This window comes from Numenius arquata, chromosome 29, assembly GCF_964106895.1.
Source record: "Numenius arquata chromosome 29, bNumArq3.hap1.1, whole genome shotgun sequence".
In the NCBI taxonomy this organism is placed as follows: Eukaryota; Metazoa; Chordata; class Aves; order Charadriiformes; family Scolopacidae; genus Numenius; species Numenius arquata.
Window position 1 is genome coordinate 1,675,384 of NC_133604.1, and position 139,691 is coordinate 1,815,074.

At 46.1% G+C, this 139,691-nt stretch overlaps 5 protein-coding genes across 15 annotated transcripts in view; 3 read left to right on the forward strand and 2 right to left on the reverse strand.

The window, feature by feature from the left end:
* The window catches only part of LIMA1 (LIM domain and actin binding 1), a 23,499-nt gene extending 16,684 nt beyond the window's left edge, over nucleotides 1–6,815 (reverse strand). For 2 of the 3 annotated variants that reach the window (XM_074164862.1, XM_074164861.1), the window contains exons 1-3: nucleotides 6,697–6,815; nucleotides 4,008–4,053; nucleotides 1,603–1,986 (exon numbers count right to left, since the gene is read on the reverse strand). In XM_074164862.1, the coding sequence (XP_074020963.1) occupies nucleotides 1,603–1,986; nucleotides 4,008–4,053; nucleotides 6,697–6,815 (549 nt within the window). Of the gene's footprint in view, nucleotides 1–1,592; nucleotides 1,987–4,007; nucleotides 4,054–6,696 lie in introns of all 3 variants that reach the window. The other variant, XM_074164860.1, reaches the window with a different exon arrangement.
* Nucleotides 6,816–24,010: 17,195 nt separating this feature from the next.
* LARP4 (La ribonucleoprotein 4) lies at nucleotides 24,011–43,212 on the forward strand. Of its 3 annotated transcripts, none has more exons than XM_074164903.1 (16): nucleotides 24,011–24,136; nucleotides 29,517–29,664; nucleotides 31,255–31,413; nucleotides 31,753–31,828; nucleotides 32,367–32,503; nucleotides 33,270–33,373; nucleotides 34,342–34,452; nucleotides 34,805–34,858; nucleotides 35,463–35,672; nucleotides 36,184–36,287; nucleotides 39,885–40,118; nucleotides 40,916–40,964; nucleotides 41,168–41,326; nucleotides 41,900–42,015; nucleotides 42,294–42,462; nucleotides 42,665–43,212. In XM_074164903.1, the coding sequence occupies exons 1-16, from the start codon at nucleotides 24,119–24,121 to the stop codon at nucleotides 42,995–42,997; spliced, it is 2,181 nt and encodes a 726-aa protein (XP_074021004.1). In that variant the 5' UTR covers nucleotides 24,011–24,118; the 3' UTR covers nucleotides 42,998–43,212. The 3 variants fall into 3 exon arrangements, with proteins under 3 accessions (XP_074021004.1, XP_074021005.1, XP_074021006.1); XM_074164904.1 differs by having other exon boundaries at nucleotides 24,119–24,136; nucleotides 29,520–29,664; XM_074164905.1 differs by lacking the exon at nucleotides 24,011–24,136 and adding an exon at nucleotides 29,279–29,323.
* Nucleotides 43,213–48,499: 5,287 nt separating this feature from the next.
* Nucleotides 48,500–119,273, forward strand: DIP2B (disco interacting protein 2 homolog B). Its single transcript, XM_074165024.1, has 38 exons — nucleotides 48,500–48,587; nucleotides 78,900–78,971; nucleotides 85,881–86,030; nucleotides 87,399–87,524; nucleotides 89,237–89,449; nucleotides 91,785–91,928; nucleotides 92,718–92,837; nucleotides 93,451–93,648; nucleotides 93,879–93,970; nucleotides 94,472–94,582; nucleotides 96,038–96,161; nucleotides 96,701–96,810; nucleotides 97,550–97,652; nucleotides 98,641–98,705; nucleotides 98,977–99,070; nucleotides 99,688–99,807; nucleotides 100,610–100,724; nucleotides 101,353–101,492; nucleotides 101,705–101,841; nucleotides 102,158–102,238; nucleotides 102,713–102,840; nucleotides 103,643–103,757; nucleotides 104,831–105,032; nucleotides 105,441–105,550; nucleotides 105,691–105,771; nucleotides 106,327–106,450; nucleotides 107,433–107,554; nucleotides 108,168–108,279; nucleotides 108,750–108,859; nucleotides 109,420–109,550; nucleotides 110,131–110,299; nucleotides 112,213–112,383; nucleotides 112,897–112,958; nucleotides 113,080–113,137; nucleotides 113,736–113,810; nucleotides 114,412–114,589; nucleotides 114,745–114,868; nucleotides 115,360–119,273. The coding sequence occupies exons 1-38, from the start codon at nucleotides 48,500–48,502 to the stop codon at nucleotides 115,610–115,612; spliced, it is 4,728 nt and encodes a 1,575-aa protein (XP_074021125.1). The 3' UTR covers nucleotides 115,613–119,273.
* Nucleotides 119,274–121,513: 2,240 nt separating this feature from the next.
* ATF1 (activating transcription factor 1) lies at nucleotides 121,514–136,224 on the forward strand. Of its 7 annotated transcripts, none has more exons than XM_074165001.1 (8): nucleotides 121,514–121,758; nucleotides 125,979–126,050; nucleotides 127,982–128,110; nucleotides 129,710–129,810; nucleotides 131,281–131,411; nucleotides 132,487–132,666; nucleotides 132,767–132,926; nucleotides 133,298–136,224. In XM_074165001.1, the coding sequence occupies exons 3-8, from the start codon at nucleotides 127,982–127,984 to the stop codon at nucleotides 133,440–133,442; spliced, it is 846 nt and encodes a 281-aa protein (XP_074021102.1). In that variant the 5' UTR covers nucleotides 121,514–121,758; nucleotides 125,979–126,050; the 3' UTR covers nucleotides 133,443–136,224. The 7 variants fall into 7 exon arrangements, with proteins under 7 accessions (XP_074021102.1, XP_074021101.1, XP_074021100.1 ...); XM_074165000.1 differs by having other exon boundaries at nucleotides 121,540–121,758; nucleotides 125,979–126,094; XM_074164999.1 differs by lacking the exon at nucleotides 121,514–121,758 and adding an exon at nucleotides 125,202–125,322 and having other exon boundaries at nucleotides 125,979–126,094.
* A 668-nt stretch (nucleotides 136,225–136,892) lies between these two features.
* The window catches only part of TMPRSS12 (transmembrane serine protease 12), a 5,023-nt gene continuing 2,224 nt past the window's right edge, over nucleotides 136,893–139,691 (reverse strand). The window contains exons 3-5 of the mRNA XM_074164844.1: nucleotides 139,015–139,286; nucleotides 138,146–138,288; nucleotides 136,893–137,126 (exon numbers count right to left, since the gene is read on the reverse strand). Of these exons, the coding sequence (XP_074020945.1) occupies nucleotides 136,893–137,126; nucleotides 138,146–138,288; nucleotides 139,015–139,286 (649 nt within the window). The remainder of the gene's footprint in view (nucleotides 137,127–138,145; nucleotides 138,289–139,014; nucleotides 139,287–139,691) is intronic.

The window sequence follows — 139,691 nt, forward strand, 5'->3', positions numbered from 1 at the left end:
TTACACCAGCGCTGCAGCTGCTTCCTACCTTAGTGAAAGAGATCTGTGTCCCCGCAGCCCTACCCATCGTCACTGTACATGACTGCACACGACATTGTCCTCCAGTCCTCAGATACGTTCCCAGAACCAGAAATCTCACATCAGTGCTTTCTGATTACAGACACCCCCTTCCTTCCCTCCCATACACTTAAACTTTAGGGCACTTCCTGCCTTTTCCCTTTAAAATTACAAGCAACCAGGTGAACTTTGAATAGGAACAGAATTTGAACCTAACCTGAATAATTTCATACCTACTGGATGGTATTTGCTGGGTTCAGTCGGTTTTCAACAATATTTGAATTACTAAACTTGACAGAAATACCAGTTCCAGAATCAGTCAGCTCCAAACCAGTTTATTCCCCAGGCTGAGATAAAGTTCCTCAGAGCCCATCTGCAAAGCGGTGCTTTCCTGTGGAATCCCAGCTGACGGCAGAGGAGCGCTCCCGGGACATCGCCCTCTCCGTGGCCGGGGAGCGCGGGCAGCTCTCACACAGTGACAAAGACTACAAAAATCTCACTTGTGGAGTTACGGCACACAGACCCCAAAGCCACTTTAACACAGAGGTGCTCCTCTGAAACTGAAAAACTCCTCTGAAATCGTTATATATTTAAACAACTTTTGCACAAAAGTTGTTTTACTTAATACTGCAAGAAAACCACCCGCACTAAAACAAAGCCAGAAGTATAGGAAACTCTGAGAAAACTGGAAAATCCACCAGCATCAAGGCCTCAGGACTGTGTTGCAAGTCCCCAACATCTGCAACTCATTTTCTAGTTAAGCAATTCTCCCCGGGGACACGGAGTCTGCAGTCCACATGCGGGATCGGATTTCATGAGCAGTTGGAGGAAAAATGCAAGCCCTGTGCATTTGCAAGTCAAAACTAGCGAAGGCAGGAGCTTGGCTGGCTATCTCTGCTTTTTTTTTTTTTTTTTTTTTTTCCCCCGATAAGAAACATTTGTTAAGATACAAAGATGAGAGGACAGCAAGGAAAAGATGGGAGTATTTCACAGAACATATATGTCTCTCTGTATATATGTGCGTTTGTGACTCACATACTGATACGGATATAAAAAAAAACCCCTCTTACCTCTGGGCAGTGCTTGCATCCCAACTGCAACCGCCCCAGAGCGCTGAGCTCACTTCAGTTACTTTTTCTTTTATATATATATATATATAAATACATGTATTTTACACAATTTATGTTTACATAACTCGTCTTAATCTTCAGACAAGATATAAACAATCCCAACTTGCTAAAAAAAATCTTAATAAATTCCATACTTATTTTTCTGTCTTAGATTGTACCCCTTTCACAAGCCAATTCACTTTTCATCTCCAATGAGCAAATCACAAACAGCCACAACTCCGAGCACCCTGCACATATTTGCACAGCTCAAATAAGTTATTAACACCATCTACGTTACGTTTCAACTAAAACAATGAACACAATTATTTGCAGAGCCAATAGTTGGAGCCACTCCCTCCAGCGACTTCTCCCGATGCCCAAGAGGCAGCAGAGCTTTAGCGTCCCTCGGGAGCGGAGGGGACAGACCCTTCCTTACCTTGGGCTGAGCCGCCTCCCCCTTTTCAAACATCATCTTGAGTTTGTTCAGCGGAACGCTGTATTTCTCGATCTTCCCCGCAGGCTCCGTGTTTTCGCCGGCTTCGGGCTTTTCCACTTCTCTGGGCTCTCTCAGACAGTTTTCCATGGTCCCACGCTCCGGCGAGCGGCTTCTCCCTTTCCCGCTGTCACCGGCGGGACGCTGCTCCGCGTCCGGGGCGGGAGCGGGGCCGCTCCCGGCGCTGCCCACCCTCTGCCCGGCCTCGGCCCCGCGGCTCCGCGCCGCTTCCTTCCCGGGCTCCCTTCCCGCCGCTGGGTTCTCCCACTTCTTCTTCAGCACGCTCAGATTCCCCCTTCTCAAATGAGGGGGAAGGTTTTCTGCGCTCTACAAAGGAGAAGAAGTTAATTCCAGTTATACGCCTGATGGAGCATTAAAGCACTTCCTTTCTATGCGAAAGGAAGTTAAAGGCTCAGCACTGATCTCAGCGCTCCGCTTTTTCAGACAGCTGTGAATAGTTACAACTGTGCCACATGGAGAAAGCATCCAGGATAGGAAAGGAAGGAGGGGGGAGAAGAGAAAAGTCAGGAGCTAAAGCAGGAAGTGAGCAAACAGGATGGCCTTATAAGGGAAAAGGGAGTCAAGCCCTTAATGAGTTAAATGACACACAAAAGGCTTGAATCCGCACACGAAGGAAAGGGGACCAAAATCCACCCAACCAGGGTCTCCAGTCCTACAACAAGCGAACAGCAGCAAAAGCAGCCACAGGAGAGACGGGTGGGTGCCAAACCTTGCAATGTCTTCCAGCTGGTTCCGAAGATGACAATTAGCAGCCCTTCCAAAAAGCTACAGATGAGCTTTCAGAAACCACTAGTTTTTTGGAGTTATGTATCCCTGCTACCAGTTACCAGAAGCAGTTTAGTTACAAGAGATCTGACCTCAGTATTTTATACCAGGCAGCGTAAGGCTCACGCTCAGCGCTGACAACAAACGTCTCTTTGCTCCCATTTATAAATACCAGATCATTTGCTGGAATTTTCCTTTGATTTCACTCAAGAGGCTGCAGGCCCCGGGCAGGACGCACACACACAGGTCACCGTGAGAGAGATGGCAACGCTTGGAGCAGTGGAACTCCTCCAGTTCAGCTGCTTTTCAGACTAGTTTTCCCCTGTAGTTACCTCTCCCCAGAGGAACAGCCCAGCCCGTGTTTGATTCATTCAACTCTAATACCTGCCCCCGTTGCGTTTTCGCTGCCTCTCCCTGATGGAGACCACTGCGCATCGCACTCCCTGCAAGTGGAGCAGGTCTGCAAGGCTTACGGGAATTAAACGGGATTAGCAGCTATATTAGGATTTAAGTCTCTCACCCTATTACTCTTCTGGTCACATTTTGAACACTTGCTTTGCAAATTAACTTGAATCCAACCAGACTTCAAAAAAAGATCAGCTCGTTGCTGACTGTGTTTGAAAGAAATTACTAAAGTTATAAGGCAAACGGTGTAATGTGACACAAGTACTGAGAACTGCGCAGCAGGTTTCCACAGGGCCACCTCTCGACATGATGCCTGCAGAGCCCCAGCGTACTTCATCACACAAGTCATTCTCACTGGGGACTTGCCTGTTCCCTCATCACACAAGCCATGAAGAAAATTTAAGACAGGAGAGTAATTTTCAGAATGCTTATTATATCACACCTATATCATAAAGAGGAAAAGAATGGCTCCCCAGGAGGTCACAGTCTAACAAAGATTTACCTATATATCCTGAAAATATTGCCAGTCTTTTTAATTAAGAATTGAACTGAGGATCTGCTTACAGAGACCCATGTCTCAGAGCCTGGTATCTCAGCCAGGGTCCCCCGACCCCACAGCAGCGCGACGCAGTTCACAGGAGGGAACACGAGGCTGTAACTGAGCCAAAAAGGAAGGCGCTCCCTCATCCAGGGGCGTTCTGAACCCTGGAAACCACTTCAGAGAAGATCCCCCTTAACGGATTCTACAGCTATCAAAGACATACACGCTGGATTTCAGAGAGGCTGCAGCTTCTTTTAAGCAGACTTTTAAATTTAATTAAGAAAGGAAGAGGTACCACACAACTGCCTACAGCGAAGAACAAAGAGGAGAGCATTCGCGTGTTGTGGTTAACTCGCTTTGCCTTTTGCTTAGGAGTGAATTGGGGATTCAGCCTATTGCTCTGGGCAAGGCACTTGATTTTCTTTTCTTTCATTCACACTGGGAAAGGGGTGGGGGGAACGAGGCAAAAGCAAACACTGCGTCTAAGCCAGGTTCTCTGTAGGACACATGGCAGCAACTCTGATATTCCAAAAATCAACTGTCACAGAAACCCTGCATGTAGGTGACCCGTTCTGATTGCCGGCTGTTGCTTATTGCCTAGGAAACAAATACTTACACTTCTTTTTTTCTCAGCAGTGGCTTCTTCAGCTGCTTTCTGATACCTTTTGGAAAGAGGAAAGAGAGAAAAAAAAAACAAACCGTTTTTAAACAGAATACCGAACGCTCTTGAAGACAGCTGAGATTTTTTTTTCCCCACCAAGGGTTCTGTGCACTTCCCAGACTCAGCAAATAAAACCAAAGGCTGGAAAAACAGTCGAAAATAGCACCAGAACAATGCAAAGTGATAGAAACATTTTAAGTCATTCAGTTAATAATAGCATACATTAATATTTTTCATTACCTAAGCACTCTGATTCTCAAATACAGACAGTTTACCTTGGAATAGCTGTATTGTTTCCGCCACCCAGCTGTCTGCTGTGCCCCCTTGCAGGAATAACTCGACTATTTATACAGCAGCTGCCCAACCGTGACAAATTACAGCTTGGCATACGCAGAAAATCTACATAAGTGCCAGTTTATTTTACTATGCTGGGTTGTAAACTGCACCAATTCAGCAGTTGCTTCACGAGCAGCTGAACCATCCCAGCAGTGGAAACAGTAATCACAGCCCTCTGAAGATAAGCCACCCTGGATCATGAATCAAAGTCCTTTAAGAAGCTGGAGGAAACTCCCAGCAATCTGCACAGCCCTCCGCTGGCACGAGAACACCCACAGCCCCAGCACACATCGCGCTGGTCCTGCCTCGCTTCTGACACGCGCAAGTTAGTCAGGTGTGAGAGTTGCCATTTGTAAGCAGGGCTCTGCTTTTTAAAGAGGAGAAACGTCACCCAACGTCTGCTTGGGCAAATGATGCTTCTGCCTTTCTTATCCATGGAATTCTACTTTGGATACAGCTGTGAATGTGTTACAGGCAGTAAATGAGACACTAACGTAATAGCCATCAGCTTCAGACTTTAAATTGCTGGTATCAAACCAATAACTAAAGTACATCACGGGCTCAGTTCCTCCTAAGAGAAAAATTCTTACATGCGGTTACCTGCTCTACTACGCATTTTTTCTTTATAACAATTGATTTTTTCCCTGCTGTGAGTGGTGTGCTCCTGTGTAGACTTCTCTTGTTACACTAGAGAGCAGACAAATTCCACCCTTACCTATTTCTGCTCCACAAGCTGCATTTACTGCACAGTCTGAAAGCTGCTGAAGGAGCTTCATCAGTTTGCATCAATAATGCAGTTTGCATCAATGCAAACATATTAACCTATGTCTCTGTTCTATAAAGGTTCCAAAAATTAAATGAGAAAAATAAGTTTATGGAGGAGGAGAGACCAACAGTGGAAGCGGCATCAAAGAGAGAGCCAGGGATGAAAGTCAAGTACCACGCTGGAAAACACACAAGGCCTGGAGAGTCCCAGGCAGCACTCGCTCTGTATGTTACCCCACCACAAGGAGCTCTTCAGGTCCCTGCCGTTGCAATTTGCATGTCTCTGACCTGACAAAACTGACAATCTAACACTATACGGAATGAAAAAACGTTTTCACATACAAATATTTAAGTAACAGCAATTTAGAGAAATTACACTCCTCACTCTAAGTGTCGGTGTTGGCAAAACCAGAAGTAGTACTGTGTTTTTCCAAGGCACTGACACTGCTCGTCGAGGGACCCTACGTGATTAAGAAACAGCACTTTGGATTATTTCCAGTAAGCCCTTTTCAAAGGATTATCAACATTTAGCAAGATGACCAGGGTCCGTAATCAAGCTTCAATGAGTGAATAAATTGCCTTAGCAAGAGCGGTCAAAGCGATCAGCTCCTCCCCAGGCCAGAGAACTTACAGAGTAACCTAAAGAGCTATGTCTGTGTCAAGTCCAGGCCACAATTATCCTTCCCCCACAGACCCCATGAAGTTTCTCCCACACTCAAGATTTAAACACTCCAAACCCTCGCTGCGCTCTCAATGCAATAACCCAGGAGACTTGGGTGCCCAAATCTCACTGAAAATCCAAGCTGTACTCTATATATTTCTTTAAGGAAATAAAACAGAAACATGTTTCCAGAAAAGATGTATAGGCTACCAGCACTCGGCTTTCTCAGCGCATAAAATATTACTGTACCATTTGACTGTAACCCATCATCCATCTCTCGGAGAAAAGGGAAGGCTAATATCCCTTTTCTACACAAGTTTAGTGAGACATCTGGGAGGGGAGGTCTATGAAGAGCAGAGCTACTGTGAAATTCTCTGACGGAACCCTTCCTGGAGGGTTACATCTGTCGCCCGCAGGTGACAAAACTACTGTTTCTAACCGGTCTCCAATTACCTGATAAAGCATTACTGCTCCTTTGTACAGGACCAGGCAGGAAATGCCATGTTAACAGAGACACCTACCTAGCTCGTGCTTAAGCTGTTAAAGACTGTTTCTGATGAAGTAAAACCCTAATGGCAATAGCCGCCCACATTCCAACACTCTGCCCTCAAAAACAAACTGCAATTTGTAATTTGACAGAAAATGTTTCACTTTATTTTCTGACAGCAGAAGGACGATATTATAATTCTGACTGCTGAGACAGTGTAATGTCAGCAACTAGCAAAACTTTTGCCTGGCACATACTAAACCAGAAACGTCAATGTCTACAGAACTGTATTATTTTTAAGAAGCAAAGGGACTGCCAGCGAAGCAGTCGTCGTTCCAGGTACCAGCTGCCAGCCCTCATGCACAGTTCGTGCTCGGCAGCCTCACCGCACTTACTTGGAAAACCTCTCCACAAGAGCCGATGACTTATTCTTGTTGACTAGAGAAAGCTCCTTCGCAGTGATTTTCAAAGACTGTGAAGTCCATTGTCTTCTATTAAACGGGGAAGGCTCCATCTTATCACCACAAATACCTGCTCAGGGGGAAAGGACAGTGTCAGGACATGAATTACGTGAGCGGAAAAGTCGTTTCACCAAGTGATCCTACACTAAGTGACCATTCAAGTGCTCCCAGCATGCGAGTGCCACGAAGTGCTGATGGTTCTGGATCTTGTCCATCCACTGACTTAAAAAAAGGCACCAGATTAAAATTATAATTTCCTCTGCAGATGCTATTGAGATGGTGCCCTTGATAAAACACTAGCCGCAACAAAAGGGGTGCCAGATAAGCCGTGAGCCAGAAGAGCCGAGAGGCGCAGGCTGTGATCGAGGAGGATGCTAACGTGAAGCTCCACGTTTCCTACACACGCGGCTCCGGGAAGCCCTAATGTGCCCTCTCTTGTTCTGGTTTCTAAACCAAAAGCGCTGGCATTTATGTAAGAAGGCTTGAGTTATGAAACCTAAGAGGATGTAATTCCTATGCAAACATTTTTCATTCACTCTCGCGGTGTTCATGCTTAAGGCAGCAGCCGTTTCCTCTGTGAGCTGGAACAAGTCTCCTGTTCGCGGCGGCAGCTGTAAACCTCATGTTGCAACAGCTATCACTTATCTAAAGGAATAGTTTTAACTCCCCTGTCCTGCTGCAAACGGGAAGAGATTTTGTACAGCTTTTCACCGCAGAAGCCAACAAGACTATTTCAGATTATTTTTTTTTTTTACATACATAGTTTTCTTTTGTGGAGGAGGAAAGGAGGGGAGATTAATTTAAAGACTTCTCTGATAAGACAAAAATAAAGCTTGTAGGGCAACGCCTTTCCTTTTTTCCTCTTTTCTTTTATCCCTGGTCCCATGTCATACAATGCCTGCAGCAAGTGCTCTAACCGATCCTGTGGTGCTAACACCAGGCAGGCTGGTCTCTCGCTCCTATTTCCCACCAGTTTCTCTAACTCATTTGCACCAGTAGGTCACAGAACTCTAGAAGCCTGAGTACAGGTCTGCTGGACCACTAGTCACACTGGAAACGGAGGCACCTTCAGGCAACTTGACAGAAACCGTCAATCCAATGTAGGAAAGACCACGTTTCTGAGATCCTCATAGGCACAGAAAGCTCAAAACCAGCAAAGACTCAGGATTCTGTACCGTCTCAGCACAGAAGAATTCAGCTGCAGCGAGCAGTGGCTCAATGATTTTCAAAGTTGTGAATCCCAGTAATTTGCAGCGCGGGACAGGGAGCGCTGGGTCCGGGAGGTGCCCACCGGGCCCTGGACCAGAGGATCCTCTCCGGTGCTGCTCCCTGCTGCTGCACAGAGAGACAACAGGCGCTGCCGGCTGGATGGGGCCGGGCAGAACGGGACTGGCTCCACCATCCCATAACTCAACTGATGTCATGGAGACAGTGACACACCGTGCCAGCACATGTTTCTTCAAGACAGTGATTTAGATGCTGCTTTGAGACCTACAGGTTGAACTATCGTGGCAAACAAGAAAAGTTAAGCTATTTTTGCTGTGATGTTGAAACACCCTGAAACTACTTATCAACGTTCCATTTCCAGTTGCAAGTCTGAAGCTGCAGAAGCTGCATCTCCCACTTAAGGCACCTCTGAAACGCATCCCTCGTCCCTTCCAACTGGCAAGAGAAACTCAGACTGCTGAGTTACCCTCTGAAATTCAAGCTTTCTTGAAAGCATCACCCAGTTACCCTCTTCCGTTCACCTGCCAACTTTTGGCCATACTGGACCAAGAAAGGACACTCTCCCTTTGGCTGGTTTAAAATAGTTACTGACTTTTGCCAACAGCACAAATGAACATCCCCAAAGAAAAAGGATCTAATTAAGAGTATAAGGAGTGCTCAATTTTCCAGAAAGAAATTCTTTACTGTGAGGGTGGTGAGGCACTGGAACAGGTTGCCCAGGGAAGCTGTGGATGCCCCATCCCTGGAAGTGTTCAAGGCCAGGCTGGATGGGGCTTGGAGCAACCTGCTCTAGGGGAGGTGTCCCTGCCCAGGGCAGGGGGGTTGGAACTCGATGATCTTTAAGGTTCCTTCCAACTCTAACCATTCTACGATTCTATGAATTTTCTCCCTTTTTAAAAAGCATATTGCACATGCAAATAAATACACACTTCTGTGATGACAGGATATAGTCCCTCGTGTCACTGCCCAGTAGCAAACATTTAGCATATAGAGTTAATAAAGCCACAGAATACCTATGCAGAGATTATAGATAAAATTTACTGCTGAAAAATGTTAAGTCCACGTTAAAAAAAGAATTCTGAATCAGCCAGGTAAAATTCTGTTTAAAATTGGTTCGTGATTCACCTTGTGCCAAAAGAAGATCACCTGAAGCCCCGCTTTGCAGTTTAAATTGCCTTTCACAAAACAGAGGGAAACTGCGGCGGGGCATTCATCAGCGCCTCCCTTGGCAGAGCTGCCGGGCCCCCACTGACACCCACCTCCCGCAGAAGGACAGGTTCAGGAGAACACTGAGAAAACCAAATCCAGTTCAATTGTGCAGAAAATAAGGCAGGTTTTGATGCCCAAGCATTCCATCGCCGTTTGTAGCGCTCGCTGTCTGGGGATGCGTTTTCCCTCCTGTTGTGTTTTTGCTCCCTTTCCCTGCCATTTTCTCCATTAAAGCCTCAGGTACATTAGGACAATCAGGCCTGGTTTGGCAAAAATCTCTTTATAAAGGCAGTAGCTACTGCTAGGACGCTCAAATGGAAAGTCAGGAAGCGCATCTGGAATGTCAGTCGCCAGAAAAGACAGAAACCAGAACTCTTAAGATGCCCTGAAACTTGGTCTCCCACATTTTTAACGCCATTCCACGTCCTCAGCGCTTCCCCGCGCGCTCAGAGTCTCACTGCGTCTCAGCATCTCCAGCCTTTTCTGCTGCTCCTTCTGGATCATTTATTCCAAGTCACTTCAGGAAATAGCCCTGTACTGCCCGATTTAAGGGAGATGGCGAGCGTTGTGGATATCGGGACAGAGAGGGGCTGGGGCGCAGAGCCGGGGGGAGAGCTGCCATTTGGCCACTAAGGCACCAAATCTGCCGCCAGTAATTGCAACTCGGGAGCCGAACAGAATGAAAACCCATCTCTGGGAAGGTCCTGAAAGAAAAAACTTTCGCTTCCCGCCTGCCCCGAAGTGGAACTGGTTGGTCTGGAATCGATGGCCCGCAGGAGGGGACATCACCCCGGCCGCCAGGAGCAGCTCGGGCCCCGGGGCCGGGCGGCGGGGGGGCCCTCGGGCTCTCCGAAACCCCCTCTCCCGGAGCCCCGAAAACACCTTTTTTTCCCCTCACATCGCCCCGCGCTCTGCAGGACGGGGCTGTTCCCGGCTGTCACGGCCCCACGCGGGACCGGCGCACCGCTCCCCCCCACCCCGGGGCTCCTGCTGTACGACGCCGCCAGCCCCGGGCCCTGCGAGCCGCCGGAGCCCCGCGGGGCACCGGGCTCGGGAGAGCGGGGACCGCTCCGGCCCGCCTCCGGGGCGGGTAACAGAGCTGCGGGCACCACCACATCCCCGCCACCGGGGCCCAGCACCGGCAGGTCCCGTGTTCCCCCCCCCCCCCGGCCCGCTGACAGGGCGCGCGCCCCCGCCGCTCCCCCCCACCCCCCCACCCCACGCACCTGCGGCGGCCGGGAGGCGGGCCCCGCGCGCGCACCTGTCGCGGCTGAGGCGGCGAATGCACCTCCGCGCCGGCGGCGGCGCCGGGCAGCCCCTCGGCCCCGCCCCTTTCCCCGCCCACCGTCCGGGGACACGCCCCCCGGCCGAGGGGGCTTCCCCGGCGCATGCGTACTGCGCCCCCCGCGCAGCCCCACAGGGTCTTCCCTGCCCGCGCGCTTCCCGCCCCGTGCCCGGCGGCGGGTGCGGGCGCTGCTGGGTGGCCGCCTCCGCCGTGAGGAAACGGGGGCTTTCGGCCCTTCCCGCCCCCTCTCCCGGGCTGTTTCCCTCACAGGGGTGTCCTGACAGTCGGTACATACAGCGCCAAGCACCACAAGGGTGGATTTGGCCTCTGGGCTCGACGTGCCCTGTCAACGGGCACTGGCAGCCCAGAAAGCCCCTCTCCCTGGGCTGCATCCCCAGCGGCACGGCCAGCAGGGCGAGGGGGGGGATTCTGCCCCTCTGCTCCGCTCTGGGGAGACACCCCCCCCCAGTGCTGCCTCCAGCTCTGGGGCCACCAACATCAGAGGGTCATGGAGCTGTTGGAGCGGGGCCAGAGGAGGCCCCGGAGATGCTGGGAGGGCTGGAGCCCCTCTGCTGGGAGGACAGGCTGAGAGAGTTGGGGGGGTTCAGCCTGGAGAAGAGAAGGCTCCGGGGAGACCTTGGAGACCCTTCCAGTCCCTAAAGGGGCTCCAGGAAAGGTGGGGGGGGACTTTTTACAAGGGCATGTAGTGATAGGAGGAGGGGTAATGGCTTTGAACTGAGAGAGGGGAGATTGAGCTGAGATGTGGGGAAGAACTTCTTTGGTGTGAGGGTGGTGAGAGCCTGGCCCAGGTTGCCCAGAGAAGCTGTGGCTGCCCCATCCCTGGAGGGGTTCAAGGCCAGGTTGGAGGGGGCTTGGAGCAACCTGGTCTGGTGGGAGGTGTCCCTGCCCAGGGCAGGGGGTGGCACTGGGGGGGCTTTAAGGTCCCTTTCAACCCAAACCACACTGTGATTCTATGAAACGGGTGCTTTCTGCCCTTCTGGGTTGCTCCTCGCTCAGGGGTGTCCTGGCAGTCGCTCCATACAGCCCCAAGCACCATGAGGGTGGGTTTGGGCTCTGGGGGCCCCCAGGCTCCTCCGGAGTCTGGTGAGGGTGGAATGAAGGGCCTCAGAGCCACAGCTTGTCACCTCTCCCAGGAAGGACCCTGCGCTCCCTGATTCCCTGGTGTCTGGACGGCACTGGTTGTGGGAAGAGCTGTGCGGTGAGAGGAAGGAGTGCCTGGGCTCGGCGTTGGGGGTCCCCCGCAGACTTGGTTTGTTTGAAAACAAGAAAAAGGGTTTTCAGCAGCCAAACTAGATAACCTGCATTCCTGAGATACTGGAAAGTTTGTGTATCTTCATTAGCATGACACGAGTTCACTCTCCAGCTAGCACAGCGGCTCTTCGAGATGTTTATCTGAACAATGTACTTTCAGGAATAGCTTTAGGTGTTTGTTTCTTTTTCTTCCCACGTTATTCCTCATAACTTGTAAAGTACTGAATTCCTGAGTTAAAGAAAATAATTGGATGTAGTCGGTGCCGTAGCTCAGCCTCCCCACTGCTGCTGTTAATCAGGCCAAGAGTTTAACGTGGCCTTTGTCATACCCAGGGCTCGCATCTCCTTCGCGCTGTCCCGAATTCCCAGCCTTCTCGTTCCACGCTCGCAGAGCAGCTCGTGAGCCTCCACTAGAACCCCGGCCCATCGAGACGGGAAGCGACTAGTTAAAATTAATATGCTGGTATTACTTTTATGGCAGTCTTGGCATTGACATGTGAAATTTACTCATTCCAGTAAAAAGTCTGAATTATGGCCCAGAAAATACTTACACTTTGTAAAGTACAGGCTTCATAGCTTAAACAAAGGGCGCAGCGATCTGTGCGCTGGGGGGCTGGAGGTGTGTCCCGGTGGAGCAGATGTGACATTGTTATTAGAGCATGTCAGATAAACTTACATGTGCTGTTATTAAATGCATGACTTGGACAGGAAATTGCATGTTTATCTGGGTTACGTGAGCAGGACGTTTCAAGCTTGATACCTCAGCTTAGGCAGGATCTGCTGCCGCTTCGGACACCCGCAGCTGTCTGAGGCACCCACACAGGACCAGTACGGGCTCACACCCCTCTGGACTGGCTTCCCCGCTTTTTCTGGTGATGGGAACACCAAGGGGAATCTCAGCCGACACCAGACACCAGCGTTTAGGCACCTTTAGTAAACTATTCCTGCTCTACCCGTGTGCAGCCTCACCCATAGAAATGCTGTAGTGGTTTGTTTTGACTAACAGAAAATATTATTATTTCCATAGACTTTCCAAAGATTTTCAAAGTCGGAAATTGTCATCCTTCTCTATGAATATATACTTAGAAAAAGTGATCATTTTGAGAGTACATATATATGATGGAGTAATTATTTGGAAATTTAGGACTATGAAGTGTATTGCGGTAGTGCCTGTAAGATTAATTATCCAAGTATCAAAGATAAAATGATGCATCTCACTACTTACATCACAGCAGCTCACAGATTGCTGATCAAAATCAGTGGCCAATAATAACATAAAAAAAAAAAATCAAACTAGATATTCTAAAGCCTCTGTGCTGATGCCACATGTGCCAGTTCCTCTCCCCAGCAGGCTTTGGCTGTGTTGGCCTGGGGATTGCTCCATGTGGCCACGGGATCTGCCTGTGGGATTAGTGTCTAAATGAGGGCAGGCTGTAACGTGAGGCACTGCACACACCACCAGGATGGCTGGGGGCAGATGAGAGCAGCAGTTAGGAGATACCACCTTGCCTTAATTAATTGTGTGTAAGGTTTTCAGGATTGAATTTAGAATGTTAAAAACATCCTCCTGGCTCAGACCAATGGCACCGCTAGCCCAGCAGCCTGTCTCCACTGGTGGCCACAGGAGATGCTGTTTGGGCAAGCGTGTAAGCCAGGGTTCTTGCCGCTATGCATTTCTCCCTCTGGCATCCCGAATGCCGGAGAGATGTTAAAGCAGCCTTTTTATGCACCTGTTGCTTGTGAATGTATGTAGTTCCTTTTAAACTTGTTGATACTGTCTCCAGTTTTCTGTGACACCAGGTGCCAGACTTGTGTCAAAAAATACTTTTCTTCTGTTTTAAACTAATCTTGTAGTTTCAAGGTGTGCCTTCTCGTTCTTCTACAGCAGGATTCTGTGCCTATCGAGTCTGCGTTCACTTGTTCTACTGCCTTCATGACTTTGTAAGCCTCACTAAGATCCTTCTCGGTCACCTGCTCTCCTAACTGAAGAATCCCAGCCTTGTTGATTGCTCCCTATTAAGGCAGCTCATCCCTCCCCTCCTCTGGACTCTCAGTAACTCCATCACCTCCTTCCTGAGCAGTTGAGACCAGAACCATGCTCCAGATGTGAGTGCACCGAGGGTTTCTAGAAGAGCAGACGAGGGCTCTGGCCTCACCTCAGGGTCCTGCCTGAAAGCAGCCGACGTTCAGCCGGCTTTTTGGCTGCTGTTGCAGCCTGAGCCAGCGGCTGCGGAGAACGGTCAGTGACAACACCACGATCCCTTTCCTGAGCTGCAGCTGACAGCTCTGAGCTCAGCATTGATTTAAAATATGTTTGCTGGTGGTTTGGTAAGAGGTTGTTGTGAGTTGCAGGTATAAAGGGTGACAAGTCAATGAGATATGAACAACCTGTTCCGGGAAAATAATCTCAGGTGTAATTATTAACCCATTTATGATGCTTGCTTCTTTCAAGGCACGGCATCTTTCCCAGTGTTACTCTTAGAGCAGTAGGAGGCAACTTCAATAGTAGATTTACACCAGAGAGGAGAACCCAAAGAAATATTTTCTGTCTTCCCAGTCCTCCCTTTTTGATATTTCATCCAAGTGTCTTGCTTTTGGCATCGCAGCGCTTCCTGCGGGAATGTGCATTCTCTGCCTGGTGCTCTGAGCACGGGGGCTGCCCGGCACCAGCAGACGGGGCAAGGCACCTGCTAAAGGGACACTCAGCGCTAGGGACAGTGCTCAGACACCCACATGGCTTTTTTAATTTTTTTTTTTTTTTTTTTTTTTTTTTTGAGATCTCCACCCAACCAGTGAACTTCGTGTGACCCCTCCCAACAGCACCACTGGTTTGTTTAATCAGTGATTAAACTGGAATTTTACTTCCATTTCCAAACATACTCGGTCAGTCTTTACATTCCCTTTTTGTTTTTTAATAAAGCCAAGGCAATAGAAAAATACAACAATCATTAAAGTACCATTGCATAACTTTACTAAGGAGGCAGCACACATCTGGATTAGATGTGGTGACTTTGGGGCTGAAGAGCAGAAGCTTTAAGCCTTATGGAAAGCCGTTGTTCCAGAGAGCAGGGAGATCTGGCCTGGTACCTCTTCCCCCTGATACTGCACAGCCCCTGGAGCCCTTTCTGAGCCCTCGTTCGGGCAGACAGTTGGGGGCTCCAGGGTTGCTTCTTCCAGCAGCACGTCTGTCACCTCGACCAAGAAAACCAAACCTTAACTCCGCAAGTGAAGTACATAAAAAGGTGTGCTGGTATCCGACACGGTCAGTGCAGGTTTCTTCCATGCTGTGTTCCTTTTGAAAAATATTTCTTGTTTTCTAACCATCGGTGAACACCCAATAATGATTCCCTGAGCCCTTTCCTGAGTGGGGAATAGCTACCTTGGACCCTGTCATTGTGCAATTATGGTTGGGCTCTCTTTGCCCCTGCGTCTTTGTATTCGTTAACATTTCATTTTGCCAGCGTTTTGAGTGCCCGAGTACTTGGTGTCGTGAGATCCTTCTCTGGCTCCTTCCGCGCAGCTGGGACATCCTGAACAGTTTTATATCATCGGTCAACTCTGACACTTCGTTGTTTACCTCTTTTTGCAGCTCATTGACTATATTGTAAGTTCAGGTCCCAGCACAGATGCACGGGTTGTTCCAGCACTCCACCATGGAGGCTGATAAAGCCAAAGCTGCTGTTATTCACGATGAAAGAATCCCAGCCTCCCCCCAGCGCAGCACCACTGGCTCCTCTCCGTACCGGCAGGAGCCCGATCTCTACCCCGGCGTGTTGCAAGCCCCTTTTTGTCTGCAGGTAACTTTAACCAGGCGGTTGCTTACTGTGAGCTCTTTCATTCTCGGACAGTCAGCGTTGCTTCTTTTTTCTTGAATTGCAGAATTGGTTCTCACTCAGCCCTCTCGGGGACTGAGAAAGATATTGGATCTACCTGATGAACACAATTATGGATTTCTTCCCTTTTGTACGTGTTTCAGGTTATTGCGAAGGCAACAAACAGAAGGGATGAATAGATTCCCGGCAGGATGTATGTTCTCTGCAGGACAAAGCCAGAACTGCTCAATAGCTCGTCGAGCCCGTTCCTGGCAGCTCCTGGCTGTCCTTGGCATCGGCAGCTGGAGCTCTACCCTGTGGAGCATGTAAACCTGGGTTCCCACCCGAGAAGCTCCACAGAGCAGTCCTCTCACAAGTGAGTATCTCATAGCCACTAATCTAGTAATTTGTTTTTGGATTTTCCTAATTAGCACTCATTAGGTGACTGTTGCATTAATAGAAGCTCAGGAAGCACCATCCCAACTTTACAATGGGCGAAGTAAGGAACCGGAATCTGAAATAGCTGTTGAGTAACCAGTACCAGAGCTGGGGTTGGAGTCTAGGGTCTGAGCCCTGCCTTTTAGGCATTAAATGCTCTTTCTTACCGAGACAGTCAGGTAAAGATTTAAATCATAGAATGGTTTGAGTTGGAAGGGACCTTAAAGATCATTGAGTTCCAACCCTCCTGCCCTGGGCAGGGACACCTCCCACCAGACCAGGTTGCTCCAAGCCCCCTCCAACCTGGCCTTGAACCCCTCCAGGGATGGGGCAGCCACAGCTTCTCTGGGCAACCTGGGCCAGGCTCTCACCACCCTCACAGCAAAGAAGTTCTTCCCCAAATCTCAGCTCAATCTCCCCTCTTTCAGTGTCAAACCCTTCCCCCTTGTCCCATCGCTTTCCTCCCTGATCCAGAGTCCCTCCCCAGCTTTCCTGGAGCCCCTTTAGGGACTGGAAGGGGCTCCAAGGTCTCCCCGGAGCCTTCTCTTCTCCAGGCTGAACCCCTCCAACTCTCTCAGCCTGTCCTCCCAGCAGAGGGGCTCCAGCCCTCCCAGCATCTCCGGGGCCTCCTCTGGCCCCGCTCCAACAGGTCTCTCCTGTGCTGAGGACTCCAGAGCTGGAGGCAGCACTGGGGGGTGGGGAGGTCTCCCCAGAGCGGAGCAGAGGGGCAGAGTTGCCCCCCCTCGCCCTGCTGGCCATGCTTCTTTTGATGCAGCCCAGAACGTGGGGGCTTTCTGGGCTGCAGTTGCACATTGCTGGCTCATGTTGAGCTTCTAGTCCACCAACACCCCCAGGTCCTTCTCCTCAGGGCTGCTCTCAATTGAACTGCCCTTGGGAAGGAGAATGAGAGATGGAGAGAGGCGAGCGAAAGGCAGAGTGGTGGGCTCCGCATTTCTCCTTTGGAGATGATTGATAACAATATTTCCCAAACAACTAATGAGCTTTTCCTTATTTATGGTGTCAATCTGTCTCCTGAGTTGGTGTTCTCAGCAAAGTGCTGTTCTGGGGAGATGAACTGATTAATGCCATTGGTTTTAACCATCTCTTTCCTGGAGCTTATCAGATGTTGCGAGGCCCTTTGGACTTAATTGCCTATTCAAAGGCACAGTTGCTTACCTGACCACTGAGGTGCTGTCACCAGCACAGCTCCTGGAGAAGAAAACGTCTCCTGCCAGAGACCCATGAGGCTCACATGCCTTTTGCTAAATAGGGGACTTTTGGTGGAGTTAAACATTAATGTCCTTCACAGCTCCCTTCTGTTCAAGGTTCAGGAGGGAAGCGGTGCTGAGTCAGCCTGGCAGCTCCGTTTCCTGCTCCAGCTCCCTCCTTTGGCCTGACTCACTCGCCCCTCCTCTGCCAGGGAGTCTGAATCCTGGACGGAAGAAGGAGGAGACAGAGGGATACTTCAGCTGTCTCACACCACGTCCTTGGAGATCAGCTCCCCATAACTGGGTACCCTGGTGGGTTTCCTGGCTGGCCTACACCTAATCTTGGTGCAGCAAGAAGGGAAACTCCCGGGTACCAAAAGAGCACCCCGAGCTGCAGGAGTCGTCCCCTCAGCTGTTAGCAGTGCCACTCCAGTGCCCCGAAGGGCCATGCTCCGTCCCGCAGCGCTGGGCAATGGGCTGTGCATTCACAGGGCAGCTTGTTCCTGCCTGCCTGTTCCCTGCGTGCATTGCTTTTATACGGACACTTTAAATAAAAAGGTAAATCCTTTTAGCTGTGGCAGTTTCAAGAGAGCGGCGCAGTAGCAGGGAAGGAGGGTAGGCAGATGAGGAGAGCTGGTTTATTTAATATTATTGCCACAGTATATACACTCCAGCGCTGCCAAGTCTTTGGGCGTAGCCGGAGTCTGACATGGGAAATTGATTGTTCAGAGCTGCTGCCTCTTGGAGCTGGGGCTCTGCTCTTTGCCTCGCGCTGAGGAGTGTTGGAATAAGACCCAGCGATTGCTGCTCATCAGCTCCGGGGCTGCCCGAGGCACCTACCCCCAGCTGGTGGGACTGCGTTTTGCATGGAAAGCAAAATCGTTTACTTCAGCATGGGTGGAAGTTTGTGAAAATGCAACTGCACAATCTCTGCTGAGCTCAGACCCAGAAGCAGAGCCAAGAGTCTCGCTGGCTTTGGATAAAACTTCGCTGTGGTTACAGCCGTCGTGGGATCATGTGATGGTGCAGCTGATCTTTCCAACATCCAGGGTTCTTGCTTTAGGCCTCTTCTGCTGCACAATAACACATTTAGAGTTCAAAACATCGTCTCCGTGCTAGGGTTGTCCTTTATTGATACCAGAATTATCAGTCAGGAGTTGTTGAAGCAACTCCTCTGCCTCGGCTGATGTTCCCAGCCCTCCCAGGCTCCTTCCCAGTGTGCCAGCCCCTCCACAAAGCCTTCAGCATCCTCAGCCATGGGATTTCTCAGTAGACACAGCTTCTCTCTCCAGCACAAAAGCACTGCCTGTCCTACTCAGGACAGCATGCCGCTCCTGTCTGTTCCTCAAGCGCTTGGGTTCTCAGCCCAGTGAATTAAGGGGGAGATGAGGTCTAAGCTGGACTCTGAGCCCCTTCGAGACGTCGACAGAGAAATGTGTGCCTTGAAACAACTTGAAAAGAGCTGTAGGGAGGGAGAAGAGCAGGAGAGTGTCGGCTGTGAGCTGCCGCCCTCTCCTGAGATCTCTCCTCCTGCAAAGGGCACGGCCCTGGCTCCTCCATGACCTTTCTTCCTGCAGGATAATGGCGGGTGATGGCGGGCAGGGAGTCAGCTGCTCTGCCACAGGGTTAGTCCTCCGGAGAGATGAAAGGAAAGTGGTCTGGTGGCCAAATGAATGTCATGGCTTTATAGAGGAATTAAAGCCAGATGTTTCCACAAGCCTGCTGAGACCAGCCTTTTCTGACACAGTTACCAAGCCACCAGGGAGGCCCAGCTCCGTGTCGGGAACACCCTGCCATCCCAACGGCTCCACTGCGGTTGCTGGAGGCACCCTGGCCGTCTGGAGGGACGGCACGCAAGAGCCGAGGCAGAGATAGTGCTGCCAGCTCAATATTTATTCAGTGTTTAAATATATTTATTCTTTGCTGATAATGGTGATGGTAGTAAGAGTATTTAGACCAAATTTAGCACCTTTGGACAAAACACTGGGGCCAAAAGGTGGTCTCTGTGCTGGCATCAGCTGGGGGTTGCAGGCAGCGTGTGGTGGTTATTGGAGCCCAGAGCATCGTCCCTGCCCCAGGGACTGACCCCAGGCCCCTCGGACAGGCGGGTGTTCAGCTGAACAGACCAGGAAAACTTTTGCTGTGCAGGGACTTCATCACAACCAGTGAGAACCCATTTTATTCCTTCATCACACGCGTGGTGTTCGCATTGAGCTGTGACTGAAGCTCATGACCATTCCAGTGTGGGCAGAACAGAGGTAAAATACTAGGAAAAGGGAAACTGAATCCTTGCCTCAGCACAATCGGGGAGAGAGCGGCATTTCCCACTCTGCTGGGAGTAACCAAACCTCAGGGCTGCTGGGCGTGTGGTTCCAGCTCACACCCAGCAGTAATTAATCTTTTTGCCAGCGCAGCTGCTCCAGGCTCTGACTACAATAGGTGCTGCTCGTTTGCATTCCCCACTCTGCCTGGCGGTTATAACAGTCAACTTCTGGCCTCTTAAGGACAAATTCCTGATGCTGTGCCCTCAGCGCTACCTCGAGGTGGAGTTTCCTCTTGCGAAATCAGCCGGTGCTGAAAATGTCCCGTTGGCTCTGATGACTGGGAAAGGCTTTGCTCCCCGGTTTAGATGTACATGTTGCAGGCTCATCTTCCTCCCGCCCCATCTCGAGTCCTGGGATTCTACTTTTCTAGAGGAGCGGGTGAGATCCTTTGAGATCCAGTTTGCCAGTGGGTCACGGTCTTCTGCTGGGGGATAAATGATACGCTCAGAAGGTGCACCCGAAGCAGGCAAAAGTAAATAGAGCAGAGGGAAGTGAGGTGGCAGGAAATCACAGTTTTTACTGGCACCCGCTCATATCAGATAATTTGACCCATAAGAAAAATCCCTCTGTCGTCCGGTTCCACAGAGCTGGGCAAATGACTGCCGTAAAAAAGGAGCTTTCTGCCGTGCCCTTCATTTGTTCTTGCTGCGTGACATCTCATTTCAGTGTGCGCATCAGTTCCTCCTGCTCCGAAGCATCCTGGACAGAGGGCACAATTGTTTCTGCTGTCGTTCCAAACCCAACTGTGGAGAGAAGGCCTTTGGGAGCAGAGCCGTGAGCCAGAAGAGGCTCCCTGGCAGCACTGAACGCAGTTCAAGGAAACTGTTTCCCTCACCACCCTCCTAAGTTAACAGCGACGGTGACTAATGGGAAAGAAACTTCACCATAGTGTAAACACCAAAATGTTTGTATTTGCCTTCCAGATGGGCATGAACCTTATCAGATTGTAGCGTGTTCTGTTTCTTGAGTTGTGTCGCTTCTGCCTCGCTCCCTTAGACAGAGAATTATTGTTCCCAAGCATGAATTATTTGGAATCATGGAATCACGGAATTGGCAGAGTTGGGAGGGACCTCTAGAGTCCCCATCTAGTCCAACTTCCCTGCTAAAGCAGGGTTGCCCAGAGCACATCACTCGGGAGCATCCAGACGGGTCTTGAAATCATCTCCAGAGAAGGGGACTCCACACCCTCCCTGGGCAGCCTCTTCCAGGGCTCTGGCACCCTCACCGGAAAGAAGTTTTTTCTCCTATTTGAATGGAACTTCCCATGTTCCAGCTTGTGCCCGTTGCCCCTCGTCCTGTCACTGGGAACCACTGAAAAGAGTCCGGCTCCATCCTCCTTCAACCCACCCTTTGGATACTTGGAAGCATTGATAAGGTCTCCCCTCAGCCTTCCCTTCTCCAGGCTAAAGAGCCCCAGCTCTCTCAGCCTTTCCTCATCAGGAAGATGCTCCAATCCCTCCATCATCTTAGTTGCCCCACGCTGGACTCTCTCCAGTAGTTCCCTGTCTCTCTTGAACTGGGGAGCCCAGAACTGGACACAGTATATTCCAGTTGTGGCCTCACTGGTGCAGAGCAGAGGGGGAGAATGACCTCCCTCCACCTACTGGCCACACTCTTCCCTACGCAGCCCAGGATTCCAATGGCCTCTTGGCCACAAGGGCACATTGCTGGCTCACGGATAGTTCACTATCCACCAGGACCCCCAGATCCTTCTCCTCAGAAGTGCTTTCCAGCAGGTCCACCCCTAACCTATATTGGTGCCTGGGGTTCTTCCTCCCCAGGGGCAGGACCCTACACTTGCCCTTGTTGAACCTCATGAGGTTCTTCTCTGCCCAGCTCTCCAGCCTGTCCAGGTCACGCTGGATGGTGGCCCAGCCCTCTGGAGTGTCAGCCAGCCCTCCCAGTTTGGTATCATCAGCGAACTTGCTGAGGATACACTCTGTCCCCTCGCCCAGGTCATTGATGAACATGTTGAACAAAACTGGACCAAGTATTGACCCCTGGGGGTTTGCTAGCTCTAGAGACTGGGTCTGGTTTTCCCCCCCCTCTGCACGTAAAGCCCAGGCAGCTCTAAGTGTGTCAGAACTCTGCCAAAGCGGGGAGCGTCATCACCGAGGTCCGTGGCACTGGCCGCTCTCCCAGCCGGGCATTTCAGTTAAATGGGAGGGTCTTGGGGGAGCAGGGCAGAACTAGCTTCAGGGAAATAATCTAATCTGAGCATTAGCAATAATTCACATCCCGCCAAGGCCTGGCTGCAGAATCCTGAGCTCCTGTAGGGTCTCCGGGCACTCAGCAGGTTTCAACACGAGGCTCAGAACCATTTTGTGCTGCGGTTTCTCTTTTGCTTTGATATCTCCATTTAAAGCGATGGGCACACTAAAAATTAATGAGCAGATCTGGACATAAAGAGGTCTGTAAAACAGGGATAACACTTAACTGCTTCACAGGGGGCATAAGGATTAACGAGTTAATGTTCACAAAGTGCTTTGAAGATGAAAAGTGCTAAGTCTGATGGCATCTGGTGGTGAAGCAGATGAGAACGAAGAAGAGGTTCTCAATTCCATACTGTAACTACCGGGAACGAGGCAGTCATGATAAATGTCGTAATAAATAATGATCTGATGGTGCTGTCCCTGGCGGTTTGTAGTCGGGCAGCCCCAGGCAGAAGATGGGTTTCTAGAACGGATCCCGCAGTCTGTAAATAGTCACTTCTCATTTATTCTGCTCCAAGTTACTTACTTGGTTTCTATGACTTTAATTTGCTTTTCTTTCATTCACGTGTGTCTCGGAGACACTGGTCAGTGAAACGCCCGCGGCACCGGCCAGCTGGGCCATGGCTTTGCCATGCGGCTCCAGCTCCCGTTGCTAATCTCGTCAGGGGACACTGATTATTTCTCTGGCTCCAACAGCCCCAATCCAGTGTCCAGCGGGGTGAGCGGCAGTGACCCACAGCAACATCCGAGGGCTGAAAACTGCCCTCCACACCCACCAGACCCACTGTGGAAAGTGTTAATTCTTTAATAGAATACATCTTGATTGAAATCCCCCAAACAGCCCCGTTCTGTGCTGTAATAACTTTTGTGGATCTTTTCCTGTTGCTCTGAAGCAAAATGGTTTCCATGTGGGTTTTTCCTTGCAGGAATCCCTGCCGTGGGTCTGTGTGACGCTGGTGGGGCCCCACAACCGGTGGGGTCAGCCTCTTCTCTCGCTCTCAGATCCCCCCATCTCTGCTGTGTTGCCGCTGCACCACGGACATGGAACCTGTGACACAGAATTGGCCATTCTACCCCTCTAGGGAAGGGATTCCACCCTTCTGCTCTGAGACCCCCCCCCCAGTGCTGCCTCCAGCTCTGGGGCCACCAACATCAGAAGGACACGGAGCTGTTGGAGCGGGTCCAGAGGAGGCCCCGGAGATGCTGGGAGGGCTGGAGCCCCTCTGCTGGGAGGACAGGCTGAGAGAGTTGGGGGGGTTCAGCCTGGAGAAGAGGAGGCTCCGGGGAGACCTTGGAGCCCCTTCCAGTCCCTAAAGGGGCTCCAGGAAAGCTGGGGGGGGACTCTGGATGAGGGAGGGGAGCGATGGGATGAGGGGGAAGGGTTTGAGACTGAAAGAGGGGAGATGGAGCTGAGATGTGGGGAAGAACTTCTTTGCTGTGAGGGTGGTGAGAGCCTGGCCCAGGTTGCCCAGAGAAGCTGTGGCTGCCCCATCCCTGGAGGGGTTCAAGGGCAGGTTGGAGGGGGCTTGGAGCAACCTGGGCTGGTGGGAGGTGTCCCTGCCCAGGGCAGGGGGTGGCACTGGGGGGGCTTTAATGTCCCTTCAACCCAAACCATTCTCTGACTCCGTGATTCCCGTGGGCTGTGCCGTGCCCACGGCGAGGAGCTGAGGGGGTGGCCTGGCCACGCAAAGCCCCCGCGGTCCCTGCCCGCCGTCTGCGGGAAACCCGCGCCCCGGGACGCTTTTCATGGTTTTTCATGTTTTTCGCGGCTTCTCAGGAAGCCCCGGACCCTGCCCCGGCCGGGGCAGCGCGGAGCTGTGGCCGGCTGGGCAGAGCCCACTGCGGGCTGGCTGGGGCAGCGCCGAAAAGAGGGAAAATCGGGGAAAAAACCCGCCGGAGAATGGGGAAAAGCCAGAAGAAGGCGGGCGGGCGGCGGGCTGTGCTGCAGGGAGCCCCGGCCCGCGGCTGGGCGGGGCCCCGCCTTCCTCTGGGGAAAGAAAAAAGCATTTTGGGTTCTTTCATTTTAAAAACCGAAATGAACCCAAATGGAAATGTCCCTTCCCGCCGCCAGGGGGCGCCCGCTCCCCCCCCCCCGCAGTGGTGCGGCCCCGCGCCCCCTGGCGGAGCGCTCCGGTCGCTCCCCCCCCCGCGCAGGGGAATGGGCCGTCCCGGCGCCGCGCGTGGCCCGGAAGCGCTCGCCGTGCCCCGGAAGAGGCGGCGGGCGGCGGCGGGAGGGGGCCGGGCGCTGGCGGCGGCAGCCGGAGGCGGAGCCGGGGTGTCCTGACCGCTGGCGCTGGCGCGGCCGCCGCCGGGCAGCGAGGAGCGCGGGGCGGATCGCGGGCCCGCCGGCCTGGGCGCGGGCGGCAGGATGCTGCTGTTCGTGGAGGTGAGGGGCGGCGCGGGGCCGGGCCATGTGGCGGGAGGCCGCGCACGCCGCTCGGCGCCGGGGGGAGGGGAGGGGGCTGACACAGCAAATCCGGGCCCGCCGGGCGGGGGGGCGGGGAGGGGGGGGGCTCGGCGCTCTGGAAGGTTCCGCCGGGGCCGCGGCGTGGGGAGGGGGGAGGCCCCGCGGTGACCTTCCGGGGGGGGGGGGGGGGGGGGGGGCCGCCGCGCCGCGGCCTGCCCTGAAGGTGACGGGCGGCCCGGGCCGCCGCGCCAGCCCCGCTCGGCGGCGGGCGGGGCCCGGGGAGGCGGCGGGCACCGAGCGGGGCCGGCGGTGGCGGGCCCGGCCCGGAGCCCCGCGGTTGCAGGCGGCCGCTCCGCGGGGTTGCGCGCCGGCGCTTTAGGCCGGGCCCGGCGCGGCGGCCGCGTTAAGCACGTTAATTAGACAGCCGGGGTTGATTGGCGAGGGTGGGGGCGGGGCGGGGGGAGCCCGGCCGGCGGGGCGGCTCTGCGGGGCCGGGCCCGGGGGGCGGGGGGGCCGGCGGGGAGCGCGGTCGGCCCGTCCCTGGCGTGGAGGTCACCGGGGAGGGCGCGGGGGGGCGGACGGCCCGGTGTGCCCCTCCCGGCCCGGTGTGTCCCTCCCGGGCCGAGCCGCCGCCCGCAGGAGGGTACGTTTTGTGCAGAAAGCGTCCGGAGCCGGGAGGTGCTGGGTTCGTTGGGAGGCGGGTGAGGGCAGGCGGTCCCACCGGCTGGTGGGGGATCCAGTGCGGGGGGGGGGGGCGCGATCTGCACCAATCCCGACACACGTTCCGCAGTTAAGGACGTATAAATAAAGAGGTTTGGAAAAACTTTCTTAAACTAATTGCTTCGCTTCTGAGGTGAATGTTACTTGATTTGCACACGGAGGAAAAAAGAGATGTCGTGAACATACAATGACAGGGCTTAAGAATTAGATGTGACGGTGTTTGCCTTGCGGAGGGGCTGCCCGCGCCCTGGGGGGCCGCAGCCCGGGGCTGTGAGCAGCCTCCCCGCGGGGGGGGCAGCTGAGCCCAGCCTGCGGGGCAGAGGGGGCCCCGCCGAGTGCGGGGCAGGTTCTGGGACCGCAGCAGTGGCCCCGAGCGGTGGTTGTGGACGGGGCTGGGGCTGCTCCGCGGGAGCTGGAGCACGTCGGGACCCCGCGGGGTCGGGCAGCAGCGTCTGGGCCGTCAGTGAATCCTCTCACAGCCCAGGCTTGACTGAGTGCGGTAGCTTTGTTTGATCTCCTCGTTTCTCTTCCACCGATAGGGTTGCGAGGTAGTTTCTGTGATCTTCATACAGGAAACACCAATAATGTTTAATTTTGAGCTCCTGAGGACAATCTGGACTTTCTGAAGGTGCCTTTTCACTGCCAGGACAGGGAACTTGAGCCCTTGACCAGGTGTTCCGAGAGGCTGGGGTCGGATGCAGGAAGGCAGACGGCAGCGCTTATCTTGGATCTTTGGGGTTGCCTGAAAAATCAGATACAGAGCGGGACCGAGGTCAGAGTTGTGGAGCTCTCGGGAGGATTATCTGACTTGCTTTAGCTGTCAGCGTTATAGTTTAGACTTAACTGAAGTCTGCACGTGGTGGTTGGGAATTGATCCCTTCACAGAGAGCACGGTGGAATTCTGTTTTCCTTTAATATCTCTTAGCTCCAAAATCTTGCTGCAGCGAGGGAGCGGTATAAGACTCCTGCTATTTTTCACGCGTTAGTGTTTGGTGTAGGTCTTGTTTCTCACTCGTGGCCAGGACCAGCACGCTGTTACTAATCAATAATTAAGGTACATTGGGAATATTGTCAAACGCATTGTGAAAAATGGAATTGATAATGGCTTGCTGTGCCTGCTTTGGGTTTTGGTCAGTCGGATACCCATTCCTAATTCAATATGTTAGAAATTTATTGGGAAAATTGAGATCTGTGCACCTGAGGTGGGTGAAACGCTGCCCTAATTGTTGCCAGCGATGTTTCCTGGCTAGAAAACCAGGCCCGTGTGAAGCGCTGGGTGTTGCTGGCCCTCTTTTCCAGCAGGTGAGGCGTCCTGCTTCCCTCTCGGTGGCAAAGCCCCAGGTTGTCCCTGTTCGCGTGGGAGCCATGGACACCGCTGGCGCAGGGAGGGTGCTGCCACCTTCACACGTGGGACCGTGCGTCTGCCTCACCGGGGGGTGCAGGAGGTGCCCCTCCTTCTGGGGTGCTCGTAGTGGCTGGTGAATAAAACATGCTGCGTCTGGTGGAAGTGACTCCTGTGACCATTAAAGTTAATGTGTGTTTTGAGAGCGACACCCCACAGCCCGTCCCGGAGGAGTTCTGCAGCTTTTGGTTTGACACTGTCAAACGTCTCTCTTCTTTTGGTTTGCTTCACAGCCTTGGGGGAGCTTTGGGACGGTGACAGGCAACTACTGTGGCACGAGTCCCCCCAGCTGCGCGTCCCCCTGCCCGCCCTGGTCCCCGCCAGCGCAAGGTTTCTCTCTGCCACCCTCCTGTAGGTTTGCTGACCTGCGGGTTCTTCCCCTCCGATTACGTTTCCACTTCTGGAAAATGTTTAGATTCTCACCTCACAAGTTTTATTAAATTCTCTTCTAGATTTTTCAATTTAGTCAGTCTGCTCTGGGAAGTCTGTCACAAGCTCAGTGTTAAGATTTTGGTTGCAGGATAATTTAAAATAATATTAAAATAGAAGGCTTTTAAAAAAAACTCAGTACTTTAATTTTTGTTGGCTTAATTGAATCTTAAATGGAATTGACTGTTACAATGAGAAAAATATTCTCCGCCATCTGGTCAAAACGAGACAGACACTTTGATAGTCGATTTTGGGGAGAATCTTTGATCCACATTTGCCGAAAGCGATGGAGCCCGGAGGGGAGCTGTGCTGAGGAGGGCAGCGTTGTCAGCCCGTGGAGACCAGCGCGTGTGCCTAACCTTTGTAACTCTGTAAAGCTTTAACCTTGTCAGGAAAGTTCCCGATAGCAGCTGGGAGGATTGTTCTGCAGCCAATCAAATGGGCTGGGTATTTGTTAGCCTCAGTTAAATAAGCAAGAATTGATATTTTGGCCTTCTCTTCAGAAGAGCCGCTTGCCCGAGCGGAGCGGGGCTGCTCCGGGAGCTCAGCAGACTCCCTGTTCAAAAAGCTTATGTAAATTAGGGACTTTTTCTCCTCAGTCCGTGGTGTCTTGCTGTTAAGATGCATGAATGACATCAGGGCTGGGTCTTGCAGAATTGCATTACATGGCATGAAGTGTTTCTAGAACAAAGAGGAAGCGGCCCACGCTCGGTTTCAGGTGTGTGTTTCAGCCGATGTATTAATAGGTCCGTTCGTCACTTTGTCAGCCTGAATCTCTTTAGTTTCTTAGAGCTTTTCACTTGGATCTGTGATTTCTGAACTTCCGCATCGCCACGTGTCTGTCAGTATTTGCTGAAGTGAGTAACGTCGTCGGCCGTGCTCAGAGCTGCCTTGGGCTCCTGATCATCTCAGAAGTGCAGCAATCTCCCTAAAGTGTTTCAGTTTCACTTTATCATCCTTATTCCCTCGAATTACTTTCAGCTTGAGCTAGATGCTGACCTCAAAGACGTGAGGTGGTGAGGCAGTGTTTATTTTTATAAAACAATGAATCATCTCCTGGATGTGTCTTGTCTTTTTTGCTTTGATGAAAAGTAAATTCCAGGCAATGGCATCAGCTGGTTTTGGGCTCTGGAGCAGGTGCCCGTGCTGGCGGGTGACGCTGTGTGGGACGCTGCGTCGCAGCAGTGACCGGCCGTGGAGCAGAGGGGGGGTCTGAACTGCACCGAGAGTGTGTGGGGGCAACAGGTTACCCGGCTGTTCTTCCAGGGGTCTTTTGTCGGAGAACAATTACTCTGAAAACTGAGGAGGGAAACGTACGTGTGTCCTTTCACACTGAACTGTTTCTAGTTCTTCTTTCTGCTTCCAGTTACGTTCTTCTGCTACAATTAACGCAAGGGGGAAAACTCCGCTGCTGCGTGGATTCAATGAGTTGCACGTGGGAGATTTTCAATCCCCAAAAGGGCCTTGCAAAAATTGTCATCTTTGTTTGCCTTTATCTCATGATTGTCTTGAACCTCTCCCGTGTTTGGAACCTTTTTGTTACTGAATTTGGGCTTGTCCTTGTAGCAAATAGCTTTGGAACTAGGTGTGACCTTGGCAGAGGAATTATCTCTAAAGCTATTGCAACTGGTTCCTTATCCTTTTGCTTTATGTTTGGGGCCTGGTAGTAAGCCACTCCTTTCACAGTGCAGCGGACTGGCCTCTGAAATATCAGACTTCCTTATTTGTGAATTTGTGAGATATGAGTTAGGATTAATGGCTTTTGCCTTTTAAATTCAAGCAAATGGTGTGGGTGAAGTGGGCTGTGGTTCCATGTCTGAAGGAACCTGTTTGGAGGAATCTGGGTGAGTTGCTCGTAGGGCGTTAGGAATTCCTGGGAAGAGAAGTTTTGCAAAAGCGTAGTTTTCTTGTCTTTGTGGAAGGAGTTGGTTTTATCGTGGTAGAGCGAAAGTCATGGCAACGCGTATCCCCTGTGCTGTTGCTGGGTTATTGGACACCTTTCCCAAACGCCTTTAAGCTTCTGAGCAGCTCTCAGAAAGGGACCTTGGAGGGCACCATCCTTTGCTGTAGGAATAGCGTTTCTCTCTGTCAGGAATCCTGCAGTTTCTCCTGTCTCATTGTTTACCCTCTTACCCTAATTATGGTCCTTGTTGCCTCAGAGGGGGACGATCCTGTTCCCCCCTCCCAGAAGGCTGTGATGGGGCGTGTGTTTATTTCAGCACTTCAAAAACTTCAATCTCCTTGGTTACAGGTTGAAGGAAATCGTTAGCGTACACTGATGTGTATGAGATGTAGGTAAAGTCGCGGGGAAATCGGGTAGTTCTCAGGTAAGTCCGTGAGGCAGGATTCCTCATAGCGTAGGTGATGCTTGGTTAGTATAGATGTCACTAAGTCGTTAGTTTCTTCTCCTTGAAATATGTTTTTTTACCGTCCTTTCTAGGAAGGGGTCTGGAGGAGGGAAAATTTCCCTTTCTGGTGAAAGGGGACTGGAGCATTATGACAGTCAAGTCTTTAAAAGCTTATGAGTTACCAGAGTCCTTGACGGCTAGCCGCTTCCTCTGCTGCTGTTGTCGGATGTCAATAAAGAGAGGTTGAAGGCAACACTTCTAATGGAGGTAGAAATGAAATACTTGGAAAATACCAAGGATTTTCCTGTTTTGATTAATGAAAAATCATGTGGGTGCTTAATAGCTGGTTAGACACTTGCGATGTGGAGCTCTATACGCTAAATTCACCCGTATTATCTGCCTTGACTTCTAAAGCATCTCTGGATCATTTTTCCTAACAAAAGTGTTCTGGTCTCTTCAGCAGGTAACATCAAAAGGTGCTGGCTTGAACCCTAACGCAAAAGTGTGGCAGGAAGTTCCCCAAGGGAGTGGTGAGACCGTGCCACCAACAAATGGCACAGAGCACTCCTGGCAAGAAACGGCGGCTGCACAAGGGACTCACGCCGAGGGTGAGCTGTCGTGGGCCCGTGTTTAGGCACGAGCTGGGATGTCTAAGCACGAGCCGGGATGCGTCCCTGGCTGGGTAGCGCTGAGGGCTCTCCAGAGTAGAGCTCCACAGTGAGGAGCAAACCTCTTGCTCTTGTCCTTGAGGCCATTAGTGCTGATGTAGCAACAAGAGTGTAATGACAGTGAGAAAGCAGCAGAGATGACAGGTCTGAGCTTTGGTTTGGGGATTCCGCGTAGGACCGAGCACCTCAGCGGGAGACAGGATCCAAGGGGCCCGGTGATGACTGTAACGCGCTAAGAGGGAAACAAGATGCTAAACGTGTAGAAATGGTTTCACGACTTGGTCACCGTTGCTACGCTTTAGCAAACACTTGACCCTGTGAACAGGAAGATACGATCTGAGGGCCACCTACAATCCTGGTCAATGGCTGAGGTGCTGCCGAGGACTGTTAGACAGTAGCATTTGCACTGGAGTAGAGACTGCAAAGCGCCTGCGGTTTCCTCCTTTCAGCTTAGTCTGTGTTCCATTTCTCTCCCCCTTTTCCATCCTTCCCACATGCTCAGGCCTGTCGTCCAGAACTAAATATTCAGTTTAACTCTTCAGATTTGGCTTTGAATTGATACAAAGCCAGTTGTGTGGCTGAGGTTACTCAAAATACAGCAGAGGCCTGTTAAGCTGGAAGCAGGAGAACCCCTGGAAAAAGGTTTAGGGATAAAGACGGGAGGATTCAGTTTGTGTGGCCCCGTCAAAAGTTTCTGGTAAGTCAGCAGAAGTGGAGAGACAGCACTGAGTTTGTGCATTGGCTGAGAGAAACTCGTCTGTCTCCTCATAACAACATGGAGCGATGGTGGCAGTGTTACGCTGCTGGAACATTAAAGGCAATTTTCCCATATACATTGTTGCTGCTTTTAAGCAACTTCTGACATACGCAGTTGAACAGTACGTTCTCTCTTCTCAAAGTATGTTTTTTAGTGGATGCATCGTTAGTGTGGAAAAGATCCAGCAGAGCAGTTGGGGTTTTTTTTGGAACAATCTCCTTTGCCCGACTGTTGGATTAAACTAAAATTGTGCTTGTTTGTGTCTGAGCAGCTGTGGGCAAGGCTGGGATGAGGTGTCTGAAGGAGAGCTTGGCCGGTTTCAGTGTCATTCCACTGTCTTTTGTAACAATCATTAGATGCTCCCGAATCCTTTATACAAATAAGAATCATGTAATGCATTGAAGAAGTGATGTAAGCTATTTTAGTGCTTTGGTTTTAGGAACCTCTTTTAAATATTTTAAATTTCAGGTGGAAAGCCTGTTTTTCACATCCTCTGCTGCTTTTGGGGATCTTACAATTCCATGATCCCATTATTTACTTATTCCTGAGACCCCAGTGCAAACCAGAAGATCTTCCTGAAATTGGAGAGGTAGAAAGTGCTGTCCAATGCAAAGTAGACACTGAAAGGCTAAGGAACATAGACTAAGCCTCGACACTGTCAGTTACAGCGTTCTTCAGTATTTGTTTTAATGTTGAGAGCCAAAATTTTTCAAATGGAAAATATTCTGAAGCTTCTGGTAGGTTTTGCGTTGATGATGATGTTCTTTTGCCAGGTAACCTAGAGATTTCAGAGGATAACTGCAAGCAGTATGAAGTGATGTATTCCCCATCGTGTGAAGCCACAAGAAATGGCACAGGAGTTGATGAAGCATCTGCAAACGGGATTGTCCTGGCGACTGAAGATCTTGGATACCAACTCTATGAAGTGTCGGGTGAGTATTCCAGTTCGAATGCCGCTGTGGTATCTGTAATCCGCTGAAGTCTGCTGCAGTGACGATGTGACTGTAAATCCTGAGTAGGAACTCTGAAATGTTCCATTCAATGTGTATTTAAGGAGATCCAAGCCAGCCCTAGCGCTTGGCCGAGGAGGTGAAAGCCGTGGGATCCGAGTCCTGTTGGGAACGTGTAGTGGGGTGGTCTGGAAGCACGTCCTTAACCTCTTCCTCTTGGTCTTACCCAGAAGGATTCATTCTTTCATTGTACAACAAAATGTCTTGCATTGTGTTCTTCCCATGAAACTGAGATCTGATGGTGAATGTGGTAACTTCTAGGTGAAGGCAGCTCCACTGTGTCCACAGAAGATATCAGAGAATGTTTGAAAAAACAACTTGAATTCTGCTTCTCGCGGTACAGTACAGTTCATTCAACTTTGTATAAACCCTTTATTGAAATTGTTGACAAATGTTTCCCTTTTTTGGCTCAGTATGTGCTATCATCTTCATAAAAATGTTAAGTGGGAGTGAGAGAGCTTGGTTGCGATATGAAACAGGATTTGCTAAAATGCGGTAGAAACCCCGTGGTACCTTTGAGCTGTTTCAGTCCTGTCCGTGCATCCAGTTCACAGCTGTAAGACACTGAGATATAAGTTATTGGATATATTATGCTGTGTGTTACCAGAAGAGGTCTCTTTGATGAGGTCCTTTTTGCAGACTAACGGGCAGAGCACTGTAAACTTCATTATTTTTTTTATTTCTATTATCTTATTCTGCTTTGGTTTGATCTGCTCGGATTTTTTTCTAGCAGAGAAAAATGCGAGTTTGTTTTGGTTAGAGTTAGCTGTGAACAGTGTTGGGAAATAGTTAAGCCTACAGTTAACCTGATGTTTTGAGGCTTCTGTAAATAAAGTTCAAGATTATTCTAAAATAATGAACTTATATCTTTTCAGTGAGAATCTCTCAAAGGATCTCTACTTGATGTCTCAAATGGATAGCGATCAGTTTGTTCCAATATGGACGATTGCCAACATGGAAGGTATTAAGAAGCTGACGACAGATATGGACCTTATTCTTGAAGTTTTGAGATGTAAGTCTGGGTGTTTGCTGTCTGTGTTTGCAGAACAGAGAATTCCTTGCTTTCGGGAAATGTATCAGTCTCTCAGCTGGTCATGGCATATTGTTCTGGGAAGTGGTGACGGGAGCCTCATTCTGCAGAGATGTTTGAGGAAGTGGCCGTTCCAGACTCCTCAGTTCCAGTTATACTTTACAACAAACTGCCTAAATCTGCCCCAGTAAGAGGCCACTCTAAGATACTGTTAGCAGTGAAAGTCTTATTCTGGGAGTAAACCTTGTCTTCTGATTCAGTGCAAAATTTTACTAGAAATTATAAAACTGGGAAAAAACTTCTGAGAAGTCAGCTGGAATTCTTCTGACGCGCTGTCCCGTGCTGATTCTGCACGTGGCTCCGTGGGGAAACAGTTGTACATGAACTTTTCCAGTCTGTTCTGACTAGATTTCCCTAGCCTTACTTGAACTTTTCATCTTAGAGCTCTGTCTAGGAATATTTTTACATCCTCTTGCTTGAATTTGAGCTGGCAGCGAATGGAATTTGGGACTGTTTCAGATACCTGAGCTGCAGGTGGAGGCAGCGTCAGACAAACGCCTAAAATGTACTGAAGATCTAACGCAGTATCGGATAAAACAGTCCTTTTCCCTCAATTCAAGAAATCTGGTTTCTCAAGCAGTTCATTGGGATTCTTTGTGACAGGTTGGACTGTGGAGTCTGGGACTGCTGCGGTGTTTTGCAGTGCACAATGTCCAATATTAAGCCAACTTTTATATTTAAATTTTAGCTTCTCCTATGGTACAAGTGGATGAGAGAGGGGAGAAAGTAAGGCCAAACCACAAACGATGTATTATCATTCTCCGTGAGATCCCTGAAACCACACCTATAGAGGTAAATAAATAGAAAAGAAAGAAAGAAAAGGCTGTTGATGTTTTTGGAAGGTGTCTTCAACAGTGATTCAAACAGCAACAGGAAGTGTTGCTTTAAAAGTCACCTGGTATTTAATTTGATTAAACACAGGCATTTTTCTTGTAAACCACCAAAGTAATTTTTTCTGCTTGGATGTATTGTCAAAAAAGCCAAAGCAATAACTTGTTGCCATGGGTATCCTTTCCCATTATTTACTAATACATTAAAATGCTCTTAAGTAAGCCTTCCCCCCCCCCCCCCCCCCCCCCAAATTGAGCTAGCTGGGCTTTTCTGGAAGGAAGTTTAAACTGGTCTCTTTTCAGACCCAAAAATAAAATCAATCCAGGGCATAGCTTGGAATTCAGGCTGAATTTTTGTCACAGCAGTAACTTTACTTGAAGTCAGACAGTTGTTTTGGCAGCGAGAAATGTTGCTAAACATTTCTCATTCATTGTGACCCAGCATGAGCTGAGCTCATTATGTTCAGAGAAGGGAGGATAATAAAATTCCTACTGATATTTGGCTAACAGAATGATTTAGTTGTTTGTTTTTTAAAGTTGTAACACAGGCTGTTTGTCTACTAGCATTTTTAATTAGTTCTTCTAATGCAAACGCTGAGCAGCTGCTTTGCCTTCTCTTTAAAATCTGATTATTGCAAAGCTGTCAGGTTGCCTTGATTTAGAATTATTTCTGAGAGTCGTTCTTGTCTGGCTGACTCTCTGATCTAAAGCCCCGTGTTTGGGGAGCTCAGGCTGGGCTGGTGTTCTGGGTTCAGAACCAGGGAGAGGAAGATCTGGTGTCTGGCAGAGCTGTCGAGGGGATTGAAAAACATCCCTGATCAAGGGCAGGTTGTGGCTGAGGAGCTGGAGTGTAAACTTTTGTTGATTTAATGTTTAATTTACAGCTTTGAGCTGGGTCCCCTTAACTGCCTGACTTCTCCTCTCCCCTAGGAGGTTAAGGCTCTCTTTAAGAATGAGAACTGTCCCAAAGTGATAAGCTGTGAGTTCGCTCACAACAACAACTGGTACGTTACATTCCAGTCGGATACGGATGCGCAACAGGTAAGGCTGCCTTCAGCTGCTCGTGACATCTTAGTTTTGTTAATACTTCCCCTGTGTGAGGATTTCATGCAGGCTTCCTGCGGCTAAAAGAAATGCTTTTATTTTTTTAAGAGGTGATTGGCAAATTCTAGTTAATAGAAAAAAGGTTCAGGTGTTGTGGAGTTATAATTCCCTTGTCTGCCTCTTGCCTCAGACCACTCTTTCATCTCGTATCCTGAATTTGAAGCGTTAATGAATTTAGCTGCGCTAACAGTGAAGCACATTGCTGCAATTCATGTTAAATCATGTAACGTCCTTTGAGAAGCACAATTTTATCAAGATACTTTCATGTTAATCTATTTTGTATCCGCAGGCATTTAAATACTTAAGGGAAGAAGTGAAAACCTTTCAGGGCAAGCCAGTAATGGTAAGGCTGCTTTATATGAGGTTTCTGTTGGAATTGAACTATTTATTGGTTCTGTTTGAATGCATTTATGGTGGGAACTGAGGAATTAGCAGTGGGGTGGTTTGTAACGCTTGCTCTGGAGGCTGCTCGCTTGAATGAGGTCATGGGTAGCTTTGAAAAACGGCAGTTCAGTGGCTGCAGGTGCTGCTTCCCATGAGGTGTGAAACACATTCCTATTTCATCTTCCCTTCTCCGCTCTCCCCAAATCTGGGTCTGCAGAGCTCAGGAGAGGGGCTCTCACCACCGGGAGCCTCTGGCTTGAGCGAGCTGCTCTACAGATGAGAGAGGAGCTGTCGGAGCTGGAGTCTGGACAGGTGCTGGTGTAGAAAGCAGTGTCTGTCTTGAACTTGACAGGTTCTCAGCTGAAGCAGCACGTGGGCCCTTCCCTGTGCGCTGTAAGAATGTAATCTGTAGTGATTTTTATCAGTTTTTATTTGTAAGCAGTAACCGGCCTACTTCCTCTTCACGTCCCTTCTCTTATCATTTCAGTAGGCAAGAAAGATTTCACATTCTGCTTCTCCTTATCTCCCAACTAATGTCTGCGATGTGATTTCATATCTTGCAGGCAAGGATAAAAGCCATCAACACATTTTTTGCTAAGAATGGTTACCGGGTAGTGGATTCCAGTGTCTACACTCAGCCAGTTCAAACCCAAGCACAGTTTGCCTCCCCACTGTTTATGCAGCCTGTATATAGTCCTCAGCAGTACTCTATTTACAGCATCGTGCCTCAGACGTGGTCTCCAAATCCTGCACCTTACTTTGAAACACCGCTGGTAAGTGACAGCTGATGAAAATGAGGGGGGTTAGCCCAAAACAGCAGAAATAATTATTACTGTTAACCAATAATGATTGGTTAATAAATCAAAGGGTTAGTGGGCTTTTCAGCTGTAGAATGCACAGGTTTTCTAGTCAGATCCCTTCGTTTGATGATACTTGATGTTATGTCATGGACCTGATAAAGCAAGGTAGTCAGAAATGCTGTGTATCTCGCCACTGGCTGCCATTTATTTTGAGGAATTTTGGTGTGAAATGCCGTTATCCAGTAGGTAGTGTAACTGGAAGAGCTTTGCCTTCTGGGAGCAGGAGGGCTCTGATGCTGAAGCGGACACGCAGACCGTTACCCTGGTGGGGTTTTCTCTTTAGAAGTGCAATTACAAGGTAGTAGATACAGAGCCAGTGTAAAAGTACAGACAGACAGGGTGAGTAACCGCCAAAGCTGATTTCATAAATCTGCAAACGTTTTTCTTTATCGTTCAGCCATTGAGACTCTTCTGTCTGTTGCAGGCCCCCTTTCCTAACGGTGGATTTGTGAATGGCTTTAATACACCAGGATCATATAAAACAAATGCTGCTTCTTTGAGTATAGGTCGCCCATTCCATAGGAATCGGTAAGAGGCTCTGTCATTGTTTGCTCGCTGGGAACTCACAGGCCTGAGATCCTGACCTTGTGCTTGTAAAATGTGGTGCCTTCTGATGGGACTAAGTTACTTACTTTGTTTATTAAATGTGTATGATGTTTTTCAACTTGGTTTATAAAATAAAATTAAAATCGAGGTAGCAGTTTAAGATCCTGAAGTAATGGATGTGTGTGCTGGAGAGAGCAAAGGTAACTCCTTTAAAAGCCTCAGAGGAATTTCTGCAGACAAATAAATAACTTCCTCTTAAGGTAATGCTCCTAATTATGTTTGTTATACGCAGATTATAAACTCCTGCAACACAAATGGGAGCTTTTGCTGTTGTGTGATTAGTCTTGCAGAGAGCTGTTCAGTTTATGCAGCCCTGGCTGCTGTTTGCTAAAACTGCTTGATGTCTGTTACTGTAATTTATTTGCTTTATACCCATCTTTCCTAATAACTGTAAGGACTCAGAAATAAACACTGGGGAGGAGGAAACAGCTTTGTATTTGCTGGAACAGCACTCTGTAAATACACTGGAGTAGTAATGTGTTTATGGGGGTGGAAATTGTTTTATTTGCGAGCTCCTTCACTGCGTTCAGCATGCGGGCTGGTAGCATGGGAATTGCTTTTTATACTCTTTGAGAAACGGGTTGGCAGCTGCCAGTACAGAGAGTGGTTTGGAGATGCAGTTAAGGTTTGTGGCTCTTGGCAGAAGGTGAACTTGAGAATTTGGTCTGCGGTGACTCAGCAGAGTCTTACCTGGGCTGTGGAGTTGGGGGTAGGACTCTGCTTCGGAGACGGTGCAGCCGATGCAGTTATAGCTGCTCAGCTCCCAGCTAAGACCTTTCTATAAAGGTTGGTGGTTTTTGCCTCAAACTGTGCCCAAACCTAAAGGCTGTAAAACTCTCACATATATGGATCCTTTCAAGAAGTAAGAATCGGTATAGGAATTGTATGTACTCAAATACTAACATCTTGAAATGCCCACATGTTCACTGCCACCTTGTAGATCACATCTGTATAATCCTTAAGCTTTTAAAGCTCTTCTGGTTGTATGTGAAGCCTCATTTGTAAAACTTCAGTCGTTGTGAAGTTACAGCTTTAGGGTCAAGTGTGCACAGGTTCTGCTGCGCTCTCGTGGTTGTCTTACCTTTCCTGCCAATCGTGCTTACCCTTTGTGCTAGAGCAAAGCTCTGTTTTTGTAGTAATAAATCTTTATATTCTGGGAACAGACATTAGTTATGCTTCAGCAGGATTCCTCTGCAAGCAGGAGGCTGCTGAGGCAGCGGCGAGGCACGGCCTCGGAGGTTCGGCCCAGTGATGATCAAGTATCGCGCTAAGAGAGAACAGGTCCAACAGTCGATCGTCTGGGCAGCCTGCACTTCACGCTTTTCCTTCTCTTCACTCTCTCACATCGTCTCTCCTTCTCTCTGCTTTTCTTTCTTCCTTATCTTTCCTTGTCTTTTCTGCTTTGCTCTTCTGCCCAGACAAGATTGTGGCCTTCTCGATGACGGGTAAGATTATGAGATCTGAGGGCTGAATAATGACTTGAGAATCTTCCATTTTAAGAAGGAATTGAACAAAATGGAGGACTTTATTTAACTTACCTCCTCCTCCCTGTGGTCTTTGCTGATGGGAAGACTTAATGGTTTTGGGTCCTTTGAACTGATTCCTAATGCTTCTTGAAGCTGTGCAGTATGAATTAATCTTTGTTCAGCATATCTTCTCTCAAACTGCAGAAGGGTTTGTTTGGAGAGGTTCATCCAGCTGCTGCTCTTGGGTTTCTGTCCTGGCTGATTAAACCTGATTTGTTTTGTCAAACAGGCAGTTAATAGTTAAGTATTGGATTTTTCTCTGGAGCTAAACATTTGCTTAAGCCCCTGCTATTTATTTTGCCCTGATTTGTTGCAACATCCTTGGTGGGAACGAAGATTGAGTCTTTGTAACAGAGAATCCTCAGTGCTAATATTGGTTATATTGATATTTTTCTATCCAGCCATCTAAAAGGTAACTTAATATGTCTTTGGTAAAGCAGATTAACTTGACCACTCAAAATTGGGCTATTAAAAGGTGATTTTTGTTCTGCTTTCTGGTTACATATGAAATGCTTCAAAACTTTCAGCTGGTAATTGCCAGGCTATGGAGAAGTCCGTCAGATTGTGGTGGAGTTGATTTTTAAAATACCACAGGACAATGGCGGAGCAGAGGGAGGAGGAATCTGCTGCTGCGACAGCCACATCGCTTACCGCTGCTCTGATTTAGTCCTAACAAATGATAATTTGTCATTCTTTGAATTCTCCTAATTTGCTTTCTTCTCCCAACTTAAGTTCTCTGGCCAACTGGGAGGGAACAAGTTTATTGGTGGAAGCTGGAAGGAAACTACCTCTGTGTTAGGCAGCCTAGGGTCTGTGGCATCCACAACACGCCTTTCCATATTCACTTGGAGCAACCAAAAGCTGCATGATTTATGGGCTGTTGAAAGGACGGACCCTTTTTCGGGCTGCTCCTTGATTACTCTGTAAGAGATCATGTTGTCAAATCACCTTCTCCTCTCAGACAGCAATCGTACTTTGGCTGGCAGTGGGAGAATTTCTCCGGATTGCATGGAATGTTAACGTGACATTGTTTAAAAACAATAAGCATGCAAAATCCTCCTCCTGTCCTAAAATTGTGAGATGTGCAGGGTTGACCAGAGGAGAAAGATAAAGTTCAAGGTCCTTGTCTCACTTGCCGAAACTGGTCAGCGCAGCATGGCAAAGACAGTGAGGTGCAGAAGTGAAAAACAGTCTAAGGCAGCTGAACGCAGCTCCAGAAAACTTCCATGTGATGGCGGGTCAGGGTTTTGGGGGGTAATTCTGCATTTAGGAGCCTGAGCCTTAACTTGCAGAAACACTGAGTGTGTGCGGCTGCGTCTGTGCTCAAAGGAAATACAGCTCTAATGCTGAATAATCAATAACTGGGTGAATTGTCTGGGGTACTGTAAACTGCAGAGTCAGTGCTGGGGGTGCTTGATAACAGGAAGAGGGAGATCCTGGTGTTTCAGGCCACTGAGGGAGGGGGGGCTCTGGCTGCCCTGGCCTCCTCTGCCCTCTTCCCTTCAGCCCATTCGGTTGCCCTCTGCTCCTGGCTTCTTGTTTCAGTTCAGGTTTTTTGCTTGTGACCAGATCAGTGTGTTCCTCAGGCTTGGCTTAGTTCTCCAGATCCGTTCCCAACACCGCATGCTGTGCTGCAGGCCCAGACGAACGAATAATCCCTCTCTGGGGTCTTCTGGCTCTTTTACCACCCCTAGGTTTTGGGGTTTTTTTGTTGGTTGGGTTGGGTGGTTTTGTTCCTGCTTTGGTATCTGTTGGGCAGTGATCTCAATGTTTTCTACAAATGGGAACACTTGACAGGAGGGGAGGTTGCAAGAAAACTGTAACAAAAGGAAGAACAATTTCTTTCTTGACAAAGTATGTAGGAAACAACTTCTCTGATGGAGTCCCAGTAGTTACTGACCTCCTCCTTTCTGTGAATTAACTGTAGCTGGTGGTAGTTTTGCATCTTGTCCTTTACACTCTGGTTACGCAGCGGCTGCTCTGTCCCCTGCAGCGTGAAGCCACATTTCCGACCCTCTGCCAGCGCCGAACACAGCGGGGAGGGTCCGGCTGCCGCCAGCCCCCTGCCGATGGGGGACGGCGCCCTGAGCAGAACCAACTCGAGGAACTTTGTTATGGAGCGACAGAGCAGTACGTTACCTGGGCACCAAGAGCAGGGCTACTCCCAGAAGGATTCTCCTGCTGCACAGATGGAGCAGAATGGCGATTACGGCATTGGCAGGGGCAGGTAAAGGCCTGTGTGCACCTGTGGGCTGTGACGCGACAACGCAGTCGGGTCCTGGTGTTGGAGGTTCAAATGGCTCGTGGGAGCCAAGGATCATCGATCATTGGCACAAGATGTATTTCTGCAAAGACTGATCAGGAGAAAACTGACATTTAAATAAAGCAGGGGTGATAAATACTGAACTGGGTGCATGAATGCTTCCTGCTTGACTGTACAGCTATTGGTTATTCTCTCAAATACGTTGCAGTAAGATAGTGAGGTGCCTTCATTTTGAAATAACTGCCTGATTTGTCCCCAGAATTAAAACAGTTGCTGAAGTAAAGTGGGTATTTGTATTACTGTAAGTAATAAGCAAATACTCAGTTAGGGAATTCGATGCTCCTAAACATTGTAAAATCAACTGGTTTTATCTTTTTTCTATTAATTCAGCATTTAGACACATAAACATAAGTGACCAAGACAGATATGTGAGCAATGAGATGAATAAGTTTCTTACTATAAAATTCTAGGATACTATTCTATAATATTATAGTCTAATTGTCACTGTGCTTATTCAGATACAATGCTCTAGGGTACCTCCTCCACGGGGAGAGAAAAGAGAAATTGTTTCCCGTGTTGGCTGTGTTCCAAGAGTGTAAGAGCTTTGACCCCTCCTGAAGATGGAGAACATCCCAGAACTGTAGCTTGAGACACATCAGTAGGCTGCTGTAAATCCCCTGCCACAGGCTCCCCTTTGTGCAGAGGAGTGTGCACTTCAGCCAGATGAATGCACTCACTGACTTTTTTTTTTGCCTTTATAGGAGGAACGTTTTCAGAGGTCGGAGGAGACGAGAAGATGACCGCGTTTCAGTGAGTTCCACTTCCCTTATTGCAGGCAGTTGCACAAAGTGCAGTGTGTTGGCTTTGCGTTTATTGAAGGAATGGCAATAACGTCCCTAAATGCTCTGATCAGAGCGTGGGGATTCAGTGATTCTAGGGAGTTCCCTGACACTTGCTCAGTGCTTTTAATGGTAGGTGTTACGGTTCTATTAACAGGTGTTTTCCTTCCCTAGAGACCTCAGCCTTCAGCAGAAACAAAGACTCAGACACCAAAGTTTGACTTGCTAGCTTCAAATTTCCCACCTTTGCCTGGCAGCATAGCAAAAATACCGGGAGAGCCCGTGCTGGAGAGCAGGATGGCTGACGTCGTTAAAGGAGTCTGCAAAGAAAAGGTGGGCACTCTCATCTCCAGCACGCACCCGGCAGCACGCACATGCTGCCTCTCCCGTAGCCCTGCCTAAAGACCCGGTTTATGTTAGAACTGCACATGAGAATGCTTTATGCCCAAACATCATACTCTGTTTGTTAATATAATAGTTTATTTTCTGCCTTTCTGTTCTTGGATTTTCTTGGCTTTTTGCAGGTATTTAGCTGAAGCTTCTGTAATTATACTATTGTAAGCTTGTACTGTTTTGGAATAAAGCAGGCAAATGAGGAGTGTTGGCTGTTGAAGTAGTTTGTGTGTGGTGTAGGCAAGGGCTGCTTCCAGATGAGTCTGTTAATTGAGCTGGTGGGGCTTGGCATTGATAATCTGGGTGATACAGTGGTTTATCCACTGTTTGTTTTGCCCGTATAAAGAGTGATTGCTAGAGACAATGCTCCAAAAGAAGTAAATTCCTATAATCAGGACTTGAGCAGCCTTTGGAAATATCCCACTTTTTGGATGTCTGGAACTGGCATATTGAGGAGCAATTTAAGCACATTTGCAATCTTTCCAGATTTTGCAACTTCTGCTTTCTGTACAGGAGAGCAAAGATTTGCTGCCCACCTGCCCAGCTCCTGCTCAGGAAGAACCGATGCACAGCACTGTCCAACAGCCCGTGACAAGTGTGAGTTCAACGACTGAAGCTGTGGCATTAAGGTACGTGGATTACTTGAATCAAGAATATTAAAATTTGTACATTCAGGCAAAGACTGCAACTGGTGTCCGGCAAGGTGGCCGTAATGTTTGTTGTTTCTTCTCTGTGGTGGCAGCTTCCCTAGAGGCCACTAGATGGATATTACAAATTGTGGTGGTAATGGCTGTAGCGTACGGTTCTGCAAAAAATGTAGTCGTGACTTCAAGGAAAGAAAATACTTTCCAAAACTTTAATTTTTGAGTGAGTAGGTTTTAATGTTAAATTGTTGTTGATTTAACAGCACGGTTCAGCCAGACAGCAAAGCAGAAGAAGTGTCTGCTCAGAAAGATGTGACAAGCCACGCTTCCCCCCCGGTGTCTGTGTCTCCTGTCAGTGCTGCAAAGCCACCGAGGACAAACACCACTTCGCCTTCCACCGGTGCGAGCGCAGCTCCCGCCTCTGCGCTGCAGGTGAGGCCCTGCCGGGAGTGTGTGGGGAGCGCGGGGGGCTTTCCCTGGGGCGTGCTGCTGGAGCACAGAGACCATCTCTCGTGCCGTTTGCCACAGCTGTTGTGCAATCGCTCACTGCGCGTGCTGTGCCAGGGACGGTCTGGGAGAGCACAGCCTGGTGGTCCCGGTACCTAAACCCTGCTCTTCTCCCTTGGTCCCCAAGGAGCCGCGCAAGCTAAGTTACGCTGAAGTTTGCCAGAAGCCCCCGAAGGAGCCTCCTCCAGTTCCTGTTCAGCCTCTTAGGGAACATCGCACCAACGTTCCCCCTGCCAAAAATGAAGAAAACGGCACACCTGAGAAGGCTCCGGAGAAGGCTCATGACAAGGTTGAAGGTCGAATGAAGGATTATTCTGGGTTCCGAGGCAACGGGCCTCCCAGGGGAGCTGCTGGGAAAATCAGGGAACAGAGGCGCCAGTTTGGACGCAGATCATCGCCTCAGGGAGCACCGCGACGTATCGGCAAGGAGCAGTACGTGCCACCCCGGTCACCAAAGTAACTCTTGTCCAGCCAATTATTCTCTATTTAATTTGAGCTGTGGACTAATAAGCAGCAAAGGAGACTGTGAGAAAGGAGTATTCATGAAGGGGAATACTGAACTGGAGCGTGGCTTGTGTGGAGAAGTTATGGAGGGTCCCAAAATTCATCTCTAAAAGTGATTTCACAAATGCTGGAGGATTCCAATCAATATAAATATAGAGATTATAATTTTTGTATTTTTGTTTTTAATTTGCAGAGGGTTTCCTGCTTGAAATCAGTTTTGGGGTTGTGAAACTAGCATTTTGACAAAGCGAAAGAATATGAATTGACAAATTAACCTGTCCCTCAGTGTAGGAGGAAAAGGATAAGAGAATATTATTTTTGAAAAATGAGCATTTCTGTAAAATTAGAACTTTTTTTAACCTATTTAACATTTGGCTTGTCGGATGATGTGTCTGCCATTGATGGCCTTGCATCGCAGAGCACGTCTGCGGCTGAGGTGCTTGGTCGGCGCGTGAGTGGAGCGAGTGCAGCCAGATACTGTTGTCATGACTTAGTCACTGATGAGGAAAACTGAATGTACTGCTGTAGTAAACTTTGTGTTTCCAGCTTGAAGTATAGTCTCTTGACCTTACTAATAATAATTCATTCAGCAAGCTTTTTAAACTAAAATTTTTACAGGATACTGGATTGTAGATCAGAGCACATGGACAGCAAAAATTGTCTTCTAGATGCAATTGGAAGGAGGCAGAAGGGAGCACGTCAGAATTTTTAATTTGCCCTTTTTCCTCGCCTCCTTTTGAGGGCAACTTCTTAGGTTTGGTTTGGTTTTTTTCTTGCTTGTTACTTTCTCTAATCTCTTTATTACAGACTTTTGTGCATTTATCTTGGTATGTTTTCCTGAGGCAGGCCCAGTACGGGATTGACGGATGGCTACACAGTTCGGGGTGTTAGCTTCACGAGTAGGGAGCCTGGAATTCCAGTTGCAGATGTGGAATTCTGCCTTGCGGGTGGGAACACTGGGCACGGAGTTGTGCGTTCCCCACCAGGGTCAAACGGATGTCTCTCTGAATGGCGAGCAAATCGGAGACGTGGCTGGGTTTTCTGTATACTGACCTATTTTTGTGTTCTGGAGTAGGGTGTTGGATGCTGTATACTAGAAATCAGGGTTTATATCTACTGGGAACTCACTGTTTACAGCTGATGTAGTAGCAACTGACTTTTTGTAACTGTTTAGAGTGGAACTAAAGGTAAAGAGTTAAACAAAACCCCTCATGTTCAGAGAAGCTACTTGAAAGGTAGCATCTTGCCTAGCTGTATGCTGACTAAATTTGCAACACTATTGTGTAGTAAGTGGATAAGTTTAGAGGCGATTACTGTAATGACGAAATAGGAAAATTCAGTGCATTAATCTGCCAAAATCAGCATGCCAGGGTTCAAGGTTCTGTATAAAGTGTTAGGGAAAAGTAGCTTCCAGCAGTAAGAATCACACCTTTTTTTTTTGTTTTTTCTTTTTTTAGTGAATAGCAAGTGTACAAATTTAAAGTCGTAAGTTGTGAACACTGGAAAACTCAATTGTGATATATACCGTAAACACCTTAGTAATATATGCTAGTGTTGCCATTAGAATGAATGTAAGTGGCAGTTAAAATTACTGTGAAAATTTTCATCTTCTGATTTCTTAGCCAGATAACCCTTGGCGACTTCTTACTCAGTAGGCATTCTCTATCAACTGCTTTGAGAACACTCATATCTATTTTTATAAATATATATATAAAGCCAGAGTTGTCATTTCTCTAACTTATTATTCAGCTTGGCAATTGCTTTGATTTGATTCATAACACAATATAATGTATTTATGCAGTTAACTGTTCATTTCTACGCATGTTATATATATACATATATATATATAAAAAAAAAAAAAACCAAAATCATTATTCACTTTTAAACTACCTGTACTGGGTTTGGGAGGTTTTTTTTAATTTAGTAAAAAAAATCGTTGATCATGTCTACAGTTTAGGGATGCTTACAGAACCCTTCTCCGTTTATTTCAATAATGCTACATTTGTTGGAATGATAGAGAAGTTTAAATATTTAAAAGTGTTAAAGTTCTGAAATGCAATGAATTTGATTTTTAATCATTTTAAAGGCTATAAACAATTACTGCAGTCAAACTGGAAAAAAAGAACCTGTCTGATAGTCGCAGATATTTAGGATAGATGCGCGCTGTCCTTGCGAACTGAGTAAGTGTTGGGGTGCCAGTACCTGCTGCCAGGCGCTCGCTGCTGGGAGGAGGAGTGCTTCGGGGAGAGGCTCGTGCAGGCGTCGGGCTCTGGCCTCCATGGTGAAGGCTGATTCTGATCCACGCAGGCGTCCGCTTTCAGTGCAGTGTGTAGAATAACTTTGTAGTGCTGAAAGTACCTGAATGTTTAACAATTGTGAAATGTAGCTTCTTCGTTTATTAGATGTGGAAAGAAAAATAACTGCAGTTCAACCTTGCTTGTAAGGGGATTGGAAAAACTTGACCGTGGAAAGGATGCTTTGTGTGTCCCGGGTGCGTGTTTTCCAGCAGCAGATTTGGGCTCTTGTACAGTGTATGCAAATTAGTCTGTAAACCTGTTGGCTTTTTCCAGCATATTCAAACTTGTATCAGATTAGGGCGTTCATAATTATTTATTTAATACTTGCGTGCAAGGATTTAACATTAGCATTTCCCTTCTCCCCCCTCCCCCACTGCCATTTATAACTGTGGGGTTTGGTGGTTTGGGTTTTTTTTTTTTTCCCTTTCTAATCTTTTGCAGGGGGGAAATAACCAAGTAAATATAAGGCTGTGAAAACCGTAGTTTTGTGTGCAAGTTCTCCTGCAGTACTTGTATTGCATGGCAAACATATACCTTAGACAGGCTAGCTGCTACGTTCTCACCCCTGTGAGGGACTCGGGCACACGCTGTGTCTCTGCCCGCCCAGTTTGCCCACTGGGACAGAGCGGGGCAATCGGGGACACAGCGATTGTTCGGGAGCCAGGCTGATGCTGGTGCAGCTCATCGATTCCGTTTGAGATCTGCCGTTGGATCAGCAGAGGTGAAACTGTTCCCTGCTCAACAGCGATGGTCAGTGTGCACTTGAAGTGACAAATAACAGTTCTCTGTGGTTCCTTCTTGGTAGCTTAACTCATGGTGCCAGCACCAATTTCCCTGCTCTGCTGATATCAAATACCAGACGGTGCAAATCACACGTAACTTTCAGTTTTATGAACTGTGACTTGTTTTCAGAATTGTTGAGTTTTGTTGGCTACAGAAGTGTGCTTCCCCAGTTAAGTTCTTTTCCAAATCATTGTGCGTGGAAAAGATTGGGCCGCTCTCTTGTACTTCTGCTGGGGAGTGAAAAGAGGAGTAATTCTTTGCATGTGATAGTAAAATTAAAAGTGCAAAAAAGTTTTTTCTTTTGACTTCTAAAATTAAGTTAGTTTTATAGTATCTTACATTCCTGCTATCTTTGTTTTTTTTTTTTTTAAAGAAGTTAGCCTGGCACAGTATGATGGTGCAGTTTTAGCAGTAGGTTTAAAAAAAAAAAGTTTAAAAAAAAAAAAAAGTAACCCACTGTATTAACCAGAAGAGAAAGATGATATCGTGGCAGATCAGTAGCAAATAAGTGACTTAATCGATGCTTTACTGTAGTTAAATAGCTATGGCCTTACTACTTTGTCAATATCAGCTTAATTGTCTTGAAAATGTCTGCTATTTTTACTGTTACCCAAGTGAATGTTCACCTGGGGTAAAAATATCTGGTATGTACAGATGATATTTTAAATTTGTAAAATGCGCCATTGTATTACAGACGATGCAACAGAAATGCACTTCGGGGGGAAATTGCTTCTGATAAGTTTTTTTGTAAATCCTTGATTACTACAGATATGCAATAGAATTTTTGTTTCTAATTTTGATATTTCCTTCTGAAACATAAGATTGTTGCCATTAATCTGAATGATTTATCATGCTCTTCTTTGTGTGTATATATTACATATAGTCTGAGCTTCCTTTAGGATGGTACATAATTTTGGTTTGTTGTAGTATTTTAGTTGGCTCTTCTCTTAAGTGCCTTTAGCGCAGGCACTTCAAGAGGTTAATTGAGTCTGTTTTTAATGTACAGTTGGGAGGACTTGAAATGGAGTTAAAGCAACTTATTTCTGAAAAAATCCATCTGCAAACTAACCTGTAACAACTTTAAAATTTTATATTTAAGAACCAGAGGTTTATTTTTATGGAGCTTCAGTTATGGATACAGTTTCCAAAAATGCAATTTCAAATGTAAACAGACTGTGCATAAATGGGTTTTGTTCTAATTTTTATAGAATACAAAATATTCAGATAATATATTGAGCTCAAGTTACTACAGACATCTTGTTCCTCCCGGATGAATCCAGCTTCCCCTTGGCATTTATGATCTCTCTTCAAAGTGGTAGGGCTTCAGTGAAAGGAGAAAAAAGCAACCTATCTGGCTTCTATACTTTGTCTGTTCTGGTATATTCCTGTTGTCAAAACTGTCCAAAACAAAATTTGTGTAAAGTAGGTTCATGCTTTAAATGTTAAAATGATAATACATGTATTTGTATTTGTTTTTGACATTGCCAAGGTGCTATGGGAAATTGAAATAACAGTTAGAAAAATAAAGCTGATTTAAAAGAGAAAAAAAAAAAAAGAAAAAAAAACCCAACAAAAAACCCACCCAGGCTCTTCATTGCATGTTTGCTGTTGTGGTGTTGAACCTGATCTCTTTTCCTCTAGATACCTCACCTAGTCCTTGTCCAGGGACTCTTTAGTGAATAAATATTCACTGTTCAGGTAATCCCGACCTTTGGGGTTTTGCCCCGGTGACGGATGGAGTGGGCTAGAGCTGGGGGGGTCAGGGGGGCCCTCAGCGGCTCCGGGAGCTGTCACTGCACTTACCTGGCCCTTCTCCCAGGGACGAGCTTGAGGTAAACTTTCTCCTTACCCAGAACAGACAGAAAAAACAGCTTTCCTGGGGTTATGTAGGCTGTTCTCAGCTGTGTCTTCAAGGGCCCCGGTGGTGGTGGGGGCCTTCACCCCTGAAGGAAAAAGGGCGGCCGCCTCCTCCCTCCCCTCCCCGCGCTCACCTGAGGGGGGGTGGCCGCCCTGAGAGGAGCGCGGTCGCCGTCCCCGCCGCTGAAGGCACCTGAGGGGATGCGGGGAGCGACGGCCGCCCCTGAGGGGAGCGTGGGGGGCGGGGTCTCGGTGCCTCCCGCTCCCTCAGGCCGGGGCCGGCGGGGGGCGCGAGGCGAGCGGCGGGGCTGCGGCGCGGGGCCGGGCCGCGGGGGGGCGCGCGGCGGCGCTGAGGGGCGCCCCGCCCCGTCACGTGACGGCGGCGCTGGGGCTCAGCATGGCGGAGGTGGCGGCCGCTCCCGCTGCGCCCGCGATCCGGAGCCGCCGGCGCTGAGCCGGGGCCGGAGCCGCGCCGAGCCGGCGGCCGGACCTGCTTTCCCCTCTCCTTCCCTCCAGCCGCCATGGCCGAGCCGGCGGCCGCGGGCGTCTCCTCGCTGCCCCGCGAGGTCCGCGAGCAGCTGGCCGAGCTGGAGCTGGAGCTCTCCGAAGGTGAGGAACATCGGGCCGCGCCGGGACCCCGCCTGCCCTGCCCTGCCCTCGGGGCGGCGGCCCGGGCGCCACGGCCTCCCGCGGCCCGGCAGGAGGGATCCTCTGTGTGAGGGGGCCGGGAGGCGCGGGGGGATTCGTGGGAGGGGAGGCCCGGGTGCGTGAGGGGGCTGTAAGGGAGGGAGGCTGCGTGTGAGGGGCTCTGAGAGGCTCCATCTGAGGGGGCTCTGAGGGAGCGGGGCTCCGTGTGAGGGGCTGGGGTGTACGAGGGGCTTCGAGAGGCTCTGTGTGAGGGGGCCGGGGTGTCTGAGGGGGCTGTGAGGGAGGAAGGCTCCGTGGGAGGGGCCGGGGTGCGTGAGGGGCTCCGAGAGGCTCCGTGGGAGGGGCCGGGAATGCGGGGGCTGAGGGGGCCCGCTGGGGACAGACAGGGCCCTGCCCGCGGGTGGGGCGGTCTCTGGGGGGGAAGGAGCGCTGGGCGCTTGGGGCGTGCGGGGTGTCCCCCGTCTGCCCCGGAGGACCCTCTGGGAGCCGATCCCCCTCGGGAGGGTTTTCCTTCTTGTGGGCTCTTCTCTGTAGCGTCCAGCGCGGGGTGCGGAGAGGGAGGGAGAGGCGGCGGGGACCGCCGGTGGTCCCGGGGCGGGGGAGACGAAGGAACTTTGGGTACATAAGGAAGACGTACCCGGTGTTCTTTCCACTTTTTGAATAAGTTCTTTTGCGTAGCCATAATCGGGACAGAGCATGCGCTTTTTTTTTTGTTTCCTTTTTTGCATGGGTATGTCTTTGTTTCCTAGTGCCTAAAATGCTGTTCTCAATATAGCTTTGGTGTAAAGTTCCCTTGTGAAGCCGGAGGGCGAGGGATGAATCCGAGGCAGAGGGTGAAGGTTGCAGAGCAGGTAGCTCTGTTTTGCATATCTTTAGTTTTCATCCCTCCATCAGGGTACAAAACTTGATGCCATGATCAGTGGCTTCTTGGGAGGGCTTCCTGCATGTTTACAATAATCTCCTAGTATTAAAACTTATGGAAAATCAAGTTTCAGTAACATCTTTACTCTGTCGCTTTGTCCCAGAAGATGGGGTGTATAAAAGAGGCGTATTTACTGTTGTGAAGGTTGGGAATTCATTCACTGGGCTGGGGGCTGTCAGCCCCCGCTGCCTGCACAGTCACACAGTGCCGGATGGAAAGGCTGTGGCAGCGCTTTCTTAACACAACTTGTTTGTAGTTAAACTTTTAGTATTAGCTGTTTGGGGTTTTTGTCAAATGTTTTTCAGATATACTTTCTGTAAACATTTAACTAAAGTGATAATGCTATCTGGTGTTTGGTTTTGGGTACTCCATGATAACAAAGAATTGAATAACATTCTCTCATGTTGCTCAAAATGTAACGTGAAATAATTATATATGTATTTTTAAGAATTTGCTGAATGTTTTAAGCATATGCTTGTATTTTCTGTGAAACTTGTTTCTTCTGATACTGAAAGCCCATTATAGTTTGACCCTGTAATATATACTACTGCAAACTTTAAAAAAATTAATCCCTTTCTAGAATGGCTGGCTGTGATATCATGCTAATCTTTAACAAGCTTCTCTAATAGCTTAAACTTCAGTGTTATAGAGTGAAGTTTTGCATGTTCTGTAAGTAGTTATCTGAATATTAAATCCACTGCCCCTTTCTGGGTTTAATGCTCAGGTTTCTTAATATGGATATTATGGATTTGTTTGTGCAAGTCACTCTTTCTATCAAAAAAAACATGAATACGAAGAATTTTGTGTGACTCTGTCCCCAAGCCCTTGGAAACGTATTTCATGGTATCTCATTGCCGAGATAACTGAGCTCTGACCTGTAAAGGAGCTGAGTGAGTCAGTGAGGTAATGTCATTGTACAGTTCTTTAAAAATACGCCCTAGTTGGAGGCCTAAGCGTAAAGATTTTAAGGCGTATGTGTGCATTGTTCAACTCAATATAACTATGAACTGTTTAGAGTAAACAATATTGAATAGAAGCATTTTATTAAAAATGGCAGTAATGCTTAGCGTTCAACTGATTAGTTGTTGCTCAGATAAGAACACTTGATCCCTTTTTTCCCACCCCCTTGTTGCAGCTTTATTTATTTCTAGGCTTGACTGTTTACTATGTAAATGTTTCTGTCGGGTTTTCTGGGTAAGAACACCTCGCTTTGGGAACAGGAGAGGAACTGTGCCTGCAGTGAGTTCTGCAGGAACCCCGGGGTCCCTGCCAGCAGGAACTGGGAGATGGCTGTGCCCTTAATGTGTGATCTTACAGTGGGGAGTACCCGAGTGCTGCTTGGAAGATGGCTTCAGGTGCAGGAGACTGCAGGCAAGGAGCATAAACAACTCCTGTGCTGAACCTCACAGTGAGTTTTATGCAGGGCTGCGTTACCAGTAACCACCACAGTGTAGAGAATTTATAACAGTATGGGGGAAATACAGTATTAAAATCTTATCTGGCGCTATACTCATGAAAGGTGCAGTGTCAGCAAGTAGGATGCAAAGTGGAGCAGGATTAGTTTAATGTATGTTTAAAATAGAAATCATAGTTTGCAATGATGAGCCATGAGACTTTCTTCAGGAACAATCTGTGCGGACGGAGCAACAGGACTAATTATACCTCTGCCATCCCTGGATTATTCCTTCCTGAGCCTTGTGGTCAGCGTGGCAGTAGCAATATTCCCATTCCTGAGTACACTTAAAACATCTAAGCAAAGTAGTGGAGTGTGTTTCAGGAACCATTAATTGTTTGTTAATCAACAGAAATTGCATTTTATTTTTTTTAGTCTATTATTGTGTGTCTTTATTTGGCCTCAGTGATTGATTTGAGTCTAACTCATTTATTCCTAAGTGCAGATGAGAATTCAGTTACCTTCTATCAGCACAAAGTACGTTATACGCAAATCTTAAACAGCACACTTTACAGAGACATCTCATTCCCTCACAGAAGGGATCAGTGCCATTGCCTCTAAGTATAAACGTTAAATAACAGTAACTGTATATAAGTAGTGAATTGGGTCATGGAACCGTGTGAATCCTGAAACCCGCTCATTACTTATGCTTTCCTCCTTTTCCCACTTTTGGGTTTTTTTTTTTCTTCCTAGCTGTTTTCTTCATCTGTCGGTAACACCCACATTATGCATCACTAATGATGGGACGGGCTGTCTTTATATTTGCATCTGCTGCTTTTTCATAAGTAGAAGTGCTGGGGATATTAACTTTAAAGAAGGCACTTCCCACTGTTTTCATGTTTCTGTGAGGATGGGAGCTCAGTGTTGTGCCTTTGGGGTTGAAGTGCAGCTGTGTGCGACGGTGAGTTTGTATCCACTATATGGTGCTGTTTATTGAAATGTTTGCGCTGGTGAGTTCACAGAACAAGCTAAAAGTCTGCATTCGTCCCATATTCAGATAAAAATGTTAGTATTAAAGCACTTGAGCGCTCGGCTTGGGGATGTCTGGGTGCTCTTACATTTTGGGTGAAATTTTCAAGTAGCTCCTCTCGCATTAACCTCATCACGGCGATGTTAATGGAGCTGAGAAACTCTGGAATAGCCAGATTCAAAGGTTCTAATTAAGCCCGTTCAGGGGATTGTGTTTTGTACAGCGCATGTTACGAGACTGTTGTACTGCTTGCGCAGTAAAGTTTGTTCTCTTGGTACAACATAGACGGTGGTGCCACGAGAGCTTTTGCTTTGGAAGTAGGAGAGCTGACTCCCAGGCCGTGCTGGATGGGCCAGCTTGTCTCCAAGAGGGTTAAGTGCACTCATAAAGAGCTTATTTGGCTGCTGGTTTTCATTTGACTACGGTTTCTGTCTTGTCTGATGGTTTTAACTAGTAGGAGGATGTTAGTGGAGTGAACTTCAGCTTGTGATACCTATGAAAGAATGAGGTAAGGGGAGGGGGCAATGCACCTGGCAGTAACGAGGAGTTCCCCTGTTGGCAGTTCAGGCCTTGAACGTAATTTCAGTCGCTTTTGGGTTATGTGACAGGGTTATCATATCCTTGCTTTTGCCTCATGTACAGAAGGAGCTGGTTTCTGTTTACTTTTCTAGTTAAACATACATTTTGCTGTCTGGTTTGTGATTTTTGCGTGGGTGTTTCTGTGAATGGCTTCATGCACCTGTGTTTGTTCCTTTCAAAGCTGATTGTCTCTTAGTGAAGAATTGAGGCTCTGCAGAGGAAGGCTTTGTATTAGGATTTCCAGAAGCTGAAGAAATAGCGAGGATGGTGGCATGTGTGGAAAAAGTAGTATCAGCAAAACAGTTGAAACCCAGGACTGAAGGCCAGCCAAATAGGATAGAACCTTACTGGAAGAAAACATGTTGACTCAAGCAAGTGGGTAGAGTCTTTATTTTGTTTGGCTTGAAAATTTCTTATGGAATCATGGTATTTTTCTGTTCTTTCAAAAATTGTGCATTTCAGTTTTCATTCTTTTGATTGCCAGGCGCCTGTCAAAGTAGGTGAGGATCTTTTTTATAGATTAAGTAGCTGAAGCACAGAATTTAAATAGATTAGAGAAGAGTCAAAGGAAGTAGTGGTCCAAGTGAGGACTGGCTGTGTGGATTTTGCTGAGTCAGCAGAAAGGTTTCACTTCAGTTTATTCCCTGCCATTCAGAGGGGAACTGTGGCTGTAGGACAGAAAAGGTTGAAGAAGAGCTTACAAACGTAAGCGAGTCAGATCTGATCATCTTGTAGCTAGCAGGACTTACAGGTGGGTTTTGTGCATTTATGCAGCATCTCACCCACAAGTCTTGCATTAGGCAAAGCTGGTAATGGGAAAGCTTTTATGTTGCTTCCTTAATTTACCTGCAGGACTGACAGCTGATGGGTACCGAATCTGCTGAGAAATCTGTGTGTGACTTTGACACAGTCTTTCTGTATGCAGCCAACAGAGGTACTGTTCTGAGGCGGTGCTTTGAAATGCATTAAAAAACCACCTTTTGGAGCATGTCGTAGGGAGCTGTTTACACAAATTCCGAGATGATCCTTCCTGCTTTGTTTGGCTTTACAAAGATTCTGATAAGAGCCCTTGCTTCAGATGACACTATTTTCTTAAGCCTTACAACCCAGGAAAAAGTGCTGCAAGCATGGTAGCACATGGATTCCTTGCAATGTCTGTGTCTGGCAGGAAAAGGAAATACAGCTCAAATGATGATCAAGAGGAGCAAAGTAACAAATCTCTCACCGGTGCATCAAAGAGAAGGTCCATAAGATGATCACAAACGTCTACTATGCAGATGGTCAAAGCAGAACGATGTAAATGATTAATGGCTTGGAGAGAGTTAAACGCAAATACTGAAAGAAATATTTTGGCTACCGTGAGTGGGAGTAGATTTTACTGTTGCTACATGATTGAGGCATGTAAACGTGCTGAAGGAAATAAGGGTTTTGGAGCATCCAGGCTGGTATAACAAAGAGTAACCAGGAGAGTTAAAGAACTTACATATTTTTGTGTTGTCCCTTTTATGCTTAGGAAATGAGGAACGAGTTTGGGGCTATTTTTAAAAGCTGCAGCTCTGACCCTTCGCCTTGGGGAGAGGAGGAAATTAGAGGCTTTAAAGAGAGTCCTCCACCTCCTCCCTGATTGCTTCTCTGAAGCTTTGCTAGAGTTAGAACCAGTTTTCCTCAGTCGGGTGGAGGGGACATCTGGTAGCAATGATTCCTGGTTTGTCTTTTCTGATTCCTACTGCTTCTAGTAGGGGTGGTAGTTGCAGTTTCAGCTAGGTTCTTAGCCTGGAAATGTTAATCAGACCTGCTAGCCTGACACATCTGCGCTAAAGCCGCATTTGGTGTTCTTTTTGTGGTGTCCTAGATAACTGATCTTCAGTTTTCTATTTTAAATTCTGTAGCATGAAATATTAAGTAGCAGATGTGATGGATGGTAGCATAACTGCATGGAGCCGGATTGCTGGTCTTTCCAACAGGCATCTAACTAGACAGTACTTGGAGCTCCGTAGGAAAGTGTGCGTGCGGAGCACCCCTCGTGTTTCTAGTTCATTGGTAATGCTGTGGAAAGGGTGATGGGTTCCTTCCTGATTCCCTCTATCTGACTAGTTTTTGTCATGAAGCTTTCTATTCATTGGACTTATCATGTTTATTCAGTGGCAAGTTTCAGAAGCCAAAGAGTGAACTAATGGTGAGAAGTCCCAGAGGTACAAGCAGAAGCTGAATAGTATCCTGTTTTCATTTGTTTCAAATACAATGTTCAGATAATTTCTTAAAATGCTTTTCTTTAATCTGTATGTCTCAAAGTTATAAAAGCATTTCCTGAATCTCTCAGTGAGTTGCTCAGTTGCTTTTTGGATCTGGATTAATAGAGAGGAACATTCCCCTGTTGAGGCTGATTCAGTCCAAAATTTTTCCTAGAGTTTATGAAATCAGGGAAGAGTCATCAGACCAGGATGTCTCATTCTATTAATTAGAATGGAAGAGACCTAAATTTGCACCATGTGTGAGGAAACAGTGATTTATAGCTAACGGATGCTCTGCAGGCAGCAGCATTCCATCTGCTACACGAATTTTCCCATTATATTTTGATGAAAAGTCTTGGGGAAAGCCTCACACCTGTATTTCTCATTCTGAATAATGTTTGCCAGTGCTGGGTTGTTACTCTTGTCCAGATATTTTTTTGAATAAAATGCCTGTTTCTATCAGCTTGCATTTTTTTCCAACTTCAAAGCTGATTGTTTCTGAAACACAAGCAGCAGAGGTTCTGTTTATACCAAAGATAGCCAACGTAAGAGTAACTTCACTTTCCTTGCCGCTTTTGTGAGCAAACACCTTCTTTTTAGTGTAACTTAAGCTGATTAAAAGAAAAAAAAAAAAGCTTGCTTAAAGTTTTAGCACTTCTCTGCCAACATAAACTTTTTCTAATTCTTGTTGACTTGAGAATTGCTGATACAAACTAGGTCTTTCTGGACTTTGAATTCCATGGGGATGGGAGCCCCCAGAGCCTACAGGGCATGCATTAGCGTATTTTGGGAACCCGGGCTGTGAGTTACTGCCTCACTGATCAGCAACTGAGCCTCTCAGAATTGTTCCCCAGCAGTCAGGCAACCTGCTTTCACCAGCTCCGTGTCCCTAGGGAGCAAAAACAACCAGGAGAATTGTATCCCTGCCTGATAAAATTAGGTCTTCTGTAATCTCTCTCGGAACAGCCGGATGGCTAGCTGCCTTGAAAAACATATGTTTTAATGCAGGAATAATGCATTCCATTTAGGATGGCTATAGCCGTGGGAGCTGGTTGACTTAGTGGATAAAGCACTCCCATTTTGCCTCTGGGATCAAGACTAATGTCAAACATCAGGTCTAAAGTGCAGCAGTGGAAAAGCATTGTTTGGATGTTTTTCCTGTCTTTCGCTCTGACCAGGGATGTTGTTCCTCTATCTTAGTCCTAAAGGAGTTTGAGAACTAAACCATCCTATTATTGAAAATAAAGCGTCAGTTGGAAAGACTAGGAGTTAGTGCATGTATTTCTAGATTGTAGCTCACTTTGCATTAAGAAAACTTATTTAGGAATAGCAACATTGATGTTCCTCTAAGAGAGATTTATAATAAATTTCTCTGAGAGCAGCATAAGTAAATTGCTGGAAGAAGTTCGGCTGTGTCCCTGCCTCTCCTGGTAGAGCTCCCCTGCACAGAGGGAAGGCACCGTTGTCATTGCAGCCACACACGTCTTCCTGGTGCCGACACAGCCCACTGTCCTGCTGGGAACTGACCCTCATGTGGTACTTCAGTCCTTCTTCCCAACTGCTGATTTTCACTACAGGAAGCTAAGAATAAGTATTTTCCACGTGAGCCATTGCTGTAGTGGCCGCAAGGATGGGCTGAGGGTGACTGGGTGGGTGCCGAGCTGTGCTGTGGGACTGGGAAGGGGTGACCAGGAGACAGGCTGTTTGTGTGGGACCAGCCGTGGGAGACTTCAGAAGCGCTAAGTTTGGAATGTACAAAAAAGAGAAGTTGTGACGGGGCATTTGGTTGGCCCTAAATTGGCAGGCTGTGATCTGAAGTGGGACTAGATTGAAAGCTGAAAGATTGGGTTCAGGTCCTGTCCCTACGTGTGACTTCACTCCGTAGCTCCACAGCCACTGTTCCAGAAAGGTGTATTAAAGAAGGTTTTGTGTTGCCTGCTGTCTCACCTGTGCCTTTAATGCTTCATTTAGAGTGCTGATTAATCTCTGACATGAAGAACCATTTCAGTATGAAGCACCTTTTCTGGCAGTACTGTCATCGGCTCGCTGGGAACAGCAGCGAATGCATGTATGCAGTATGGATGTCCTGATAAGACTGTTTTCCTTGCCTGGTGGTTGTGTCTTCATCATCACCTTTCACTGTAATTACCGGCTGTGGAAGCTTTGTATGCTTCTCTGGAAACAAAGATCACATAGATAAGCTGACCAGCCAAAAGCAAGCCTGAGGAGGGTGTCCTGGTTTGAAGAGGCTTTGAAGTTTTCTACTTACTTTCTAGACAGAGGTATAAGCAAAGTTAACAGTTGTAAAAGGTCGCTCTTTGCCTTTCTGTGAAGAAGGCGAGATGTGTAGGCCGCGTGGTGTTGTGCTGCCTGGCAGGAGCTGACATTCCTGCTCACAATGTGCATTGTCACCGTGGGAAGGAGAAGGAGAGTTCCTCCAAAAGCCTGGAAGTGACACGGCAAATTCCAGCCCGTGATTATTCAACATGCGGTGGAGAGCCGAGTCAGGCGGTCTGAGCGGGAGATGAAAGGCGCTCCATCCTCAGCGGTTCTGGTAGAGGAATAAACTGATCTGCAGCTTATTAAACTATGTTGTCTTTTTTTTCCCCCTTAATTGAATATAAGCAGAAAATGCCTATTAAAGGTGTTCAATTTCTGGCATTAAAAAAAAAAAAGATTGTCACATGTCCCTTAGGGGTGGTTCTCGCAAGGCACTGGTGGCATTTGGTTGGCTAAATGTGGGGCTGCTTGTGTATGTGAAAGGAGAAGGGTGTTGCTGAAAAGTTTACTTCAAATGAGTCCTTACTGTGTCTCTGAGCTGGAGAAGAGCACGTCGGTCCCTGTGGTTGGTGTGTCCTCAAGAGCTACAGCCCCAGTTTCATAACAGCCTTTGGCAGCAGAGTTGGCTCAAGATACTCTCACCTCTTAGCACTTCACTCCTTCCCATCACGGAGAGCACGGGCGCCTCAGCTCTGCCTTTTGTAAAGCTGTGAACTCTGGCGAGCTGGAGAGGGCAATTGATTAAGCTTTTAGGAATGTAAGCTTTGTTTCTTAAAAAATAATTAACCATTTGCTTCATTTCCTGAGCAGTGAAAGCATTTGTAGGTAACTAAATTTACAAATTATTTTTACACATTTTTTTTACGCTTTTGTGGCAATCCTGAGAAAAAAAATACCGAACAACACAAGACTGAATCCTGTCTTGTGTTAGCAAAAAGCAGATCTCGTAATAGTGAAGTGCTCATGTAAATGTTTTGTGAGGCTGAGACCTGTGTTTATTCTTAGGGCAGAAACATTAAGTGATCCCTTGTGGATTAAAAAAAAGAACAATTCTCATTGTAATTGGAATAAAAACCTCCGTACTTACGCAGTTTTGGATTGGAAGTTGCTGCAGTGAAAAGGGGGAAGTATTGTTCTTTTCAGAGTGTGGACAGGAAGCGGAGATGCACAGGGGTGAGGTGAGGGGCTCAGGCACACAAACCAGCAGCAGAGCCAGCGCGGGTCGGGGGTCTCCTGGCACTCAGCCCCTGCTCCATAGGGGAGGGTGCACTGTCGCTTACATCAGGAGAGACTTTGAAATACCCAGTCTGATAAATAGTAAGTAGATGTCTGTACAGTGTGCCAAGACTTTGCATCTTCTTCCCCCTGGACTCGGCACTGGTGAGGCCCCATCTCGAATGCTGTGTCCAGTTTTGGGCCCCTCACCACAAAAAAGACATTGAGGTGCTGGAGCAGGTCCAGAAAAGGGCAACGATGGGTCTGGAGAATAAATCTTATGGGGAGTGGCTGAGGGAGCTGGGGGTGTTCAGCCTGGAGAAAAGGAGGCTGAGGGGAGACCTTCTCGCTCTCTACAACTCCCTGAAAGGAGGGGGTAGCTAGGGGGGGTTGGTCTCTTCTCCCAAGGAACAGGCGATGGGACAAGAGGAAATGGCCTCCAGTTGTGCCAGGGGAAGTTCAGATTGGATATTAGGAAAATTTTTTACACTGAAAGGGTTATTAAGCCTTGGAATGGGCTGCCCAGGGAAGTGTTTGAAGCACCATCCCTGGAGGTATTTAAAAGACGGGCTGACATAGTGCTTAGTGACATGGTTCGGTGATGGTTTTTGTCAGAGTTAGGTTGATGGTTGGACTAGATGATCTTAAAGATCCCTTCCAACCTAGACAATTCTATGATTCTATATTCTTCCACATGTTCGGGTAATCTGAAGTTTAGCTGTGATGGTGGTAGTAAGTTTTGGTTGAACATGATATAAACCAGTTTGTGGAATTTCTCCTCTCTGCTTTAAATTCTCAAGTCCTTCCTGAAAATATCCTGAATTTTAAAAGTCCTGTGGTGCAGAAAAAAGTCAATTATTGAGTCCCAAACAGGGAGAATCATGGATGAAGACAAAGCAAATGAGTCAGATATAAATAATCCTATTATGTCTTGGCTGCAGCCACACCTAGAAACCTTGAGCAAACATTGCTGTTCTGTTTAGTTATTCCTGTGTTTGATACACTTTACTTGTTAAGTCCTGTTTTAAAATTGCAGCACATAAAAATTGTGTAGGGCTAGTCGCCATTTGTGTTAAAGACTTACCAACATCGTAATTTTGATCAGAGGCACAGATGCCTGCGTTAGAGCATAGTTAATTTGCTCTCGTATTTCCCCAAAACCAGAAAAATACAAAACCTTGGTGTTATCTTGGAAGGCTTTCAAGGCAATTCTTTTTTGCAGTAGGCCTTTAAAAAAAATGTCTGGCTAGAACAGGGAACAGGAAGAGGTAATTACCCCTTGGCTTTTGTGTATCAAACGGTTGTTCATTGTACAAAGCTTTGGTAAAACACTTCTAGTAGTATCTGGTTATAGCATGGAAGCCATAAAGAAAAGCCTTTGGGTCTACAAAAATCATACTTGATGTATTATGATTACTGTCATGTATCTTACTAGGTAATTACTTACCTAATAGCATGTGTCTCTTTCTTCCCTCTTTTGTGGTGGATAAGCTGATTTTTAATAAATCTGAACAAAGCTATTTTTCAGAAAAAAGAAAAGCCTGGACCCTTCTCCTCCATCCCTCCTCTGATTCTAATTCTTCTGATGTAGCTCCTGGAAAGGGAGGCCTGAAGTCTCATCTGTTAAGTGTGGCTGTTGCTGATTCCAGGGTTTTTTAACAGAGGTTAGGGTTTGGTTTTTGGTTCTTGTCCAGACACGTACCATTTGCTTTGCATTGTTCTTTTGTACTGACCGCTCTCCTTTGGGCTTTGTACGTGGCCTACGAGCTGTGATCCTCTGGCTCGGAAGGGCTGTAGAGATTTGTCTGAGCACACTTACCTGCAGTGATCCTTCCCGGGGTATCAGTGTCACAGTGTGACAGCACCTGATACTCAACCCCTTTGTGTCCCTGGGATGAGAAGGTAATTTGTTGTCTTGGACCTGATGGGAAAAGCCAAATAGAAATAGAGGCTCGTGTACTGGCAGCTCTTCAGGGGCTTATTTGTGGAGGATCCCTCTCATCTGCATTGAGTCTGTAGTAAAGGTGATGCTGGCTTTTTTTTTTTTTTTTCCCAACATTCTAGAGATTTAAATAAATTCAGCAAAGCAAAAAGGGAGAGGGGTTACAAACTAGGGTAGATGATGGTGACGAAGTTCTCCATGCCACGCAGGATGCCATAACTTGGCCTCTTCTCGTAGAAAAATAATTACTTCTTATGTTCTCTTGCTTAAAATTGCAGAATACCTTCCTGTGAACAAAAAGATGGTGTGAAAGACACAGCCATGTTGTACGGCACTGCGGGCACACTCCTCTTCCAGCAGAGACAGAACTATTTGGACAGAAGGATAAAAGGAAAGACTTGGCATGGAGAACTGGGAAAGGAGTAAATAGTCTTCTATTAGAATTGAGTTTGGCTTCAGGTTATGAAAGATCTGGCAACAGCACAGCTTCCAGCGTGTTTGCTACTTTCTGTTGCTGTTGCCGTGCGAAGTGACAACCTCTCGGTTGTGGGGGTACATCTGCTCGTGGGTCTGTCTTGGGATCCGGACTGAGGAGCTGACAGCTTAGAAAAATTAGCAGTATTGCTGTTGAACACTTGCCATGCTGAGAGGACAGCCTGCAGAATAGTCCAAGAGAGGAAGAATGAAAGGACCTAGTGAAGTGGAGAGATCTAGGATGCAAGACCTGGGTTGTTTTTTTTCTTCTGTAATTCTACTATCGAGAATAGCTATTTAAGAATAGCTTAGATTTTCTGTGGGTGAAATGTGACAAAAAGTCTCCAAGAGTTACTGTCACATTGGAGTAAGCAGTTGTTGGATTGTTTCCACAGTTCTAAAGGGACTGTTTGAAGTTAGTTCATAATTCCTAGTTGAAAGGTAGATTTCTGCTCCCTCAGCACATTCTGCCCCAAGCAATTGCAGACAGCATCTCTCTTCTTAACTCACTAAACCAGTTAACGTTGGAGCTTTGAACATATTGTCTGCTATTTAAGTGTTACATACTGTTAGATACGTAAATGAAAGAGCCTGTGCTGGTTGTTCCAGGGAGTTACCTCATGGAAGGGAAAAGCTGACTTGGGTTTCCTGTGATATCCTTTACCTCTGATTGTGCAGGGTGCAGATTCAAAGCTGCCCTGCGTTATCTGTGGATGGAGGCACATATGAAAAGGAAGAAGGCAGCGAGGCTAGGGCAGCTTGCCAATTGCTTAAAGCCTTTGTTAGAGACTAAAGGAAACCTGCGCCCTTTTAGGCACTAGTACAGCCCCAGGGGCTTTCTTGGCCTCGTATGTAAAGAAGATGAAGGCAGCCGCATGGAAATGATTGCACACTTTTGCATGTCAGTCTACATTAGCTCTCTAGGTCCTGGTTGTTGTGTTTGAACGTGAAGATCTTGTGCTTAACTCTCAGGATTTCCATCCTGTGGGTCTGTCAGTATAGCACTTAAGCCATCTGTTGAAACTAAACCATGAGGAAAGTATCTTCTGCACACGAATGCTTGCAAAACCGGTCTCTTATTGAACTGCTGGGAGCCCGTATGTGACTTCATCCTGATCACAAGGAAGGAGATGTCTCCAGTGGCCGGGCTCTGCTGCGTTACCTCTGGGAAAGGTGTCTGCCTCTGTGATGGCAGGTTTCTCCATAGGAGAAATTCCTCATTCTCAGCTTGCTGTGTGCTGAAGTAAAAAGGAGAGACAAACTCAAGTATCAAAATAAATGTCAATTTTAAACCAGTGCAACCAAGCAAATTAGAAATGGGCACACTTTCACCCTCAAATCTGCATTCCTCTGCCATTTCCCTTTCCTCTGCATGAAAAGAAGGGTTTGGAGTGATTTATAGCTGTTTTGCTAGTCTCATTGGGACTGCTAGGTACAGTACTGCCGGTGTTGAGTGGCTGACGTCTGCAGACTGCATTTCTGGGCTAGGGTGGCTTTTGTTGTATTTTTTTTTTTTTTCTTTTTAGAGCTTTTAACATGAAATATTCAATCATATCTGTGCACAGCACAACTGATCCAGCTATCAAGCTTCAGAGAACTCTGATAAAGGTGTCAAGTTGTGAGCACATCCTGCATTTGTGGGTTCTGTGTGTTTGTGTATTTTCATGGAGATGGCAGCTACCCAAGGGTGGCTTTGGGGTTTCAGGAGAAATTAGAAAGCAGAATTAGCTAGGGCAAGAGGGAACATTCTCCGCAGCTTCTTGAATGGAGTCTGAGGTACTAGAGCCTACAAGGTGTTTTTTATGGATGCTCCAGATCAGCTGTCACTGGAAAGGGAGGTCAGCATTGTATTTGGTAGGAAGAGCTAAGCTGGGATACCCCAAGGAATTTATTTTTTTTCTATATTTTTGTACAGGTCTGTGTTGTGCTTCTAGAATGCCCAGTGCTTAAGAAGAAATGATCCTGTTGCACGAGGGATATTGAAGAGGAGCAATTGTTTTATTTCCCAAACATCATCGTTTCTCTTAAGAGATTATTATGTAGCATGGCATGAGTTTTACTTATATGAAACATATGGAGTCAACAGACAAGTCTTACTGAACAAATTGGAGGGCAGCAATCCAAACCAATGCCTGTTGTCTACAGTCTTCCTTTTCCAGGATTTTTGCTTAATTGCAAGCTTTCTATTTGGACTCTAATTCTTTAGTTTCTCTTTCTTGGCAGACTGTCTTGTCTTAAATTACTCCTGTCAACACGTCCTTAGCCCTTCCTGCTCCCCCCCATCCCCCTAAATTGTGTGGTACTGGCTGTGGTGCTTCAGATTGCTGTAAAAAGGCCATTATGTTTGTAGTTGAAAGCGAAGCCTGCTGTGAATGTAATATTTTATCAAAAAGATACAAGCATCTCCCTGTTAATATTATTACATTGACACATTGGTTTTATAAACATTTTAGCGTTCTTTGAAATGGTTGCTATCTAGTGATTATGGCTCCAATAGGCATAGTAACAGATGGTTCATATACAAGTACTTTTTATGTTGTTATCTATAGCGGAAATGAAAGGGAATGTTAAATTCTCATCTCTCCAGTGGTGGGGCTGGGGAAGCTCGTGGGTGATGTGGTGGAAGGTCTTGTATTAACATAAGATTGTGTGACCAAGGAGGAAGTAAACTAATATTTAGAATGATGTAGAATAGACTGGGGAGGGATAATGAGTCATGCTGGAGCAAGACAGTAGGGAGCACAGATACCGGACTGGATCGTAAGCCAGTGGAGCAAGGCTACAACTGGGGAGACCGCAGTGCTCTGTAGGATTTCGAGGTTGTAGAGGAGGGAGGACTCCTGCAGTTACTGAGAGGCCTGGGAAGTCCCTGCCTTTACCAGCCAAATAGAGATGGAATTAGGCCATGGGCGTCAGATAACTTTGCCAAGGTCATATTGTGGAGCTGAAGCAGCAGCTTTGCCAAACATCTGCAGTTGCCCTGTGCACCTGCGTTCGTTTGTGGCTGCCATCGTGTGTTTTTCAACAGGCGTGATGTGGAATCAGACACCTCTGTGTCCCCACAAATGACTCCAAGATAAGTCTAGTTTAACACCCTCTGCGATTCTTAGTTTGCCTTTCCAGGTGATGCTTTTGTTAAGTTTTGTCTTGGTTTTTTTTTTGGTTTGTTGGTTTAGGTTTTTTCTGTACATTTTAGAGTTGTATGTTCTTAAATTTTGCTCTGTCCGTGCCTAGAGAGGAATTAGCTAGCACTTCAGGATTTTTTCCTGCGAGAACCAGAGAGTTCAAAGTCTTGGGCTTCTGTTTTGGATGAGTAAATAGGAGGGCTTACGTGGGTATTTTGCATAATAATAAAAACAGGCTAATACTGTTAGAATTAAGTGCTAATGGGAAATAAAGCAATAAAGATTAGTTTCTTATTTAAAGTAATTCTGCTTACACCTTTGGGGGAGATTGGCTATTGCTAAGAGAAACTGCACAGTCACCTTTGCTTTAAATTTATTGCAGAATGAAAAATTAAAATATGATCTCACTCATTAAAATTAAGTAATTGATGTCATCACTCAATTAAAAAAATTTTGGGAGCTTTTGGCAAGTCATTCCAGGTTGCTGTTAAGAACCAAGTGTCCTTAAATTGGAGGGAACAGGAGATAGTCCTCTGTTTAGTAACTGAAAGACGAGGGAGCATCTCCACAAAATACCAAACTAGCAAAACTAGCAAACCTGACCAGCCCTCGCCGACTGTATGTCAGGGCTACTGGTGTTGTCTCCTCCAGGGAGGCTTCTGGCAGGAGGTTGGTTAGAGACAAAGCACAAGTCTGAAGTAAAGTTGAATATAGTCCTCTTCATGCGCTTGTCTCTGCAGGACAGGTATGTAGCTTGAAGTGGATTGTTCTGAATACACGCGTGCGTCAAACATGGGACTTGGAAGGGAGCAATTCTGACTTTATCTTCAGCACAAGTTTTTGTCATCATCCTAAACATAACTGTAAGGCCATTGCAGTATTAATAAACCTTTTCTCTCTGCTTTACGTTAGCTGGCATTATAACAACGAGCTGTTGTTACTAGTTTACTGTGAGTGCATTTTGCTGGCTGTTGCTTTTTCAGTCAGCTTGCAGTTCCCAACCTGTACAGCTATAGCTCAGGTTTTTTCTGTTTTATTCATAATTTCACCTAGGCATCGCTGTTTGCAAGAAATCTTTCATCTCTTGCTCTGGGCTATACAGAACTGGAGTGGCAAAGGAGACTTGTGGTTTTGTGCTGCCTTCATCATTTTCAGAACATTAATATTTAATCTAGGCTTTTTAAAGCTTTTAGCAGATTTGTCAGGCTTTCTTCCCTATGGTAGTGTATGTGAGGACAACTTGAGAGAGCATTCTGATTAACTTACAATATGGAAAGTGGTTTTATTTATTTTGATTTGTGACTGCAATACTTCTAAGAAGCTCATCCTGTTCTGTAAGTAACTTTGCCATAAACCTAACCATAAAATAAATCCAGCAGTTTTTCCTTTTCTCCAGCCGGAGTCCAGCCAAGCAAATCCCATGTCACATCCAGGTAGTGCTTTTTCTTGCCCGTAAAGACCAGTCTGTATTGAGGGTCTCCAGCGGAATCCCTGGTGCAGCCTCCCGTGCTGTGTGGGGAGCAGCAGGTTTCAGAGGAGCCCTCGGCGGTGTGTGCTCTGCCGCTGCTTGTGCTCTCTCCGCTCCGTACAGAGTGAGACGCTGGTGCTGGACTTCTGAATCTCAAAGGGATTTTGCCATGACAGAAATCGTTCTGTGCTCGGCTTGAGCTCTGGGTCGTGCAAGCGAGTAGTGCCAGCACAGGTGCTATGGTGACAAGGACGTGTTCAACTTTCGCTTGGTTGGGGCTGAAACGTGGTTATCTACAGTGCTGCTTGTTATGTGTTTAGAAGTCTATATAAGTGATATTTCATAATTTTTGACTCATTTTTATTATAAATTTGATCTTGGAGAGATTGCAGCATGTTAGCACAAATGCGCCATGAAATTTTTACCTGTTCTAAGAAAAAAATTTCTTCTCTTCCAAATTGGAGACACTTTGTGCAAGTGAAGAGCACGCGACATGAGGGCAGGTCTGGTGCAGGTAGGTTGCCTGTCAGTGCATGAGATAACTTGGCCTGAAAAGCATTTGGAACCAGTTTAGAGGTTGGTTGGGGTTTTTCCCTCTGAGCGTGCAGGGGCTCAGGGCTGGTTCGTGTTGTGCTCACGAGGTTCTTGATTCTTGCTCAGGAGTTTGTGCTTTTCAGCTGCCACCCCCCGAGCTGTGACCGAGTCCTGCTTTGAGCGTCCTGAAATCTGGTGTTGGGGGTTCAAGATGGAAACAACAAAGGGGAAACGCAGCCGGTGTTCTGGCAGAGGCCATTTTTGTTTACCAGTTAGTGTTTCTTTCCAGTTGGCTGGTGTTTGCTGGGTCAGTGGATCTCTTGTTTAAAAGAATTTGTTTACAGCTAACTTTGTCTTTTGATACTTTATTGCTGAATTTACCAACAGGAGTTTTTCATTTATCTGCTGAAAGCTGTCTCGTTTCTAGAGGAATATGTTTGTTTTTCTTCTCTTTTTATTATAAATAAACCACAATGAGTTTATTTCCACTGTATCAAATGTCTCTGGCCTTCCTGGGAACAGAGTGCGGAAGCCTCAAAATCAAATAGAACAATTCAGAAAGTAATTGTATTTAGGCGTTTGCTTATCCAGCAAAGCAGTATTTGCTCGCTGTTCCGATACACCAGGTGCCAGATGTAAAACATGCTTCCTTTTTCATTGATATTCAGCTCTTGTGTGTAGTTAGTGGGCTGACTCATTAATATTACCACTGTCATACGTATTGTGTTAGGGCCGGTCCCTATTTTGCAGTCCTCTGCAGCGGAGACAGTGCTGTTGGAAGCCATCCAGTTTGTTCTTCCTGAGGCTTCTGTCAGCGAGATTATTAGGCTTTAATCTGTCTCATGGCGATAGCTTTGCTTTTCCAGAAGGGAGTCACTTTGTGTGTCGATCAGGCCACGCCGGGGCTGGCCATGGGCCTGTTGTGAGAAGAGCTTACCTTGCAGAGAGAGCGAGTGCTGGCAGATTCTCGGAGCGATTTGGAATATTAACGCAGCTTTACAGAAATACTGGCCTAGGTGGACCCAACCTGGAGATGTTTTCTCAGCCTCTCCATGTCCCCTGCTGCGGAGATTGGAGCTATTGTGCAAACAGAGGGGCTGTTGTCCGAGGCTTTGTGTCATCCTGTCTGTTGGTTTATCGAGAGCCTCAATTCCCCGCTCGCAGAGAATTTTGAGCACAGTGTTTTGGAGTCATTTTGGACTCGTTTGTTGTGATTACTCCACTGTTATCTTCTGCTTTATTTTTCACCAATGAAAAATTAACAAGATAGACATTTTCTCATGTAGAATTTGATTATGTGAACATTTGACAAGAAAATGTGATCTCAGAAGCAGCTTTTTAACAAGACTGCAGTGACAAATTTTGTAATAAACACACAGTATTTTGGAAGCATATTGTGTTGTAAACAATTCCTGTATTAATTTGCTGTCAGAGTTAAGTTTTCAACCTAAATCACATCTGTAACTGCAGTATCTTTTTTTTGTAAGCTCTTTCGTTCATTTTGTTGGCATTCTTTTTTCTTTTTGTCAAGTTGCTGACTGTGTGTTCTTAAATAATCCTCCTGATTTCTCCATACTTCCTTCCCTCTACAAGTAAGACATTTGAGAATTCAGTTTATTTAAATTGGAAAAGGAGCTATGGCACCCTTAGAGAGGCCACAGTAGGAAAATCCACTGTAGGTAGTAATTGTGGGTTTGGAGATAGCTTGTTGAATAAGATTTTTCTTACTTTGAAGCCTGTTTCTTTAGGTTCAAGGTCCACTGGTGTCAATGGAGAAAAGATATTTGTCCTCACAGTTTTGTGAAAATATAGTATGGCAGTGGTGACGTACTGATTCGAGGCAAGAGAAATCCATGTGTTTTGGAGCGACAGAAAGATCCTGCATAACAAGGCCGGCAAATTGAGGTTGACCGTTCCTTCTCTTTGTGATAATAGCGTGTTTTTGCTACTTAAAGGCAGGCAGAGCGAGGGCCACTTTGTACCTAAAATTGAATGTCATTCTCTTTAAAGAGCTGTCAGTGTGCAGAATTAGAAGGAATCGATGTGCTGAGAGGTGCGTATTTTCCCTTGAAGTAGCCAGTAACTTTGTGGTGGATTTGCAGTGTGCAGCTGGATTGTGGAGCTGTGCTCAGAGGGTTCTCCTGTTTGCAGCTATAGTACGTTTTGCCCATTATTTTGATCTTCCACGGAGCTTAAAGGCTTTCACATAAGAAGGATCTTGCCACATCCTGCTCTCCAGCCTCTGAACAAAGTGCTTCTGAAGCAGTCGTTGACTCTTCTTTAGCACGCCCAAAGAGCCCCGAACACAAGTCCCTCCTTGCATGATCTTTCTTGTAAAGAGCATTGCAGCTGACAGAATAATGGGTTTTCTTAGGCTTGCTGGTGACATGCCAACATGGTTTCCTTAGCAGTGAAATTCCTCAAGAAGCCCTGGTTGCTGATGTAAACATAACTGAAAGCTGAACACAGCCCGTACTGAGCTCGGGGCCTGAAATCTGCTTCTTATGCCATGCTGTACAGTGCATTTTTCTTCTTTCTATTTAAATCCGGTTTCCCAAGCTTGTAACCAACTTGAATGGGTCGTACTCTTCAACGCAGAAAAGATGGCCTGGTTTCTGCGTCAAGGAGACACAGCAAGGGCTCGTACGCAGCAAGGGTGGCTCCACGGGGCAGCCTCCCGTTAACGGCAATATAGCTCTGGTTTTGCAGAGCTGTGTTCGGGATGGAGGTGGGGTGGTTTTAAGTTACCATGTGCAGAGCAGGCTTAAGGTTATTTAACAAAATGCTTTGGTTGCCACTAGTCAGGCTTAAAAGAAATGAATAGCAAAAGGAAGAACAGTTCCCTCGCTGCGCGCTGTCGGGTACACTTCTGGAATTCGGTGGGAGTTTTCCTCAAGTCAAATTACTAGTGTTGCACACTAATTTGAGGTTGAATAAAAGATTAATAATTGTATTGATTTAACTTTAAGTAGTGGAATCCCACTATGGTGACTAATACCGTTTAATAGTAACTATCCTAGAGTAAGCACTTGTTAATGCTGTAAAATGACTGTGGTTTGTATTTCAGATTTCAGTGCTTTGGGAAAAACAATGTATTTTGCTCTCATTTTCTCTGCTGCTTTTTTCTGTGAAATGGGAGTGACATCCTTATGAGCACACACTTGGTGCTACCTCTTTGGGGAGTGATCTTTTAAGCACTAATGCTTTCATCAAGACGTCTTTCTTTGTTTCATCATGCATAATCATTGAGCTCATCGCATTATGATTTGGAATAGCATTTTCCCATCTGGAAATACCTAATTATTGTGCTACCGTGCAGCACGACATGCCAACTAGGTTAGTGCGCTGCCACACTGTGTTTAAAGGAAGGTCAGAGTTGCATTTCCATACCTGAATGCTTCGTGTGAGCAGCGCTGTGTTTGATCAATAGATAGGGGAATAATTGCTCTTAACTTCTTTCTTCTCCCATTCTTGCATCTCACTCAAGAATCTAGAATTTAATTACAAAAGTAACTTCAGGTACAGTTGGACTGAAATGGGCTGCAGCTCCAAACCGCTTTTTGGGATGGTTTGGCAGGTGTTGCCGTGGTGTCAGATCTGCAGGAGAGTTACCAACGAGGAGTACCTGCGGCAGTTGGCTTCTCTTAAAAAAAAAAAAATTGAAGCCTGTTTCAAGAAAACTATTAAATATTGGCATCTGAGAGCCATGAAAGGGTAGCAATAGGAATTGCACGCAGGTTTAAAACCCATACTAACTTCTATTTTAATCTTATCCCAGGCGGAGCCGTGTAGTAATGTTGTGCTGGTTTGCGTGGCCACGTTAGCTTCTGGGCAAAAGGCTGCAAAAACACACTCAGGTTTCTGTGTGAGAGCTGAGAGGCAGAGAGCCCGGCGAGGGTCCATCCGCCCCTGGAACCCAGGTGCAGAGTAAATGCCAGGGACCGTCTGTTCCATTGAATACCTCGGACTGGGAGCTGTGGTGTTGCCGATGGCTGTGGGAGGGGTACAAGCTCTGTACATCTGACTTTTATCAATCACCGCCTCTGTCAGAGCCCCAGACTGTCGCGGAATGCTGTTTACTGCAGGTTGTGGTAAACCCAAGGGAAGATCTCATTTGGCTAATTGCGGGTGGCTGGCTGCATGAGCCTGAAGTATTTTGCAGCAAGATACAGAGTTGTCTTCGGGTGCCTGCGTGTTTTTGTTTTTACTTTTATTCCTGGGCTAAAAACAGGCTTGATTTGGAAAATCATCTGTCAGCGCTGGTCTATCTCATGGAGAAAGTGCACGCTGCTCAGAATTGGCAGAGTTTACGTGTGTGTAATCCTTTGTAGTTGGGCTGGATGGGCATCTCTGAGGAGAAGGTTATCAGCACTCACGGTCCTAATAATTCAGTTCTTACCTGAAGGAAGACAGTGATGTACCTGCCTACTGAATAAATGCTGAATCACAGGGTTGTTACTCTTGCGTAAAGTTTAGTCATTTCCTGGGAAACTTTTGTTTTCAGTCTGATGGAGGGCTCGGTCTGTGGGTTTGTGCTGAGGATTAAATAGATGTGGATTTCTGCTAGTGTCTGTGACCAGGAGGTTAGTCAGAAAAGTGTTATTCAGGGCAGAGTCACTTCATCTGGGTTTTTTAAACGCGTTGTGAGTTGTCTTGCTTTACTCAGCCTGGCCTGTGAGTACGACTGCTCCTGGGGTACGTGTCTGTGACGCTTTCTGTTTCTTCTCATTCAGATGCATTGTTCTGATGCAGGACCAGTATTATAAACACTGTTAAGTGCTCCTACATCTAAACATTCTTCTCATTGACTGCTTATTCAGAATAAATGAAAACGTTTCTCTTCAATAGATTTTTGTAAAATCCTATTTGTGACAAAGCCTTGGGTTTGTGCCCTTTATAGCATTCAGAAGGGAAAATGCATTTTTTCCCTGTGACAAGTTGTAGCTATTTAGAAATTTTGGTGTGGTGTTTTTTTTTTTTCTCTCGGGATGGGGTTACATGCAAGATTTATTATTTGTATAAGGGATTAAGCTATTTATGTGCATGTCCTGGTTTTATGGGAAACATGTAAAATTTATATGGCTGCACTTTGCAACATAATGTCTTGTATGAAGTTGATTTCAGTGGTTGTATTTTGCAGATGTTTGTTAGAGGCATCGAGCAGAGCCTGTATTTAGTAGGGTTATCAGGGTTAACAGAATTTAGTGACATGTTTTAAGGGGTTGTCTTCAAGAGATTTTGGAGCCGCCTTAAAAACATTTTACCTTTTGTAAAGGCAGATGCTACCCATGCATCGATAGCGTGATTTGAGTTGCTGAGTACATCATGCATCCTCTTGGCACAGCTGAGGATCTGAAAGGCAAAAGTATCTCTGGATTTTTAGTTCTTAACACAAATGAACTCAAGGTCTGGCTTGAAGTTTGGCTTCACGGTCATTTGAGCGACTTACCCGGGGAAGTCCTTTGCAGACACTAATGACTGAGAACACCAGGGTCGTGCTGTGTAAACCACGCATGCAGTCACGTGTGAGAATGTTCTCATGTCTGCTGCAAAGAGAAGAATCAACAAAAGTGTAGTATGTCTACAAGAGGCTCTTTTATTTACAGTGGTAAGCTTCCAGGCATTTCTCAGAGTCCCACTCTTGTGAAGCCTTTGAGAACTCATTTTGCTGACCAGGGATAGTGCCATTTTCAGCAGAAATGGTAATGATCAGTTACCGTATATGTTGGTTGTTTTCTTTTGTGGGGAACGAAGGGTCTTTGGCTGACATTGATCTGGTGACCCCTCCTTTTCTTTGGTCACCCCCTGCCCACACACACAAAGAAAACTGAACTCTGTCCTTAGCTCACCCGGTTTGGTGATGCATCACATATGGCATCGAAGATTACTGCCCGTAATAATGGGCCCAGACGGGTGAATCGAGGACAGTGGATCATCTGCAACTCTGAAACGCTGCTGTAAGGTGAAGAGATCCTTCAGTATAGTTTCAGTAGTTGGATCTATTGTTTAAAGGTAAAACAACAAAAAAAAGTATAAAGGCCTAAGGCACAGAGTAAGTGACCGGTGGTGAAGAGCACCTTGTGACCTTAAATGACACTGAGCCAGACCTCTGCTGGCTGACAGTCTGGCCACAACCATGTACGCAGGGGAGACCATGCCACAGAAACCTAATCACGAATGGCGTTCTTTGGAAATAATAAATGTTGAGATTAAAACAGTTTTAATTTGATAAAGCAACATTCATAAGCCTTTAGAAAAGATTTTTGAAACTGTGGAACAGAGTCCCCACAGTGCTGGAGCCAAGTAGACTTGTACTGTGTATATAAATTAATCTGGAGCTGATCTGTCTGTGAAACTTTTAGTGCTGAAACTGTAGCAGTATAATGCTTGTGCTTAACAAACACAGCTTTGTGAGACTTGCTGTTTTTTTCAGTAGCCTATTCATGTTCTTAATGGGAGCAGAATGGTGCTGTTAAAGGGAAACTGCAAAGCACAAACCTGTTCTGTTTGTTTTCCATACTGTTTGGTTTGGTTTGGAGGGGAGGGGGAGTGACATACGGAGTGAGTAAGGCTTTATTACTTTCAAGAAATCGGTGACTCTTTTCTGGAAGACTGCACAGTTCGCAGACCTTGGTATTGTCTTCAAGGAGGAAACCTGATATACAGCTTCACCAGAAGGAAGGAGGAGGGAATCTTTGAAGCCGCATCATCGTTTGGCCTCAAACAGAAAGAGGCAATTGTCTAAACTTGTTTCAAACATAGTTTTTGTGCTGAAGTTGTAGCCAGAGAGTGTTAGGAGTGCAAGACCATTAAGCAGGTATAGCCTGTTTGAACACACGGCCTTTGAAAAAAGGGTTAAATGTTCTCTTTTGGGTTGCTGAGGCCTGGGATTGAGCCCTCCCAGCTTTAAGCCTTGGTAAAACCATCGTGGGGTGGGGGTGTCTAGAACCTGCTGGTCCTCCAGGAAATGGAACAAAGATGGTATCCAACTACAAAATTAATGAATAAATGAGTGGCAACAATATTTGTTATGGAAGTGCTGAACTGATTGGTTTAATACCTGTTTTCTGCCTTGGCCATAGCTGAGACAGCCTTAAGTGCTAAAATGCATACCTTCCTCAGTCTGGATTTCCCAAACATGCCACTGATGCTTCCAAGCACACTCGAAAGACCTTATCTGGAAGTGGCACGCAACGAAAGAACATTTTGGACTTTCAGCTACACTTACGGTGTTCGGTATCTCCAGTTTGGTGCCTACTTCTGGTCAAGGACAGGAAATCCAAAGTCAAGCTCTGCAAAACCAGGCTTTATGTTGTGCTGTGTCAGAGTGAGTTCCGGATGATAAAGCTGCTGGGAGGCACTGCCCATCCTACATGCCTCAAGATGAAGCAGGGCAGTAGACAAGAAAGGCAAAGTCATCGGGGTAATTAGTGGGAGTGAGACCTGAAAAGCAAATGCAATGGTGATAATAGAATTTATTTCCTCATTTTTGTAACAATTTTATTACAGTATTTGCTGTTAAATAAAGAGAGTAGCTAACTGTGTTCTGAGGCTAGTTTCCAGGATTCTCTGTTAGCAGAACTGCTGGAAACATCAACGTATTTTCTTTTAGAAGCATACAATCATTTTTTAAAAATGCATACAAACTGCTTTCAAATTTGAATCTTTTGCTTGATACAGTCAAGTGTTTGGAGGCTTTGTTGGGGAGATGCTGTGCACTACGTGATCATTTTCCTTAATTCCTCCACTGTAGTAATTATGGTTTTGTTAGACAGTAAATGATTCAGTGTTCTCATTCCATGGGGGGAAGGGGAGCAAGGATGTTGAAAGAGGAGTATTGTCTGAGCGTAGCAGGATTAGCTGGTGTTACCACCTTGCACTGATTGAGCACCACTGGTTAGAATAGATCATCAGCTCTAATTGCTGAAAAGCAGCCTGGCGTCACAGGGCGGTGAGGCTCCGTGAGGCTCCTGAAGTTTCAGGCTTCTCTGTTGCCTGATTTGAATGTAGGTGTAATATCCAGCTGCTGGGGTGTAGTTCCCCGGCCTCCTCTCTGCTCTCCATCAGCCCCTGCCCCTTGGCCATTGCCCAGGTCGGCTGTTCCCTCACGCTCTCAATGGTCAGAACAGCCAGATTGGATTTGCGTGGTGAAGGTCAATTCTAATTTCCTCTCAAGAAATTAGGAGAATCATATCGGAAAGGAATCTCAGAATCCATTTTTTCTTGCATTTTTCCAGGGAATTCTGTATCTCAGATGTACACTTGTTGAATCACCAACAAGCAGGGCCTCTTGGATTTCATCACGGAGGTGTCTGCGGTCAGGATTGTTATCCAGGCATTCCAAGCGAGGAAAAATCATTGCTCCTTGATTGAACTTTTCTGCAAACCATAAATCCAGAGTCATTTCCTATCTGAATCGACAGAAGGGCATCTATTGTGTATTTGCAAGACCTGCTGTGTCTTGAAAAGTAGGATTTCTTTAAATTCTTCTTTTAAAACTGTCAGAAGAGAGAAAAGATTAAAATGGGGCAGGAGAGGGTTGAAAGCGGGGAATAGTGTGGTGGTCTCTAGCGAGATGAGGAGTTACTGCAGCGATGCAAGATGGTGCCGGCCTCCTGCTGGAGAACATCTGTGCGGCTGGGGCTGGTCCATCACATGAGCAGGGAAACTGAGCTGGCAGCTCTGCTGGAGAAAACTTCTCATGTCTTGGGATGAGTTACCCTCTGTGAGTAGTGGCGGTGGGAGCAGAGCCATGCGTTGGTCGGGATGGAAGAACTGGGTTTGGGTTGCAGAGTGAGGGAAATGGTAGTGCATGGAGCTGATCATAGAATGCTTTGAGTTGGAAGGGACCTTAAAGATCATTGAGTTCCAACCCCCCTGCCCTGGGCAGGGACACCTCCCACCAGCCCAGGTTGCTCCAAGCCTCCTCCAACCTGGCCTTGAACCCCTCCAGGGATGGGGCAGCCACAGCTTCTCTGGGCAACCTGGGCCAGGCTCTCACCACCCTCACAGCAAAGAAGTTCTTCCTGAGATCTCATCTAAGTCTCCCCTCTTTCAGTTTAAAACCCTTCCCCCTCATCCCGTCGCTCCCCTCCCTGATCCAGAGTCCCTCCCCAGCTTTCCTGGAGCCCCTTTAGGGACTGGAAGGGGCTCCAAGGTCTCGCCGGAGCCTTCTCTTCTCCAGGCTGAACCCCCCCAACTCTCTCAGCCTGTCCTCCCAGCAGAGGGGCTCCAGCCCTCTGATGAACTGGGCTGTGGTGGGCTGTATTTACACTTTAGTCTCTTCTGACATACTGGTTACCTGTGGAAAGTGGAGACGCGACTGTGCCGAAGCTGACGGTTGCTGTCACTGCAGCAGAGGTGTCAGGGAAGGAGAGCCTGTTCCTCCGCTGCATCAGCCATCGCCAGCTTCGCTCGCTCTCGTGGGGCCTTAAAAAAACCAAACCCAAACAAATCCCTGAAGATCCTGACATCGTGCTTTGAGACACGAGGAAAGATCAGGACGCACAAGAATCGTACAGTTGTTTATGGCGAAAGGGTCTAGGCTGAGAAGAGACTGAAGCTTTGCTTTCTGTTGACAGGAATCCCACCTCCTTAGCAGGGCCTCCTTGGCGTGTGGAGGCACAACCAGCACGGGCTTAGCATATAGATAAATATAGACTCCAACTGAACAGGAACAGTTGTAGCTGGGAGAGGGCCAAAAGAATGTCACAGCAGTAAGTGTTTTTGTTTGTAATTTCTTTCCTAGGAATGAACAAACACTAGCACCATTTTAAAGCTAAATTGTCAGCTCTCATTTGCTTTGCTAATGCCTTCTTTGTAGCGCTGTGGCCTGCATCTCTGTCGAGAGGGGTTGTGGTGTGGTTCTTGCGTTGTTTTTTCAGCTAGCTGGAAGAATTTAGCACACCAAATGTCATGAAGTGTTGAATTTATGGAAGCGGGGTTGATGATTTACCAGGTTTATGTAGTAGGAGTGAATGGTTCTTGAGATTGCAGTCCTATTGTCTTGGTTTTCTTCCTGTTGCTGTAATTTATGATGTTTGGTGAGGAAGTCCGCATTTATGTCCGGCTCTAGCCATTTCCATTTCCTGTCGATCAGCAGAAAAGGAATAGGGTGAAAGAAAGTTTCTCTGTTAGTCAATCTTTGGTTTCTGTCTCAGTGGCTTGACACCAGATTTGGCCTCTGTATGACCAGAGAGAAGAGGCTTTCTACAACAACTTAGTTCCACTCATGCAGATATTAAAGGGACACTTGCTTCCTAGACTTGAGATGTCAATTTGGGCATGACTGTTGTGGTTGTAGTAATCGGATCATAATTTTATTGAGATGGTTTTACACCCATCACGTGCCTACACATAGGCTTTTCTTCGGAGAGCCTTCGTCCCCGTGTCTTGCTGGAGCTTTATTTCAGTTAGTTGTATTCTGTGAATAAACGTGTCTAATTTATCTGTTTCTTCTAAACTTTTCAGTCTCTAGTTCACTGCATAGTACCACTTCACTAGGGCTAGTCTGAAAATGTAAGCGTTATGCTTTCTAATCCTGTAGCAGGTGCGTGAGACTGTCAACCTGTTGGTCAAAATAATGGCTGATATATTTATTTAAAGAACAAACTCTACTTGGAAATTCAGCAGTGGGAAGGCACAGTGCTGCAGGGAAGTCCCAGGAATATATCACCTTTATCTCTGTTGCTTGAATTTTGCCAGTTGGAACTTTTTCTGCTCTTGCCAAATAGCATTAGGCTTTTTTTTTTTTTAATTAGCTTACAGTCAGAGAATCCTTTTTTTCAGGCAATAATGTAAGTGATCTGCATCACATGGAAGTGAAGGTTGCAAATAATGTTTTGGGCTGAGTTATCTTCTTGTTTTTCAGGAGTATCTCAGCTCAACTTCCAAATGCAGATCTGTGAACCATAGTGCTTGTGTTCTGGTGAGGAGGGGTTTGGTTTATTGGTAGGATATTAATGTGGAGCAAGTGATTAGAGAGAATGTGATGCTACTAGTACTTAAATTGAGTGTGCTGGTGTTTGTTTGTAATGTGCTGGTATTCCTTAGTAATTCCAACAATTTTCTGTGGCAAATGTTTCATTATATGTAGTGTGTAACCACCAATGTCAAGAGTCCAATTAAGTCTTGTGGAGAAATTAATCACAAAATAACAAGCTACAAACAAATCTGTGGGTTGGCTTGTAAGGAGAGCTCCCTCCCCTTTCTGTGCAGGTTCAGTTTTCCTGAAGTGGCGGTTGGTTGCCGGGCTCCACTCATTACCCAAATGAGCAGAGGTGGGGGATTAACACGGCCTCTGAAAACCGAGAGGCAAATCTCAGAAAAGCTGCTGGATTTTGTAGCTCATGCAGTCGATCAAAATGTTGCCCTTTTGGCGTGTGCTCTTTGTATAGGTCTTTTTTGAAGGTGTACGTTTCTTACGCTGCCAGCATACCTTTCTTGTGAGCTGGATTAATTTAACTGAGCTGCATATTGCAATCAAGCATTAAAATTAATGCTTTGGTTGGCATTTCAGTGCTTCGTGGACTTTCTAATTTTCAGCTGCTGGATTTGTTAGGACTTGTTGGGGCCTGACTCAAACATAGTGTTACAAGAGTGAGATAAAATTTTGTGTGCGAATGCGCACCCTCTGCTGAGCAGCATAAGTACCCGTTTCAGCTCCCAAGCTCTGGCTGTAGGCGATTCAAGTGACACTGGCATTTCACTGTCCGGCACAAAGGAGCGAAACTCATTCCCTTTCCAGGCATTTCAGTGCTGCAGAATCACCTTTTTCACAAAAACAGCCAGTGAGCAGGAATGTTTTTGCAGAGATGCTGGTTGTGTTGGGAGGCTTAGAGCTAAACCCTTTAATCACCTTTTCTGCTGTGGCCCTGCAGATCAGGCTGGAGGTGTCTGGCAGAAGGATGCTGTGCGGCAGCAAACACAGTGCCCTGTGCTGCTCAGCCTCTAATACTCTGGTGCCTTACAATAATCAGGCTCAGGGCAAAGAAAACATGCCATTTGCAATCACTGGTCTCTTGTTGTAATATAAATATGGGCTTAATTTAACTTGAGAAGTAATACCAAATAATTCTCTTTTCTTATTCCTGTGTGTTTGATCACTTCCAATCTTTCGGCCCCAAGAGATAAGGGGTTACAAGTGCAGGTCAGGCTACAAAAAGGCTTGAAATGCTGCAGGGCTTTTGTTTTAATCCCTCCAAGGTTCCAGTCTTTCTTGTGGTTCTGATGTAATGTGAGAAATTAAAACAAAAGACAGCAGCCAGATGGTACGTCTCCAGGATCAGACAAGTTTTTAAAACCTGGTTTTTAAAACCTAGGTTTTTTAAAAGGCAAAAGTTTACTAATACTTGTTCTCTTTTGGAGTTTTTGCTTCTGTGGAGCTCAAGTATCTATCTTCTGCATGCTTCTACCAGTAGGCACACAGTGGAATTACAACTACTACTAGGTTAAAAAAAAAAATCCACCCAAAAAGCCCCTAGCTTGCTTTCACTGAATATCAAATAGACATGATTAAAAGTCTGCTTTTCTGGTTCCTAGGGTGTGCTTGCTGGGTGGTAATCTAGAAGTTGACTCCGTTCATCCTTGCCTCAGTTTTCAGAGGTGCCCTAAACAGCTCCTGCAGTGTGCTCACTTTATTTGCTAAAAGTGGTTCTCAATTTCATTAGTTTAAGATGAGGCTCTGAATTTGCACTTTCCCTTTGCCCTGTTGTTTGGGAATTATTCTATTTCATTAGCTTAGGTTGGCTTTGTGGTTACAGAATATTTTCGTGCACTCTGAGTTTCCCTTTTTAGGTTTTCGTTGCTTTGATATTCCATTTAGATAGGTCTTCTCATTCAAATCATTGCATTTAAATAGTGTATAGTGTATATCTCAGATCCCAAGGGAAACTACAGAAGTTCTGTAACATGGAGGCTTTGAAATCATAATGTACTCACATATATTTGGGTTCAGGTTTTCTTCAGCATGTGCATTGTTGTGTTCAGGTGAAACCTTCATGTTGCTGAAAAGAAAAGCAAACAGCCCTCAAACTGAAAAGTGAGGACACAGTGAAATTAATTTTCTTTTCTTGGTTTTAGGGGACATCACACAAAAGGGGTATGAGAAGAAGAGAGCAAAGCTGCTGGCGCCGTATCTTCCACAAACCCAAGGTGGGTACTTGTTTAGGTGCCATAAGAATTTTGCATGGCCTTGACACTAAAGGGATCTGTGGATCGACTGTGGAGCGGAGCACTGAGATTTCACTTGCCAACTCTGAGCTATTCTGTTTCGTATGTGTTTCCTTGGCTGTCTGATAATTACACTGTGGAGACTGCATGGATGCCACGGCAGCATTTTGCCTCTAGTTTGCTTGTTCATATTGAGTTTGAGGGATTCCTGGTAGGTCCAGAGCTGTTTGGTGGGCCTCTGTAGAGTGCTGTGTATTTCGACACTTCTTATGCCCTGTCTTTCTCTCTCCCATATGTAAATCACATCCTGCTCCCTTGTCAGCTGAGAACTCGAGGGCTTTGAATCGATCGTGAAGTGTGAGGTCCTCAAGAATTCTTCTTGAGGAAGGAAACCTCCTTAAAAATGGCGTAACTGCAGAGTTGGTCTGTGCTGTATCTTAATTCCTTGTTGGAGAAACATTACAATTTTCATAATTTGTTGGTTTATTTTACCAGAGTAGCTGAATTCATGTACTTTGTTTACATCTGTTTCTTTTGGTTCAAAGATCCTTAGCAGTAGAGCTGATTGTATATAGGATAATTATATATAATTGTAAACTGAAGGACATGGCTGAAAGTATGCCTAATAATTATTATGGGGATGCTTACCCAAAATAATTGCACTACTGATAAGCTGAGCTGCTTAACCATTAAAAAGTAATGTGTCTGGCTCTGAGCAGTTTGGGGAGGGAATGGGTATGACAGGCAGTCGTGACTGAACTTACTGGCATTTACTGAGACTGAACTACTGCCAGAAAGGTTAAGAAGAGAATGAAGGCTAAAAGTGCATTTATTGACCATCGTCACTGCATCTGTTGGGGAAAGATCGTATGGGTGTATTTCTGCTGAAGTTACAGGAGTTCAATTCAGGCAATTGCTTGAGGAGCACAGAAGGACTCTGCCACTCTCCCGCGGCAGCTTCTGGGCTCTGCGGCTCCAAACACCTGATGGTTGTGTTCCCGCTCCCCTCCATCCCCGCTGTTCCTCTGCTTCGTTTTGCTTCGTATTCAACAGGAGCTGGTGCCTGTTCTCTTGTCCAAGATTTACTGCCATAGTGGGTGCTTTATAAACAAAAGAAGGGTGTATTCTGTCTGAGCTAACATACTGAAGGTAGCAAGGCAAGCAGAAATGCTTTTTTAGCCTTCAAATTTGAGATTTTGTTACAAGCAGCTCTGAGGACTGCCTCCCTGAACCAGGGTCTGACAGAAATCACTGACAACTAGTTTCAAATCAAATCAGTTTCTGTTTTTTAAAGAAACCAAAAAGTAATACACCTGACTAATCCCTCTTCATGGTCTTTATAAGTAGATATTTGTTAAGCAGGTTTTACAATCTCTCAGTCCAATGTGTGTACCAGGGGAGATCTTGAGCCTTAGAAGGAAACGTGGGCTCCTTTCATATCCTCCTTGGCAGACGTGCTTTTGTCCTGGAGTCCGGTGGAGGCTGAAGCTCTACGAGCTGCTTTTCATCTGACGACATGATCTTGCGCCCCTCATGCCTTTGCACGTTTGGTTTGTTTCAGAAAATGTTGTTTAATTAGGAGGGAAAAAAAAAAAGTGTTTGGCAAAACTGTCTGTGGCCCTGCTATTTTAATTGTCACGCTTTTCAAGGCTGGAGAATGAGCCGAAGTTCAGGAAGAGACACAGGCTGATAGGAGGTCACCAATTAAGATAGCATTTTGCTGCCGTTCTGGCTCAGCCCTCCAGCTTTTTATATATCTTACATCCAGCTGCTCCTATATCTGGGAATCTCCTGTTGTAAAAATCCCGCATGAGGGATTCAGAATCAGGTCACCTTGTTAATGAGCAGAAAATTAATTTAGTCCATAACCAAAAAAAAAAAAAAAAATTTACTCCTGGCATTTAGTGCATTACATTTCTCAAAGCACCTTCCTGATGTTAGCAAATGTATTGTCTGCGTTTCATCGATGGGAAATGAGGCGAAGGTAGGTCTGATGACATGTCGGGGCATGTCAGCATTATAATTTAGGAGATTCTTATTGCTAAATCTGTGCTCCATTCACATTGCCTCTGGGAGCTTGCCTCATTACTTTAGAGTTAAGGCAACAATGTTAATTACCTAAAGATACATGTTTTCCTGGCGCAACATCCATTTTTGTAAATAGAACTCGCTGAGGCGATGGGGCTGGGATCCCGGAGTCGTGGCTCCCCTGGTAAGTGCTGGTGCTGCACGGAAGGGCTCCGAGGGAGAGTTTGGAGCAGCTTCCCAGGCTGTGAGTGATCTGCCCGTGTCACTGTCGCGGGGACCAGACAGTGGGGGCAGGCACGGTTACCCCGTGTCATAGCCCTGACTAACCTCCTGCGCAGAGGAGCCGGCTGTCCCGCTGTCCCCGTCCCTGCTGCCTTCCGATGGTCTCTAACGGGAGCTGAGCCCTGGCTCGCCTCTGGAGCGGGCTGGGCCTCACTGCTCTGAGACGGGCTTTGGTTGGAGTAATGCTGGCGTTTTCAGGTCACCCTCAGAGTCCTTTGTGAGGACCAAATATTTTTATACCTATTTCAAAAGATGCAATATAATACCATTTTTTTGTAAAACGCTTTTTGGATGGACAGATGAACTGCTCTGCTACTGAGAGGCACTGTAAGCAACTCACCACCTCTTAAAACTGGTTTTTGCTCCAGACTACAGGCCAACGTCTGCGTAGGGAAAGAGCTCCTGCCCTTATTAGTTGCTGCAAATCTGGAAAGGCATTTACAACTTTTCAGCTCAAACAATGCAGACGCAGGAATGCCTTCTGCCAAAATTAGCAGCCCTTGCACACAGACTGTTGGCAGAGTACGTTCTCTTGCTATTTAAGATAACGCATTCGGTTCCTCTGCTAACGTGTAAAGGAAATTATATTCATTAAGCACTGATTCACTGTTAGAACCTTTTTATGTAACTGCTAGAGTGTCTTGCTCCTGTTTCTATTCTGATGATGATGAAAAAAAATGGAAAAAATTAAAAATTTTAAACAAGCAAAGAGACTGTTGGCGTACTTGCTGCTTTTATTGGAAAGGTAGGAGGGATGTGATCCGATGTTTGTTGTATTCCAGTACCTCAGGGAGAGGTGTTGGAAGACAGGAATAAATACGCTCAAAAACCTGTTGAGATTGATAACATTTGAAGCTAATTTAATTGGTCTGTGACTTTTCGTTGTTAATGTGTGTTTTCTTGTTTTTTCTGCTTCATGTTATTCACGGATAGCACAAGGTGGAAACATCATAGATTCTGTTACTTTAGTGTTTCATTTCTTTGAAATCATGGCACTTTGGAAAAGAGACCTTTCTTCTTTGCTTCCCGAATGGGCTGTCGTGTATTTCCTGTCTCGGGAGAGTCCTTCCTGCCGCCCCATGTGGTGTGGGCTGCCAATAAGCCAGCAGAACTCTACTCTAGTAAAGTTTTGCTTTTTTTCCCTTTTTCTCCTCTGTCTTTCAGCATCATGTTATTTCAAAAGGGAGCTAATGTGGAGCAGTAACCAGCGATTAAACAGCTTTGTCTAAACCTGTAAATCATGCGCACGCGCCCCAGCTTAGTGTAGTTGAGAGAGTTTCACCCATTTACAAGATCTGACTTGCAGCTGCCACAAATGGGGAATTATTTTCTTCCTTATCCAGTCTGAGGAGTATCGCAATTTCAAATAAAGCTTATCTAGGAAATAAATTTCTCCGTCTTTGAAATAATATCCAGGACTAAATCAGTGGAGCGCCTGGATCCTTCCTTCATGCCTTGTACAAGGCAGCGTTAAGGTGCTGTGACTCCTGCAGAAACATCTCTCAATCTCCTACACGTGGTGGGTTCTCGGGGCTGGCAGCCAGCGGCCGTCGTGCCAAGCCCCTGTGTCCTGGAAGTGCTCTTCAGGAGGACTTGGAATCCCTGGATACTTGTGTGTGTTATTGATGTGATTTTTACAAGCACGTAGCTTGAAAAACCATCTTGTTCTGAGGAACAGCCAGTCCAACACTAGCACTTCTGTTAATTCTGTATGCAAACCAGCAGAATAACAGGTTTGCCTGCTGCTTTTCTTCTGACAGATGAATCCGGCACTTAGTGTCCTTGTTATTAATGTAAACATTTATCCTCGTTGATCATACGTGATGCTTATAATGACCCTTTTAATCTAAGGATCTTTTTATGAACAAAAGCTCTAAATCTTTAAACCTCTTCCTTCAACAAAACGGAGGCATCGCAAAGCAGTCAGTTCTGCTTAAAAACTAAGAGCAATTTAAAAATCCATACCATCTTCCAAAAGCAAATCTAAAATAGTTTCTTTTTCCTGTCCCTGTAGATTCGGATCCTGCAGCAGAAGCTGCAGCTCTGGCAGGATTCTTGTAAAGGGAATGGTAAATAAGTCACCTGTCACCTGCCGGCTCAGCTCTCTTGTGTTGCTTTGTTGTATAACCCTGTGTGATTTACTGGAGCTGCACACTTTTTCCCTCATCTGCTTGAATGCTTTGTTAGGCTACTGTAACATCTTACTATGTCATAGCAAAATATTTAAACAAAGAGCTGGCTCTTGGTGTGTCATGTCACTTACAGACACGTTTGATCCCTTTGTAAATGGAATGTCGTGTTTGCCTTGTGATGCCCTGCAGAGCAGATGAGATGCTTTTGCAAGACTTATAAGAGGGAACTGAGTATGAGTTTAATAATTCATTTAAAATAGCGCTAAATCTGCTGCTGACATCTAGTGGGTACTTGAATTCGTAAATACTCAAATGAACAGAAAACATTAAGCTTTTCTTCTCCGGCTGTGAAGTTCTCTTGTCTTTGGATTGAAATAAGACTCTCTCATTTTTGAGGAAGGCAAATATATGCTACAAAGATGTTAAACGAGTTATCAATGAAATGTGTTCCAGAACGACAGGAGTGACACAAACACTGATTCTGTTGGATGTGGGTAAATGGAGGTTTTGAATTGAAAATCTTGCTCCGAAGTTCGGGTCTTCCAGTTACCAGGTCCTGCACCTGAACCCCAGAAGTCTCTTTTCCTTTTCCATTCTACTTTTTGTGCTGCGTCTTTGTTCAGGTGATGGTTGTTTCGATAATTGAATACAGAACTCTGTGTTACATGTTATGATATCCAAAAAATACCGGTGAAAATTGGGATTTGTCCCCCTAATATGGCTTGAGAATTTCTGGCTAGCAGGAGATCTTCTTTGTGACTAGAAAGAAAGGTTCTAATTTTTTTTGCCGTGGTAGTTTAAAGAATCGTCAATATGTAAGCTCTGTAGCTTGTATCCATTGAATGTTGATCTCGCAAATGAAACTACTGAAAATTTGAGGAAGCGATGAAAAGTTTTGAAAAGGTTCCCAGGCCAAATAGCAACGCCAGGGGTTAAGAGACAACTTCTTCCAGGAGTGCGTTGCCCCCATATTCTTGATAATTTTTTTTTCTTCTTCCAAAGCATATCATGCTGGGCCAAGTGGATAGTTAGTTTGCTGTAATGTTCAATTAATATTCTGCACTTCAAGATGTTGGAAGGTGCGGGAGGTGGTTGAAGACTTCTGTAACTCGTTGGGTGTGATTTGCTGGTATTGTGAGTTCTCTGAGCTCGAGGCACTTGCCTTGAGTTGTTTACCTAAAACCACATACTAAGAAAGTAGTATAACTGGAATGGGACTCCAGGTTTTGTGGTTTCCTCTTCATTTTTCTAATCCTTTGGTAGTTTGTGAGAATTCATAAGCAGCGCATATTTAGATGACACAATTGCTCTTCTTTTTGCATGACTTCAGGTGACAACCTGGAGGTAATTACAGCTCTATGACCTTTAGTTTTCAAAAAGTTCCCAGTGATGCACAATTCATTTCAGAATTGAAACTCCAGTAGCAACGATTCCTGGTGTCCCTTGCTGAATGATATAAAATGATAATTTTTTATCAGTTTATCTGTTTAGCTCCCTGTGTACATGGGGAAAACCAAACTTTTCCAGGATGATAAAGCCACTCCCCTCTTGACACGCTGGAAGGAGCCAGAATGTGGACAACTAGAGACCTCTGGTTTTGTAATTGATGTGAACAGCAAAGGCTCTTGCCACTGGTATATTACTGGTTTTCCTGTCAGTAATGTGCACTGGGCAGGGGAACACTCAGTAACGGTCCCAGCCTCTCAACGTATTTTTCTACAGGTTTTCTCTTCTTCACAGCTCAGACTTAATCTGGGATAATGACTTGTTGCATCAGTCAGACCCCTTTACTCATTGTGCCCGTAGCAGCGATGTCTACAGGGAGGCTGATGTAGATGTCTACCAACTCTAAAAGCAGTTGCCTACAAGTTAAACTGCTAATTCTCTTCCATCTTAATGCAATAATGAGAGTATGGTGCAGTCCTGCTCCCACTGGAAACAGGGCAAAATAGCGAGCGAACTGTACAGATACCAAATCATTGGCATTTGTTGCAAATGGCCCTGTTGAGGGATTAGACCTGCCTTATCTACTATTTCATCTGCCAAGATTTATCTGGATTTTACCTTTGCTTTTGTATTTTGTAACGAATTCTTTAAAGGTGACTTCATCTCCCTTTGTCACTGATAGGTTACTTAAATTATGTGAAATTGTGTTTTATGTCACTTGCTTCAGACTTAATATAAATTGTGTCTTCAAATGCCTAACAACGCCTTAAAAAGAAAAAATTGGGGAAAAAACTCTTACTCTTAAGGTCAAAGAATAGACAGGTGTATCTTAACTGATTAGGGTATAACTGGACACGTGTTAACAGACTAATTAGATCCACTTGACTACCAAAAAAAAGAAGGGGGGGGGGAAATCCTGTAACTATATGATGAAAGGGAAAAATATGATCAAAAAAGGCTACTTTTATTTCCTGCTCTCAGAGGATTGTGGACTCTTTTCCAGGGATTGATCCAGCATTACAGAAGGAATCCAAAACTCAGATGCCCGTTCCATCTGCAACTCCAGCCTCAGCATCATCATCCTCATCATCATCCTCATCCAAATTTCACCGAGCTCGCTCCGGGGGTGCCAGAGATGAACGGTATCGATCCGGTAAGGGCTGGGGCAAGAGTTCACCTGGGATTCCTGTTAATGAGGGAGAAAGTACGTGTCCTCTCAAGGAGTCAAGCTTATGATTCATCCACTGATGGGAACTCCTACCTTGGTCATTCTCTATAAAGGAACCTCAGAGTAGTAGGACTGCAGCTGCTGAATCAAAGAGAATGCTAAGGAGAAAAGAGCAAATTATTTTTTGCAACCTTGATTTTCTGGCTTAAATGCACCTATTCAATGTGTGTCGCTCACAGAACGGAAAGCCTTTTTTAACCATGTCTGTAGGTAAGCAGATTCAGTGAAGGGACAGGTTTTGGTTCCTGGCGCTGGTGATTGCTGTGTGTATCTGCTCTGGCAGCTTGGAGAGTGAGAGCTGGCTTTCCCTCTGTGCTCAAAGCGCTTCCCGAGAGCAGCAGGAATGGCTGACTGCGCCCTGCTGATTCCCTGCTCCGCTTAAGGAAAGGGGAAGGTGGCGGCACCTATTTTTTTCTTTCCACTTGGTTTTGTTTTTGACATTGCATTAACAAGATTTAGGTTTTCTTCTCCAGAGGGGCAAATAAAGTGTATCAAATATTCCTTTTCCAGTAACGCTGCTATCATGTACCACCATTTCATAAAGCATTAGAAGAGCCCAGTTCTCTGGTTTATAGAAAAGCACAATTGAAATACATTAATCTGAGAAATTCACATAGATGAGTTCTTCCTTGTTGTAGTAGTTTTTTAATAAATTGTCTTCTCATCGCCAGTGATGTGTCTTCCTTTGAAAGAGTTCAGGATGTTTGCAGAGGGATGGAAGCCTCGCGTCCTACCCTGTTCCAGTTACTAGCCAGCACGTATTTACAGCCCCAGTTAGTAACTTTCAAGATTTACATGAAATCTGCATCCGTTCAGGTTTTTGAACGTAAGGTTTTACCAAAATCAGACAACTGGCTCAGAGTTTGTCAGTTTAGAGATGAGAGTTGCCCCTGGGGCTGTATACGGTGTTAGCTTTCCTGCATATTTTAAATTACACACAGACATATTTTAAAATAGTCTTTGGTTGAGGGGAACAATCTGGTGGGGCTGGAGTTTCTATAGAAGTTGCTGGAGACACAAGAATATAGTGACTAATCCAGAACATTCCAGACTAAAAAGCCTGTCCTTGCTGTATAGCTTGCTAACTTTAGAAACCTCAGTTAGATTCCCTGTTTTAAAAAAAAAAAAAAAAAGAGGAAACGTTACTCATGAGACAGCAAAATGTAGCTGTTTGGGAAGGTGCTGTGAAGAGGGGGATTGCATACATCTTGCCAGCTAGTGCTAGTTGCATGTGTGTAAGCCGTGTGTGTGTGTTTCTTCCTCCTTTACTGTTGCAAAACTTGCATTTTGCAGATATCCACACGGAAGCGGTTCAGGCAGCGCTGGCAAAGCACAAAGAACAGAAGATGGCCCTGCCGATGCCAACAAAACGACGCTCGACGTTTGTTCAGTCTCCCGCTGACGCCTGCACTCCCCCAGGTTAGGCTGTGGCTGTGCGCGTGGCTGTGTGGATGCGCAGGCACACGTTAGTGACAGTTTCCAAATCAAGAGGCTGCAATTGTCACAATATTCCAGCTCTTCAGCACATTCGTAGGTGGCTCTTCTTCCCGGAGCTCTGCTGCTCCGTTGCAGCAGCTGCTGGTTTTCATGGAGCTGCTGGGAGGGCTGTGAAAATAAGTCCTCTTCTGGGAACTTGTAACGAATCCATTGGCAAGAGCCGAGCGGGCGTCCTGGGCTCAGGCTGCTTCTTTCGCTTCCCTCACACCTGTTTCAGTTGCATAATTCACGTTTTGATTTTGTTAAGGTTTAATACTCAACATGCAGGACAAGGATTTGCAGCGCTCTACGTTTCTGGGCAAGGACCTTGGAGGGGCTCCCGTGGGATTCCACGACTTGCGGGGCTTTTCCTTCCATGTAACGGCTGCAGCAAAACGCCTCGGATACCGTGGTGCTATTACGGTGCATGTGCATCAGATAATAATAAAGCTCCCTGTTTTCAAGCACCTATATGCACTGGCTTAAAGATGAATATGCATAATTTTTGGCAGTGACTTTTATGTTGTCTCTCATTGTGCAAAAGCATCACAGTCATTTGGGTTGGTGGAGTCATCTGAAGATCATGGATTCCTCTCTCATTGTGAATTCATATCTCTGAGCCAGCTCTGCTAGGCTGACTCTCTCACAACTATTTTCACCTTTTTTTTTTTTTTTTTTTTTTTTCATACTTCCTTTTTTCTTTTCCTTTCTCCTGGGGGCTGATGCATGTTCCCGGTGTCTGCTTGGCTCTCAGCTTTGTACAAACTTGTCCAGGAGAACAGCACATTCTGAGCTGTGGGTACGACACAAGGAAAGGGCAGCGCTTACGGTGTGTCTGGAATCAGTTTTTTCTTCAGCTCGTGACTGCGTTCTCCTTTGGCAAGTGGGTAGAACGTGATTTCATAGTTCAATTTACAACTAGAATATAGATGGGCAATCACTTTGAAGAACACCTAAATTTTAGGCCAAAGCCAAACGGAATGTTTATACGTAGCACTGTACAACTTCAGATACCAAGTAATGAGTTCGTTCTTCATGATAAATAATTAGGTCACAGCTTTAGGGTAGGTGAGATCTGTTCTCTCGGAAATGCAGTTCCTTGTTCCAGTTTTCTCTTTTTTTATTTTGTTTTGGGGTGGATTTATTGTTTATTTTCTGCAATTGAAAGGGATCCATTTAGAATCCCAGACAAAAGCATTTTCTGCGGGTGGCCTTGGCACTTTTGTTTCTCGATGCCTGCATTCTGCTTTGTGCCTGTGAACTTCCAGTTTTGACAGTGATACTGACCCCTCACTTTCCATTTCAGAATTACCAAAGTTAGGCAATACAGCATCTGATATTATGGAATATGAATGGAAAAGTAATGAGAGATAAGTCAATAAACTTGGAGGATCCAGGGGAAGGGTGTTTGACTGAGGAGGTGAATCTTGTGTGTGCTTTAAACAGGGGCAAAACACCAGGGTAAATGTGTTGACACTGGAGAGCTCTGCATTAACTGCTGGTTTGGCCAATGTAACCTTGTTTGACGCAGCCTGTGGAAAAAAAATCTTCGTATGACATGCCTGTGGCATTGAGATGTGAATTGGAAAGAGAGCATGTTCAGAGCGATGTGCTTTTCCCTAAGCAGCTAGATTTTCTTTTCTGCTTCCACACAGACACGTCTTCCGCATCCGAGGATGAGGGGTCGCTAAGGCGCCAAGCTGCTCTTTCTGCTGCATTGCATCAGAGCTTACAGAATGCTGAGTCTTGGATCAACCGATCTATTCAGGGGTCATCCACATCTTCATCAGCATCTTCTACACTTTCCCATGGAGAAGGCAAAGGGACCAGTGGGTCACTAGCTGATGTATTTGCCAATACTCGAATAGGTAGGAGATGAGTATGAACAGAAAAATTGCTTCAAGTTTAGACTGTATTAATAAAGCTGGAGTTGTCCGTTGCGTAAGGGAAATTCGGATCGAGAGTTTAGTTAGTTTTGATGGAACTTACTGGGATTTGTTGGAGTTGCACAATTTTTTTTTACCTTAAGAATTTCAAATACTGAGTTGGTTGCAAAAGGGGAAGCGGGGAGCAGGAGCTTATCGAAGCAGAAGAGACTGTGGGGTGCGGTGCCGGCATCGACAGGCTCAGCAGGCACGACTTTCTGTGAACTGTGGCGCTTACATCTGCGGCTGTTTGAGGCTACTGCGTGTACAGAGCATCCGGCATCTGTGTCCTGATGAATACGTTAGGGGTGTCTTTGCCTGTTGAGTGGGGGAAATGCTGTGGTTTAACATTCTCATTTTGCCTAACGCTTTATTGTTTGTGTTAGATTAAAAAAAAAAAAGATCCAAACCCAGCCATATATGCGAACAAATGAGCGTACATCATTCCAAAAAACGCTTATAGCAGAGTGATGATTTAGCAGAGATCTTTCATGACTAGTCTGAGAAACAATCAGAGCATCCAGGTATTGAGAAGATGGAGCAAAATCTACAGATCTGGATACCCTAGGCTCAGTTTTTTGAGGCTCTGAGGTGCTCCTTGCTGCTGATGCTTCTTTATGAAATTGCAAAGTTTGGTTTTGCTCTGTGTATGTTTGTCTTTTTTTATCTGCTGTTACAGATACTACTGCATCCTAGGAAATGTCTGTATTTTGTGTGCTCTCTGCTTTTGCTTAACTGGTTTGGGGCAAGCAGTGCATAGAAGTGCTGGTGTTTTTAACTGTTTCACTTATTATTTTTTTTACTGCTGTTATTTTTGTTTGTTTATTTGCTGGGATGCAAGTTGCTTTTTGAAATGGAAAACTGGGGAAATTGCCCATAAAATGTAGTCAATATAATTAATGTGTCTTTCAAGCAGAGAGGCTGTTTTTGATTGGAGCATACAGAAAGTCACATTTACCTTTTGTAATGAATTAAGGTAATCTGGCTTTTTACCTACAGAGTAACTACTATCTAATATAATTAGTAGTTTATGCAAAATAGAAGTTTTAAATCTTTGGTGGAATTGGATTTGCCATATAGATGCTGCATTCATCCTGCGCTAACACCTAATTTAAATGAACAGGAACTCTCACGTATACAATTTTATCCGTCTCTTTGGAGAGAGCAATAACAAGTCCTGCAAATGTTTGCAGTTGTACGAATTCTAGGTCCTTCCTAGTGATCTTAGACGTTCAATACATGAGGAATATTCCTCGCCACCGTATCTCCAAAGGTATGCAGAAATGGATTTTTTTTCTCCTTAGAAAGAGGGGTGCAGAGAATCAACCACAAAATCCTTTCTGTGGGAATTATTCAGTATCTGCCTTCCTCCAGGCTCTCTGTGCAAGCCAACGTACAGTTTCAAAAGTGTTGGGTTTTTTCTTTTGTAAGCAACAGCTGCTGGTTCTGTTAAGCTGGAATAGAATATTCTTGCCCTATCAGATGATTGAACCTACTGTGTGTATGAAGAAATCCCACGTAAGCAAAAATCACTTATTTATGAGAAAATTAATGAGAATTTCTGAAGTATGCCGAGTTACTTGCAGTTTTGAAGCTTTACAAACTCATCTGAAAAGCAAAACAGTGTCTTGCAATTTAAAGCAAAAGGAAGACCCAGCTTGCTCTGTTCATTAGATTTGAAGTTTATTATTTAACTGCTGGGCAGGCTCATACTGTTTAGCCACCGAACCGGAAGAAATTTAAACCCAACATGATGTTTTGCTGGTGTGCTTTAGTCAATAGCCTGCCGCATGTTTTGTTTTAGAAAGCCCTTACTGACAAAAAAGCTAAATAGTATAATTCTAGCAAGAGAGATTACTGCATAGGTGATGTCGGGTTTTGTTCTGGGCTTTGAATATTCCAGAGCTCATGTGGATTTCGGACTTTTTTTTTTTTTTTTCTTTTTCCTTTTTTACAGTGCTGAAGGTCAAGAGATGTAGCTTGGTTTGAAGGTTAGAGACCCAGGATAGGAATTCTGGTTTGGTGAACCACTTTCCTGACGTGGACACGAGCCACTCATCTTGTGCCTTTGTTTTGTATTTTCCTGAACAGATAACGTGCACCTCCTAGAGCTACTTAATATTACAGAAGCAGTGTGTTAGCATTAATAAAAGCTCCCACACGTTCAACCCATCAAATTTTTAAGATTGTTGGTAATGGGTAACTAACACTTTGTTTGTTCCGTCTGATAATAAAAGGTATATGTTAATTGCCATCTCGATTTTCTCCCTCTCTTTAGAAAATTTCTCGGTTCCCCCAGATGTCACAGCAACTACCTCCACGTCCTCAGCACGCCCAGCAGCGATTGACCTTCCTCCTTCGGGGATCGTGAAGGGCATGCACAAGGGATCAAACCGCTCCAGTCTCATGGATACTGCTGATGGTACGGAACCTTTCAGAGCACCCAGAAATTAAAATGGTGTTAAGGAAGGGCTTGAGTTGGGAGAATAAATCATCTGACTTAAATATATCCCATTTAAGCACTTCACAAATTTGAAATGGTTATGGCATCAGCATTAACACATTCCCATGCCACAGTTTGGACAATGGCATTAACGCATTCCATTGCAGCAACTACCTACTGTGTACTGAACTGGAGAAAATCATGGGAGAGATAATAGAAAAAAATGCCACATGCATACGTAGACTAGTTGTTTTTAAAAGCTTTTGTCTTAGAATCCCTAAAAGGAAAGGTAAGATATATGAAATAATGTAATTCTTAGCTATAATTAGACTCTTATTAAGCTGGTAATGCTCACTGAGCTGGTTGGCATAAACTTTTGTGCAGAGGGTGACATTGCTGCTCCTGGGCTGGCGTCCTCCCCCTGCGGGCAGCCTGGTGCCACTGGGTCCGTACCACAGGCAGGCGCAGAGCTGTGGGCTGGGGTCTGCAGCAAGGACAAGGTGTCAGACAGATGGAAATCGGGCTGTGGAAGGGAGTAAGTGCTTTAAAAGTGAGTTTCTTTTATGAGCATTTTCTGAGCACTGAATTAATACACAACTGATATCATGCTTACTGATGTCGTCCTGCACTCGCACAACCTTTAGTGATGGAAGTGGGTAGTTGATGAGCTGGGCACACCAAGAGAAGTATCTGCCAGTGGAAGGAGGTAGGATGTAAATGTTAATAGAGATGATGAACGCTTTCATTAGGCAAAATCTTTCCCTCCAGGTGTTCCTGTGAGCAGTAGAGTCTCCACGAAAATTCAGCAGTTGCTCAACACCTTGAAAAGACCTAAAAGGCCACCCCTGAAAGAATTTTTTGTGGATGATTTTGAAGAAATTGTGGAAGGTAATAGCACCAATTAATGCTTTTTATTAATCATTTGTGATAAGTACACACACATAGTGCTGAATTTATTTGTGCCGTTGTTTTTGAAGCTGAGTCTGATTGGCTCTTTGCACCCAGCAGCCAGTAGCTCTCATGAATAGTCTGATACAAAACCAACGTTTGAAGTAGCTCACTGCGCTGCTGAGCTTTGAGTGACCTCCTCAGCTTCTTCCAATAACTAAAAGTTATTGACAAAAATATTTAAATAGATTTTTTTTTTTTTAAACCCCTTCATTTGCTTAGGCTACTTAATTAGTTTCCCCCAAAGGATTGTCATTACAGGTAATTTCATTACAACCTTATTTTGTAAGATTATTTGTCTGTTTGTCTTTTCTCCAGTTCTGTGTTCCTTTCCTCGCTGTTGAATTGAATACCTTTTAATAGCACCTTAGGAGAAGACCATGTTCAGGATGTTTTGTTTTGTGAGGGCTTTCCTAGGAAACGAAATGCGATAGAGGTGGTTAAACCTAAAGGTGATGAGGAAAAGCGTTTCTTTTTAGTGCGTCTTTCCAGCTGAAGTGTCTGGTAACAAATGAGCAAAGACGAACTGGGAACATGATTGGATTTCCTTCAGTTCCGCAGCCAGACCCAAACCAGCCCAAGCCGGAGGGGCGCCAGATGACCCCTGTGAAGGGAGAGCCCCTGGGCGTTGTGTGTAACTGGCCTCCTGCCTTAGAAGCGGCGCTGCAGCGCTGGGGAACCACCCAGGCCAAGTGCCCCTGTCTGACAGCGCTGGATGTGACAGGAAAACCCGTTTATACCCTCACGTATGGTGAGTTGAGCCCTGGCTTCCCAAGGAGCAGTAGTGGGTAGAACACAGGGTTGTTGGTCTTGGGGTGGTTGCAAATATATTCTTGGGTTTTGAGAGCTTTGTAGACAAAGCAGAAAGTACCTGAAACGGAGGATGTGACTGTGGAAGGTAAAAGCAGTCAAGAATTGGTATATTCTCCTGTGTGCTGGGTTGATTTAGAGTTGTGCAAGTCTCTCTTCTTTGTGTTCTAGGCAAATTGTGGAGCAGAAGTCTCAAGCTGGCCTACACACTGCTTAATAAACTGGGGACCAAAAATGAACCCGTGTTAAAACCTGGAGATAGGGTAATGAGTTTGGGACTGGTTCTCCCTCTGAAGTAAAAAGAGGAATTCGGGGGGGCTGTAACTTACCACAGATGCTATAATCTTGTTCTTTTAATAGCGAGACTCTTATCCCAGGGACAGGCTATTTGGGAAAGAAACTCTTGTGATCTTTCCATCCTGCTGGCTCCTCTGTAAGCAACTTCTTGGCTCTGGACTTTGAAATACATCTAAGGAAGCGCATTGCACCTCTGGGAGAGAGATACAGAGCTTTAGAAGTCTGTGTTTTGGCTGTGTGTGCATGTTCGGGTGTATGGGCACACAGGGAATGCTGAGGCTGCTGCGTGAGGAATTCGGGCACACACAGATATTATGTGGAAGACAGAGCGCTTGAAGATGCCCTGTGAAAAATGCTGTGATAGAATGTGAAATAACACAAAGTTTTCTGACTTCTAGTCACTATAAAGCTGAACTTTGCCATTTTTCCTTGTATTTCAACTAACAAAATATTTTTGTGAATTGTAGGTAGCCCTTGTTTATCCCAACAATGACCCCGTCATGTTTATGGTGGCGTTTTACGGCTGTCTCCTAGCAGAAGTCATTCCAGTGCCTATAGAGGTACCTCTTACCAGAAAGGTAACGTTGATGGAACTTAGAGGAGCGATAGGCTGACGTGGGATGAAATCCAAGTCAGACCATCAGCCTCTGACAGCGTTTCCCAGCATCCAGCTGCTGCCTGGGCAGCTCTGTGTCAACGCGACGCGCGAGACCCTTGTGAACCTGGAATAGCTCGTTAAAAATGGAAAAATATATTGACCAGAGAGCTGTGCTGAGCGGCTGGACGTGGTCGATTCACCTAAATGCTGTAGCCTTCATTTGGTTATTGCAAATAATTTATAGGGTACAGATAATATTGTGACTCTGCCCTCTGACTGGTGTGAATGGGGTCTCATTTCCAGCCATGCCTAGCATCTACCAGTCTTTTGACTTTGCTGGAGACTGAAGGTGCTAAATATTTCTGAAGACTTCAAGGCACTTTTTGTAAATTATTTGCTCAACGAAGCATTTTCTTTACCCTTACCAGACTTTCTGCAATATTGCCATATTATTGCCATGTCAAGAACTGTCTAAAAGTATAGATTCCGTAAGAGGAATCAAAAGCAACAGGATAATGGCAAACATATGGCAAGAGCGGTGGTAATGAAACGGTGAGCTGGGCTGGTGTCCTGGGGGAGTCACAGAGCTTTGCTTTCGTTTGTCTGCAACGTGACAACTGCTATAGCAACCACATACAAAATTAAAACCTCTCCTGGTATTTGCCCAATCAGATTTCTTAGTGAGCTACCTCATTTCAGTGTTTTTATCATTGTGCAATAGAAATTAGTTCCAGGGGAAAGAGAGCCTTGTTATTTCAGTGTAATTATACATTTTGCTTTTTTTGCCCCCTGATTCCTCTTCGAAGCCTCTGGGTTTCCATTAATGAAAATTAATGGTGTGTGCTCAACGCTGGGCATGAGCACTTGTTTTCTGTGGATTTCACATCCAATGCACTTCAGTCTTGCCAATGCAATATTTGTTTCTGTATAAAGAGCTCCCTTTGAGAATCACCAGATTTCTCTGCAATCTGTCCCCGGTTACATAATGGTTTCATTTTTGAACAAAATGAATAGAAAAGAGCAGGCTTGGTATGCAGGAGATTAAGTAGCCCTTCTGCATTTTTGTGGTGGCTTATCATTTTCCTATGGACTTTTATTGGCTTGTAGGCACGTCTCCATTTCCCCAGCAGGCCTTTGTGCTGGATACGTATCATCTTCCAAAATGTGTTATTATCCAAGCTTAGAAGCGGTGGCGTTCAGCCCTGCCACACAGCGCTTGTCACTTGCGTTTCAAGCCATTGCCAGACGCTGGACGCAGAGAAGGACAAACCAAAGGGAAGACTGTTTGTGGGAATGGGTTTTTTCTTCTTCCCCACGTGATCCCTAGTGTTACCGTCCAGTTACCAGAGCATTACCAACCTTGGGTTTTGGTAAGGGGAAAGTTGGCTTATGTCATCTGGAAACAGGGATGACTTTTTCCCCCCTCTTCCCTCAGGATGCTGGTGGTCAGCAGATCGGTTTTCTGCTGGGAAGCTGTGGTATTGCTTTGGCCCTCACCACTGAAGTTTGTCTGAAAGGGCTTCCAAAAACCCAAAATGGAGAAATTGTGCAGTTTAAAGGTTAGATTGGTCATATGCTTGCTTTTGATCGTACTTTTGCTATAGCTGAACTGTCTGACAGTGGTTGCCAGAAGTCTGAATGCAGGGGCGGGGGGGGACATGACACAAAGTGAGCAACTCTTCTGATAGCGTCACTTAAGTGCTGTCGGGTTTATGTATGTGGTGTAGATTGGTCCGTGTGTCTGACAGAATCGCTTGTGGTTCTGGAAGTCACAGTGGATCTCCCTTACACTGCAGGGCTGTCCTCAGATCCCTTCAGTGGCATTTGGCAGGTTCAAAAGCAGTTTTATTAATGATACAACAAGCTATATTTAGAAATACTGCAGGGATCTTTCCTGAGCCGAGGAAGTGCCTTGTTGCCCACTGAACTCCCTGATGAGAAGCGAGATGAGCCTTCTGGCCAGTAGCTTGGCTTGGATCAGTATTAAGCTTGTGTAACTGAACTTGGACAAATGACGGGGTTTTAGTGTATTCTTGCAGAATATAAATCCCTCAATAAATAAACTGATATTAATATTCCACTTTATTTTTGGCTCTAGGTTGGCCCAGACTCAAATGGGTTGTGACAGATTCAAAATATCTCTCCAAATCTCCTAAGGACTGGCAGCCCAACATCTCAGCTGCAGGAACTGAGCCAGCATATATTGAGGTAAGTAGTGAATGGGGAATAGAAAGTAGTTTCCGTGAGCTGAATTTAATGTTCTAATCACCAGGGAGATAATACTTTCACCTCACTACCTTAAACTTCCCAGTTTCTAGCCACTGAAACAAGCCTTTCACTGTGTACAACCTGCTGTGAAGCTTATTTTAGTTTTTAATATCTTTGTGGCCTTGAGCGCTGCTCGAAATGAGTTGAACACTGTTCTTGTTCCAGAAAGCTTGTAATTGAGACAACTGAGCTCTCTGAGATAGTGTACTTGATAACACAGATTTCTGAAACTGCTTAAGCCCACAGCATTTTGAATTTTCTGTTCTTCCTGTAGGAGCTTATTTTCATTTGTACACCTCAGTACGGCAACTTCTAGGAATTGCAGGGGTTTAAGGAGTCACAGTAATTTGGCTATTCTAAAATTACAAATTGGCTTTTCAGTTTACTTGCAGGAGCAGGAAGGAATGCTGTGAGAAGTAGGAATAGTGAAATAAACACAAAGACATTCAATTGCCCTCTATCTCCTGTCTCTCTGGAGTTAGCTGAGCATGTTTGCTACCTGAATAACTGTATCTTCTGTACTGAGCCTTGCTGATACCTTTTTACAAGCAGGTACTTTCTAGAGTATGTCTCAGCAGCTTTAGAAAAACAGAACTACTTCATGTGGATTCTGTCATTTGATTTCCTTCATGTGTGGGATCCAGAGTCACAGCTTGACCTTTTTTCCCCTCCTCTGCAGTACAAGACGAGCAAAGAGGGCAGCGTTATGGGCGTGACGGTGTCTCGCATTGCCATGCTGTCTCACTGTCAAGCCTTGTCTCAGGCCTGCAACTATTCTGAAGGTGGGTGATGTCACAGAAACATCAGAGGAATGAAGGTTTAGTGACATCATTTTTGGTGGTTACCTCTCATTTTTAAAGCTGTCCGTGAGTAACCAGCACACAGTAGTATCTACTGAAAAAAAAAAAGGTGGAAGGGAGGAGTTGTGGATTAATTCTCCCCAAAACTCAAGACTGCCTGTACTCTTTTCCATCCCAATCTACATCACTTTCACTGCCATAGTGAAGAGGAATAAAAAGTGGGATTTGCATCATGTCTAGAAAGTTAAGAAGTCTGTTCAGATGAATGAAAAGGGGAGCGTTTTCCAACAGGCTGGAGTATTTCTCTTGCTGTACTGATGGATCACCCATTAAAATGCATTTCCAAACTTTTGTTCTTGATAATGTGTGTAAATATCAAAGCGCCTCTTGCATAAACTGGTTCTGTACGAGTTGCATGAGGCTTTTTGGCTAATCCAGAAATGGAGATTGGAAATTGCTGGTGGGAGTACAGAGAGTTCTGCTATAGGGTATGGTTTTAGTCTGGTCTACCTTGTAAATCAAGCTAATTTATGTATCCATGACTGAAACTTTATTTCTAGAGCTGCTTGTCGTAGTACTTTAAAATGCAGAATTTGTCTTTTGGAAGCCATCACTTTAATTTCCATTGCTTCTGGGAGTCGGTGCTTGAATGATGTTTTCTCTTTCCCTGCTGCTGTTCCTGCATAATGAGGTCAAGACCCTTCCTGTTCTTCTGATGTACATTACAGGCTGCAATGTCATTTTCTTGCAACTTTCTGGGATGTGTTCTTTCTTTTAAACTGATGTTCAGTTGTGTTATTTTGCATAACAAGGAGCTCTGACTAGTAAAACGTATAATCAGACAAACAAGGCTGGTGTGTGCCTCTTGGAGCAGATCTGACAGATTCAAACATAAGCAGATTCCAGCATAAATAATGGTCACAGCTGTCCTGGCGCATTTCACTTCAAAACTACAACTTTCTTTTCCCAGGTGAAACGATAGTGAATGTTTTGGATTTTAAGAAGGATGCAGGCTTGTGGCATGGCATTCTGACGGTGAGTGGAGCCTGCAAGGACTTTCTGAAGTGTTATAACTCATTATAATTATGATATTTGAGGAGATGGTTGAGGACCGTTACCGATTAAGTCACCCGTTTCTCTCCCTGGTAGATCTGTAGTTCTCCAGGGGAAGTGTAGAAGCATCCTCAGAAACCTTATATGAATTCATGGTGGGGCAGGGGTTGATGGGGAGTGAGGGTGACTCCTATATCTGCTTCATGATAGGTTTTGTGAACCCTTTTCTAAAAATCTTTTCTCTATTTTTCAGAATGTAATGAACAAGCTGCACACTATCAGTGTGCCCTATTCTGTGATGAAAACCTGTCCGCTCTCCTGGGTGCAGAGAGTTCATGCCCACAAAGGTAACTGTGTGTTCCACAGCTTTAGCTGGAAGCTCTCAGGATAAATGAGTGACAGGCATTAAAATCGCTAATGCTTTAGAGCCTGTCTTCTTGCTCTCCCATGACAAATCTCGAGGGTCAAAACTCTAATTTATTTCTAAATATATACATATATATGTGTGTATGTTTATATATACAATATATATAAATATATACACAAATATTTCTAAATATACCCAATATGCCATGTGAATGTCAACGCACTTGACGGGGACCTCACGACCTGTGTACTTGAAGCCAGTGCCTTTTATGAGTCCAAGAAAATAGTTGAGCACAGTGAGATCCATCGGTCCCCGGTCTTCACCCAGGACATTCAGATGGTGTTAATGATTTATGCGCTTCGGAGGAGGAGCTGCAATAGCGACAGACCCTGGCTCAGGCGGTGGGCAAATGGCCTGTATGCCACAGCAGATGCTATTGTGTGTTAGGGTTTGCTGTTACTGCAGGCTCAATTAATTAAGGCTTGCTTGCTTTAGTGACAGCTTTCTCATTTGGGGGTGTTGGAGTATGTATTTATACAAAAATGACTCATGGAAAGCTTGCATTTGTCCTTACATCTTTTTTGTGTTGGTTTGCAGCAAAAGTTGCTTTAGTCAAGTGTCGAGACTTGCACTGGGCCATGATGGCCCATCGAGACCAAAGAGACGTCAGTTTGAGTTCTCTGCGCATGCTGATTGTAACCGATGGTGCGAATCCCTGTGAGTATCCACATCCTGCTCTTTCCGGGAGAGGGGTTTCTCAGCCAGTCGTCTCCCAGGCTCAAGCTTAGCTCTGTTTGTAGATCCCTCGGGGAAGATTTCAGTGAGGGCAGCTGGCTGTGACATGGAGCTGTGGGTTGTGGGACATGAGCACCAGGGCAAGGGGGTTTCTGTGCTTTCATCCTTTGAGTACAAGTTGTGAAAGGTGCTGCAAAGGCAGAAACAGGAGAGTTGAAAGGGGAGCTCTTGCGGGTAAAACAGAATTCCGGGAGACATGGTGAGATTGGTTTTGAACTGCTCACAGGGGATAAGGTAAAGGCTTTTAAGAAGAACTTTGAAGGGGAAAAAAAATCCCCAGAAAAATCTGCAAGGAATGCTGTTAGCGAAAAGGCTTAAAGAATGTTTGTCTAGATGGCACCAACTGGAGGGGATACTTGGAATCCCATTAGACCTGTTTTGCTTATGCATCCGGCATGGAAACAGACCTTACGTATGTGCAGTAACTGTTGGAAGCTTGGAAAGTATTTTAAGCCTGTTGTACTGTGAGCGTGTAACAACTCTGAAGCAGGTTGGTGGAGAAAAGGAGACTTGTCCAAGAGAACACGCCAGTTCCCAAATCCCATTCAGGAGGCACTTAAGGTCCTTTGTGGCTGGTGTCTTGGAAGATGCTACCTGCGGTTTATAGAAGTGATGCCGTGTATTTACTCTGCAAATACACTGCGCTTACTTCTAGGTTATTTTACAAACAATTTTAAAAATCAAATTAATTTAAGACATAGTGGCATATTTTCTTTCTTTCCAGGGTCTGTTTCCTCGTGTGATGCCTTCCTGAGCTTGTTCCAGAGCCATGGGCTTAAGCCAGAAGCAATTTGTCCATGTGCCACATCTCCAGAAGCGATGACTATTGCAATACGGAGGTAACGGGCGTAACAGCCTCGCAGTCCGTTCGCCGGATTAAGTGATCCGGGCTGAGGCCTCTCCACACATCAGTTGGTCATAGTTGCCTTAAGCATGTAATAAGCTCCACTGACATTTACTGTGTGCGGTCAGGTATTCAGTAGCCAAGTTTGTAAATATTTCTCCTAACGTGTTGGTGCTTTTTTCCCTCTAAGATGTTTGACAGCTCAACAGTGCCTCTAAGAGCTGTGCACTGCTTTTTCCTACTCTTGATTTACGCTGCTAGTGTGGTATTTGTGAATTGGAGATGAAATTTGATATCACTTTGAACAGTGATTTTTGTAGTTTGTTGCTGTCCATTGCTGCCTTCTCTAATAAATAGCCCTGTAAGCAGCTGGCCTGGGAGCTGGTGTTTAACTGGGCTAAGCTAAAGAGCTGGAAGAAGAGCTGCACTTGCCCAGGAATATGATTTCCTACTTATTGCTCAGTGTGGCTCTTCTGGGAGGTGATGTCATCTCACAGTTTTAAATTGGTTGTGCAAAGCAGAGACACTGAAATATGCATATTTCTGTTGCTGTGGTATCTTCATGTGAGCCCGATAACAGCCCGTGTGCCTGATTGAGTGTATTGATTTTGTGTCCTTCAAAGGCCTGGGGTCCCTGGGGCACCTTTGCCGGGAAGAGCCATCCTGTCCATGAACGGGCTGAGTTTTGGTGTGATTCGTGTCAACACCGAAGATAAAAACTCTGCTCTCACTGTCCAGGATGTCGGCCACGTGATGCCAGGAGGTAAAAATGTGCAGCAGTCTCCTGTAAGAACTTTTTGCGAATGGTCTGGAACGTTTTTAAGAAAAGAAGCGGTCAGTGTTCTCTCCATGTTCAGCCTCGGCAGGGTGGGGACAGTCCCCACACGGGCTGTCGTCCCTGTCACCGTTAAACGTGTCAGCTCTTGTACGAGGCACAGCCTGGGGACTGTTTTAACAATTCGCAATTTGCCCTAGGAATGATGTGTATCGTGAAACCTGACGGACCACCTCAGCTCTGTAAAACAGATGAGATCGGTGAAATCTGTGTTAGCTCCAGAGCAGGAGGAATGATGTATTATGGGCTGGCAGGGGTGACAAAGAATACTTTTGAGGTACGTATAGTAGAATGCATCTTTCTTTCCCCGTTTCCTGTGTAGAACGGATAGCCTTGTATAATCTCTTGGGTTTGGAACTTGTGTTAATGTTGTTGTTTAAAAAGATACACTGAAAAACTCCCTATAGTTAGATACATTCAGTGTTCCCCTTTCATAAAGGTCTCCCATGGTGCTAAAACGGTGACTGTACCAAGGATTCCCTCCCGGTCTCCTCATCACTCCGCTCGCACACAGTGCAATTCTTGGCATGGGGGATGTGTTTCTGTCCTCAGGCAAATCCCCTTTGCCTGCAGTGCCCTCTCTTCTCTTGCAGGTTATCCCGGTGAACTCAGCTGGCTCCCCGGTGGGTGATGTGCCGTTTGTCCGCTCCGGCCTGCTGGGCTTTGTTGGACCCGTACGTAACAGAGTGCTGGAGCATTGCTGTATTCTGTTGTTCCTCCTAATAGCCTTGAATGTTTAGACCTAAAGCGCTTGGCTACAGAAGTATGCGTAAGGAGAGCTGGCTGGGGGTAGGAGAGTTGCAAGTTAATGGATTTGCCCGAGTCCATAGGAACCCTTGCTGTTCCAGCACGCTGGCGTTACCGGGCCTTACTGTGCTGCTTGGTACGTTCTCAGATTGCTAATTCTTCTACAGCCAAGTGTAAGAAGCTTTTCTTATGGCAGTTCTGCTATGAGCACTGGAGTGTCTTGTCTCACCAGTGGCTAGAATGCTTCTCCTGGTTTAGCCATAAATGGTGTGATTTAAAGAGAAAAAGTGTTTTATGCAAATTCCATTGATCTGGTCATAGTTACGAAATATGCAAGTCATCAAAGACATTTGAATATCCACCTTGTGTAGGTCACTCACAGATACCTTTTTATCTTTCAGGGCAGCCTGGTGTTTGTGGTTGGAAAAATGGACGGGTTGCTGACCGTCAGCGGGCGCAGACATAATGCCGATGACATCGTAGCAACTGGATTGGCAGTAGAGTCAATAAAAACAGTTTACAGAGGAAGGTTAGCAAAATAAACCTTGCCCCTCCCCACAAGCTTCTGCACATAATGTAATGAAACAGGTTCCTTCAGGTATGAAGAAGAAATCATTCGAACAGCTATGTTCTTCGATTTCTCTTCAGTAATGGGTTTTCTGAGGGGGGAAGCTCAGTTAAAGTAAATACAGTTTTGGTTTAGACAGCAATTGGCCTGGTCCTGCCCAGCACAGGTCTGTTTTCCCCACTATCCTGTCTGGCTTTTCATCAAGTCTGTGTACTTCAGGGGAAGGAATCAAGTAACAAGATAAGTTGGCCACATGGAGAATTTAATTCTCTGTCTCTGTAGAATTTACTTTTAAGTCTCTGTGGTAATTGGCTCTGCTGGCTGGTGCTCTGCAGCAGGAAGAGTTTCATTACTGTCCAAAGATACTTAATTTTATTTAGCAGTTGTGGATATAATTTTCTACATCCCCAGGCAGGGTTGGAGTTCATGTCTCTAGGACTTAACAGGAGATTTTAAGCCCCCATACGTCATGTAGATGCTTTTAAAGCTTTTATTGCCTCAGTGATTTGCCACAGGTTGGAACAGAAATGTGATGGCAGGTTGAGAGGACAGGGGACTACGCTGTGTAGAAATTTCATCAGAAGGTGGAATTAATCCCTTACCATCCTTCTGACTCAATTTTAATTGTCTAATATTTTCTCTCTGTCATTGTCCCATGGGTTTTTCTTTTTACGAGTTCTGTCTTAAGTCTGTTTCCTTGGCTTCCTGTTCCCAAGGAGTAGAACTGGAATTTGTGCCAGTATGGCTCTCCCCTTTTCCATAGGATCGCTGTGTTCTCAGTGTCTGTCTTCTATGACGAGAGGATTGTGGTGGTTGCAGAGCAGAGGCCAGACGCGTCTGAAGAGGACAGTTTTCAGTGGATGAGTCGAGTGCTGCAGGTGAGCCCGTGGCGTAGGTGGACGAGGTGAGTTTGTGCAGGTTTTTGGTGTGTGGGCAGATCAGAGGCCATCAGCACGCCCCAGATGGAAAGAGCACAGGCTCGTGATCCCTCTTGGCACAAGGTATTTTTACAGGGTCACAAGCTGGGGACATCTGCTGTGTACAAGCTGTTCCATTATGTCCTGAAGGTCCTGGGAAAGCGGCTGCAACGCAGAATAGCGCAGGCGCTGACAAAGTGGTCAGCTTTGTTCTAGCAAGATGACTGTGTAGAGAAACACAGTTGCCTCTCAGCGCTGCAAAGCAGATCCTGTGCTCGGGCTCGGGAGTTCTGCTTTTAGTCTCGGATCACGTTGGTGCTCAAAGTTATGCTTTAAAGCCACCCTTATCCTTTGGAGGGGCATTGTCAGCAGGGAGACAGCAAGCAGAGAAAAGTTAAAACAGCTGAATGAGCGTAGTCCTAAGAAAGTGGAATGAGCAGCAAATACTTGCTTTGAGAGCTGCCTGCGTTGCATGTAGGTCGTTCTTGGGAATGTTGTTTGGGGTTGCGAAGCATGCAGATGTGGGGGAAAACTCAGGGAAGGACCTGGTGGTCTGAATAATGTATTAGATGCCTGAATGCTGAGGCGGACAAAAAGGAATGGAGTGTGATGGTTCAGAGGAGACAGATGGATAAAATCTTAAGATCAGAATCATATGATTCATCAAGCAACTGTGTATATTTTGGGATTTTGGTCATGAAAGATTTAAAAAAGGATTTCTTGTATATGAAATGGATGATAAAGGCGGGGATGCTGACAAGCGCTTAGCTCTTACCACAGGGCTCGCTGCTGTTACAGAGGTGAAATGGAATGATAGTGAGTGACTTGCTTCTCCAGTACCTTTATAAATCATAGACTCATAGAATGGTTTGGGCTGGAAGGGACCTTAAAGATCATCTAGTTCCAACCCCCCTGTCCTTGGCACGGACGCCGCCCATGCAGGGATTTGTCTTGCAGTATGTCGTTATGGCCGGTAGCAGCAGGCTGTTTCCAGTCGTACCCAGAACTCCAGTGACCGTCTTTCCTTTCTCTAGGCAATTGACAGCATTCACCAAGTGGGTGTTTATTGCCTTGCTCTTGTGCCAGCCAATACATTGCCAAAAACGCCGTTGGGAGGAATCCATATCTCTCAAACTAAGCAGCACTTTCTGGAGGGCTCTCTGCATCCGTGCAACATCCTCATGTGCCCGCACACGTGTGTGACGAACTTGCCAAAACCCAGGCAGAAACAACCAGGTAACACGAGCCCGTTAACGTTAATAAACTGAAGTTCACAGTCTCAGACCTAGGAAGCTGCGTGATGCCTCCGACACTGAGCGTCCTACGTGCCGGGGGCCAGAGCTTGTCTTGTGACCTGAGGCTGGGGCCTGTTTAGGGCCTCTCTTCACACGTGTCAGTCAGGAATTTTGATTCCTACTTAGAACTCATTGGGATTCTCTCTGCTGATGACCAGGAGACTAGCAATGCCTTCTGAACTCTGTCAGTGAGGTTTCATTACCTCTCTTCTTGCGCCCGTGCCCAGGAGCAGTGGGATCCTGCAGAGAATCTTTGTTCCTTTGCTGTCCTGCAGATTGCAGTTCTAGGCTGGCTCCTTCCCATTTGCATCAAAAGACTGGATTTCATGCGGCTGTTCTTTATCGACAGGCGTTGGCCCTGCCTCTGTGATGGTGGGGAACCTGGTTGCTGGGAAGCGCATCGCTCAAGCCTCTGGAAGAGATCTTGGTCAAATAGAAGACAATGATTTAGTTAAAAAGGTAAATCAGTATTTATTACAACTAGAGAATGGGAAAAGAATTTACCCTGCAACTGAATGCAAAGCAGCAACATGAAGTGGACTTAAATACTGCCTCTGAAGTAGAAACACTAGTGTTTAATTACTGCCTCTTTGTTTCAGCACCAGTTCCTGACAGAGGTATTGCAGTGGAGAGCTCAAGCAACTCCTGACCACCCACTCTTCCTTTTATTAAATGCCAAGGTACAGTCAGTGCTGAGTCGTTGGGTTTTTTTAAGGTCCACAGCATGTTATTCAGTGCAAGTTTGAGACTCTGTTTAAAATCTTTTGCCTACTCCAGTGTCCTCAGTTTAGTCTCTGTATCAGATTTTGCCCATAGATTTGTAACTTAAAATTTGACCCTTTGAACCTATAGGTCACACACAAATGACTGTTGTGGTTCAGTGCTTCATATTAAAACTGAGCGTGTTTGTAGGTCCCACTGGTTCCTGTATCATTTAATGGTGTATCCCTGTTGAGTATATTCTGGCACGGTTCTGGTGCAAGAAGACCTGAACTGACTCCCTGGAAGGTAGAATTTTCTAGAGCAGCTCTAACTCCATCTCTATCTTTTTGATACCGTAGTGGATAAATGGCTCATTGAATGCCAGCAGCCTATAGGTATAGATAACTAGTAGCTATAGACTGATGCTAGCAAGCAAGTTTTTTGGTTGGTTTGGGGTTGTTTTTTTTCAGCAGCCATTTATCTGACACGTGTTGTGCCAGGCCTTGTTTAGAGCATTTTTGTCTCCTTTCAAGGGAACCACTGTGTGCACAGCCACCTGCCTTCAGTTGCACAAAAAAGCTGAGAGAATTGCATCAGTTCTGTTTGACAAAGGACATCTCAATGCAGGAGACAATGTGGTGCTTCTTTATCCTCCTGGTAAGCAAGTTTTAATAATGACTGCATCCCACTGTGGAAATGCAGCATGGTCTTTCTTTGAAATCTCACTGAGATCTGGAAATACAGGAGAGATCATGGAAACAGCGGTAGTGTAGGGACTGCAGAACTCACTGATCTAGTTCTGACTCCAGAGAGGGCTGTCCTAATGTCTTGCACTATCAGGACTCCAACTTTGATTCTCTAGAGTTTCGGAAAAGCCCATTTGTACCTTTTGAGTGAGAAGGCTGGATCCTGCTGTGTCGTGATGTTTAGAATAAAAGCTTCAGGGCCTTTCTGTGGTTACCAGAGATCCCCGGTATGACCTGTTCACTGCAAAGTTATTGGAAACAGCCTGTGCTGGAGAGTTGCACCCATCGCCCTGCCAGAGACCGCTCAGCTCCTGGTTGTTTCAGATGATGTTTGTCTGAAGTCACGTTGGCAGCTTCTCATCCAGGGAAAGCCTGTAGTTTGCTATGAGACAGCGGCTTCTGGTAGAGGCTGGTGCCATCGCCTTCAGCTGTTCAGAAAATGGGCACTTCGTCTGAGACTGTGGGCACCTTTTCTGCAGCTGGGAGCGGTGGCACGCAGCTTGGTCACTCAGCCTGCGCAAGCCGCTCGCTGCTAGTGAGAGGTGCTCTCCGGTGTGTATCTCCTGCCCTGCCCGACAGCACTGTTCTGTCCTGACTGACTTGTGAGCCATTTGACACTTGGAACATTCTTTTCCTATAAGGCAGAGATGGTTTTCTGTGTGGTGTCTTCTCTGCTTCCCCTATCCCAAGCTTTCTTAGCTTCCTTGTGCTGCCCTCGGTGTTGGAACTGTTTCTGTTACACATCTGGGCTGTGGAAGTGACGGGTGTGTGTACCTTCTTCTAAAGGAAATTGTAACCGGTGCTTGGAGAGAAAGTACTCGGGGGGGAAAGGCTGGTGTCACCAGGGTGTCCATCACCAGTGTCCCACACTACAGCCTGTCGTGTCCTTGCAGGCATTGAGCTAATCACCGCCTTCTATGGCTGTTTGTACGCTGGCTGCATCCCTGTGACCGTCAGACCACCTCACGCTCAGAGCCTCACTGCTACGCTGCCCACTGTGCGAATGATCGTGGAAGTGAGTAACGGGGCCGGAGCGCTCTCGCTTCGGCCTCTCGGGCTGCAGTGGCTGACACAGCGGTTCCCGCGCCCATGCTGCTGCGTGACGGCAGTGATGGAAACACATCTTGTAGCTGAAGGACAGTGTTTTCCTTCATAAAAGGCAAGAGAGAACCACCTCTCCTTATGTGCGAGATGAATTGCTATAAAACAGGTGGTTTCTGAGGGATATGAACGTGATGTTAGCACTTAAAATTTCCCGTTGACGTTCCTGACTGCTGGGCAAGTGCAGATCCCGCTGTTGGTTACTTTCCAAGCCCAGTAAGCAGGAAAGGAGCCCCCCCATTACAACCGTGGGCAGAAAGCCAGATGTAGAGCGGGTAATGGTCTCGCCTGCTCTAAAGGCCCTGGCGTGGTTATTTGCATTTTACTCTGTGTTTTGGGGTTTTAGTGAAGGAAGAGCAGAGCGTGGTGTTGCAAAAACCAAAGAAATTAATGCAGGTTCGTTAGGGGAAGCTGGCTACAGATGGTAAAATGCACTCTCTGAACATCAGATCTTGCAATGACAGTGCCACTGGGACATGCTTTTGTCTTTTTTTTTTTTTTTTTTAGTAAGTGTTTTATCTTTTTAGGTCAGCAAAGCTGCCTGTATTCTCACAACCCAGACCTTAATGAGACTCCTGAAATCCAGAGAGGCAGCTGCTGCTGTAGATGTGAAAACCTGGCCAACCATCATTGACACAGGTGTGGTCCGTGGGCTAAAGACTTTTTGGGGTTCTGTGTAGGGGTTACCGTTGACTTCCGAAGGGACCACTCCCCATTTCTGATGCTAACTGGGTGGCTCCTAAGAATTTGTTTGAATATTTAGAAAAACAATCCAAGATACAAGCTAGATCTGACCCTGTTTACTGACATCTCTTCTGCATTTGTTGAGCCATGCATGGAAAATAATTTTACTGAAAAGCTGTATTTTAGACAACTGTTAATTTCCTTAAGACAAGAGTGAGTTGGTGTCTTTTCCCTTTTCCTGAGATGATTTTGATAAATGATTTTCTATGTGGGAGCTTTGGCAAGGGTCTTGTCATACTAGTCTGTCTCTTTTGGAAAAAGAATTAATAGCTTCATTGTCCATCTTGGGTGTTTTGCAAGTTGTGTTCTTTCAAATACCAGTTCAGTAACCCAAAATTAACCACGTTTGTTCCTTTCTTGTACAGATGACTTGCCCAGGAAGCGGCTGTCTCAGATCTATAAGCCACCTACAGCTGAAATGTTGGCATATCTAGATTTTAGTGTTTCCACAACAGGCATGCTCACAGGAGTAAAGGTACAGGAAAACGGGCTTAGATATCGGGGGGTTGGTGTCTTGTCTTTGGCTGATATTCTGAACCACCTCTCCCCTCAACCTCCACCAAAGCGGGCTCTGGTAGCTTAAATAAAGACCACGCTTTTGCTTTGATAAAGCTCTGGATGCGGCATGACTTTGTGCTGCCGTGTAGGAAGAAGGGTCTCTGCAGTGGGAATTCTGCTGCTGTCGGGGAGGCCTGCGAGCCACCGCGTTCCCCCACCAAGGGCAGGACAGGAACGCAGCTGACACAGGATAAGAAACTAAAAAATGAAAGCCTTAGACTGTCATTAACGATGTTTGAAGCCTGGGATGCCTAAAGCTTTTAAGCAATAGCTGTTGGTATTGCTGTTTCTGGTTTGCTGTGGCTCAGAGGGTTCTGCAGTGCTCTGCCGCTGCTATGGAAGATCAAGGAAGAAGAAACAGTTTATGGAGAAGTGTTTTCCAGGCAAAACTATCTTTATTCTTACCAACGTGTCTTGATATAGTCGTATTCTGATGCCCTTGAATTTGAGAGGGTTTCTCTCTCTCCTGTGTTGCAGATGTCCCACGCAGCCGTGAGTGGCCTTTGCAGGGCCATCAAGCTTCAGTGCGAGCTCTACTCCTCCCGGCAGATCGCGATCTGTCTCGACCCCTATTGTGGCCTGGGGTTTGTGCTCTGGTGCCTCTGCAGGTACGGCTTTTGAGGGGAAAAAGGAAAAGATTAACTCTTGGCTGGATATAAATGGGAAATGGCAGTCCACGTATTTATCTGGTGTAATTACAGGCAGATTATGTTGACATTACCAAAATGACTAATTTATAATAAGGGGAGAATTTGTCTTTGAACTGAAAATAATATGTTCCCTTCTCCTGCAGATTAGCAAGATGTTATCCTCTCTTGATTATGTGTATTTGTGCTGCCAAATACTACTGGCTCCAGAATGTTTCTCTTGCCTTTCTTCTGTGATTATATGTTGCAGTGAGGGAGTTTTCATTCTGTAAACTGTGTGGTCGAGCCAGTTCTCTTCACTCTGACAGTGTGTGTGCACGTTTGTGTGTGTATAAATTATTATTCTTGTACAGTAAGTTGTATTTTTTAAATGATGTTGCTAGTGAAGGTGGGCATCGGAGCTATTATCAGTTTGCCTCAGGTGCAGAGTCCCACAACCTGCTTCTGGTCTTGGAATGTAATGTGAAAATACAGTAAATATTAATTTAAAGATAACTACATGCTACACAAAAAATGTTTTCTTCCTTAATGTTCTTCACAGTGTGTATTCTGGACACCAGTCAATTTTAATTCCTCCTATGGAGCTGGAATCCAATCTTTTTCTCTGGTTGTCTACTGTCAGCCAGTATAAAATAAGGGACACTTTCTGTTCCTATTCAGTCATGGAACTGTGCACAAAGGGACTTGGAAACCAAGTTGAAATGTTAAAGGTAAGAAATGTTCCCTGAGTGTGACCTTACATAAATTAAGGAAACTGTGGGGCTAAAGCAAAGTGATACAATTGTTAAATACAGCAGTTTTCCTGTTGCTCAAGTCTCCGGTCCACAGCTTGCCCAAAAAGCAAAAGCAGCAAAAACTGTTTGCAGCCCTGGGCAACTAGGGGGTGTATTGCAGGGTGGGAGTGTATCGCGGTGCAGGATGACCTGGGCGAGGGGACAGAGTGTATCCTCAGCAAGTTCGCTGATGATACCAAACTGGGAGGGCTGGCTGACACTCCAGAGGGCTGGGCCACCATCCAGCGTGACCTGGACAGGCTGGAGAGCTGGGCAGAGAAGAACCTCATGAGGTTCAACAAGGGCAAGTGTAGGGTCCTGCCCCTGGGGAGGAAGAACCCCAGGCACCAATATAGGTTAGGGGTGGACCTGCTGGAAAGCACTTCTGAGGAGAAGGATCTGGGGGTCCTGGCGGATAGTGAACTATCCGTGAGCCAGCAATGTGCCCTTGTGGCCAAGAGGCCATTGGAATCCTGGGCTGCGTAGGGAAGAGTGTGGCCAGTAGGTGGAGGGAGGTCATTCTCCCCCTCTACTCTGCACCAGTGAGGCCACAACTGGAATATACTGTGTCCAGTTCTGGGCTCCCCAGTTCAAGAGAGACAGGGAACTACTGGAGAGAGTCCAGCGTGGGGCAACTAAGATGATGGAGGGATTGGAGCATCTTCCTGATGAGGAAAGGCTGAGAGAGCTGGGGCTCTTTAGCCTGGAGAAGAGAAGGCTGAGGGGAGACCTTATCAATGCTTCCAAGTATCCAAAGGGTGGGTTGAAGGAGGATGGAGCCGGACTCTTTTCAGTGGTTCCCAGTGACAGGACGAGGGGCAACGGGCACAAGCTGGAACATGGGAAGTTCCATTCAAATAGGAGAAAAAACTTCTTTCCGGTGAGGGTGCCAGAGCCCTGGAAGAGGCTGCCCAGGGAGGGTGTGGAGTCCCCTTCTCTGGAGATGATTTCAAGACCCGTCTGGATGCTCCCGAGTGATGTGCTCTGGGCAACCCTGCTTTAGCAGGGGAGTTGGACTAGATGGGGACTCTAGAGGTCCCTCCCAACTCTGCCAATTCTGTGATTCTGTGGGAGGAGGCTGCTGGGCAGAGCCCGGGGTGAGGTGCCGGCAGCAGGATGCTCTGCAGAGGAGTCACTCGTGTAAGAGTCTGCAGCGAGGGCTCGGACCAGCAGACAAAGGAAAGCAGATGTTTCAGGCAGTTTGCTAAATAAAGGAGGTTTCTCCTTGGAGATGAGAGGAAGGAAAAAAAATAGCTACATAAAACACTTGGAAGTGGCTTTTTGCATGGGGTTTACTGACAGTGTACTGTGCGGTTAAGGATCAGTGTGTTCTGGTGGTGTCTGCTTTGGGGTGTCACCAGTTAAACAGCGTAACACAGAGATTCCAACAGCTGGCTAGTGCTGGTCAGTGCATTCATGATCATGGCTAGAAATAATAATGGATTCTGGTCCTGGTTTTGTTAAAGACCCGGTGTAATCCCAGTAAATGACTTTGGTCTCACCTGGTTTGGTTTCCATCTATATAAGCAGTGAATAGCAGATGTGATCGGAGCTGAAGAGCACCGCAGAAGCACGGGATTCTATGTTCTGTAGCAGAGGCAGAAGAACTGTTAGTGCGTATTTTCTTCTAGCAGTGTTTCTAGGCTCTGGTCAGACACATTTTATAATTACAAATAGAAGCTGAAAGAAGAAATAACTTGAAGACAAGAAGAGGGTTTGCCCTGCGTTTCCGGAGTAATTTCCAGGAATAAAAGGCAAATGTCGCTACTTGTGTGGGGACAGATCTTGGTGCAGTGTGGCAGAGGTAATTAACATGTACAGCCCTTTGCGCTCATTTGTGCTTTTTCCAGACACGAGGAATCAATCTGTCCTGTGTCCGGACTTGTGTGGTAGTTGCAGAGGAACGGCCGCGAGTTTCTCTCACTCATTCCTTCTCCAAACTCTTCAAAGACATCGGCCTGTCCTCTCGTGCTGTAAGCACCACCTTCGGCTCGAGAGTCAACGTTGCAATCTGTTTACAGGTAACCCAGGGCTTTCTAGTGCATGTGCTGTCCCGGGCGTCGCATTTCCAGGTTCAGTTGGGTTCTGAATCGGCAAAATTCCTGCTCTGCACAGGCTTCTGCGTTGCATAGCCTGACATCTGCTTTGTAGAGAACAGCTGGCACGAGATTTAAGCAGCTTCTCTTGTTTTCAGCTGCCAGATTATATCGCAGATGCTCAAAGCAAGTGAAACATGACATTAGAGAACTGTTTATTTCCATGTAAACAGTGACTAGTTGCCCCAGGGCCGATAGCTGAGTGTGTCTCCATAGCAGCCCCCCCTCCCCAGAGACACCTCCCACACTGGTGTTGGTGTAGAGAGAAAACACCCTGGTTACTGCAGTGTTTCCCTTAGTGCAACTGCAAAGGTGGGGAAATGTGAATATGAATTTTGCTGCCGGTAAGAAACCCCTGGAAAGGTTTATGAGCTCAGGCAGAAGTTACCCTGACTTCTGTAGAGACATTAACTTTTTTTAAAAATGTTAACTCTTCAGGGAACATCTGGGCCCGATCCCACCACGGTGTATGTAGATCTGAAATCCTTGAGACATGACAGGTACAGTCAGTTTACTTCAACTTATTTACTAACTCTATAAAATGTTGTAATGGTACTGAGCTATCACACCTCTCAGCAGATTTCAGCTCCTTTTCCCTGACAATGTTTTCTTTACCCTCAGAGTACGTCTGGTGGAAAGGGGGGCTCCACAAAGCCTGCTGCTCTCAGAGTCTGGGAAGGTAATTTCTTCTCATTGCCTAAAGGCATCTGATCACCTCATGTTGCTTTTCATGCCCCTCGTGACCTAGATGCGTAGCGAGGAAGGGTAGTCTTGTGGCATGGCATGAGAAGAGGGGATAGGTGGTTACACTCTTCCTCTGGAGGTCAGTTTGGTTTATAATGAACTATCTGTTGATTTAGAAACGTGCTCTGGTGCGAACTGGGAGAATTGGTTCTGCTTACAGTAAATGAACCCTATCAAAAGTGTCTGCTGTTGCATCCTTGAAATCAGCATTTGACATTTACTGTAGCTCGTTTCCTTCTTTAAATGGATTAACAAAAAGAGGTTTCCCAGTAGTTTTTAACATTGGATTTTTCAAAATCAAGGTCTAGCAATGTTTACAGGCCTGGAATCCCTTCCCAGTGTGGCTCTTGAGTGGCGAAATGCCTTCATTCCGTTAGCGTGCTTCAGCATACATGCTCTAGCATGTTTTCTATGTTTGTAGTTTCTGTGGGTGAAATGATGCCTTCGCGGAGGTGAACAAACAGCCTTTGTATTTTAGTTGTGCATGAAGATGATCCATACACGGGTTACATAGTCCTCCTTGTGATCTTTAGATTTTACCTGGAGTCAAAGTGGTCATCGTGAATCCTGAGACAAAAGGGCCTCTTGGAGACTCTCACCTTGGGGAGGTAAGTGCAGATTTCGCTATTTGGGTCACTTCTGTTGTCATCTCCTTGCACTAAATTCTCTCTGTGGGCTTATGTAAGCTGCGGGGTGACAGTTTGTGAGTGGTGATACTTGAGGCCTTTTTAAGCTGAGTTATTGCTGGAGTGTTCAGAATTTGGCTGGGTTATTTTACTGCCAAGTTTTACGAAGAAGAAAGCCTACTAGAAGGGAAGGTTTATTCCACTCTAAATCTTGCATAACTGGCTTCCAAATAATCTAATTTACGTTTTGCTTTCCTTATCTTGATTACACACCAGTATATTTGATCTGTGGTGATAGGTTATTATCAATTTTTTGACTTCACATGTTATAAAAATCCACAGTTTATTTACTCAGATGATCCTCAGCTTACAGGTATTGGGAGAGCAGATCTGCAAGATGCATTTTTAAGATCCTACAGGATATTCGGAGGTTTGAACTAAATGCAGAACATTTTTGGATTGAAAAATCTCAGATAAAAAGGGAACCTTCTTGTTACAGTTTATTACTTGTTCATTTCAATGCTCAGCAGATGCTCTGGTTCTGCAGTGTGTGGATCTGACTGGTTTTCTGCTTCCTGTGCAGATCTGGGTGAACAGTCCACACACGGCCAGTGGCTACTACACCATCTACGACAATGAAACCCTTCAAGCTGATCATTTCAACACTCGCCTGAGCTTTGGCGACGCTGCTCAGACACTTTGGGCTCGGACTGGGTACCTTGGTTTTGTTCGTCGGACTGAGCTCACAGCAGCCAGTGGAGGTACGGCAGAAACTCGTCTTTATTTTCTAAATAAAGATGAAGAGCTTGCTTTCACATGTCTGGATACCAGAGATGTTTGTTTTATCTAAATTCCATTTATTGTCTGACACTTTCTGCTCCCATGGTATGCTTAATTTCCCATCTCTCCTCTCTAGAGCGCCACGATGCACTATACGTTGTTGGAGCACTGGATGAAACGCTGGAACTGAGGGGGCTGCGGTACCACCCCATTGACATCGAGACTTCTGTATCTCGAACACACAGAAGCATTGCTGAATGGTAAAACAGCTGCCAAAATGGAATTCATCCTAACCTAGCTGAAATGTAGCAATGTTCATGCAAAGATGCAGGATTTACAGAAAAAAATACGTGAGGCAGATTCAGATCCTTTTCTTGTGTTACCATCAGCAAGTCGTGCACCTCGTTTCCCATCTGTAGATCAGAATAATCCTGGGCTCACTGACTCAATGTTTTCTCACAAGCCTTAATTAAAAATAGAAATGATGATTTCCTGCTCTGTGATGTGAAGAACCGTCTATGTTTGAGTCAGTGAAAGCAGCATTTAGTGCGTGTGTCACGCTGGGTGGTATCGGGATGTGTTCGAGCTGATCTTCAACACGCTGGGACTAGGTCCCCTCGGAGTTAGGTCACTTGGAAACGCAGCCCAAAGCAGGTGGTAAACTCTATCTAAGGACAAAGAACTGTAAACTTTGGATCTTTGTGAAAATAACTGGGGTTTCTGTTTGTTTGTTTTTCTTTTTAACTTTCAGTGCTGTGTTCACATGGACCAACTTGCTGGTGGTGGTGGTGGAGCTGTGTGGCTGCGAGCAGGAAGCCCTGGATTTGGTTCCTCTGGTTACAAACGTGGTCCTGGAAGAACATTACCTGATTGTGGGCGTGGTGGTGGTGGTGGATCCTGGAGTTATTCCTATCAATTCCAGAGGAGAGAAACAGCGAATGCATCTCCGTGACAGTTTTCTAGCCGACCAGTTAGACCCCATATACGTAGCCTATAACATGTAACGTGTACGGGGGAAGTGACGTTCAGAAACTCTGCGGGACCACTAAGTGACAAAGGGTGGCTGTAGAAACGAAGCTGGTGAATATTACTAATACTTGATATAAAGTTTGAGATTGCTGCCACATTCCCTTCATCTCATCCTGTGGTGTTAAGATCCTGTTAACTACCATCGGACAAAAGGAAATGTGGTAGACAATGGAAAACACTCGTAACAGTTTACTGAAATATTAGCTTTATAGAAAACGCAAAGTTGACAAGTGTGTGAGCTACAAAATCCCTAAGGCCTTTACAGTAGTGTTACTTTTTTCATCCGTTGTACATATTTGTATTTTTATCTAATACTGTTTTAGGATTCTATAAGGGGAGGGTTTATTTAGTTAAGATAATAAACTATTAAGAAAAGGGTCATCAGAGTTCCGCAGTTCCCTGCTATATAATGTAGTTGGCATCTGTACTGTAGCTATCCATTCCGTGGGATCACACGACTTATTTAAAATTGTGCCATGACCAAATCGATAACTTACGGAATCTAAGAGTTACTTATTCATATAGATATTTCTTGAATTTAAAAAGAATTTTGCCTATATTTTAAATATGTAAATATTACTATACATAATTCACTTAGATAGAAGATTAACTTGGGATAATGATGACAGCTGAAGGTAGACGTTTTTAAGGACAAGTAACTTTTGTGGTCCTTGGCATAGTTCTGTTTGGTTGGACAGCTAATGCGAGATACACACGCCTTTCACAAGTTTTCTTATTTCAGTATGTAGTCTTTTATTGCTGGCCAGAAGTGTGTCATAGCATGTTAGAAACCTGTGATTTTAAGGCACATCTTTCTAAAAGAGGCTGAATTTAAAGAGGAGCATGGAATTTGGTAGAAATGGCAGTGCAAACCCAAAATGCATAACTGGTGTGATGCCCCTGAGGGGCAGCCTCTGCCTCCACCCTCTGGGACACCTCATGTTTAAAGGGAAAAGAATTCCTTTGGATTGACACACAGTTCAAGTCCCTTTTTGTGCAATTCAGGCGTTATTCCATAGAGTTCCCTCTTGGTAGAGCAAGAAATATTGTAAATAGGCTTTCATGGAAACTGGGCGGCAACAACCCACTCTTTCTCCAAGCGTTCACTAGAAAGAATTAATTCTGGGGTTTAAGTTGAATGCAACTTTTTGTTTACAGGAGGAGGTACAAAAATGAGAGAGAGCAGTTCTGGTAATCACATTGTTAATTAACTTTGTGAAAATTAATATCCCAGCCTTCAAAATACCATGTTGGCATTCCCATCAGTAACTACAGAAAGAGAAGCCTGAGAGCACCGGGTTTAAGCTCTTACTGTTGGGCAGTGATTGCACAGCGGCTGAGGGAGAGACCCTGCTTAAGCTTTGACTCAAAATTACCTTCCTTCTGTCTGATACTTAATAATCAAACTTTTAAGAACAATAAATCCCTCTGGGTGTTGAGAAAATACAGGTTTTGGAAGCAATGAGAGCTGCTACCCGATACTGCAACAGGTTTGGGGTTTTTTGAGTCAAATGGGGTATATACAGTGTAAATAAACTTGGTGTTAAAATGTTCGAGGTGACCTCATCCAGAGTTTTGGGGCAGTTTTTAAGGGTTTTATAGAAGGAACTCGGCAGATCCTGTGGCAGTTATCAGAGGGCATCTCTAAGCAATCCCCAGTTTTGTTTTGAAAAACCCCTGATACGTTCTGTTAGCTCTTCACCGAAAACAGGACTATTAAAATTTAGATATCTTAACTACCATCTAATTCCAGTTCCAATTCCAATACCAGTTCCAAAGGACATTTTGGAAAAATATTTGGGAGCGGGGAATAGATTTAGAAACTGGAAGTTAATGGCAAGTGCAGACAGAAGTTCTTGGCAAACGCTTGGGTTTCCAGGCGCACACGCGCCACGGCGGTGCCGCTCCACCGCGCTGCTCCTGGGGCTGCTCTCTGGGCTCTCGCCCTCTGCGTCCGAAATACCTGCCTGTGACATCTTCAGTAGATTTAGTTTTAAGAAATTGGCCACAACGAAGCAAGTGGCGGGTGTAGCTGTGACTGATGGAGTTGGTCTGTGACTTATTTAGGGTGTAAAGGGCACGGAAGTTGTTCTCCCTTCTCAGCCGGTGAAGTCCTGTGAGTACGTGTTACACAGCACTGTATTTTTTTCCTGTTTTCTTGCCCAACAGCGTGACCTGCAGCACAGCCTCGCTTCAGCGTTGCCCATTTCAAAAGAAAATTCTCATGGTCTTGACCTTTTTCTTACTCAAATCAAAGCTTTAGAGAAATCGTTTCAACAAATGCTTTAATTTGTCCATTGAAGTGGATTTTAAGTACAATTCTAGGATTGTCTTTTATTTTTACTCGCAATTTTTCAGAAATAAGAAAGGTGTTTATTAATTTGATCAAAGATTCCCAGTTTGTGGCAGATGGACTTTCTGAAATGGCATTTTTGAATGACATACTGGATTATCTTGACTTTTTTTTTTCTCCTTGTTTTTTATTTGGATAGGTATTGATAGCTTCTTAGGCTTTGGGGTTTTATCTTGCAAGTTTACTGTCTAACTCTTTGTCTTTATTCTGGCACGTTACGTTTCTCTGTGTTGGAGAGCTGGAAGTTCACAGTCCTCCCCGTAGAACATGTTCCCTTCTCCATGGCCCGTCGGTGCCCGGTTCTGCCGGTGCCGGGGGCTTCTGTCCGTGTGCGGCAGCGAAAAGCCACGTCCTGGGTGGGGAGAAGCGTGGAGGGAGCTGTGACTCCAAACCCCCCATTTCTGACTCGGGCTCCACTGACGACCTGCCGCGGGGCCCTTTCACTCCTTCCGCTGCTTAGTCTGTAGATGAGGATAAAATCTAATAATCTAATTAACCGTCACGCGTCCCTGTGCGGCGACCCGCTGTGTGCGCCAGGTACGGAGGGGTTTCCCCGTGGCCTCTCCGGGGTGGGGTGTCTGTTCCTGCAGAGCAGAGGCGATGGTCGGGGGGGGCCGTCGGAGACGGGAACATTCCCTTTCCCTGTCACCTGGTGTCGTTTGTCCAAGAACGAGCCCAGACAGAGCCGGGCCGGGCACGTTTCACGCTCAGGTTGGGTCTCGGATGCTTTTCCGTAGCTGCCGGACTGTGTGCCGAGCCCCCGCCACCCCCACGGCCCGGTTCGATTTCCAGCTCCCCACTGGCAGAAGGCAAATCATTCCCTGCTGCTGTCCGTCAGATTCCAAGGAACAGCTGAAGTGAAGCTTAAAAACTAGGAATTCTTAACACTTTGAAGTAAAATATTTTCTACGTCTTACTGTTTATGAATGCTCCCTAAGCAAAATCCGTGGGTACAGGTAATTTTGAGTCCTGTTTCATTAAAATTTGCACTGCGTTTCTGATTTAAATAAGTGTAATTAAGATGTGTCATACTAACGGTCCTAAAAATAAGGCTGTAAAAACAAGATAAATTTTACCCCTAAATGCAATTTTTCTTTAGTTTCTGTCAACTTACTTACCATTGTCAAATTCAGACTACAGCATTATGTAATTATGTATAAAGTTTTTATTTATTTAAAATTAGATTAGCTATACATTTTTAAATGTAACATCTGGCTGGACAGTGTTCCATTAACGCATTGATTGTGTTTCCTTTGTCTTGTGTTAATAAATATTGGTGCCTGATTGCTCGCTTAGTTCTTCATCTGCTGTCTCTGCGAAGGATACTTTTTTTTCTTTTATTATTTTTATTTTGACCTGGAATTCAGGGAGAGATTGACCGACTCTCAAACCGTTGCCATTCCCGACGGAACATGGGGGGTTTGTTCCTGGGGGGCTGAAGCCACGGAGGCTCAGTGTGAGCTGACGACGCAGAAACCACGTCAGCGCTCGAGATCTAACCCTGGATAACCATCTCCACGGACCTCAACTGACCACAGAGGTTTTATGAAGATTTATGTCAAATATTCATAGACATAGTTTAGTATCTGTATTTATATCTGTGTGTTACATATATGTGTAATTCCTGTTAGAGCCCCACACCCGTCTGTGTGTGCCTGTTACTGGCCGGGTGTTTCTGGATAAGACTAGACTTAAGACACGTTATTTCCTACCGCTGAGGAGTAGCAATTCTACCGTCGTTTCTTTTGAAAACATTTCAGTAAATCTTTCCAGTATTTCAAAATTATTTGCTTAATATTGAGAAAACATCTTAAAAAAAACAACCGAACAAACAAAAAAACAACCCACAACCGAAAAGATGCTAACTCTGAATTGTTTTATTAAGTAAGTAAATTAAAACAACCCCAGGCAACGCTACAGGCTTGGGGCAGAGTGGCTGGAAAGCTGCCCGGCAGAAAAGGACCTGGGGGTGTTGGTGGCCAGCCGGCTGAACATGAGCCAGCAGTGTGCCCAGGTGGCCAAGGCGGCCAACGGCATCCTGGCCTGTCTCAGGAACAGCGTGGCCAGCAGGAGCAGGGCAGTGATGGTGCCTCTGTACCGGGCACTGGTGAGGCCTCACCTCGAGGGCTGTGTTCAGTTTTGGGCCCCTCACTCCAGGAAGGCCATTGAGCTGCTGGAGCGTGTCCAGAGGAGAGCCACCAAGCTGGTGAGGGGTCTGGAGAACAAGTCATAGGAGGAGAGGCTGAGGGAACCGGGCATGTTTAGTTTGGAGAAGAGGAGGCTGAGGGGAGACCTCATTGCCCTCTACAACTCCCTGAAAGGAGGGTGTAGAGAGGTGGGTGTTGGACTCTTCCCCCGAGGGAATAATGACAGGACCAGAGGAAATGGTCTGAAGTTGGGGCAGGGGAGGTTTAGATTAGATATGAGGAAGAATGACTTTCCTGAGAGGGTGGTCAGGCACTGGCACAGCCTGCCCAGGGAGGTGGTGGAGTCGCCATCCCTGGAGGTATTTAAGAAACGTGTAGACGTGGCACTTCAGGGCACGCTCTAGTGCCCGAGATTGTTGGGTGGTGTCTGGGGTGGTTTTTTTTTGGGGGGGGGTGAGGGGGGGGTTCTTTTTTTGTTGTTTTTTTGTGGTTGGACTTGATCTCAAAGGTGCCTTCCAGCCATGAAGATTCTGTGAAACAGCCACTAAATCTTTCTATAAACACCTTTAGAATTGAGTGATCCCATTTCCCCACTGGCTGAAGGTTCTTCTTGTGGTTCTCCCAGCTCCAGCCCGGGCATCTTCTCCGGGATCAGGACTTTCCACACTGGGAGCTCAGCAGGACCTGGGCCACTGAAAACTGGGAATCTCCTTGGCGAGACCTGGAGCCGGCGCAGGGTTCGGGCAGCGGCCGAGGCCACACTGGCAGGCCTCGGGGCAGGAACCCGGGGCAGGAACCGCCCGCGGCATTTACTGCAAATAACTGTGAACGGAGGAGTTTGACCCAACCGGGCTGGGGCGGGTCGGGGAAATAAAACTAAAAGAAAATAAATGTTGAAATAACCTAAGAGTTCTATGTAGTGGCATGAAAAAAAAAAAAAAAAAAAGAGCATATATTGCACTGAAGCTTTAATCGTAATCATGATCTTTTGCAGTTTGTGTTCACGGGGCAGGAGATGCTGAAAACGGCAGGAAAGGCTCGGTTTGTGCCGGCGATGGCTGGAAATGCCCCATCTCCGTCCCGCGGCCCCACGGGGGGCTGGGGCCTCCCCGGCCGGTCTCCGGCTCCACCTGCGTTAACTCAGTGCAGGGAAGAATCACCGGCCCGTGCGGGGCCGCCGCGCCCCTGGCCTTTGTTTATTCTGAAGCCGCCACCGGGCGATGCCCGAAGTTCGGAGGACCCTGAGGCGGCTCTTCTGGAGACGATCAGTAACGGCGGGGGCTGGGGCCGGACGGGGGGAAACGCTGCGGCCCCGGTGCCTGCGGGGGGCGCCCTCCCGCCCCGGGCCCGGCAGCGCCGCTCTATCGCCGCCTCTCGATGGTCCCCGCGGCTGGAAACCGCCGGGCGGAGGCGGCGCCAGAGCGGGCGCTCTGCTGCGGGAACTCTATGGTGGGGATTTCTAGGCGAGGCCTCCGCCGGGACTCTATGGTCGCAGCCCGCCCACCCCGAGCCTCCCGCGCGGGCCCGCCGTGTTTACGATGCCGCCGGCGCCGGTTTCCTGAGGCGGAGACGGGCGCGGCGGCGGCTCCCCCAAGGCGCGGCCACCGGCGGGGCCTCTGAGGTAAGAGCGGACCGGGGAGGCCGCCCCCTCCCCCTCGGCCCGCCCGCCCCTTCCCCCCCGCCCCCGCCGGGCCCCGCCGCCCCCGGGCCAGGCCCGGCCAGGCCGCGCCGCTCCCCGCCGCCCTCCCGGCCCGCGGCCCGCGCTCCTCCGGGCGGCGGGGAAGGGCCGGGCCCCGTCACAGGCCTGCGCCGCCGCCGCTGCCCTCGGCGCCGGGGAGTTCCCGCCCCGCCGGGCCCGAGGCGCCGCGCTCCCTCCCGGCGGCCGGGGCTGAGGCCGCCGCCGGGCCCGCGCCCCGCTTCCCACCGGGGGCCGGTTCTCTTCAGTCTTGTGGCCGCGGAGGAGCCGCCTGGACCGGGGCGGAGGGGAGAGGGGGCCGCCTGGGGCCGGCGCGGAGCTCTCGGGTCGCGGTTTCAGCCCCGGTCGCTGGGCCCGAACCGGGGAGACCCGTGACATGGCTCAGGGTGGGGGGGAAACAGCCATTGCCCTGCCACGGCGGCGGTTGATTTCCTTCTCCCCGTTAATTTTGACCTCGGGCCGCTCTTGCGGCCCCCGTCTTCCAGCACTGAGGCGGCGAGTGTCACGGGGGTGGCGGGGGGCGGCTGGATGAGAGCTGTAAATGGTCTCGCTGAGCTTTTCCTCTCACAAATACCACGATCGCTTATGGCCGCACACAGGATTTTAGGCTGCAGGCTTTGGTTGCCCGAGCTGCGGCAGGGGATGCTCAGGGAGGGGGTGCCGTGGGGGGAGCCGGAGCCGGGCGCCGTGACTCAGGGCTCGCTGCTCTCCGGGATGTGCTGTCCTTCGCCTCTGCCTTTCACCCATTCCTGGGAAAAACTGGAGTTCTCTCTATCTTCTGGATGAAAAAAACTTTCCCCAAGTGTCTTTATTGCAAAACTAAGCAAATTTTAACTGTATTTTGACTGCTGTAGCTGGTGAAGACAGCTTGAGACGTCAAAGAATCCAGAATTTTACCGATTACTTGACTGTGATTTCACAAATGTTTTAAATCACTTTCCGTAATTTATATATGTCAGTATTTGACTCTTGTCACTTAGTATTTGAGAATAAAGTACTGTGTCCAGCATTCTTTGATTTCTGACTTTATAAAGTCTCTAAAAAAAATAATAGCTTCTCGTAGTATTTGGGTACTGAAATACAATTTAGGCCTTTCCTCTGCTGGATTTAAAAGGGCAAAACAGAACTTGGGTTTCTTCCCCTGGTGCTCTCACACTTCTCTTTGCCTTAACATTCAGCTTTTATATTCCATTATCTCACTCTTTGCCTCCTGATTGTGCTTTGAAGCTTCACCCGAGACGGGGAATCCGTGATTTTGGCCATTTTATGAGGATTTAACTAGAGACAATCGCTGTCTCGGATATTCTGCGTTGTCACGAGGCGAAGCCAAGATGGGCAGGAGAGGAGAGCGGGACGCTGCTCGCGGGACGCTGAAGTAAAGAACGACCGAGAGTCAAACCCTCGGGAGATGTTTGCTGCAGAGGCACCGTGTTTCTGCCAGGGGAGCAGCCCTGCAGCAGTTCAGGATATTTTCCATCAGAATTAGTGAAAGTTGTGGGAATAGGTCTTTCTTCTTTATTTGTTCTTTTCTAATTGAAACTCCTGAGCCGTTCAGGGTGGGGTTTTAGTGTTTCTTGAGTGGTGGCTCAAATTAAAGAACGTGGCGTTAGCAGGGGATATACGCACTTCAGGGTGATAAATTCAGCTTGGCCACAATGAAATGTGACATTCCTCCTTGTGTTTAGAAGAAGGATTTGTTTGAGACTCAAACTCACCTTTAAGGTGACCCTTAAGGTCCTGCTCTAGGTGGGACCTGCTCTGGCAGGGGGTTGGACTAGATGATCTCCAGAGGTCCCTTCCAACCCCATGTGATTCTGTGATTCTATGAGTTTCTTTGGCTGGAGGGAGCTAAGTCTGGGAGCTTAAAAGTCCTTCAGAACAAACTTCATAAAGTTGCTATTGCAGAATCCTTTCCTTTAAATTAAATTCCGTTTGAGATGGAGCTGAGTGGAGACACTGGTTTTATTCTGAAAAGCGTCACCCTTGCCCATGGGATCATAAACCCGTGGTTTTCATACCCCTTGGAACAATAATTATTTTCTGGCTAATAGAACGTGGGGTGTTGCTCTTGGGAATTCCCTCCTGTCAGAACTCTGGGACATGGAAAACTCTTCCTTCGCCCCAAAACTGGGCAGCTGGTTTCAGCTAACCCCGTATTCCATGGTGGCAGTAGCTGTAACCGTGGTGTGAGAACCTGCAACCCCGCTGTATTTTCTGCCTTTGGTACCTCTCGTCAGAGCCTGAGAACTTGCAGGTTGAGGTTTTCATTGGAACTGTCTCTCTAGAAGCTGGTAGATGGTAATCGCTGCTTCAGGTGCTCACAGAAAGCCATCCCAGTGGAAAATTTGTGTTTTTTCCAGCTAAAGAGGTTGTTTTAACAAGACAGGGGCATGTGAGTGCTCTTGTGTGACAGTCACGCGAGGCCAAGGAGCTGCTGCACCTCCTTCAGCCCATGCACAATATAAGATGCAATAGTAATTTTTACCTTGTTAAAATCACTTGCTAAATCTTTTTTTATTAAAATTATTTAACTAAGATTTATAGACGACTGAATATTTAGTTAAATATTACAGAGATGAAGTGAACTTGAAAAATCATATTTATAGTGGGAAGTACTTTATCTTTTATTCCTGTAAGTAGGACTTCACACCTGTGAGAGAAAGATCAGCAAAAACCTTTGTGCTTTCTCCCCGGTTTGTTTATTTTGGGTGGTTTTATGTCTTATCAGTTTCAGTGTTTCTTGCAGTCTATTTTGGTGCCGTTGTGAGTCTTTGATGGGAAAATAAGGCGGAGAAAAACAGTAAAAGAGAGAAGGGGAGACAGAATGTGGTTTAGCACTTCAGAAATGAAGTGGGTATTTCTGTAGCACTGGAAATTTATTTTAATTTTTGCTGTTGACTGTATTTCAGTTTGACAGTGCCCTGTTTGCTGGTGACACTTAGCATGTAGGGGTACGAAATGTAAATTTTCCTTATGAAAAAGAAACAAATCGTTTTATATTTACAGCAGTAAGTACTCTGGGAAGTGCAGCGTGTGTTGGAGAGCGTCTGTTCCGTGCTGTAAAGGACACAGTTTCAGGTTTCACCAAACCAGTGATCTTTCATCGGTTTTCTCTCTACAAAGTCCTGTTTTAGTCACTTTTTTGAGGAGTTCTGCAGCAGGACTCCCCAGATGAGTAAGGATTGCAAGAACAGGACTCTGGTCTCGGTGTACATTGACTTTTTACCCTCTAAGTATACGTCAGGCTGTGAGAGCTGTGGTTTATCTCAGTAGGGAAAAATCAATGACTCACATTTCCACAGAAAGAAATGTAATTTCCAGTCTCATAGCAACTGTCCTTTCAACGGTTTCAAACCTTCTGTGACAAAATGTTTAACACTCACCGATCATCTCTTAATGCTCTCGGCTGGTCCACCCACTCACCCCACCTAAAAGCATCCCTTTCTACATGGCTGCATCCCCAATATTGGAGGGGGGATGCTGGCAAGACACATTGAACAGTTAAATATAAAATCTTAGAAATGAGAGAAGCGTTACTGGCTGCATTCTATGGAGACAGGGTGACTTTTGCAGGGTTTAAAATTCAGACTCTGTACTTTGAATCCCTGGTTTGTGTTTATACACCTTCAGATGTTTTAAAATAGGTTTGGCTGGTAGCTTGGGTAAGGTATTTTTGGACAATTATTTTACTTAAAGCAAGATATTCTTTGGTGTAAATGCTTTATCTTGGTTTTCTTCCTGTATCTCGTGACTTGACTTTGTTTATTTTCACTAAAAAACAGGAAATTCAGTAAATAGATTTGACAGTGAACTTCAGCATCGAGTGGGTTTGAGCCAGCGCTGACTATTGGGGTGAAATGTCCTGAAAACAGGGCTCCTGCTTCTCCGGGCTCTACCTGCCACTGTCTCCGTCCCCTCATGTCCCCGTCAGAAGGTGTAACAGTGCTCAGGGTGTCCTGGGGTAGTGACAGAAAATGCTGTCTATTCCATAGTAGACATCAAAGGGCAAAGAACTAATTAAAAACGTCCCAATGAGGCTAAAAGCGTTACGCACAGAGATTCTGTAAAGTGTCAGTGGACGCTGGGCACCTTCCTGCTGCTCAGATTTATCATTAACGGCATTTAACTGGTTCCTTTTCTTGCAGTTATTATGGAAGAAGTGCACAAGAGCAGCAGTACCAGTTCAGTGACACCCTCGCAGCCGTCAGCCGTACAAGGTACAACACTACAGGCAGCTCAGCTCTCTCATATTGCTCAACAGGTAAAGCCTGGGCCAAATCTCAGCAAACATTGGAGGTAGTTAAGAGCCAGTTTTTGTGTGCTACAAACTATATCAATTATTGAGTTTTAGAAACACGCGGAGAAGAAAAAACTAAAGAGGGTTGAGAAAAATGCGCTTGGTTGTTGATGGAGGACACAAAATTAATCAAGTGGCTTGTATTCAAAAGACCAAAATTAATTTTCCTGCTTGGATGAGGCAAAAGTGCAGCCGAGCATTTTTGTTAGATTGTACGTCCTTCGAAACCGTCATCGACCTGACATACAGGAGCCGCTTAGTAATGAATTAAGGGCCTAAGTCTCATTTCTTGTTTCAGAAAAAACCTTTACAGCTCCTTTTGTAGTAATGGCAATCCCGGGTGCTCAGCACCATGGAAAACATTTAATGTAATAAATCACACAAAGTTGGAACTCCAAGGGAACATCACCTTCAAAGCTTTATCCTGAGTTCAACTTTCTGCCTGGGAAAGAGGGTCTCTGGGTGAGCTCTGCTCCTGTGGCCACAGAGCCACCCTGGGAACAGCCTTGTTCCACAGCCTGGCCACTCTCGGCCCCATGGAGGCGACGAGATTTTGATGCAAAATGTAGATAACGGCATGAGGCAAGGACAGGATGGAGCGTCAGCAGGGGTCCTGCTGCGTGTTCACAAGCTGGTGTTCTGATCTGTTTTGGTGTAAGGTTGTCAGCGTAACAATGTCATGATGTACGATAAGAAAGGAGTATTAAATGAAAAGTAGCTGTATGAGTTTTAGTGATCCCTTCATCTTTTCATCTATTCCAGATTAATAAAAGTAGTGAAGAAATTTGCTGAGGAAACTGGTTATTTAATCATGCATCTATGTGTATAGCTTCAATCAGTTTTTAAGGGCAAAGCCTCGTGCAAGTTCAACATCAAAATACAATTCTGCTAGAGTGTAAGAAGCATTTTCTATAGGGGTGCCAGTAGGAATCAACGTTTTGCCAGTTAAACCTAGATTTCAGCTGCAACATCTATTGAAATTGATAGTTTTAAAACATTAAAGAACAGATGCCGTAATTTTTATTTGGAAAAATCTGCTCTTTGTTCTTCCTCCTTGTCCTGCGCTCCTGTTCCTTCTCTCCTGCGGTTCCCTTTGCCTTTTCTCGGACCACAGCCCTTGTGCCTTCGGCTCTCGAAGCAGATTGCTCAGCTTCTGCTACACCGAACTCTCGGGATTTCTTCTCTGTGAAATCTTTGAACCGTGGCCTCATAGCAGTTGCTTAAAAAACATAAATACCCAAGAACACTGAATAAGTCCGTTATTCGTGCTACTTTCTGCGCTGTCAGTCTGATCTGTCTGAAGGCCTCGGTCTTGTTGATCATTTCATCTGGATTTAGATTTTAGCGCCCTAAACTTGTATTAACTTTAGTGAGAATTAAGGCTACTTATTAGGCACTTTTATTTCTGCTTATCTAGGCAAATGCACTCTTGAAATGGAATAAAAAGTTAAAAAAATAAGCTGCCACAAATGTGGGGCTTTATCTGTGCGTGTGGATGGAGTTCCACAGAAGCAGTCGTGCTCGCTTCGTCTCTGAGTTGCGATTTGAGGAATTCTGCTTCGGTGTGGTTCAGGTAGAACTGCACGGATTTCAGTTGCAGCACTTTAATCTTTTGCCCATAATGCTACATACTCGATTTCCCCCTGAGTTAAGGCAAATAAGTAACCATTTCAGCCTTTTTCGTGCATAGATATGCATTTCCAAACTGTTTATCTTGCAAGGATACCTCTGTGACCTCCTTAGACTTAAAAGAAGCTTCTGCTAATGCGCGTTCTCCACTAGTTTTCCTACATGTTTGTGTGCTTCCTGGGGAGCAAAGGCTTTTGTTAACAATGCTTTGCTCTGTTGTAGATGTCTCTCCGAGGTCCTGCTCCCCTGACAGTTGTCCAGCTTCCTGGAGAGCAAGTCCAGGTCCAGGGCGTCATCCAGACAGCTCAGTCCTCCTCCGTCATCCACTCGCCCCAGGTGCAGACGGTGCAGGTAACTACAGTCTCTGGTGCTGAACAACCAAATGCCCTCAGCTGCCGATGTGAAAAGACTTCTAAAGACTTCTTGTCTGACTCGGCCAGCTCTGCCACAGCGCTGCCGGACGGCCCCGCAGAGATAGTGAGCCAGACAGTGACAGTATTTTGGGGATATATCGTTCTTAATGATGATTTAGGCTCGAAGTTAAAACTATTGGGCATCGCTTCCCTTTATAAAAAAAAAAACTAAACAAACCCGCAAATCTTCTAGTTGGTGCTCCTAGCAGACGTGCAACCAGGGTGTTTTAATACCCAAATAAGGAGAGTGTAGAATAACCCAGTGGGGAAAGATGCGTGTTTTGGAAAAGGTAGAGCTGGCTGCTGGCTCCCCCCGTGCGCGCCGTACCTCCCTTCCCTGGGGCCTGAGGATTCTGCTCGTGTCTCTTGTTTGCCATGTGATTTTTTGGTTCTGGCCACTTCAGAGGCACCTCGGGGAGTTCAGTGGAGTCTGTCGCTGCCCTGGGGGTTACGCTGGGAGTAACCACGCAGGGAAGAACTGTGCTAAACTGCATGGATTTGTCACTGATCCTTTGTACTCTGCTTATCTATTTGTATGACATTAAATTGATAAACCACAGGAAGTAAACCTATAATGCATTTTCAGCTATCGTTCCTGTAGCATCAGATCATAGAAAAGAAAATACATTTCTCTGCTGAAAATGGTTAAGCACCTGGCTTGGCCGGTTGTCTTTACTTGAGTCTCCGCTAATCCCCTTCCTGTCATCATGTTCTAGTTGCAGGGTCCCCACTGACTCTATTCTTTCCTTTTTTTCTGTAATTTATGAACATTGTGGCCTTGTTGCTCAAAGCTGGGGGGGAGGTAATACGTGAGCAGCTTTTTCTTACTGTTGATAGTAGGTTGCTCTGTTTGTCTCTGCAGCAGCAGTGAAGTGAGAAATGCTTTTCCCAGAGCTGCCTGCATTCTTCTCGACGTTTTGTTGCCGGCACCCAGATAACTGTTTTGTTAGCTTGTATTTAATAAGGAGCATCGGAGAAAAAAGTAAAATTTGCCAACTGGACGAGGACACAGTGGAATAAAGAGAAAATTCTAGATAATACTTTGCATATTTACTCCCTGATATGCTGCTGCCTTATTATATTCTGACCCACAAAATGCACTGCTCTTGTGGCTACATAAAAGATTTCAAGTATTTTATCTGTTTGTCTCTGCACATACATGGTGTTCCTGTTTCCTGCCCTACTGCCTCCTTAGGCAGTTCTGTGGGGGAGTTGCTCACCTTTTCAGACCACATCAGCTAACGAGAACATCAGGCTGGCATGAGTTTTATCAAAATAATATTGTATTTCTTCACACTGCTGTTTTAAAAATTCTGGATTGATTAATCCGGGGGTTTAGTCCACCTGGAACAGCTACATGGTGGGTGTTTTCCAGCTTTTAATTTGATAAATAGTTTGGGAGAATCTCTTGAACTTTTCTTTTTTGCATTTGTGTAGTTTTCATGCAGCTTCAGCTTATATACAATTAAAATGTGTTGTTTCTTCTGGGTATCACTTCTGAAGCGTACCAGATAACCACCCGGAATGTGTTTTTTAGGTATCTTCTTTGTCTGAGAGTGAAGATTCTCAGGATTCCTCAGACAGCATAGGCTCCTCGCAGAAAGCTCGAGGCATCTTAGCTCGTCGTCCATCTTACCGGTAAGTACCATGTGTTATATATTTTGTGGTTTTGTTTTAAACCAAAATAGCAACTTCTTTCAATAGCTTCGTATATTCTGTCACCCTCTAAGTTGCTTTCTTTCTCTTGAGCCATGTGTTGGACATGTCTGTGCAGCACAGTGTGAGGGAGCCACGGTAGCGATCCTCTGCGACAAGGGAACTGGGACTTCCCTGGAAATCAGCTCCAGCATGATGTGGCAGGGGAAAGCTGTTTATCAGCTGTAATTTTAATCAGTTATATCATTTTACTGAAATGAGTGTAGTCAAATGCCACATCCTAGCTTTCAAAAAAGACATTTGTTAGAAACTTAACACAAAATTTTTTACAATAATGTTCTGAAAATTTTAAAAGACAGTTTATGAAGCAACCGGATACTCCTGGCTGTGGTGACTGCTCCCACTTCTGCCTTTGATGTTACGAATGTTTTATCAACTCTTCTTAGGACTTTACCTCATCTTGAATTATGTACCAGAACAAATAAAGTAGGAGGGATTTTATTATTTTGCACACAGTCAAAAATGGTGGGGGAAAAGAACAATTCTGAATTAAATTAGCCAGAGTAGGAAAGTGCAAGCCGTGAGCAGAGCCGGGGCGGGTTCAGCCGGGCGGGTTTGGGATCAGGAGTTGTCAGTTCTGCTTTTCTCTTCACAGAACTGCCACTAATTCATCATTTGGCCTGGGGTAAGATGCATAAAATTCGTGCTTCCATTGGTTCCTCTTTTATCTAGAGAGGTGTGTGTTGTCGTAGGGCATCGTTACATGGGACACGGGTTGTTTGAGAAGCTGCGCAAGAGCCAAATTAAACACAGAAAGGAAATGTAAAGTCTTACTCTGTACTAAAAGAGCAAAAGATCTAATTTTTAAACTTTTCTGTAGTAATCTATTCCTTTTTTAGTTTATTCTGACACCAGACAGAGCAAACTGGTTTTAAAACCTATTCACGAGTGAGTTAGAGGATCAGGTTGTAAATCAGAAAAATCTCTTAATAGGCCAGTTATCTGTCCCCGGAAAATGTTTATGGTGGAAACTCTGATGCAGCTTTTACCAACATGAAATGATGCAGCTGCAGTGCTAGTTTTTGGCACACCGTTTTTCTGGAGATTACTGAAATCTCCTGTAAGTGGTGCAGGTTTTCACTGCAGGCTTAACAACCTAAACAGCCACGGCTTTTAGAGGATAATGATTGAAAATCTGGAATTCGTGCTGATTTGCACATACACATACTTTATAAGTCAGTAGCTGACTTGACTTGCTCTTAGCTCATAAAATTATTCAAATATTTAAATAAAAAACTAGACTATCAAAACTACAGAAGGATTTTGAGGCGATCACCTCATACATTTATTTTTTTTTAATTCCAGAAACTGTTTTATATCAAAATTTTAGTGTTTATTTCTGTAATTCAACTAACAAACTACTATCCCTAACAAACTCCTTTTTTTTTATAGAAAAATTTTGAAAGATCTTTCTTCTGAAGATACACGCGATAGAAAAGGAGATGAGGAGAGTCCCGGTGTCTCCACTGTTACGTCGATGTCCGTTCCCACGCCCATCTACCAGACGAGCACCGGACAGTACAGTACGTTATACAAAACACATGCTTAACTGAATACGTTTTTATTCAGCTTCCTTCAAAATCCAGTCTTCTTTTTGTTATATATTTGACTAAGATGAAATTCAAAAGGTTTGGTTATTTATTTAATGGTTAATAAAGTTAGTACTGTTACTACATGGAAATAGGCTGGTATCTAAAGACGCCAGATAAACTGAATGCTTCATTATCTTAACTTTGCATATTAAGACAAGGCACCAAAGGATGTTGTTATGAAATACAGGGCAGTTTTCCAGTGTTAGATTTAGTCCAAAATGTAAGATCAGTGAAGATACCATTATATATATATCATAGGGCCACACCAGGGTGTTCTGTGATAGCAGGGAGGTAGCAAAAAAAAAAAGAGGGGTTCCGTTATCACCTCCCCTGGTGTTCCCTGGGCTTTGAACCAAAACCCAAACCTGCTCCGGTGTCTGGGGCAGCTCCTCCCCATCTGTCTCTAGCTCCCCCTCACTCCTTGGTCTCTCTGGATTTTTGGCCTTTCTTAAGTGTTTCCACAGAGTATCCACCAGTGGAGCTGGTGGAGCTAGGGCAGTCCCAGCCCTCGGCTCACAGGGGCCACCCTGCAGCTCCCCCACTGCCAGCAGCTTCCCACCTCCACCAGCACCTCTGGTCAGAGCTCGGCAGCAAGAGCTGGTCATAGAGTCATATCACAGAGTCATGGAATGGTTTGAGTGGGAAGGGCCCTTAAACACCACCCAGTGCCACCCCCTGCCCTGGGCAGGGACACCTCCCACCAGACCAGGTTGCTCCAAGCCCCCTCCAACCTGGCCTTGAACCCCTCCAGGGATGGGGCAGCCACAGCTTCTCTGGGAAACCTGGGCCAGGCTCTCACCACCCTCACAGCAGAGAGTTTCTTCCCCAGATCTCAGCTCAGTCTCCCTGATCTGTCAGGTGGATTTATCAGGGAATCTCTCTGATGGAAAAAAAAGCCTTTCAAAACTGGCAGTATTTTTCAGCCCTGGAAGCAGATGTGCAGCCACACACTTACCCTTCCCACCATGTGCAGCTCCAAACACCTGCCTGTTCCTTCTTCTTTAAGTTGCCATTGCTGCAAATGGGTTACAGCTGGCCAGCCCAGGCGCAGACGGCGTGCAGGGGCTGCAGACACTAACGATGGCGAACGCGGGTGGCACCCAGCCTGGGACAACAATACTGCAGTACGCGCAGACGTCAGACGGGCAGCAGATACTGGTACCCAGCAACCAGGTGGTGGTGCAGAGTGAGTACCTTCTGGAAATGGTTAGAAATGCCCCTCACCGGCGCTGGCCTCGCTTTCTAACGCAACCGCCTTTTGGTGTCTTATGCTGTTGTCACCGCAGCTGCGTCGGGGGACATGCAGACCTACCAGATCCGCACCACGCCAACCACCACCTCCCTTCCCCAGACCGTGGTGATGACGTCTCCCGTCACTCTGACATCGCAGACAAGTAAGACGGACGATCCGCAGTTGAAACGAGAAATAAGGCTGATGAAGAACAGGTACGTGGGTGCGCGGGGGCTGCTAGGGTTTGTTCGATGTGCTGAAGGAGTATCTTCAGAGCACAAATTGTGAGTGTTGTGAGCTCACTGTGCTGATGGTGCCATCAGGGTGTGCCACGTCCAGTCACTAAAAACACTGAAAATTCTGACCAAAGCACGCTACACGTCCCGTCTCACACAGTTCAGAGAAAATAAATGGGGTTTTTTGCTGCAGATTGACCCCCGTGTGTGTTACCAGAAACTGCTGAATTCCCTGCTCCCCACCTGTCCCTGGCGGCTTTACAGTTTCTCTCCTTGTCTTGGTCAGGACCGTACCGTTCCTACAACAGGCATATCTCAAATCAACAGTCGCTTCTGCTTGTCTGTTCCAGAGAGGCTGCTCGAGAATGCCGGAGAAAGAAGAAAGAGTATGTTAAATGCCTGGAAAATCGAGTTGCGGTCCTGGAAAATCAGAACAAAACTCTAATTGAAGAGCTAAAAACTTTGAAAGATCTTTACTGTCATAAAAGTGTGTAAGAAAAGAAGGTAAAACTTTTGTGGACTGTTTAAATTTCAGAGGAGAAATTTTTTTTTTATACTGAATTTTTTAAACTAGATGAAAGGTCAAAAATGAAACTTTTCTACCTAGATTTCACAACTTAAAGACTATATAGATTTTATTTACAACATGTTGGTGACAAAGTACAAAAAGGAAACGAGAAAACCTCACCAAAATTCCTGCTGGCACAACTGGAAACTTGCTAAAGTCAAGATTGCACCTACAGTAAAGGACAGGCCTGTTTCTTGAGGCAGGTGATTAGAATTTCTTTGCAAATTTCCACCAGTTCCTCTTGCAATGGAGGCAGAGTTTGCTCCCAAGTAAAACGTGGATGAAATGGAATCCTTGCCATAGTTGACATTATTAGTAACATTTATAACCAGTATATGTTTTGATTTCTTACTCTTTTTCAATCCTTACTTTTTCTTTCAGTTATTTGTATGTAAATATTTTTATTTTAACCTGTAAGTTGTTATTTACAGGTGCAGATGATAAAAAAAAAAAAAAGCTAATACTTTGCTAGAGGTATAAATTATGTTTACTCTTTCTCAGCTGACAGTTTAAAAATTTGGGTTGTGGTTTGTTTTTTTTTTTTTCCAATGTTTGCTGTGTTTATGGGATTGGAAAGGGTCCGCAGCAAGCGGTGAGAGGCCCAGTCCCGAGAGCGTCCGAGGTGCAGGGAGCTCGGGGTTGACTTTTCTTAAGAGAATTGAAGGCCTGGGGTTCCCTCGGAGCCCGGGCGGGACGAGGAGCTGGGGATTCCGCAGCGTCTGGGCACCATCAACATCTATAATTGAAAAATAAATTGTGTGCTGATTATCTCTACAATTAAACACGCATTGCTTATTCTGTCTGGAGATTCTGCTGTGCTTTGGAACATTTAAACCAAATAGAAGAAGAACGATAAAATAAAAAATGGAAGAAATATACCAAAGGGTTAATGAGGTTCTAATATATGGTTTCTACGCTGAAAGTAGTACAAAATTTCCGGACTAATTTTGTAAGGTAGGCAATATTTTGCAAAGTAACGGTGTCTTTGTAAGAAAATATTCTATTGAAAACAGGTAGATGGTTGGTATATTTTGTAGCTAAATTGTGATCTTTACAAATTCTGAAATTGAGTTTATATACGTATTTTGACAGTTTATATATTTCATTTTAGTAAACAAATTAAATATTTTGTGAACCAGATTTTCAAGCATATATTTTTATGGATAGTACAAAGTCAAATGAGATCCTCTTTGGTGTAGGAGATATTTCAATTAATTTTGTATGTCTGTAGGAAACTTGCAAAAAAAAATGGATCCTAAAGAGTATTGGGAAAAAAAGAAAAAAAAAAAAAAAAAGATTAGGGCTTTTTATTCCCAACGTTGCTATCAGCTGCACGTTAGCTCTGAGTGCTACCAGAGATTCTAGTTTGTATGATTTTAATTTGTTTCAGACGAAAATTAACTGTTTGACACGACCAGGGCTCTTTTGGGTGTGGGGTCTTCATCCGCGGAGCTCTCACAAGCCGCCGGGACGTGGGTCCTGGGCAGCCCCTCGCGTGGGGGCTTGGGCACGGTGACCCCCGGGGTCCCCACCAGCTGCCACCGCTCTGTGGTTCCGTGATTCTGTGAAATAGAGCAATGTGTCTGCAGTGCTTCTTGCATGAATAATAAATACACTATTTTCCATAGTTAGGATTGAATCCTGCTTCCAGTTATGTCAGCGGGAATTGCACTATGGACTGTGCTGTTGAGACGGTGTTAGAGCTCCGTGTGTGTGTTGTGCTTGCTCAGATCCGAGTGAGACTCGGCTGCGCTCACTCCTAGACGCGTAACGCTTTTCATATGGTCAGCCAGTGTTTCTTATTTTACTCATTTTTGAATTAATGGTCTTCTTAGCAAGCAGAGCTCTTTGCAAACGGTATGAGAAAGACTGCATTCCACAATCACGTTGGTAGTAGGCTATAAAAATACATTTTTTTTCCTAAAGTTTCTAATTCTGTGATGGTTATGGACATGATCCATGATACATTTCCTTTAGGCCAAACTGGAGCATATGTTTGTGTTCACGATCATGTCAAAAAGAGTGCTTTTTTTGCACATCAAAAATAATAAGCGAGGTTGAGAAAGCCGTTGCGCTGGGGAACTGCTCCAGGGGGGTGTTCGGGGGAATCTCGGGAGGCACCGAGCGGCTTCGGGAACCGGCCCTTTGGCTCGGCTCCCCCCGGGGGGGTTCGCTCTGTGGCACGTCTGCGGGAGAATTCCACCCCCAGCTCTGAAACGCATTTGGTGACTCCTCTGTACGGTGTTTTGATCCTCACTGTGTGCTGTTGTTCCTTTACCTTCTTTTGTAATACGGAATAATAATCAAAAAAGCTATCAAGTGTTAAGGCTGTAAAAAAAATGGTGGCCAATTCTTTCTGTATTCAGCAAGTGAAACAAATGTAGTGCTGCCAGACATAAGGATAGTCAATTTTTGTCCTCTTAAAATTGTGTTTTGGACAGAGCAGCTCATTTTTCGTCATGGAAATATTAAACAGTAACATGAGTTTGCTCTTTAAGTAATCACTTATCATGAAGTACTTATTTTGGATTTACTTCAAAATCTAGATTGTAAGAGAATAAAATCTATATCCTGAGAGTAAGAGACATAGTACCTAATACTGTTCTGCTGGTTATTTCCAAACAAAAATACATGCTTTATATGAATTGTAAATATTTGTCGAAGCAATTAGATGGTTGCAAATTTTGACCTTGGTAAATAAAGTCTCCAAAATGTAAATCTGCTGTTCCTTATTTATTTTTAATTAACATAGTACTGCAGTGGTGTGCACAGTATCGGGTCTTTTACAGTGGCCAAGAATAAATATTTAGTCTATGAAATAGCACCCAGAGATCTTTTACCTGGTGTGTCCTTGCAGCAGGGAGGGCACTAAGTTACTTGTGCAGAAAATTTAAGCCATCGCTAAAAATACTTAGAGGCGAACACCTTTTGTCTTTCCGCAGGTTTTTTTCTTCTTTAGTTTTCAGTGAGCTGAGCCGCTGTTAACCCAAACCAGGCTGTGCTCTGCTGATTCACCCGGCAGAGGGAGCATCTCTGCCATCTGCGGAATGGCGGCAGTGTCACTGAGCGGTAGTGAAGGTTCTGATGGCTGGGAAAGCACAGAAACAGGGTAGGAAAACAGTATTTTCAGTTGGTAACATTTCTATATTCAATTTCTTTATTGGGATCAAGGCTGTAATCATTTACTCCGCTGTTAGTGGGGATAGCAAAGGCAGGAAACAAAAAAGATAACACAATTGCAAACATGACTTCTCAAAAATAAGTGTATGTCCTTTGGCTCTTTGGATTTGTTCTGAAACGGGAGTTGGCTCTTTCCACAGTTTAACAGGCAAACCGAACCTCTGGTGATGACGCAATGGTTTGTCCCTTCAGCAAGTCTACACGAGTACCATCCCTACCAGAGTCAGACAGACGGTCAGTGGAATGCTGACGGGGTTCCCAGCCGTGCTGCTCAGCAGCTTGGATGTTATCCACGCTCTGTATTGCGTTAAGCGGACGTAGATCCCGGGATACGCTGGTCGGCCACAGCCGAGGCCGAAGCTAGAAATCCCAATGAGATAGTATTTGTCGGTCCCAGCATGATAACATGCCAAAGGTCCGCCGCTGTCTCCCTAAAAATAAACAGTATAAAGAACTAGTAACTTACGCTCCCACCTGGGAGACAACGTAGAAGTCAGTAACGTGTCCACTTTTTTTCTTAACTTTTCTCACTCCGGTCAGTGAACCGGGCAGTGACGCTGACGGAACCCACGGCTCGTGGTGCACAAGGTACAGTGGGGTGATGCCGGGTGACGGTGGCTCGAGTCCCCACCCCCACCTGAGTGAGCTTCAGTGTCTTTAACTAAAGTTCTGGTTTTCTCTCTGCACCTTTTCATTCCAAGGCTCATCTCCCTAAACTTTCTCACTCCTCAGCATGAGAACACACCGTCTGCACGGTGTGTAAGGAACAAGAACACGGTAACGAAGGCAGAGCTCTGAGTCTTTGCCACGGCACCTACTGCGAGGGAAATACCGAGGGGAGAGGGAGGGTGTGAGACAAAGGACCTACCAATACGTGATGGGTTTTAATTACAAATGTCTCCCATATCACAGCTGGTGCCCCAGCTTTTGCATACTGGTGCTTTTGACCCGAGAATTGTCATTTCTGAGGAAGAGATGCTGATTGCTCAGCATTTAAATAAAAATCTCTCCCTATCACTGAACCATATCACTTTCCACCGCTGCTGCTCTTTCAGCAGCACAAAACCAGGTGAGATGCTTGTGCGCTTCACACGCTGCGTGTGTACTGTCATACCTCTGTGTATCTACAGCTGTGTTTGTGTAATACGTAATTTATTGACATCTTTGTGGCAAGTGTTGTATAAATGTGTTTGAGTTCTTTATCCTTTCACCTTGTTATCTTACTCTTGTCTTCGTCCGAGCATCACTGAATCCTTCATGTGTGGTTTTGAGATGTGTTTTTCCTTTGGAATCACCGTCTCACCTCTCTTTCTATTTATGCTGATGCTTTTGCAGTAGGACATGTTTTCTGCTTAGCATTTGTGCCATTGTAATTAACTATGCCACAGCTGCTGGCCCTCACGGTGCCCCTGAGCCGCTGGCCGGGGGTTTTCCCCGGGGCCGTTCGTACCTGGCAGGCGTCGACTTCGCCGAAGCGAGAGCCAGCGCAGATCATGTTCCTGTTCACCAGCCCCCCGTACGACTCCGAGCCGTTGCAGGTGCTGTAAGGAATGATTTCCACTTGAGCTTCTCTTAACACAGCTGAAGTATCGCCTGTAATGGAAGGCAGCATATGGAAAGGTAAAATATTTATGCTGCTGTGTGTAGCAATTCTTACCGTGCTCTTTTTTCCCCTGTTTAGCTTAAGCGTGTTTGTGCACATGTCTAGACATTCATGTAAATACAGAGATTGTGCTGCCTTCTAACGGATTGAAACTTCAGTGCGTTAAGGATTTGCAGGCTTGGATTTGGTGTAGTCTTCCACAGTTCTTATTGTGAAGAAACAGCGATGGGAATCGTACCACTCGCCAGCCTTGCTGGGAACGTCAGCGGTGACAGCAAACCAGCTCGTACCATCCCCAGCCCTCTCGAAATCTCCACACCGGGCTGGGGCTGACTAAGAGGTTGTGCTCGTTGGGATTAAAGGGAGAGTCTAAGGGAGCGCAGCCATTTGTAAAATACACGGGGACCCCTGGGTTTACAAGGCACAGCATCAGAATCGTTGTTCTATAAAAAAGCCATTTCTAGCAGACAACACTGAGTAGTACCGTGTAGTAGTACCAGTAACATTCAGTACCACGGATCTGAAAGTCAGGGTGGTTTATTTTCGTTTTTTGGTGTTATACTTGGAATAAAAGCTAGAAAATGTATGCCTTTGGTTACCTCTGTGTATGTCTAACCTGCTTTCAGTGGAAGAGCTGATGAAAGCAGAGATTCAGTTGTGGAAGGATTTAACTGGTGGTATGTGAGACACCTCCTGACTTGCATGGGAAGGTGTACCTTGCTCGGAGGTGCGTCCCCAGCCGCTGATGAAGCACTCGGTGCCGTTCTCCAGCCCCGGGGGGAGCTCAGCAGGGGGCAGGCAGATGGGCTGGATGTGGCCACTGTACCGAACCGCGTAACCCAGCGCAAACAGCGCGATGTCGTTTTCAAACGTTTCCCTCTTGAACTCCGGGTGCACCGTGATGCTTCTGATCTTTCTTTTCACTGTGTGTCTGCTGAGTTTCTGCAGGTTGTGCGTGCCCAAAACCGCTCTCCAGGAGTACAGGTTCCTAAGACAGAATTCATGTATTTTTTTACAATTATGTTGAAGTAAATACATTTCTTGATGGCATTGTTTAACCCATTGTTTTACTGTTGGCTTATGCACCTGTAGGAAAATACACTGAAAATTCTGTAGGGAGTACTTTCTAGAACAAATTGGACAGAATTACCATTGTTTTGCACACTCAGTTTGCCTAATGCTGGTTATGGCGAATTCAGATTAATGATTTAAGCTGATACTCAGATTTGGCTTCCCACCCCATCTCAGCAGAGGCCACCCAGGAGATATTCTTTTGAAAAAGATAAAACCACAGATTTATTTTGCAGAAAGAAGGTAGACTTATATCCACAGTGCTTATAAAAACTGTGCTTGTACCCAGATTTGGGAAATCCATTAACTAGTTATCAAATTA

Excerpts from the sequence above, each read along its gene's own strand:
- LARP4 (XM_074164903.1), top strand. Across the intron at positions 31,829-32,366 it reads CTTGAATTCTGCTTCTCGCG|TGAGAATCTCTCAAAGGATC; the intron begins GTACAGTACAGT and ends ATATCTTTTCAG. Across the intron at positions 42,463-42,664 it reads CTCCCGCCTCTGCGCTGCAG|GAGCCGCGCAAGCTAAGTTA; the intron begins GTGAGGCCCTGC and ends TTGGTCCCCAAG.
- DIP2B (XM_074165024.1), top strand. The coding sequence starts at position 48,500 with ATGGCCGAGCCGGCGGCCGCGGGCGTCTCCTCGCTGCCCCGCGAGGTC. Across the intron at positions 99,071-99,687 it reads GAGAGTTCATGCCCACAAAG|CAAAAGTTGCTTTAGTCAAG; the intron begins GTAACTGTGTGT and ends GTTGGTTTGCAG. Across the intron at positions 113,138-113,735 it reads TGCTCTCAGAGTCTGGGAAG|ATTTTACCTGGAGTCAAAGT; the intron begins GTAATTTCTTCT and ends TGTGATCTTTAG.
- ATF1 (XM_074164999.1), top strand. The coding sequence starts at position 125,202 with ATGTTTAACACTCACCGATCATCTCTTAATGCTCTCGGCTGGTCCACC. Across the intron at positions 126,095-127,981 it reads TCTCTCATATTGCTCAACAG|ATGTCTCTCCGAGGTCCTGC; the intron begins GTAAAGCCTGGG and ends GCTCTGTTGTAG. Across the intron at positions 128,111-129,709 it reads CCCAGGTGCAGACGGTGCAG|GTATCTTCTTTGTCTGAGAG; the intron begins GTAACTACAGTC and ends TGTGTTTTTTAG.